A 130,220-nucleotide genomic window follows, 5' to 3' on the forward strand; every position below is an offset into this window, starting at 1 on the left:
GTAGCCGCGCGTCTCGCTCTGATCTCAGCGCCGTTGTCTTCAAATACCCCATTACAGACAACTCGACAAAGGCGGCCTTTCAAAGAAGAAGAATCTCCGACCTCATTGCACGTCGCCTTGCCATTGACATCTATGTATATGAGTTGCGGTAGATGGATACGAGGGTATGCGATATCGTAGATGGCCGTGCGAAGCTCCACAGGGAGCTTGAAGAAGGGCGCTTGCTCCTGCGGGTCGCAGGGTCGAGCCCGAGGTGGCTCGTTGGTCACGTCGGCGGCCAGGGTCATCAGCGCCATTATAACTAAACTACAGGAGTCCAGGGCGCTCAAAGATGAGAAAATGATAATATGTCCGAGTGTATCCTCTTGGATCGAATGAGTACCGAGGAGGGGGGTAAGCAACTAGCAGTAGCTAGGAGAGAAGTTGTGGTTTTAGCTATCGTTTTTGCGGCGCATTACAGTAGCGAAGGAGAGTCCAAGTCGAGACTCTAAGCCTGTAATTTTTAGACATATTGATGAGTATCAAAATGACTGCCCTAGTAATTTTAGTCCGGAAGTGAATCATGTAATCCGAATTTGGATATGATGACGGAGCGATTGGAGGGGCTTCGAATTGGCCTCATTGTCCGGTAAGTGGGTGGTGGCTTGAGGATGAAATAATGTCCAAAAGGTCTGTCTTAAAAGGACTTAAAACAATCAACCATGTATATGCATCTAACCAGTCGAGCCACGAATATGCACCAATTGCACCAATGAGGAAGTGTAGGGTAATATTTGGGCTGGTAAGGGTCTGAAGCTATGTCCCCCCGGGCTCCCAGCGCTGACGTCACGTGTAGTGCGCAATCATTCGAACACCTGCTCATCCCACCTGACAGTCCTGGGCCGTTTGATCGAAGCGTTCTACAACTTTGAGGTGGCCGACAAACCGAATCTTCGAGAGCCTACGCTAAACCCACAAGCCGAGCCGCCACAATGAAAGCAATCTACGCCGTCCCTGCGACGCTGGCACTCGTCTACCGAGCCTGGTCGCACCAATCTCTCACCCCCGCCGGCATCTTTGCCGCCGTTATTACAGCTATCGCTCATGCCTACCACCCATGGAACCTGCCATTCGCGCTGCTCTGCGTATTCTTTCTTGCTGGAACTAGGGCTACCAAGGTATTACAACAAAATTCTTTGTTGAGAGGAAACATGGGATTTTGACTTTTCTCAGGTCAAGCACGATGTCAAGGCACAGATGACGATGGCCGCCCGAGGCACGCCAGGAGGCGAAGGGGCGCGCACCCACGTCCAGGGTGAGTCCTTCCGCCGCTCGGCATTAGTTGCTTGTATTCTCTCTGATTCGCGTGAGCTCCAGTTTTTGCCAACTCGCTGATGGCATCTTGCCTTTCACTCCTCCACGCCTACCAACTCAACAAGCGAAAGGCCGCGATCATGGACTCGACGACCTCAAGCCCCTCTGGAACGCTCTGCTATTCCTGGAGCGGCGACCTCCTTGTTATCGGGATCATCGCGAACTACGCCGCGGTCGCTGCCGACACGTTCAGCTCGGAGCTAGGAATCCTGGCCAAGGGAGAGCCTCGCCTGATCACATCACCCACCCTGCGCAAAGTCCCGCGCGGCACGAACGGCGGCGTCACTGCCCTCGGTATCGCCGCCGGTGCGTTGGGCTCGATGATCATCGTGACGGCCTCCATGGTCTTCCTCCCGTTCTGCGGAGACGACACCGCCGGTAAGGTTGGAGGTGGCATCTCGGCGTGGACGACCCAACAGCGGTCCACCTTTATGTTGGGGATGACGCTTTGGGGCGTCCTCGGAAGCCTCCTGGACAGCGTTCTTGGTGCCCTGTTCCAGCGCTCCGTCAGAGATGTGCGGACCGGCAAGATCGTCGAAGGCGAGGGCGGGACCAAGGTCCTGATCTCCGGCGACGCCTCCGACCACGCCGACAAGAACCAGAAGCGCGCGGTCCTCAAGGCCGCGGCGCTCAACGGCGAGGGCAAGCGCGCCGTGGAGAAGACGCAGGAGATAGACAGCGTAGAAACCCCCCAGACCAGCGACTCGAAGAAGAGGTACGATCCCGATGACAAGCACCGCAAGCCGACCATGGGCGACGCGAAGCCCTCGCGGGTCGTGGAGACGGGGTGGGACCTGCTGGACAACAACGATGTCAACTTTTTGATGGCTTTCACCATGAGCATGGGGGCCATGGGTGTTGCCAGCTGGTTTTGGGGCGTGCCCATCGAGTCGATTCTCGACCTCTAGACTAGTAATCTGTACTTTTCTTCCCCCCCCCCCCTTCTCTCTTCGCCTTTGGTAAAGAGCGGGAGTAAAGCACCATGCGTGACCGACCGCCCGGCTGGAAAACATGTTTCCCGAGTGCCGGACGCTTCCTGCCGAAACTTGCTCAGATGAATTCCATAATGCATTGGGCCGAGGAGGAAGGATGCCAAAGGCCCAGTAGTAATCCGTGAAGGTAAACCTTCCTGTTGAAGATTAGCGTTCGACGACATCCGTTGCCTCTGTTGATACGAGACGCGATTCAAAGTGGCTTCCACAACCTGGCCGTCGAATCTTGACGTGACTCGCTCCATGCATATCAATTCGGAGGGAAACGAACCAGAGCCGGGGGGGGTGCAGGATCCCATTGATAACGTACTACTACAAAGTGCTTGTCCTCCCGTATACCGTAATTCTTCTACAAATATTCCCCTTTTTCTTTTTCTTTTTTCTTCTTCTTCTTTTAGGTGATTTCCTCCACCTCGCCAACTTTCGTTCGAAGACACACACACCCTCAGAGACCTGGCTACTCGCCGACAACACCGTGGCACTGCACGCACTTCTCCTCGCCTCCCTCGTCCCTTCACCCACAACAAACACGACACAGGGGCCAGCGGAATTAGAAGAAGACGCAAAGATCGCATATTTCCCAACGCCGAGCCAAAAGAGCAATGCTATGCCTTACCTTTTTCTTCTTCTTCTTCTCTTTTTTTTTCGCTACGCGAAACTCGCTGTTCCTCCACTCTCTCCTATCTAGTATAAACCCCGGACCAGGGGAAAAAAACAAAACAACAAGCGACGATAAGCCGTGCGAGGGATCAACTGGTCCGTTGAGACTGGAGAAAAGATAAAACTAAATAAAAAAAGCAAAAGACGCTTGGTCCATTCTCCCATTCCTTTCATGCTCGTGGCGTTTCCATCATCTTTCATTTGGCGTTGGCCGACTTGTGGGTCTCCAGGGTGGCGGCCAGCGTCTTGGCCAAGTCCTCGGTCTTGACCTGTACCATCCACGTCTCGAGACCGTTGCCAGCCTCGTTGGAGGTGGTGAGCTTGACGTACTTCTTGTCCGCCTTGTAGGTCTCACTGGGAAGGATGGATCGGTTCAGCACGACGTGGCCACGGGGCTCCGCGCGCAAGAGCATGCGAACGGCGCCGGTGTTCTTGTGCTTGAGTAAGCGGAACGGGCCAACACCCTTGGTGGACCACGGGCTCTTGTTCTTGGGCTGGTCATCGCCGCTGTCCTTGTCCTCTTCAGACCCGGCAGGGATGTACTTCATAATCTTAGCACGAACGTCGTGAACAACCAACTCGTCCTCCTCGCCGGGACCTCCCTCAGTGAGCTTGAGCTGCTCATGAGGCTTGCCATCGGCATCGTCACCTTCGCCACTACCACCAGCCTTCTCCGCTTCCGCGGCCGGCTCGGGAGTTCCCGTGGCAGGGGTGGTGGCTAGGCTTGAGGCGCCGCCAAAGTTAAAAGGCGAGTTTGTTCCGGTGGTCGAAGCACCGGCCGGAGGCTGCAGGTTGCCGAACATGCCGGACGCAGGCTGAGCGGGCTTGGAACCAAAGAGATTGCTCGTGGGCGCCGAAGTCGACGCTCCGAACAGCGGTTTCTGAGAGGCAGGCGCCGAGGAGTTGGCGGATCCGTTCGAGGCGCCAAAGGTGAAAGTGGGAGCCGACGTTGCGGGAGCCGCAGGCTGAGCGGGAGCACCAGCTCCAAACTGGAAGGGGGTGCTGCTCGACGGAGCAGCCGAGGACGAACCGCCGCCGAACTGGAATGGCGAAGAGCCGTTGGAAGGCGCAGATGATCCACCAAAGTTAAACATACCTCCGGACGAAGGGGCGGCATCGGATGTACCTCCGTTGTTAGACGCGAAGGGGTTGTTGAAAGTCTGACCTCCACCACTAGCGCTGAACGTAAAAGATCCACCGCCACCGGAGCCGAAGCTTGGGGGACCGCTAGAACCTCCGTTAGTCTGGGGTGCAGACGCAGCGCCCCCGAATGGGTTGGAAGCAGGCGCGCTCTGGTTTCCCCCAAAATTGAACATGCCGCCTGACGGTGCGGGAGGTGCAGAAGATGGGGCATTGAATTGCGTCTTCGCTGGCGGTCCATCTTGCTTCATGGGGCTGCCGCCAAAGAGAGGGTTGGCGGCTGGGGCGGGCTCCGCCGGCTTGTTAGCACCGAAGCTGAAGAGGGGCGCCGCGGAAGCAGAAGCGGCCTCGGGTGCCTTGGGAGCCTCGGCTGGTTTAGCACCAAACAGGTTGGAGGTACCCGATGCCGGCGCGTTGTTGCCGAAGAGAGAGTTCGACTGGAAAGGAGTCGAAGTGGCCGACGTACTTGCGCCGAACAGGGGTTTAGCAGGTTCAGCGGCAGGTGCATCCTGAGGCTTCGCGCCGAACAGCGTCGAGGACTGCATGACGGAGCCCGCAGGCTTGTCCTGGGCGCCGAAGAGGTTCGAGGCCGGGGCCGGAGCCTTGGCCTCTTCCGCCTTGTGAGCAGAAGCACCGAACGCGAAAGTCGGCGCAGCCGCCGGCTTGGACGGTGCCTCATCCTTTTTGGGCTGCTCCGATGTCTTGGGCTGGAACCCAGAAAATCCGCCAAAGGGGGACTTGGCGGGAGGTTGAGAGCTATTTTCCTTGTCGGACTCGGCCCCCGTGTCCTCCTCAGATCGGGAGCGCTTCTCGGCCTTGGGATTCTCATCCTGCTTGGGCGCACCGAATAGGTTGGAAGCGGGCGCAGCAGGCTTAGCGCCGAATAAACTGGAAGCGGGTGCGGCAGGCTGAGCGCCAAAGAGGGAGCCGGACCCATTGGCAGTGGTAGACGCGCCAAAGAGACCATTGCTGGCCGGAGCATTGGCATTGAACTTGATCGGAGAGTTGGGGTTCCAGGTCGCGTTGACAGGAGCCGGCGCGGCATCCTTGCTAGAAGCAAACGGTGTCTTTTCGGCCGCCGGCGCGGGCTCAGCCGAGTCCGCACGGAGAGCCTGGCCGCTGTTGTCCTTGCTAACGCGATCGAAGAGGCTCTTGCCCGGCGTGCCTTCTCTGGAGGTACTGGAGAAAAGGGGCTTCTGGGCACCAAAGGGGTTCGAAGCCGGCGGGGCCAAAGGTGTTTCGGCGCCACCGCTGGCGGCAACGCTCGGCTCGTAGCTCTGCTGTCCAGCTCCCTGCGTCTCCACGTCATCGTCGGAGTCGGTTTCGCTCTCACCATCGGCCTCCACACCGCTATTCTTTGCAGAGCTGGCATCGGAGAGATAGCCAAAGATGTTGGACGGCTGAGCAGGCTTAATATTGGCTTCGAGCACGGAACGCGAAAGGTTGTTGGCAGCAGGCTTTGAGACGCTCGCAAAGGGGTTGGGCTTCGCCTCTGCAGCCTTGGGGGTCGCCTTGGGGGTCGAGGCCGGTCCCTGGTTGTTAGCAACCCTCTCGAACATGCTCTTGGTTGCGGAGGGCGTCGAAGTCGACTTCTGCAACTTGCTCGGCTGGTTCTCGTCCGACTCGTCGGTCACGGTCGCCCTTCTCTTGTTCTTGATCGCAGCTGGGGTAGCCGGCTCTTGTTCCTCCTCTCTGTCTACAGCACGTCTCTTGTTATTCTTGTTGGGGGAGGCAGTCGACAGTGCCGCATCCTTGGGAGTCAACTGGTCCTCAGCCTTGCGCTTGGAACGGGTGGTCTGTCTCGAAGGGCTGGCATCGACGGCGTCCTCCTCAGGCTCGGGCAGGTTGTGGGCGGTTCTCCACTTCTTCAACACCTCCTCCGAGGGCTTGACGTTCTTGAACTCGTAGAGGCCGTATCTGAGCATGATCAGGCTTCGACTCTTTTCAAACTCTTTCGCAAAGTTCATGATGTTGAGCTTCCAATCCTTCTTGGTAAAGATCTCATTGGCAGCATATTTGAGGCGGCGGAGATCCAGGATGCAGAAGAGCTGGCGTCGCTGCAGGTCATCGTATTCAGGGGGTACAAGGTGGCCGAGGTACTGGTCAGCGTACACAGTGCCCTTGGCTTCGAGCTCAGGGGGGATGTCTCGCGCAAGTGCTTCGCCAGAGAGTTCGGGGGGCGGTGAGGGAATGCGCATGTGGAAAAGGTCGGCCGATGTCGATTTAGTCGACAGGCCTCGCGGGGTAGCCTGAGCAATGGTCTCCCGGTAAACCTTTTGCGAGGCCGGAGTCGCGCCAGGCGCGAAGACCTTCTTGGCGGTGCTCGTGGGCAGACTCGGCGAGAAGGGGGTAACGGCTGGGCTCGCACTGATGGAGGATGACCGAAAGAGGTTGTGAGCGGTGGATATGGTGCTCGTGTTAAGGTTACTCGAGGGAGCTGGGTCGCGGTTCAGGATTCTCTGGGACGGAGCAGTCTGGGGAGTGCCCAGTCGCTTGTTGGGGTTAAGAGGTGAAGCTTGGTAGCTCCGGTTCGCGAATTTGAGCGACGGGCGCGGGCGCGGGGTGCTATTTCGGTGATCCATGATGACGACCGAAGGAGACAGATGCAATTTCAGGATTGTAATTAGTCGACGGAGATGAGGCGGGCGTCGTTCGACTCGGTCTCGGAAGGAGAGTCGCGTCTCGATTCACGCAGGATTCGCAGACAAAGCGACGGGAGGATGGGGGAGAGGAAAGCAGAAGCTGCAGCGGGAAGCGACTACTAATGGGTGGATGCGAGTAGATTGAAATAATCGAAAAAGAATGAAGCGTCGAAAGCAGCAGAAGACACTGGCGCAGCGATCAGGAAAGCTGATGCTGGATGGCGCATCAAAGACGCCTTGTTGGTGGATTGGCTGGAGGAACCACACGAAGATTTTGGTGCAGGATGTTTTTTTGGCGTGGCACGTCCGGGCGGGCGACGGGGACAGCTGTTAGTAAGAAAAAACAAGAGTAGGCCACGGCCACGGCCACAGTGCAGGGGGCGAGCACGGCTGGGGTGATCGAGCGTCAAGAACCGGCAAGACGGGGGTCCACTTTTTTGTCATCACTCAACCTCAGGCAACCGCGACCGCCTTTTAACACGAGTTGGGTTGGCTGCCGCTGGCGGCAACGTGGAATGGTATGTTGAAGTGCGACGCGATGGGACTGGCTGCATGCATGCATGGATGGTTGGATCTGGGCGCTTCCAAGGCCCAATGCCCGTCGTCACTCGTCCATCAGGTCACGTTTGCTGACTCAGTTCGAGTCTTTCTGTGCAGTGTAGCATCATGACCAACACCCACCGCCGCCAAGTCTGGCACTCCTGACCTCTCCATCTGCTCTCCATCTGCGCACGAGACTCGAATGGCCGATGCGCCTACAAGACTGAAACCAGGGGAATTCCGTCCAAGTTGCACTCTCATTCTAGGGTGCCTATAGAATACGCCGAGGATTGCTCCTGTACATTCGTCTGGGCTGGTTGGATGTGGCCCTGCCATTGTCCATGTCCAAAGCCATGCACGCACTCACTATTTTAGGTGTCGGGTTGCCATTGAAAGCTCCATCGCCTACCCGGTCGTCTTCGCGCGATGCCTCGCGGCACACCCAGAGGGGCTATGAGTATACAGAGTTATATATATATATACAAAACAAAGATAAAAAGGGACGCCTAGTTGTAGAACAAAAAAGAAGGGGGGACACACGTGAAGTTGGCGGCGCCGGCTCCGACCACCACTACTGAGTCGTTCTCCTGACTCGGGCCGGCAATCGTCGGGAATTCCGTCAGCACGACTCCAGCACCGTTGACTATCTACCTGCGGGCAAAGGAACAAACGGACGCACGTGTCCATCAGCAAGCGCATCCATCGGATGTCCGTCGCTGGATCGGATGCACTATTTTCAAGAATTTGCGGCTGATTCCCCAACGCGTCTGGTTTTTTTTTTTTTTTTTGTGGGGGGGGGGGGGTTGTTTAAACCATGGGAGCACATCGCCAGCCGCAAGAAATATGACCAAAAGGATGGGCCTTATAGGGGCTGTCACATGCTTTTGGACGAGGGCGCAACATCCATTCAAACGACCACGGGCGCATCGCACGCCGTACATCGTGGATTGTGTCAATGCGGTACGGTGTTCTTGGTGAAATATCATGGGACGGGGTTTCAACATGCTAGATGAATGGTCATATTCTCATCGCCTACGACAACGCTACGTTTGGCGCATATCCGGGTCCAGCAACGTACGGCTGATCCAACTGGTAGGTTATGGTACAGGGTATTACCGACAATAAAATGTCCAACGCGACACATCTACAACTTGGCCTTGGACTGCGCCTTCTTCAGGATGGGCTCCATCTTGGTAGCCTTCATAACGTCGCCCTTGATCTTGAGCTTGCCGGACATGAAAAGCTTCTGGGCGTTGGCCTTGCCCTGTACGAGGTTGCCAAAGTCGGAATCGGACAGAGACAGAGTGACTAGGAGGAAGACATCAGACTGAAGTTCCATAGCATGGTAGGTTGGGCCGAACACGTACCGGTGGGCTTGTTGCCGGTGCCCTTGGCGACCTGACCCTTCTCCTTGAGGTCAATGTGCCAGCTGTCGGTCTCACCGGCCGAGTTCTTCAGGGTGAAGGCGAAAATGGCATTGCCCTGCTTGATAGCGTCCTTGCGGTCGTCTTCGCTGCCGGTAAGCGCATCGTTGATGGCGTCGAAAGCGACCGAGGAAGGGAACTTGTCTGCAGAAACATATGATTAGCATCGGGCGACGTACGAAGACGACCGAGATAGCCGGATGACAAGTACGTACCGTTGGCGAGACCCATGATGACTGTCTTGTTTTGTTGAGTGGAAAGACAAAAAAAGTACTTTGTTTGATTGGAGTAGATGGAATGAAATGAATACTTGATGTTGGGAAACAGGAGATCACGAGAAACTTCCGAGCCGCGAGGGATGGCCGGATAGTTTAAATACCGGCAAGGTGTTAACGGTTTAACCGTGCGTCGGAGGCTGGGGTGTTCGTGTCGGCCGGAGGAAGGAACAAAGGCATAGGAGAGAGGTGCCTCAAGAGCTGGATGACGCTCAGTTGTCGCATGTGAACCTCGGCGATTTAGCTCAGCGTCATGTGCCCCCGCAAGCGGAACCCCACACACGCGGGAGTCTGTCTGGTCTGGTGGCAGCTGCTGCAGATTGCGCGCAACCCCGGACCCAGTTCACTTCACCACTGGAATCTGGAATGCGGAATTCGGACGCACAGAGAGAAAGAAAGCTGGAGCCAAGCACGGGAGACACGCGGCGCATCTGGGGGCTGCCATTGCCGCTGACACCAACATGCACTTGGATTCTGGAATTTCTCATTCTCCACCAAGTACCATACAAATATGTTACTTACTATATGCATTGCGCACCGCAGGCGGTATGGGAAAGCCGGACCGCCGTACCACTCTACCTTAATTTGTCTTGGCTATGTTCTCCGCTTCCAATCCACGAGTCGTCGACGCCACCACAGCCATCATCCATGCTTCATGTCCATGTCTTGATTCGTGGTTTCCCAGCACCGGCAGATTACGACGATCCATGGACCCCAACTACCTTTTTGGGTGCCGATCTCGTCTAATGTCATGGATCGGGCCTCCATCCCCATACAAGCGCCATTCAAGCTATTGTGTATACGGGTCAAGCTTGACCTTTGTTCCACCTTAACCCAGTTCTTTCGACTGTGTTTCGTGGAAGCTCAGAACAAAACGCGGCAGGCAAGACAAGACGATCCCGCCTGTCCACTTCATTCGTCGCAGACAAACAAGCTTCTGACAACCCGCCGCCATATAGGCGAATCGCATTCCACCTTGGGAGTCTCAAATGTTCTTTGTGCTTTCGTGGCTCTTACGACTGACTACACAGGCCGCGTTCCCCATTGTGACTAACCTTACTAAGGCTGTAAATCAATCCCGAGAGTCACTTCATGGCTGGATAACAGCGGTCTAGACAACAACTGAGACAGCAGCCGAGGGAAGCCCAGATGCTAGCACACTCTGTGGCCAGTTCGGGTGGCACTAGCGAGAACGAGTCCGAGTGCGATAATGCGTTGTAACAAAGGACTCGACGTCGGGGGACCTCGGCTCTTCCAGCAATCAAAGAAGAGTATTTGACAAGAATGGATTGATTGACTTCCGTCTTGACAGTTCGTCCGACTACGGATTCGGTCACCGCTATTAACGGCACGCTATATTGCCACATCGACACGGCCTTCCTCCCGTCTGCTCGTACCAGGACATGCAGCCCCTGTCTAAAGTTCGGGACGAGCATCTAGGTACTGTGGACCGATCGATCCCCCTCCTCGGGTCGGGCTGCGCATAACCAGCCGCTCCCACGACACTTCAAGCGCCCGAGTCCCTCAGATACGCGGCAAGGACGCCGCCCCAGGACCCCGTGTTATCGCTCGCAAACACTTCCCACACAACGCCGCCCGTCTGGTCGTACAGCAAAGATGTGGTGCTCTTGGTGCTCAGCCCGAACCAGTACGTCGACTTGGCGCCGTTGGCAAAGGCCTGGTTGGTCATGCAGTTGCCCCCCGTGTTTTCGCACTGCGGGTTCTGCCACTGGTTGTCGTTCATTTTGTTGAAGAAGACCCACAGTGCCGACCCGTGGATCACGACCTCGGAGCTGCCCGTCATGTGGTGGCCCCACGACCGGAAGCAACGGTCATTGTTGCCCTGCCCCTGGGCCGCGCAGTTGCTGAAGTCAGGGTCGCCGTAGGCCGGCAACACGCTCCAGGGGCCCGGGGCCCTTTGCGGCGTCCCCTGGCCCTGCCAGTACGGGCTCTCCGTCTGCTGCAGGGAGATGTACACGTTCTGCGCGTTGTGGAGGTTGTACTGGTACATGACGCAATGCTCGAAGCTGGTGCCCACCAGCCACGTGGGCTTGGTGCTCTCGATCAGCGCGCCCCGGCCGACGGCGATGTTCTGCGCGGCGCCGCCGTCGAGCGAGTGGTCCGCCACCCAGCCCCAGACGTTCTCCAGGTACGCTGAGGCGGTCGAGGTGACGTGCATCAACGCGAAGGCGGCCTTGCAGTCGGCCGGGTCCGCGCCGCCGCAGTTGGTGTTGACGAGCGAGTGCTTGGTGCCGCCGACGCGGAAGACGCTGCTCCAGATGCCGACGTCGCCGGGGTTCGACCCAGCCATGTTGATCTGCACGAGAGTCGCGCCCTGCTGCACGTCCGCCACCTCGACCGTGATGTCCGTGATCTGGGCGATGCCCGTCTCGCCGGGGTTGCCGACCTTGAGGATGGGCTGGGGGTCGTCGGGGTTCCACCACCGCGATCCGAGGCCTGTCGGCGTTAGCATTTTCTTGGGAAGCAGACGTGTGTCTAAGCCAAACACGTACCGTTGATGATGCTGAGGGTCTCGCCGATCAGCCTCGTGCCGGGAGGCACGTAGATCGTCTCCCTGGTCAGGTAAATGCCCTGGGGGACGAAAATGATCTTGCAGCCCTTATACTTCTGCAGGATGGCGTTGATGTTGGGGCCGTCGTCGTGGCTGTTGTCTCCATAGACGGGGAACTGCGGGTCGCCCTTCAGGCTGACAAACTGATCCAGGGCGTACTTCTCATACTGAGGCAGCGGCGCCGTGAAGTACCTGTTCCCGGAAAGCAGCGCGGCAGGCCGCTCGATGGGGTACGTCGTCCCTCCCTGCAGGTTGTTCGAGTTGACGTACCCCACGACCCAGGTCTGGCCCGCCGGGACCGAGCCGGACCTGAGGGTCGATCCGTCGGCCGCCGACTTGACGGCCGTCGTCGCGTCGGTGACCCGGAAGTTGTCGATGACGAGTGAGTTCTCGCCGTAGCCCGTCACCAGGGTGTTGACGCCGGCGTTGCAGGCGCTGACGCTCGAGTCCACGAGCGAGACGACGCCCGCCGTGTTGCTGCCCATGTCGATGCCGAAGTTGCAGTTGGCAAAGGTCGCGCCCTGCACCACGGCGACAAACACGTGGTCCACCGAGATGCCGACGTTGCAGCCGTTGAAGGAGAGGTTCTTGAACTGGTACTGCTGGCCGTTGACCTTGATGCCGATGGCGCCGCCCTCGAATTGCTAACCGCTCGTCAGCTCCCGGCGTTTGGGAAGGGAAGGGGGATAAGAAAAGGTCATGAATAAGAAAATAAAAAAATAAAAATAAGTACGCGGGGGAGACTAACACTATCGCTGATCAAGATTCCCGAACCGCCGGCGCTCATGGTGATGCCGATGTGGCTCGAGTTGTTGGGCATGCGGACCTTGACGTTAGACAGGGAGCAGCCCTGCGAGACGCTCCAGTCGATGGCGACGGCCTGCACGCCGGTGCCGATCTCGGTGGTGTCGACGACGACGTTGCGCAGCGCCATGTAGAAGTTCTTGGTCGCCGACCCGTCGCCCTGGTTCGAGTCGTAGCCGTTGATGACGGGTTGGTTGCCGAGCGCCGGGTCGGCGATCAGCACGGGCGGGTTGAGGGCGTCGCCGACGAGGTAGGTCATTACGAGCATCTGGATTGGCTTCTTGATGCGGTACCGGCCCGGCGGGATGTATATGTAGGCCGGGCGGGTCGTCACGGTGTTTCCGGTGCGGCTCCATGCTAGATGGAAGGGCGCCGGTCGTTAGTCGATTCGCGTGTTCCCTCGGTCCGCCAAACGCTCCCCCGAGTGCAAAAAGAGGGTTCACATACCTTCGACGGCGAAGTTGAAGGCGTCGGACGAGTCCTGGACGCCGGTGTTGTCGGCGCCGTATTGGACCGCCGTGCGGTAGTACTGGTACGTCGAGTCGGTGCTCGTCGGCGCCGTGCCGTTGTGGCCGATGGCGGCGCGCCACCAGGTCGAGGGGCTGCTCTCGACGGGGCCGGAGCATGTCTGTCTGGACTCGAGGACGCCGTGGCCGTGAGGGTGGGCGACGGCTCCGATGCCGAGGACGGCGAGAAGGGGGAGCAGCTTCATGGTGGGCTTTCCTTCTTGTCGTCTCTCTGCGGGCCGGTTGGAGCTGGAGAAGCTCTATCCTCACGATGTGGGAAGGCGCCGCAGCCCCGGGTATTTATGTCCAAGCAAGGCCGTGAGGCTTGGCTGCCTGCTCGCCCGCCATCAAAAGCAAACATCGTGCCCCGGCCCAAGGATGCGGATAAAAGAAAATAGCTCAACCCCTGAACAACCCGTCCTGCGCGTCCATGAATCATCGCCCAACCCGCTCAAGGGTTCAAAGGCTCAAGCTCGGCCCAGAACCCGGGATGGGCGAGGCGACCCGCTACGGTCTAGACAGGTTCGTCCAATGCCAGTACCGAGCTTATGTGAGATTTGTAAAATTGCACATGGCCCTGGCAGAAGCCCTCTGGCCTCTTCTTTGGCTACGCATGGTGTCAATAGCCGATTCGGGTGGAGACAGGCTATCTCGATTTGTCTCGTGCTGCAGGTAATTTTGCTTGTTCCAAGCAAGGGGCTCTCTAGGCACCGAGATTTCGGGGCGACATGGGGGTGGTGGTGGTGGTGGTGGTGGTGCACTGTTGCGGGGATCATGCAGGAAGAGCCAGGGGGGGGGGGAGCTGCACTGCTGAACTAGGTACGCAGCTTGGCCAGAGACAGACAAGCCTACACCTCTTGACAGAAGACTATTTCAAGGTGCAGGGAACGCAGGTACGCAGTGTGAACCGGGAGGGGAGGGGTTTGTCATGTGTTGTCTGTTTTCCATGTGCGTGGCCGCGGAGCATAAGGGTTTGTGAGCGGTTTTTTTTTTCTTTTCTTTTTTTTCTTTCACTTTTCTTTCTCTTTTCTGGCCAAGCTGTCTTTTGTGAAAGCAAAAGCTCTAAATATAAACGCTAAAAAAATTTGTTCTAATTTAAACAACAAGTTTAAATTAACACCATTTAATTCTAGATTCAATAATACAGGTAGAGTTAAGTACTTACCTTCTGTTTCTAAAGAATAAAAAAGCACTATTTATTCATATTATAAAAAAAACTTGTAAAAATATGTCTACAGATAATATAAAGGCAAATAAAGTAATACAAAGTTACTTTAATTTGCATTTTGCTAATTATAAATTCATAGGATCAAAATACATATCTGCCAGGAAAAGAAAGTTATTATGAAAAAAAAATCTATATAAGTAAAATGGAAACGGAACATACAAATTCTAAAGCTATAATAACTTTATACACTATCAATACTGGGAAAGTCTGTCTTGCCATGATGATGTCGGAGTTAGGCGATGTGCGTGTGACGGCAGCCTGGCTGGCCGTCATTGATATTAGGTGTGCAGACGCACGTTGCTCAAAAGAGAATGAATGCTAGCTTGTGTCTTTGTTTGGGGTCCCAATATTGGATCCTGCGAGTTTGTGCTACGTCAAAAAGGAACTAGCTTTCTCACTCATTGTTGCGACAGGGGCTGCGCGCCAGTGGTCTCTTGATGAGTTGCGAGGAGTTCGAGTGCGAGTCAATGGAGCTCGTCCTGCAGGTTGAGCCAGGTGACATCTCATCGAGTGATCAGACAAGCTGATAGTGTCCCGCCCCCCCCTGTCAACCCGAGAGTACTTGCGTTCTGGCCTATGCAGAGTCCAGCAGACAGTGGATTCAGGTGATAACACAACTATCTTAGAGGCAAAAGGGATAGTCTTAACCCATCCCAACCCAGAGCGCAGCGTAGGAAGCAGGGTGGGTTAGTACTATTCCAACCCTCCCTAGCGGAGCCGTTTTGGAACTATAAAAATCTAAGAAAACTGGATTTAAACTGGATTTAAACCTACAGCCTTTAGGATATGAGGTTTATCGCTGTTATCGTGCACGGTACTCTCGGGTTGAAGGGGGGGACACTATCAGCTTGTCTGTAGACTCCATCTCATCAGAGCCGTTCTGCATCAGAAGACGGACGGCCTGCAGATACTGCTGGCAAACCCGGAAGACGACCAATTGCGTCCAGGGCACCATCACACCCCCGGTCAGTTGGTCAAAAGACCGTCGTCAGCTGGCGGTGGTTCTCTGGCTTGTCCTAGCTTGCGCATATTCGTGTTTGCCCCAGGCTTTGTGCTCTCGATGGAGGCGACGGCGAAGGGGGCACAGGGGATTTAGCAGTTTTGGAGCAGGACCGAGGGTACGAGGGGGTCGTCAAGGCTGTGGATGTCGTCGAGGAAGCAGGGAGGGAGGGAGGGGGATTGTTTGTTTGGCTGCATTGACGGCAGAGCTGGTGAGAGAAGCCGAGAGACTGGGGCGGGCCCAAGACAGAGTTGGCGGGAAGCGACGTGTTGCTAGGCTATCTTGAGAACGGAGGAGACGGCGATCAGTGCCGTCAGTATCGCTAGTTGCTAGTTCCCTTGGAGGGAAGACAGCTCGCGCTGACGGACGAAGAACCTATACAAGTGGGGTGAGGCCGCGTCCAGGGGAGAGGCCGTTGGTCTATGCGGCACGTTTGCATGACGTTGATAACTAGATGAACCAGCTGCGGCTATAATCCCGAACCAACGTACAGACGCTTCTCGGTCACATGGTCGAGATGGGCCCCCTCCCACCTAAACGTGACGACGAGAGCAAACTTGAACGGCAGCGCTGATCCTTGGCACCATACTCGACGTGAGTGTGGCATTGCATGTTAGGTCCTCACAGCCATGAATGCGGTCGCCGACAGAACCGGTGCTCTCAAGTGGATTATGGCAAGGAGAAGGGGGGGGGGGGGGGAGATGCCTACGAGATTACGAAGCATCATGGGTGCCGGATCTGGCAGTCAGCCACGTATCACGCCCTCTGCTGTTGAACCAAACCGAGCCCGTGTGTTCCCGGCCAGGCATCCGCGGCTTCCCAAGTACGAGCACGGAATTGGCGGTCGTGGACCGGTAAGCTGGAAGAGAAGAAGACTGGCTCGCTGCGGAGAGTGAGTGAGGGATGTGTGAATTCGGCTCGCGAGGCCCTCTCTAAACCCTTGAAGAAGCTTTGTACATATCCCCATACTAGACCTCATCTATGAATCTCAGCCTTTCCCAGGCAGTGTCGAGCGATTGTCGGTTCGTACATGCAGACATGAACGGGCGAGCCCGCGGCGCCATACGAAACAGACCCTTAACGAGACGAGAGGGGCAACGCTGAATCTTGGCTTTCCGATGGCGACATCGCTCTTGAGAGTCTGTGAAGACGCATCGGACGGCGGTAGCCGAGGGTGAAAAGCCGGGAATCCGCGTCCCCCCTCCCCTTCCCGTCTGGGAGCTGTTTTTGTCTCGGCCATTGAATCCTGCCAAGGCTGCAGAGAAACAACGCCAGCAACGACGGGCTGTGCGCGCGAGTCTCGGGTGAGGCCTGAGAGATGAGGGACATGGAGGCTCTTGGAAGCAGAAACTGGTGCGACGACGTTGCGCGGGGAAATAGACTTTCCCGACTACATAAAAAAAAAGAGAACGATACCACGCTGGCTCTATATGGGTAGCACAGTGATATACATGCACGTTTTCCGAACACCAACACCAATACCGCCCCCCCCTTTTCTTTCCCCTTTCTTCTTCTTCTTCTTCTTCTTCTTCTATGTGTGCCTTGAGGGGGGAAGGGGGGTGTACTTCGGCTTCAAACAGACCATCCCGGCTCCTCGCCCTTCTTTACGCGTCGACCTTGGCTTGGCTAACGTCCGGATACACGTCGAAGCGCCTCTGCGTGTTGATGGGGATGTTCCTCCTCGCCTCCTCGATCTTGTCGCCGTCCAGCTCCCACGCCACGGTCGCCTCGCCCTCCTCGGCCTCCACGAGCACGTCGGCCATCGGGTCGACAATCAGGCTGTGGCCCCAGGCGTGGTAGGACGCGGACACGTCCCGCGCGGGGCTGCACATGGCGACGTAGATCTGGTTGTCGACGGCGCGGCCCTGGCCCAGCAGCCGCCAGTGCATCGGCCCCGTCGTCAGGTTGAAGGCGCCCGGGTACACGAGGGCGAAGCAGCCCCTGCGCGCGGCGATGGCGGCGAGCTCGGGGAAGCGTATGTCGTAGCAGATGGCGACCGAGATGCGGCCGTACTCGGGCAGGTCGACGACGGTGACCGAGTCGCCGGGGCTGAGCACCTCGGACTCGCGGAAGGTGATCTTTCCGGGGATGTCGATGTCGAACAGGTGCACCTTGCGGTGCGTCGCCAGCAGCGCGCCGGCGGGCGAGAAGACGAGGCTCGTGTTGTAGAACTTGCCCGTCTCGCCGTCCAGCTCGGGGATGGACCCGCCGACGAGGTAGGCGCCGCTCTCGGCGGCCATGGCCGCCAGCGCGTGAAAGCTGGGCGACTGCTCGCGCGTCGGCGGCGAGGGGAGCAGCGTCTCGGCGTACTTGGGGAAGTAGTCGCACCCGTACGGCGAGTTGAAGCACTCGGGGAGCACGACGATCTTGGCGCCGCCCCGCGCGGCCTCGAGGACTTTGGCGCGCGCGTTGGCGAGGTTGGCTGCCTTGTCGGCGCCCGAGGCGAGCTGGATACACGCCAGCTTGACGGGCTTCTTGAGCACCGGGGAGGCGGCGGTCGAAGTGGCCATCTTGCGAAAGGGAACGAGGCGGTGCGCGGAAGGTTTGAGGATGGAGGATGTCAGAGTACGAAGGGTTCGTAGGGCGAGGCGCATTGCTTAAGCAGTGGTTGTGCAGACGGGGCGGGGGGGAGGGGGAGGACGCGGCGGATCGAACGACGTTGGAAGTCCGGGAATGGGGGATGGTGGGGGAGGGGGGAATGGCTCCAATGGCGGGGTAGCTTTGCCCGCACAACGGCTTCGCAATCGGAGCTCATCCTTGTCGGGGGTTCGGCTGCTGGAGAAAGACTTGCACACGGTACTGACACTACTGTGCCTGCTGTGCCGGGACAGTGCGGATAAAACAGAGGGGTCGCCGAATTGCCCGACGCACTTCATCGGAAAATTGGGCCGATCTGACCGGGTTCGATCGGCCTTTTGGGCTCCTCTATTGTTCTTGGCCACCACCTACACACAAACATTGCACGCCTTTTCGGCTTCTTGTCATCACGTTTTACTTTCCCTACTCAATATCTCTGTTTTCTGTTGTTGTTATCGTTCCTTCCCTTCCGTTTTCCAACAGTTCAGTCGCGTTTGATCTGGCTTCAGTGTCTCAGTCACCCTCCCCTCCTACAAATTCCGCTCGCACCACTAACAGGCCCAGCCCACCCGTCGAAATCGAGGAATCGTAGAAAACAAGTTCTGATCTATGTGTACCTAGGTGAAATAGATTTGGAAAAAGTACTCCCCCCCCACTTAAAACAGGGCCGAGCCAAGGTCCGTCCGTTCCTTTCCATCGCCTTCGCCTCGTCGCCAAGCCTGCCCGTTTGCCCCCACACGTTTTCCAAGTTCGTCCGTTCGCAGCCCGCCCTGGGACTGAAACGTGCAACAAGCGCCCTGTGAGCTTACCTGGCCACGCGGGGCCGGGGCGAAATAGAGGCTCTGCTGAAACAATGACAGCCCGCTGTCGAGATCCCTATCCGTCCGAGAGGAGAGGGGTGTTGAATAGGTAAGTCGATCTAGATTTTTCTTCTCGTGGCCCACATCCAGCCTTGTCTTGGATTGGGAACATGCCACATGTACGTCACTGTCCCATGTCATTGAGTAAATGAATACCTCACGTACATAAGACAAGCGGCAGGATTAGGTTTCTTCAGGCAATATTATCCTATCCCATATGGGTATTACGCTCTTTAGATGATTTTTAACATGTTTTATCCAGTGTGCCGTCCCCCCCCACCCCTTTCGGATGAAGAGGAGAGATGCCGACTTCACCGCCGTTGCACGTCCCTCTCCATCATCCTCGCAGTATTGTCCACACAGACACACACTCTCTCTCCCTCTCCCACACCACACACATCTTTCTTGACCCAAAACGTAGGCGACAAATCTTGAAACAAGTGATTTTGTGTCAATCCATTGCAAGCAAAACCAATTCACCCCGGCCTCTCTTATGCTTTCGTTTCGTCTCATTTAAAGCACCTTTTGCGACAGCACCGCCCTCCTACCACCAGCCTCGATCCCGCCCTTGGGGATCGAAGCAAAGACCAATCCGAATACCTTGCTCTTGTATTGGCCGTAGGCACCTCGTGGGCCGCCCTTCCCACGATGACCCCTCCAAAAAAAAAGCAATAAATAAATGGCTAGAATGTTTCAGCCGCCCTTTTCCAGAACATCTGTCGAGACCAAAGCCGGCAATATGGATAATAGATAACGAGAAATTGGACACAAATGAAGCAGAGTAATGTACATCCATGTCGGCTTGGAGAGCCTCGCTGGGCTTGTTCGGTATTTGCGACAAGAAGGCCGTATTGGTGTGCGAGGGTGCGTCCGCAACCCTACGAGGAAGGTGCGGGAAGTCGTGAATGGGTGGGTGGGTGGGTGGTGGTGGTGTTGTCGCCGCGTGAGGTCGAGGTGAGGTAGGGAATGGGGCCGAAGAAGGCCACGGGTATCGATTAGAGTTGGCATGTTTCAAGCCTGCCAGATTGATGTGACAAGGTTAGTTGGTCTGGGGCCGCTTGCCGGCCCCCAATTATCGCAGGCTCTGCCTTATAGTATCAGCTGCTTGAGGTTGCGTTGAATAATCATGTCCTGGACCGAGCCCATGGTGATCTTGAGAAGATTCGTATCCGTAGCATTGGTGAAATGTCCGTAAATTTCTTTTTCGGTATTCCGGTTCAACGCGCGGAACTTGTCTAAAAAGTATTTGCTGGCAGCTTTCCAGTCATCGGGAGGGCCGTGGTAATCAGTGAAGCCATGTGATGTAATCGGGTTATTGGGTAGCTTCTCCTTGAACAGATCCATCTTGTTGAGGAAGAGAATGAGCGCAGACTTTGTAAACCAGTGAGAGTTGGCGATTGACTCCCACAGCATGAGCGCCTCGTTCATTTGGTTCTGGTCCATGTCTGGTCAGCTCGGCAAGGGGAAATGTCGCATGGATATACATACGCCATCTTTGTCTTCGACCAGGCACTGGTCGTAACCACTAATCGCGACGAGGAAAAGCAGACAGTTGACGTTTTCGAAGCAGTGGATCCACTTCTTTCGTTCCGAACGCTGGCCGCCAACGTCAAACATGCGGTATGTCAGTTGGCCCAGGTCGAAGACCGTTTCGGTGATACCAGTAGTTCGCAATCTTGAGCGCAGCAAATCCTGGTCTGTGGGTACGTAGCCCTGGTCCCAGATGCGGTCCAAGTCGTCGCAAAAGCTAAATGAGTCAGTCACCACTTGTTGCATCACGTATGGACGATTCTGAATGCTCACTATGCCAGGTTATCATGAAGAGCAAATTCGTTGCCCTTGGCAATAGCTTGTTTGACACCTTCATCGACCCAGAGCTCCTTTATAGGTTGCAAATAGTCACGCGGGAGGGGATCTTGGGCGTTGATCTCGTGTTCCACAAGGATATGCGCCATGTGCTTCTACGGCGAGACAATTAAGTGTTAGCCAGGGCGTTCGATTCGTTGCCTACACCAGTCGCGGGTTCTCGCATGCTTGCTACATGCGATTAGCCGTACCACAAGGGGGGGGGGGGGGGGGGGTTGCTTGCCTCATTTTCGGGGTTGCTAAAATCGATACCCATCTCGGTCATGGCATCTTGGATCAGGCGAAAGGATTGAACAATGTTGTTGAATACGACGGGCTTCCATTCGAGCTTCTCGTTCTTGCTGAAACCTTGGGCGTAAATCAATTTCATCTGCTTCAGCACAGTAGACTTTCCAGACTCTCCGGCGCCTGTCGAGTGAGCACAAGTCAGTGAACGGCGCACCAGGTATTACAAGGTGGATGGATATTCGTGTCGGTGTACCTAGCAATAAAAGCTTGACCTCTTTTGCAAGACGTTTTTCATCCTGTCGAATGAGGCGGTCGAGATCACGCGAGCGAACAGCGCCGCCATCGTCTGATTTTCGAGCCCCGAAGCACATGGTGCTGTTTGTTGGATATGGTTGATCGGCAATAGCGATTGAGGCGGGTTTGAGGCCGACCGGGTTGGCGTCGAAGAGTTGGAGAGGACAAAAGGAATGCGGTTCCTCTCTGCAGCGGACGGAGAGTCGGTGGAAGACGCCCAGTAACGGCAGCAGACCAGACCAGACCAGTGGAGGAAGAGGAAGAAGAAAAGATGAAAAAGGAGGAGCCAAGACGAAAGCAAGGCGGAAGAAGAAATGCGAGGAGACTACCTAGGCCGGGTGAGGAAGGTTTCGGGGAATTGGTGTCGAGAGGGAGAGAGAGCAAGTGCGTGGTCTCGCAGTGGTCCGAGGGTGTTGAGTTGAACGGCAGGAAGATCGGACGAGGACAAGGAGAAAAGGCCAAGGACAGCCGGGCCAGAAAGATGAAGACGACGGAAGAGGCCGACTAGGGTCGCGCGGCGCAGTATCGAGCGTGGAGGATGCGGCGGAGAATCAGAGACAGGTAGACGGGCGTGGTGGAAGAATGCCGGTCTAGTTGTGAGGGTTGAAGAATGGAGTGGTGGCGGGCGGAGGAAGCTTTTGTCGGTTTGAGAGAAGTCCCACACACGGCTACGCGTTACCCACTTAGTCGGTTGTGTACCCTTGGTGTGTGAGTAGGTAGGTAGTCCACAGTCGAAAGGAGCGAGAGGCGGGAATAACAACCCCGGAGGAAGAGAGAGGGAAGAAGAAAGGCGCTAGAAATCTTGGGGGGGCTCTGTATTTTTTTTTTTTTTGGGCTGCCAGGAGAGGCCAATGGCGTGTCAGTGGAAAGACTAATGTGCTAGCGCGGAAAGAAAGAGAAAACAAAACAGAGAAAGGAAAAAGATGGCGACGACGATGAGGGGTGATGAATGGAGTCGTTGGGGGGGGGGGGGGAGGAGGCGAGAGGCGAGAGGTGAGAGGTGAGAGGCGAGACGAATAACAAGAGGTGATGGGTCTTGTCTGTCTGGTTCTCTCTCTGTCCAAAGGCGGGATTGAGAGAACGAGGGAAGATGGAAGCCTCAGAGAAGGGGACGGAGAAGCGCGGGGCCGGCAGGTACAACGAAGCGGAGAGCAAAAATCCAACAAAGAGTGAGAACAGGAGGAGAAGAGAAGCATGCGTATACATGCGCGACTTATCCACTGAAGGAAGCCCCCTGCCCAAGGTCGACAGGGTACGACGATGTACGTATACACTACACACGGGTACCAGGCAGGGTTGCCCAGCCAAGTTTCGGTAAGACTGTACAATACGCTACCTACCCACGCATTATAGGTACAATTACTGTATATGTATCTGTATCTGTACCTACTGGACGAAGCCGCCGACGCATAAAGAGACAGGCTACCTATAGTATAGTACTACGCAGCAGCTACGTAGGTACATTGCAGTTTGTGAATACCGACCTACGAATGTTAAACCTCGCACCTGGTCTGTTGGCGTTTCCACCAGTGAGTGTGAATCGGTACGAGTTGTGGTCTCGGCCATACGCGAAACGTAAAAGTGCCAGGCTCTCCCACGGCACGGGCAAGGGACTGAGGATAAACAGAGTTGGCATGACTTGCTGTGTTGGGTGGGCACAGAAGTATAAACAGCGCGACGAACAATACGTATCTTGACTGTTAGAGCTGTGACTGGAAGCAGGAACAGATTGAACCACGCTCTTCGGGCCAGACTGTCGGTACCTAACCCGACCTCTGAATGACGATACGTACAGCCTACCTAGGCAGATCTATACCTAGGTAGTAATGTAACGTAATATTATGTAGGTAGGTACATGGTAGAAAAGGAGATCAGGCATACTACTGCAGGAACGATAACCAGAGGAACCTCGACCTCAATACGCAATAGATCACGTCCCTACCTACTCACCTAGGTACCTCACCGACGCGTATTCTACATACATGCATATTCAGACCGGGCCTTTGGAGTCCCACCCACAAGAGGAAAGCATTGAGGAATGATGCCGCAGAAGTGCATTTCGAGGCACCTGGCAGGTAGGGATGGGTGGGTACGAGTGCTCAGTACTATGTACTTGCATGCAGTCGGTCTTCAGGGCAAGCCGCCTCCAGTTCCCCGTCGCTCCCGGTAGCATCGCACCCCACCACACACATCGCTGCAACCCTCCATCATGCGACACCCTGCCCTACGGTACTGGACATGTACAGTACGTATACAGATATTTACCTACCTACCTACCTGGGGAACAAAGCTCATCATCTCAGACATCCCATCCGTCACCAAGCTTAGGTAGGTCTCGCAGTCTACCAGTCCATTGCAGCTCTCCCAAAGCAGTCTCGGCCATGCCAGGACGACGACTCGTTCCAGTTGTGTACCGGGTCCGGATACAAATACAAAGAGAAAAAAGAAGAGGGAAAAAAAAGACCTATACGCATCGAGAGGATCAGACATTATAATTACTATTCACCACCCCGGCCACCTCGAAGCATCTGCAACAGAACGATCTTCCTTTAGGCGCGTCGGGCATGCTTTTGAAGGAAGCCATTCATCATCGTTAGAACGAAGCTAACTGGCACATGGCAAACAAACAAACAAACAAGCCTGATGCATGCAGTCCATTTTCTCCGACACACTACGATGCGTGGCCGAGCAGAGCGCTCGCCGGAACGTCATGACACATGGCCTGTTGATTCATTCGATTTCATCGCGATATGTTTAGAACTCAAAACCTCGAGAGTTCTTGCCTGCCGCCACCCACCAGGCACGCGCGGCTCGCCCTACCACGATTCAACCATGTTGGTTCTGCGTGCCGGGTCAATCAATGCATTAACCATTGGCCCCCCTTTCGAGCCTTCATTTTGTTGTATCCATTCTCCAAACATGGACCGTCTCCATCTTCCAAGCAGTACGAATAATTACCTACAGGCTAAATATGCTAGTGTATCCGTACGTATTCCTACACTACGGTAGCATCATGGCATATCGGACCCCTGCTCAATACCAGATCGCCACCACCACCACCCCAATCGGGCCCTTTCTCCCGGAATGCCCTGAAGAGCTGTGCGTCGCTTGTCGTGTGCGCGAACCCGCGCAGCTGCGGCCAGGTCGCACGCCTCGCCCTCCAGCAAAGCCCGGCAAAGATCGCCGCTAGTGCACCCAGACTGCTGCTGTTTGCGGAACTGCATCCCACTAAGGCAACGCCTCCTTGGACGTTTCCAGGCGTAGCGCTGCTCGCCACCGCCATAGCTCCCCGTCCGTCGCTACCGACTGGCTTCTGCAGACTCTTTCCGCTTTCAGTGGCTGGCAGGCAGGCAGGTACCGCCGCTCCCTCGAGAAGGGAGTCTACCGCACCCGCACCGCACTTGATGTGTTTTAATGTACATATATACAATGCGCTGCATATAAACATGCATTATGCTGGTCTGGTCCTTGGTTTCGAAGAGCGGTTTACCCTTGCTGAACGCCCAGTGGGGAGGCATGTCACCCCCTGATTCATGCCACTGCAACGCCCATACAAAAACACCACTCTTATCACTTTATCTATACCAACCAGAGTCTCATTCTACAATACGAACCTCTGATGATGGGGGGGGGAAAAATTGAACGCTTGGCTTTGAACGCCGCTAGAAAGCCCTGCATCCATTGATGTAAAAAGTTCTGTATTCTTATCCTAGTCAGGAACGGACACTCCACCCCAGCGATGCTTCATCGGCCAATCCTAACCTTCAACGCATGACAGCTGCAGGGATGGTAGTCGCAGAGCTGAAGGAATGAAAGGATAGCTCGCTTCGTTCGACAGGCCAATACAATTGCTACCAGCATTCCAACACGTCAGGGTCCCGGGTATCGATCTCCCTACTATAGGTAGTGTTCAAGCCGTCTATAATCGCCAACGTTCTAGATATCCCCCGTACGGCGAAACCTGCTGCAGCTAGCTTGCAGGTAAGCGGGCGGCCGTCTGTGCCAGAGCTTCAAGCCAACGGAGGCACCTCCGTAGAAACTTTGAATACTCGCTCGGACCATGAGGCCAGACCCTTCCTCATACGGGAGTAACGGACGAGGCTCCGTGCCAGCGCTCAAGATACAACGTTGCTACCCACCAGATACCGGTACCTAGTGCCCTCAGCCCTCTGGCTCGACCAGCCAGCCCAGTCGCCCAGCGACGCGCAATGGGTTTCCGCCCGCCCTGCAAGGCTGTGTTGTGTGTCCTCGCGTCGTTCGAGTCTGAGGAACATGGCCGGCCAGCCAGCCAGCCAGCCAGAAAGTCTCGTTTTTGACAGAAAGGCAACCAAGGCGGCTTCCAAGACGGCTTCCAAGACGAGCGTTTGGGCGTCCAGGTGACCATCAACTTCGTCTAGGTAATACCAGTCTGTGATCGAACGGAACGGTTTGCTGCACGGCACAAAACCGCCAGCTGGATTGGCCAGGGTTTCGGCCTGCCTGTTTGGAGAGGAAAAAGAAAGGACAAGATTCCTGGGTCGTCCTCAAACACTGCAGGGTCTCGGTAAGCTTTGGGCTCTGTCACACGATGCACCGCATGGACTAGGTAGCCAGCTCACGTGTCGTTTTATACTCTCCCCCCCCCCCAAAACCAAGGTTTCTGCTTTCTGCGTCGGCACATGGTATCGCGCCGCATGGCGCCCATAAGCAGCAGCTCGGCCCACTGCTGCTAGCGAAGAAGATAAAGGGGAAAAAAGAAAGAAACCCCCCAGAAGAATAAGGAACCCCGACGCATCGACCGGGAAGCAGTGTGGGCCACTCACTTCTGGGTAGGCGCTCCACAGGTTTTGTTTCTGTCGTCTACTACTAGTTGCCGCTGGAGAATGTTCCGAGACAATGACCATACCATGGGAGGATCTCGGGTACTTACCTACCTAGTGCAAGAGGCTTCCCTTCTCATGCGTGAGCCTACCGAAGGCTGGTCGGGCCGGTCGGGCCGGATCTCACCCACGGCGTCATCGCATTCCATCTCGTCTCGTCTTTTCAGGCTCCATCTCTCCAAAAACAAAGGAAGGCCGTACACATTCCGTACACGATGACGGGTAGTGGGCATCCGAGGCGCGTGAAGACGGATCCGAATAGCCGGCGGGACCATAGGTCCCCGCCGTTGATTGCCGGCGGAGGAAGTGGAGTCAACTTTCTGGTCCGAGTTCCTGTTTCGTTTCTCGGTGTAGGTGAATCAATGACTTATCTGATTCTACGGTGTCGTGCTTTTCCGACTGTGTTTGCGTTTGATTCTGTACCTGTGTAGCCCTTCTTACCAGGTAGGCGAGTGAAACCGCCTTGGATACGTATCTCGTTCTCGCCTCTATCTAGGTAGGTAGGTAGGTAGGTATTACTTACTACGTAGGTAGTGAAGGCGCGCAAGAACATATGAGATACATAGTACAATGTACATAAGGCAGGAGCCAAAGAAGTTTGCGGGAAGAGATGGAGATCCTGGCTCGCCACGTTTTCCTGCAGAGACTTGTTTTGTTTGCTTGTTTGCCTTTGGGCCGCAACCCCGATGATGACGACGACCAAAGAGATTCCGTTTCCGCTCCTGAAACCCCCGTATGCCTTAATCGTATTTTGGTGTACTCAGCATCGACCAGCATGTGCCCCTTTCGCGATTGGAAGCGGTATTGGTGTGCTCGTCCATCACGAACCAAGATCAAACCCTAGCTGGAAGTGAGGTTTTACGGTCATGTCGAAACGAATAACGCCCCATGCAGACCGCAGGCTGAGCTGTGCATACGGATGTGGTCAGACAAGTAAAAGGAAAAAGGCAAAAAAGAAAAAAGCCTTGTCACTACTGACTGATTAAAGTCAGGCACCTCAGCGGAGACCCAACGTACGCGCACTGACAATGCGATGGTGCCCCATGATATACCTATTTTAGGTACCATTCTTTTGCCGGTAAGAGGGGGAAACGACCAACGACCCACGACACACAGACTTTGACAGAGAGGGGAAGAGGCTCCTACACACGCTACCGGTACACTGATGCCGGAACTGCCATCTGCATGCATGCAGTTAGTTGGGGGTAAAGAAGAAGAAGAAGAAGAAGAAGGAAGGAGGAGAGGAGAGGGGAAAGAATGGATCTCCGTCCAGAATCTTGACGACTCAATGAGGCTAGCTGGCCAGTCATGTCATCGTCTCTTCCCATACTCTCCAACTTTCAAAACGAGGCCACCCCGGAGCCACAAAATTTTCTTCCTTTTTTCTTTTTTTCTTTTTTTCTTTTCCCCTTGACTCTTGACTCTTGCGCGGGCACCCGCTTTCCCTTCTCACACACACACAATTCACACCGCATCGCTAAGCCAACCACAATACGTCAAAGCACCACCCATTTTAATTCTTATTTTTGATCATCGACGGCAGCGCGATTTTTTCGATTTTTGATTTTTTTTTCCTCACACTACTGTTTCGCCGTGGCTTTTCTCCTTCATATATCACCACTCCCTTCTCGACTCCTGCGTCTGCATCAGCGACATCTGTCTTGTCTGCCTGCGCCTCTCTCGACATTTCGATATCTACACCACCTACACGGGACTCCCGTTATTAACCTCCTGTCTACCGCAAAAATGAGCGAAATTGCCCATCCTACCATTCAAGGTTCGTGCGGTCCACCCATCATCATCCATCATCCTTCCTTCCTGTCTTCTTCTTACTCCCACCTCCTGCTGCTCGTCCGTCTTCCCCTCCCTGAATCTCCGTGTTCTACGTCTGCGCTGGGGCTGCTCCTCCTTACTGCTGCTCGCACTCCGGACTCTTGTCGCTGCCTGTTTCGCAAGGGGCCCTGGTACACCGATATTATGTCATTTCACCGCTGTCCAACGCCTTCGGCTTGCGCGCCGCGCTACGGCAGATGGGTCATCGCAACCGGCCACTGACCACCGGTCCCGTCGCCCAGGTAGTCTGTCGTGGCTTGGCCTGGCCTGATCTCGTCTCGTCTCGTCTCGTTTCGTCCCGTCCATAGCGTCGCGCCGTTGGCAGACCGGATCATTGCTGCCTAATCCAGCAAGATCGTCAATCGCCAACAACCTCCCGCGACTACCGACGGGTGGCTTACCAGCCCCCTTTCTGGTCCCCCACCGTCTGAGCGCCCCATGCACGATCCTTTCATGCTGATCTCGGTTAAGCACTTGCTCTGGAGACAAAGGTCCTCCCCTGCGCGCAGATCGTTGTTCGTGTATAGCCTCTTGTTGAGGTGACAATTTGACGTCGTGAAACATGTCGCCACGCTGTTCCCTTCCGGCCTCCCGGACAAGACGCTTTCCTAGGATCGACAGTGCAGATGGGGCAGCAGCGGAGAGACTGAAGTGGCCCATCGCAGAACCAAATGAGAAGAGATGAATCGTCGGACACCGTGCTAACCCGTCGGATAACTCACAGATGGCTGGTTCCGTGAGATCTCGGACATGTGGCCTGGTAAGTCCCAAGACCTCTTTCGGTGACATGGCCCGCCTGCTAACGACCCGTCACAGGCCAGGCCATGACACTCAAGGTCAAGAAGGTCGTCCATCACGAGAAGAGTCAGTACCAGGATGTCCTCATCTTCGAGTCCACCGACTACGGCATGGTCTTGGTCCTGGACAATGTCATCCAGGCCACTGAGCGCGATGAGTTCTCCTACCAGGAGATGATCACCCACCTGGCCATGAACTCTCACCCCAACCCCAAGAAGGTCCTCGTCATCGGCGGCGGTGACGGCGGCGTCCTCCGTGAGGTCGTCAAGCACGAGTGCGTCGAGGAGGCTATCCTCTGCGACATTGACGAGGTAATTTCCACCACATGGCATGCTACTGCGTGCTGAGCCACGAGAACAACTCATCGCCCCTATTAACACGGTCTCCCAGGCCGTCATCCGCCTCTCCAAGCAGTACCTCCCCAACATGGCCGTCGGCTTCGACCACCCCAAGGCCAAGACCCACGTCGGCGACGGCTTCAAGTTCCTCGAGGAGTACAAGGACACCTTTGACGTCATCATCACCGACTCCTCCGACCCCGAGGGCCCCGCCGAGTCCTTGTTCGAGAAGCCCTACTTCCAGCTCCTTCACGACGCCCTTCGGGAGGGCGGTGTCATCAGTACCCAAGGTTGTACGTTCCCATTGTTCAGAGATGCCAGGGAGGGATCGAGGAAGTCTCGGGTCCAGGAGAGAATCGCCAAGGGCGGCCTCAACGTCGCCCTACCTCTTTCTCTTTTTTTCGACCTCGCCTCGATTCCACCCGTGAAACACCCCGGTTTTTGCGCCTAGTGGCGGCCGGCGAGCCTTGGTTGTCACCAGTAAACACTTTTTCCATCTCCTTTGTCGTTAAAACTCGGAAAAGCGTTGCGTGTGTGCTCGAGACTCATTTTTTCTTTCTTTTTTTTTTCCTTTTTTCTTTTTGGTCCTTTCTTTCTACCTAATGTCTTGGTTCTCTCCGCTCTCTATGATCATCGGAAGCCATTTCCTCTGTAGTGTGCCGTGAAGACCAGGACTAGCTAACAGATCGATCACCCACAGCTGAGAACCAGTGGCTTCACATGCCGCTCATCTGCAAGCTCAAGAAGGACTGCAAGGAGATCTTCCCCGTAGCCGAGTACGGCTACACCACCATCCCCACCTATCCCAGCGGCCAGATTGGCTTCATGGTCTGCTGCAAGGACCCCAGCCGCAACGTCAAGGAGCCCCTCCGCAAGTGGTCCCCTGAGGAGGAAGACAAGCTGTGCAGGTACTACAACTCGGAGATCCACAAGGCCGCCTTCATCCTGCCCAACTTTGCCAAGAAGGCTCTGCAGTGAATGTGCCTAGCGGCTTCACGACGCGACGACGTAAAACGGGAACATGTTCTTCACGACCCCAGAGTTTTCGTAGGTTGTATGGGCAGCAGGGAGAAAGTGGGAAGGGAGATTTTTTTGGAAACCGGACAGGGGAATAAATCTCTTAGCCCCATGGGATGAAGGACATCAACTGAAGAAAAAGTTTAGTCATGACGCGGAGGTTGACTCCAGCGTGCTCAATCTCTATTATTTCTTTGTTGAGTCATGTCCGTTGCCGGAGAGCCTTCTCCAGCCTTGTCTACTTGGAGATTATCTGTCGAACCCTGATGAAAAGCCGTTGATGAAACGACGTACACCCCATCCATCTCTTTACCATTTTCCCTCCTCAGCCGCGCCCGCGTGTAATTCTGTCCGAGATGCGCCACCCATGAACGATGCCCGTTCGAGCGAGCCCGGTCCAGATCTCCCGGCCTCGGGCAAAGTTTCCTTTCGCCCCCCTCCCTCCTTCGTTCCATCGTCCACGACGGGAAAAGGGAAAGAAGAAGAAAAGACGAAAAAGAAAGCCAAACTCCGCCTCACCAGTCGCAGCTCTTGGCCAGCAGCGCGGCGAGCTTCTCCAGCCAGACGCGGTCGACGTCGTCGAAGCCGCTCGTGACGGTGCAGTCGACGTCGATGATGGCGACGAGGCTGCCGTCGTCGGCGACGACGGGGACGACGATCTCGCTCTTGCTGTCGCCGTCGCAGGCGATGTGGCCGGGGAAGGCGTCGACGTCGGGCACGAGCTGGGTCTCGCGCGAGGCGGCGGCGGCGCCGCAGACGCCGCGGCCAAAGGGGATGGTCTGGCAGGCGACCTTGCCCATGAAGGGCCCCAGGATGAGCGAGGGCCGGCCGGGGGCGGCGCGCGGGTCGAGGACGTAGAAGCCGGCCCAGTTCACCGAGGTCGAGGGCGGCGGGAGGGAGTGGTAGGCGTGCCAGAGGAGGGAGGCCGCGTTGGAGAGGTTGCTGGGTGGGGTTAGAGTGTGAGCGGGTGTGTGTGTGTGTGTGTGAGTGAGTGTGTGTGTGAAGTTCTCTTCCCCTTTATGATTGCCCTTTTTTTTCCCGGCGTGTTTCCCGTGGTTTGGGAAGATGGGGGGTTTAAAGGGGCTCTTACCAGACCTGTGAGATGTTAGTTGATATATCGAGTAGGGGTGCCTGAGGATGCAGGCGTGAGAAGGAGAAGGGGGATGTACCCAGTTTCTCTGGCCGTCAAAGAGGCCTTCCGCTTGCAGGAGAACCTGCTCGTAGGCCTCCTCCTTGGTGACGCCGTTGGCGAAGTTGGACGCGTCGGCGTGAACCTGTTTTGTTTCGAGAGTTACTCATGGGTTCGTATACCAACGAGGCTAGGGCTGATGAAGGTCTGTGTAATTACCATGATCGTCTGTGTGGGAGATGGTGGGGGGGGGGGGGGGGGGGGTAATATGGGCTAGCTGTAAGAAGAAGTAAAATAAGATAAAAATTCAAAGAGGAAAAAAAAGATGAAAAAAAAGATGAAATGAAGGAATTGGGATGTGCCAAAGTATATGAGATCTAGGTATGAGACGTGAATGGTTGGCGATCCCTGAGAAGACGCGACTTGTTGGTGTTTCTCCAAATGAGGACGGAGTGAGATGGCGGGTGACTCTCGATATCAGAGGGACATGAAAATGTGTGTTGAAATCCCCCCTCCATCCCTTAGCCCAATCACGTCAGATCCCCCCCGCCGGTGAAGACTCGGTGAGCGGGGGCTTCCTTTTTTTTCCCTTTTTTTTTTTGTTTTTTTTTTTTCCTCCATTGGTTTCGTCAGGGTCCGGGCCCGGGCGGGTGGTGGCTTTTTGTCAGCAGGTAAATGTTTCCCTCCCTAACTAACGAAAGCCGCGCCGCCGGGGGAAGGGTTCTTCCAAGTGGGGAGGGGGAGTGCCTCTGTCCCTCCCTTCCGGTGGAGCCTTGATGCGCTTCCCCGGTGTCCCAGCATGATAGAAGCCCCGTCGCTGTGACTCTGTCTCCCTCCCGGTCAAGTACCTTCCCGCTCGCACCCGCAGTCTCAAGAGACTACCTGTGTACGTGTAACTACTCCCCTCATCGGAGTGGAATCCGCCATCAACCCGTGCGCGGTCCGCAGATCACCTGGAGGGGAGGGGCGTTGAGGCTGTACCGAAACCCCCGGTGCGGCCAGCCGTGCGTTGGCTCCAAGGGGCAGCAGGTCTGGTCTTCCCACGGACGAGGGGAGAGCGAAACCAATCAACCTCCAACCTCCAACGGTTTTTGTAAGCGTCACTCTGGAATTCGCAGTGTGTGCCGTCATGACGACTATCGGGTCGAAACCCTCCGTGTGTCCGAGAGAGAGACCGTGGTCCTAGCTGGATGTAGGTGGAAGTGAAAGCAAAACCGCATGGGCAAGTCGTCTTATAATCAATCCACTGTTTCCATCATCGTTGGCTTTCTTTCCCTCTTTGGGCCAAAGGAGAATTGACCCGCGGTGCTGTCTCCTTCAATCAATCGGCGTGCCGTCTAATCAGAAGCTCGCCACCCCCGACTTTTGCTCCAGCGCACCGCAACGCAAGTGCCTTGCCGCTAGAACAAACAACCACGCAAAAGAGATGTCGTCCCCCCGCTCCTTCGCCGACTGGCTCACTGTCAGGGGGCCAACTAACCGGAGCCAGGCGGATTATGGAAGGCGGGACGAGGACCAGGCGGTGGGTTGGTTCCGAATGTGGTTCGGGCAGGGCGCGGAGGAGTGAGTGTGTAACTGAGACAAAAATCAAGACAACCCGTCACCACGAGGAATGCGAACCAACGAGCAACGTGATGAAAAACGTCGAAAAAAAGGATGTTCTCCCCTTCCAGAATCGAACTAGAGACCTTTCGATGACAATGTAACCATTACAGTCGAACGTGATGAACCAACTACACCAAGGGGAGATTGAGGCTAAGCCTCACTTGGTTGATCGGTGCGGCACATGTTTGCATTATGACCCATCCAGTCGACCCACACTTGGATTGATGGAAGCGGTTAATTGGCTGGTTGGTTGCGGGCAACACGCTCCGCACCGACAACCCAGTCTGATGCATGAAAGAACGCTCTTGAAGCAGATGGGAATAGTCAGTATCGAAATTGAAGTAGTGCTTTTCGGTCCAGGAATCTCATGCGTGGATGACCCGATGCAGGATGTGGATATCCGCCATGCTTGACTGCATTGCCCCTTTCTTTCGCCGTCCTGATTGTCAATCAATATGAAACGTAAACTCACACGACCTGTAAGTGAATCCCCATTGCCCGGGACTTCCCCGATACGCAGGAACCAAGAACGTCAATTCCGTTCGTCGCATATGACGCGAGTACCTGTCGCCATCCATACCTTCCCCTTCCAATCGATCGGCGGGGGACCATTTCCAACAAGCAATTGGGACGTCCAATTGCGAAAATAAAGAAACCAACGTCATGGGGGCCGCTCTCCCGAACCCGACACGGCGGGTGGTGGAAGGGTGCAAGGTGGGGCTGACGCAAGGGACGAGGTCTGATAAGCGATAAGAAAGCTGTAGCGGTAGAGGTGATCAATCAGTGACGGCACCAATTGGTACGTTTTCCTAGGTATACTTTTTTTCGTTTAATTACCTGTACAAGTCGATTACCGTGTCACTCCATACCTGTCCCGCCACGGCCACCCTGTTCACGACTCCAACCTCGACCCTGATTCATCACCCTCTCCTCCTCCTCTCTCAACAACAGACTCCTCTCCTCCTGACCACCCCCTATACGCCCATGCGATGAATCACAGCACGACGCTTCGCGCAATGCGCGTCCCGTCTTCGCGCCTTTGCGCAAGCTCTGCCCGCTCACCCTTCCTCCTCTCCGCCGTCGCGAGGACAACGACACCCTACCGCCGCCTGGCGAGCTCCGCCGCCACCGAACCCGCTGCTCCTCCCTCGCCCCCCGTCCCGAGCGCCAAAGTCAACCCCCCGGCCTCGACGCGCCCGGCGCCCCTGAACCTCCCCGAGCACAAGCCCGACTCCACCACGATCGGCCATCTCTACCGGACGGGCAAGGCCTACATCAAATTCTACAAGACGGGCCTCAAGGCCGTCTTCTCCAACCGCAGACTGATACAGAAAACCATCGCCGAGAAGAGCGCCTCCGTCGAGGGCTTCCGCTCGCCCTCCGTCTTCACGCCCGGCCTCATCCCCGAGGGCTTCTCGCGCGCCGACTGGATGCTCCTCTGGCGCGTGCGCCACGACATCCTCCGCGTCCCGCTCTTCGGCCTGGTCCTCCTCGTCTGCGGGGAGTTCACCCCGTTCGTCGTCATCTTCGTCGACGGCGTCGTGCCCTACACCTGTCGCCTGCCCCGGCAGATCGACGCCGGCTTCAAGCAGGCCGAGGAGCGCCGTCAAAAGTCCTTCATCGAGTTCGAGGAGGAGGCGCCCCTGGGCATCATGCCGGGCATGGCGCCAGCGGCGGCCAAGAAGCATGTGCTCCGCAGCCTGCACGTGCCTGGCATGATGTGGGAGAAGCTCGGCTTCTTCCCGCCGGGGCTTTGGGAGACCAAGGGCCGGCTGCGGATGGCTTTCCTGGAGGGCGACGACAGGCTGCTGGCGCGCGACGGCGGCCCGGCCGGGCTTGAGGAACAGGAGGTGCGCATTGCGTGCGCCGAGCGCGGCATCGACTGCAGAGGTCGTGGGGCCGACGAGTTGAGGCAGCTGCTCGGCCAGTGGCTGCGTCTCGTTGATGCGGAAGAGACCGAGGAGCGGAGGAAACGCATGACGGTCTTGCTGACCACCAGGTAAGATTCCTTTCCTTGTGTGGAGTTGCACCCGCTGTATTGTTGCTAACTCATATCTCCCCCAACAGGACGGAGAACTGGCCAAAGAACAGAGCCTTTCAGCTCCCCGATTGGCACCTCTGATTCCTCCCAGCACACCACACAAACCCTTGTATAACATCTCCGCCTGGCGGACGGCAAACAATACTCAGCTATTCTCTTTGTTTTGGGTCTTGCATCGTGGCAGGCGCCGGGCATGTACTTATTATTGCACTTCACTGCGCTATGAGGTAGACGGACGGGCACCAAAAAGGCATATGGCGGGGCTTGCGGGGGGGAGGAAAGAGGCATGGCTGCATATATATAGATCGAATGCGTTCCAGACAGACGAAAAGCAACAGGTGTCAAAAGCTTTTTTCTTTTTCTTTTTTTTGTCAAGTTCCCCTCCCCTCTTATTCCCGGAGGCAAATGATTGAAGACAAGGCCAACAGCAGTTACTCATCACATTGCATGGCTTTGCAAGATGCGGAGTGGTTCCACAAGTCATTTATCCACGTGAGTCTGGGTTATGCTCATGGGCGAAATAGGGACTGATCCGGCTCTGCATTCATCGCTTCAAGGCCGTCTGGACCCTGGTCTTGCACTCGTAACACAGGCTCGCACCGTTGACCCTCGCGATGGCCGCCTCGTTGGCCACCAGCGCCGCCATCTTCTTGTGGAACGCGATCGAGACGGCGACGACGAACCCGCTCGGCAGCTGGCCCGCCAGCCGCTCCCACGACGCCGGCGAGCAGTTCTGCACGAACAGCTCCCTCAGCCTCTCCAGCAGGCCCTCGACGCCGTCGTCCTCCCGGCGGTGCAGGCCCTCGAGCGCGGCGTGGCCGTTGGCGAAGTTGAAGACCCACCACTCGGCGCATTGCGCGTCGCCCAGCCTCCGGGCGCCGACGTCGAGCGTCTCCCGGATGGCGGTCGAGACCTTGCCCAGCAGCAGGTCGTCGTGGAAGCGGTCGCACAGGGACCACATGTCGACGAGCTCGACGAGGCAGTGCGGCGTGTGCATGTCGCAGGGCTTCAGGGTGAAGGGCGAGACCTCGTACGAGTCCTCGGTGTGGTCGGCGGCGTTGCGGCGCGAGCGCCGCACGCGCTGCGCGGTGAGGCGGGTGAAGTAGCACAGCTTGACGTAGGTGCCCAGGGTGAGCGGGCTGACGCTCGCGCCCGGCCCGCAGTCGTCCGCGTCATCGTCGTTGAGGTCGATCGTGTTGGTCGCCGACTCGGCAAAGGGGCCGTCGAGGCAGCGCTGGAAGTACTTGGACGACTCGACGAGGAGGGACTTGTGGATGGCGAACGACTGGTCGGAGGTCTTGAGCCAGATGATGGTCTGAGGCTGTCTGTCTCGGGGTCAGCGATTGTGCGCGCGGGATGAGATGAGGTTCGGTGCTGCTTGGACCCCCGGCTCATGTGAAGGATCCAGGACACCCAGCCAAGCACTTATCCGCCTGAGATGAGAAGCAAACGATGTTGTATGTTGCTGTCCCTCCCACCGGACTTCGGTTTGCCCCGATCGCTCCCGTGCCACTTTCAAAGTACACACCACCCGATGGAACACAGCAAGATTCAGCTATAGCGTACTGGCGGGTGGCATCGACATGCCCTTTGAACAATCAAACATACCTCAAAAGACTCGCTGCGTCACCGAGTTCTTCGGGTCTTGGTGCACCTCTATCAAGTATAGCGGTCATGGTTCGAATTTCCTGCTTAGAGATTCCGGTAATGCTTGCACCGGGGTCGGTTGGTGGGACTGGGAGGAAGCAAGAGAAAAAGTCCGCTCCGATTAGACAAACCCGACGCGGACGATGTGACCTCGGGCAAGAGCTTGTTCTCTCTCATCCGATGTCCATGGCCAATCGGCTCCTTTTACGAGAACTCTAACGCCGCTCCTGTGCTCAATGCTGGGCCTACCTGTATGGCCTTTTATTTCATCTCAGTACTCTCCTCTGTCGGGTTCCCTCCTTTTGGGGGGGGGGGGGGGGGGTTGCAATTGGGTTCCTCTGTCGTTGGCCGCAGCCTTCACAAGTTTTCATCACGGGGGCTGCGCAGACAACCTGATGGCACCCCAGAATCTAATCAGGTCGTCTCTGCTGTTGATTTGTGGGCGTATCACAGCCACAGCACGTGGAAGACGGACAAACAGGAACGGTAAAACAAACAACAACACCACCCTCATCTCTCTTTACATGTTTGGTATCCTCATTCACCTCGACCAATCGTAATAGCATGTGTATTCACCCAACAAATGCAACAATGTATCAATAACAGGAACTAGAAAACATAACAAGATATCTATATGAGCTCTGGAGTTGCCGTGTTGCCCCGTCGTTGCTACGGGCTCATCCCTTGGAAACCGCATTCCCATGCCCCCTAAGAGCCCCCCCCCTTGGCACCGAAGGCTTGATCGCACGTGTATCCCATCCTGCTGATCCATGTGTTGCAACATAATCAACATCAACATCCTATGCCAAGATGTGCTGTCTCAGTAGCTTGGCGCGGACCTCCGGCGTTCATGGCTGATGGGCGTTTGGGCAAAGAATCGGGCGGGACCAGTGATCAGGATTTATAAGAAGCACCAGTCGTCGGCATAGGTTTCCCATCTTTCTCCTATAGCCTTCCTTTCTTGTTTTCTTTTTCTTCTTATCTTTCTTCCGGAGGAGTCGAGAGACCACTCACTGCGTATAGCAGCGGGTGCTTTGCCTGCAGTCGTTTCCTTGCTCCCTGGTGTTTTTGCCATACCACACCCGCTCGTTACCATGGCCGTGCTTTTGATGCCGCTTGTTTTCGTGGCAGTCCTGCTCCTCGCAAAATGGTACTCGAAGCCTAGCAAGACGTCGCCTTACCACAGCAAGGGCTTCCCGTCCTTCCTCGGTAACGCGCCCGGCTATGCAGCCAGCCCCATTTCGCTCATCCGTGAGGCGGGAGTGCGATGCGAAAGCGCCTTCTCAGTTCAACTACAAACGATCTACAACTGTTTACTTCGTACTATGAAGCTCAAAGTGGTTCATATCGACGTTTCGGAGAATGCCCCTTCATTCTGCCATGGAATGGTGAGCCCCCTTTGAGCCATCTCAACCTGGTTTGAGACATTCGTGGAACATCTTGTCTTAACGCACGAAACCAAGGGCGCCTCTCTCAACAAGATTGTCGATCTAGAATACATGAAAAACATCAGGGTTATGTTTGAATCTCTTCCCCGGTACATGGGTCGCGCCGAGGTGCAAGAGCACATAGCCAGATGCACCACGGACGAGACGCACAGCTGCGCGCTGGAGTGGACGACGAGGAGCGACGTCGAGCTGTTCGCCGGAGTCTCGGAACTGACGCACAATGTTCTTGTGAAAAGCTCGATGGGCGACGACTTTTGCGAGTCGGGCGACGAGCTCTTGGGTCTCGTGCGGTCGATGGAGCGCGACGCCGGCGACTTCTGGTGCTCGGCGCTTCCTGACTGGGCGCCTTACCCGCCCGCCCGACGCCTGCGCCGTGCTCGCGAACGGGTCAGGGAGATCTTCTGGGAAAGGCTCGGCCAAAGGCACGTAGATGCGAAGAACGGCGAGCTCGGATCCGACCTGCCGGACTACATCACGTACATGCTGCACGACAGGGGCACGGCGCCGCTGAGGCATTGCTTCGCTTCTCATCACACTGTCCTCATGTTGGCTTCCGATACCTCGACCGCCGCCGTGATTTCGTGGGTTGTCGTTTGCGTACGTGTCCCGGGAATGTAAGAGATTGCTCCGCAGAGACTGACAACGGTATCGTAGCTTCTGCGCCACCCAGACGTCATGGCTGCCGTCAAGAGAGATGCCCGGGGCGGGGCAGGCGACTCCGCACTGCTCCAGGCCTGCATCAAGGAGACGACGCGTTACTACAATGCAATGAAGCGCTTCCGGGCAGCGGCCGCCGCATCGCTGAAGTACGAGGACGCCGAAAGCTACCCGAACTTCGACACCTGGATGCCCGGACGCTGGCTCAACGCCGAGAACAAGCTGGTCGACCTCGGGGACAGGGGCAAGGAGCCCCAGTGCGCGGTCCTCGACGGCGGAGGTCGCCGGTGCCCCGGCGAGGAGATGGCTGCCATCGTCGTCACCCAAACTCTGACCACCTTTCTTCGCTGCTACGACATCGGATGGGTGACCCCAGACCAACCTCGGACTGTGCGTTTCGACGACCTCGACTTTGACAGGCTTGGCTCGCCATGGCTCAGGGTAAGTGGTCGAGTGTTTCCTTTTCGCCGTGTCGTCGACATTCTTTGCTGACGGTCCTCCAGAGCGGTCTAAGGGTGAAGATCTCTAGGCGAGTGTGGCCCGAGTTGATGGGTGGATGTTAAGGGAATATTGTGCCTGGGGTGAATGGGAGAGTGTCCGTGGATACGATATGATGAACACAGTCCCTGGTGACATCGAGGTCGATGACTAACAGGCGCATGCCAATCAAGTATACAATAACGCGGTCTAATGATACGGTCTCTGTAACGAGTTTAAATCCTGTGCTGTCTCTATGTTGAGAAATCTGTCTCAGAGGAAGGCCCTAAGAGATGATACGTCTTAGTAGCTCAGCCAAACGTACCTCCTTCAACATTTTTCTCGTCACTTACCGGCATTCCATCTCTCTGATACTTCAAGACTCAAACAGACAGTCGTCGATGTATCAAGAACAAACGAAGATGGAGAGGAACCTAGTAGGATAGAAAAAGACTAGGGGGCCAGGGGTACACTGATGGTAACGCCTCTCCTTGGTTTCTTGCCACTCGCTTCCAAGGGCGGAAGCGGGTGCCGCGAAACCGGTTCGACCAGCCATCTCTGCCTATAGCATTGGTTTGGAGGAACTCGACCGACAATGTGTTTCGTTGCGGGAAGAAAATCCTTTTTTTTTTTTCTCCCTGCGACAGAGAAGCTTGTCGGAAGCAAAAAAGCATCGCGCAAAAAGAGAAATTCGGTGGCCCCGGCTAGCCAATAAAGCAGCACCATGTTAGGCGGAAAACACAGAGCACGGTGACGAAGAGCTCCCGAAAGCGGTATTTCCGGGCTCCAGGATGCATCGCAGAGGTTCAAACAAGGCTTTCTGACAAAGTGAGCGCTGACTATTATAGTTGCGGCGCCAGGTGCCGACCGCCGGCCGGCGGCGAAGCGGGGTGGGGGGCCGGGTCGGACCTCCAAGTGGATACTCTTCGCATTCCGCCTGTCCGCATCCGTTAGACGCTTGCAATTACCGTGCGGCCAGGATGTGACGACGGAGGCTTGAATTTAGTGTTCATGTTCGGCAGCAGAAAGAGAAGTAGTAGACTCTCTTAAGGACTCGACTGCTTGGCCGAGGACGCTCAGCAACCGGCCAGCGGTAAGCTTGGGTTCAGGTGTTGCGAGGATGGGCGGTATGCAATTCACCATCGCCAATCTTCCAACAACATGGTAAAGAAGATGCGACGTATGGTATGGATATTCTTCCAACGATCTATTGTATTTACGGAGAATACATACATCGCTGTACACTTTAGCTGATCTCAGCCAACGCTAGGCATGCTTTTGAGGATCCCAATTCAGCAATAAAAAACCCGCTTCTGCTAATCGACACATTTGCTAACTGCCCTCATGTAGTGATCGTGACTGTCCCTTCCCGTGCGCCTAGAATGCCATAATAGTACAGCCACTCAGCAACATCTCTTCTGGCGATGGTATATCCAGGAGCCGAGTTCCCTACCCCGCCGATCCGTATCGCCTAGAGTCCGTAAGGTCGATCGTAGGTGAGGAGTGTAGGTCGAACGATAAGGCAAGAGCTGAAGCAAGGGTAATGGTGTCGGATGGCCTCCTCCATTGCGGATTTGTCGGCATCGGCAGACCGAACTTCCATGCTCGACGTGGATTCTGCCTCGCTGGCCTCAGTATCGGTTTGCGCCCCACTACTGGTGCTTGAGTCATCACTGCTTTCGTAATAGCTGCTGGTCTCGTCGTTCTCACTACTGAAAGATCTGTCGTAGCTGAGCTGTGTGGCGGTACGCTCACTGCTGGTGTCGCTGGACGTGTCGCTGGACGTGTCGCTGGAGATGTTGTCACGATCGATTGGATTTCGTCGACTTGGATCCGAATCTTCCTGTCTGCCCATAAACCATTCGTAAAGTGGCCTGGCCTTGACTGCGAGGGGATTCCACGATTGATAAATTTGTCTGGTGATGGAAATGGTGCCTATGCTGACGATCCGAGGCCTCTCCCGCGACCCAAGCTTTTCAAAGCCCGCCAAGAGTGCGGCAATGACCGTGAAAACGGCTTCTTCAGAGATGTAGGAATTTGCCATAATTCCTTGGGTATTGTCTGGGGCCCACTGGGTTCTGAAACCCCCGATACCGTATATGATGATGTGGACGGGTTCTCCCTCTAGCACTTTGGGGAAAAGGACGTCGATGAGAGTCTCCATGTCATCCAAACCTCCAGCCACAACTCGTAGGCGAGCGGCTTGATTGGGAGACAGTGTCCCCGTAATTTCCATCATGGTTTCTAAAAGCAACCTGTTTCTGACATCTGTAGGAACATCTGTGAGAATGTATTTTTGGAATAGTGCAATCAGACAAAAGTGACCGAAAGCATGGCGAACCTTGCGGCTAGTCCACAACCAAAACATACGAAAAAACACTCACAGACATGACAGACAAGAGTCGGATCATCCAGGGCATGCCTCAAGCACTTGAAAACCGTCAAACCAGTGACTCCGAAGAAGGCGACATGGCGTACGAGTATGTCGACAGTAGCATCCGGGTCGACAATCGTCGGCTTAGGTGGCCTGGGAGTATTACTGAAGCAGTTATATGCTAAAGCGACGATGAAAAGATGCAGTGGCGGAAAAGCGAATAGGCGAATTATGTCGAGTTGATGACATCCTGGACGCCAGGGTTGTGACACACCTGGACTTCGGAAGACAGGGAGGTCCGGTCGGCTAACCATGGCGTTGGGTGGAGGTTGGCGGATAACCAGTTGACAACAGAAGGAACCAAAACGTTGGATTTGGGTCGCGAGCAACGGAAATACAAAATGTACCATGTTGAAAAGTGAGTGGATGCCGTCGATTTCTCGAACGGTTGGTGATGTTAGTTAGGTACTATGAAGGAAGAGACAAGGTGAAACACAACTGAGAGGTGTACGTTGGCTTGCATCCATCCAGTTGAGTCGGAAGGAGAAGACAATGGATCGGGATTTGGCCGAGAGAAGGAACTTGGTGGAAGGCATGTCTGACCTCTCCTCCCAGCTAGATGTTTCCTTCCGCACGAACCTGGAATGGGTGCAAAGTCGAGAGTCTCAGACGACGAGCGGCCCTGCCCACATCCGCTGATGTTTCCCCAACATCAACCCCGGAACAGTCGTTGTCGCTGACCGGGCCTTGCCGCGACACCGGTGGATCTCGTCCCGTCCGACTCCACCGATCGGCTTCCGGCCCCTCCCCCTCGTCCCCACCTTCGCCGACGACCGCGGCTGTCACGCCTGCGACTACGTCTCATTACTGAGCACGTGAAACCAACATTAAAAGCTCTCTCCTTCGTTGTCAACGACAATAAAGCACTGTGATAGGTCCCTGCTGTGTGTGTACGAATAGTTGTAGCCATACCTTCGTAGCCTACGCTTCACCACCACCTACCTACCTTTCTTGTCTCGTTGTTACAAAGTGCTGCGAAACAACCGGGCGAAAGTCTGGGCCACGCTTGCGCCTCATGCTACGATGACGCTCGCCAGGGGGTACGTAACGAGCCATTCGTGTTGCTGTTATCATTGGCGCTGTTCCTGTTCAGGCATCGCATCCTTCATGTAAAGAAGCGAAGCGGGCCTGGGGGGCTGTGTATGGCCAGACGCTATGTATGCTATAGTGGTGGACGAGTTGCATAGAGTCTCAGAAAGTCGACTTTTAAGGACCATGGTTCAGACTCGATGACCGTATTTAGGCACTGCAGGGTAGTAAGTTACACAATTAACCTCTCGAGCAGGCCCATAAATACACGAGGGTAACAAGGAGGTCTATTTGCTGGCGCCTATGACATTTAGAGTGCGACCCAAATGGTGCATGTACAGAGTATAATAGGCCTTATGACTACATCTAGTTTATTGTGAATGCTCTCGCCAGGAACGCAACAGGAGCATGCTGTGCACTTGACCTAGTATCATCTAGACCTTCAACCGGCAGCATTCGTCACTGATCCGTCACAATCGCTATCAACCCCATAGTCGTGACAGAGATTGCAGTTTCCATTTGTCTACCGTTCGCAGTCTGCGCGAGTGTCACAGCCGTGACCAAAGCAGGACCCTATCCTCTTCGTCAACGAAGTACCGATATCGTGGGCCACCAGACAATCGCCAGCGGATTCATGTTCGGGCAGTTTGATATCCGGGTTGCGTCTGTTGATTCCTTTTGCAAAAAAGATCCTGGCGTAGGAGGGATCAAAGACGAACAGTGTTTCGTTCGTCGGGACATTTCTGACTTCCGCCGTAGCCGAAATCTCGTCTATCTTGATGACGTCCTCCGGGCCCATCAAAGCAGCTGCCCACTCGATTTGTTTTTTGATGTGCTTCGCAGTCTCGGGATCGAACCGAGTATCGATAAAGTACAGGTGCTTTGGGCCCGCTGCTGCAACGTACGGAGTGTCTGGCGCCACAATCTGGGGGCCATGCCACGAATCGACAAATCTTGGTACGTAGTTGACTCGGTACTCCTCTTGGTAGGTCGGAGAACCTTCGCACGCACGAAATATACCCAGCAACATGGCTATGATCAACTCAAAAAGCATAATAGTATAGCAGCAGTTTACTTATGAATCTCTAAAGACGAGGGAAACACAGAACTAGGCTTCCATTGACTGATTGAAAGAGAGTATGCAATGTCGGAATGGCAATGAGATGCCGGCTTGATAACACAATGTTCAAAAGCATGCCTCTTCTCTCTCTTTTTGATAGAAGATTCGGCCCCCTCTTTATATATTCAATAAAGACTTCGGAACAACGGCTGAATACGAGAAAGCGAACAACCAACAACCAACAAAAACAATTACCCACAACAGCCAACTACCAATAGCCGATTTCTAACGCCATGTTTCGGATCAAGCGGCACAACCGGTAGTCCCACTGGGTATCTAACCTTCCTTATTAGGCCGTGGGACATCAAAAACCACCCGTTAACAGCATTCTTTCACAAGGGTCTAATGTGCTTATCTTACAACACGTAATGGATTAACCAATGGGTACCCGAAGATGAAGGAGGAAATGAAATCCCTCAAGAGTTCGTTCATCTGCCATTCTACCTGAGAGACTGGTCTTTTGCCTGTCGTCGTGAGCGTCTCTTTGACTCTGACCGGGCCGACGTTGGGCCTATGGGACAGGGGAAAAGAATCGGACTAACACCTGTTGACGGTGCCGGCTGGGTGTAAACTGCCATCATAGCGCTTAGCTCGGCCTCATCGTCGCGTGCGTATACATGGGACGGGTGAAGATAAAGCACCGCTTGTTTCGCTCTGTCCGTGGAGCCGTCTGCATCTACGGGGTAGAATGACAACCTGGGCTTCTGGTTGTTAGGAGTGCTGTGTAGAGATGTCAGCTGAGGAGGTACTGTATGACCTGGCTGGCTGATCCGCCTCATTACGAGTTCTGCTCCAGACGGGCTTAGGTAGAATTCCAGGGTTAAGATTTGGGAGTCGCCACGCGGCAAATGACACGCAGCCGGTACAGCCAGGCGACAATCTGACTGTCGCTCTTGATCATATAACGTTACGCCTACTCCAATTCCTTATAACCCAGGAGTTGGAGGACAACCAAGCTAACCCCACTCTCCTGATCTAATTCAGCGCGCACGCAGCGCTCTAAGGGATAGATTCTGCCATGAATCAGTTGATATAAGTTTAACCACCAGCTCAAGACCTGTATAAGACGAAGAATAAGGATAGAAAATACGTCCTGGGGCTATTCATTTGTCTCTGAGCCTGCCTGGGCCTCTTACAGCGGGCATCCCAAAATAGTATTAACAGCCTGATTTGGAGGACGGATAGGTAAGAAAGGGTATAAAGTTAGCTTGATGATATAGAAACGTCTTTATGTCGGTTGCTTGTATCAATCTACATAACAAGTGGACATGTAGTAAAAGGCGCCAGGGTTATAAGTGTGGAACACTGGAAGGGAGCCTCCTTACAGCAGGGTATTTATACGTACCTCTGAGTACTTGCTGCCACTTCACGACTCTATACAAGCTTAAAGGTTATAGACTACTAGTTTTAAGTAGATAGGTTCCTTATATATGCCATAGGTAAGCTTCTCTATCTCGTCTGCATTGGGCCTTTTATAAGCACGCTCCGAGCCAGTCTTTACAGATATAATATATACTCAACCCTTTTATTTACTCTTTATGCATGCTTGAAAGTGCCCTGGGATACTGGGAAGCTGTCTCAAGAACCAGAACTAGCTACTAACCGCCTCCTATGGGCAATGAATACCTGGATATACCGTCAGCGATCTATTGCTATCACTAGAAAGTGTACTGAGCGTATCAGCAATCCGTCCAATATGCATGACGACAGGACCTCCGATATGTATATAGATTGACAGTTTGCATGGCAAAGCAGATATTGATCTTTACAGTGAGCGTCTACAACGCACGTCTACCTTCGAACTAGACGGCGCAACCTCGTCAATCTCCAGCTGGCCCTTCTGCAGACATACAAATGGGTGTCGGCGCAGTGGCAGCGTTTCCTCCGAATGGAGCATCCCACCTGCCCGGTCTCAGGCCCGTCAATTCAAACAGGCAAACCGGTCCAAGGCGATACTTCCGACGTAGTACGTCCTCGGAAGCGTGGGAACGCCGCCGTGAGTCGCGGACTTACTTTACAGTCAGTTTAGGGGTCCGTCCCTTGGTGGGGGTGGGGGTGGGGTCGGTGTGTCGGTGAGCGATAAGCTCGGGGTCCACTAAAATTTTCTCTGGCCTAGGACCTACTCTGCCGCCCCCGGAGCGCCTAAACTTTGCCTCTTCACTCTCTCGACGTCGCCCGGATCATCTTGCTTCGAGGCCAACACACACCACACAACCTCCCCAGCGACTGCGGACAGAAACCTGGACGCAGATAACCGTTTTTTCAAATTCCTCTAAAGCAGCATCCACTCAGCCCTCCGGCGCGGATCTCTCCGTTCTCACGAGGCGTCGACCGCCTACGAGTTACGCACTCGACCAAACCACGTCCCCAGGGGAGACGTACGCGCCGAATCCGGACATACACATCCCAGCCCCAAACAATGGCTCAAGGCGGCGTCAAATCCTCGTCGCGTCCTGCGCCGACGGGCAAGCCCAAGCAGAAGTCGACCAAGAACGCCTCGCGCGTGGCGAAGCCGCAAAAGGCCAAGGCCCACGGCTCCGCGGACAAGTTGCAGAAGAAGCTCGCCGCCGGCCTCGTCAGCCGGACGGAGAAGCTTCTCGGCGAGCGCGCCGGCCATCTCGAGCTCATCGGCAAGGGCAAAAAGGCCAAGGGTGCCAAAGACGAGAAGACGCACAAGGGTGGCAGCCGCAAGTACGGCTAAGGCTTGCTCGGCCTTTTCGATGGGAGCATGTTACGATCTGCATGGGCACGGCTTGAAAGAATGCTGCGCTTGATGTAGCAAAGAGGGCCACTGGGCACGACTCGGCAAAGGGCGGTGCTTCCGGGAGTTATCTCTATGCTGCCCGAGCCCCCGACCGGGGTGGATGGGGTTGGAAACTACAGGACGCACATCCGGGAGTGCGACGAAGCGCCTCGTAGCCGAGGCAGCGCCATGAAACTCCGCTAGCTTACATGGGATTGCGAGGATCGAGGGTGTTTGACGACTAGATACCCCCAAATAATGCAAAAGCCTGATGATTTCTGTTCAAAGACATGCCCGTGATGGTGTGGAGGATCAAGCATAGGGGTCGGAGTGGCTAGGTCAAGTCAACACTGGGCCATACGGCGTGGCTTCTATGCCTGGATGTTGATTATGTACAAAGACCACCCGCAATCAACTCTCCCCGATGAATGTTACCCAAGTGGGAAATGCGAAACTCGGCAGAGAAAGATGGAGAGTCTCACAACTGAGTGCAGAGATTTATCATGCCATTCAAAAGGTGCCAAAACACACATATGCCGTGCTGCATTTGCAACGCTGTGAGTCCGAAAACCGGAAAATGTATATCCCAAGGCGGCTTTGCATCTTTCGACAAGGGGGATCAAGAGGCAGTAGAGGAGTGGCAGAGCCGGAACACGTTGACCTTCTCGGAGCAACACAAGCACATCGATGCTCCAGGATTCAGACGTACAAATGATTAGGAAGGAATGGCTTCGTTCTGCTGGATCAAACACCATGCGACAGGCACCGACCCGAGCACGCTCACTCCAAGACGGCTGCAAGATGAGGAACAATACTGCGGAGAATGAGTGTCAAACGCGAGGGGTTCTCCTAGCACAGCCAAAGCCTCACTTGAGACTCGCGTTCAACCCTTTAGCCATGCACCGCCGCGCCTGGAAAAACAATAGGCTGCCCTACCCCCGCTGGATAGCCGTGCTGTGCTTCTCTCTGTAGAACTTACATTTTGATAAATGTACGTCGGTTAGTATGTTATATCCGTTACACTCTGGTAGTACATCTTGCCCGTGAACCATGGTACGGAAGCATGCGACATATCCCTCGGCATTACGCAATTCGACTCTCAAGGGCCGTATTCTGATACTCCAGCAGATCATGCAATAACACCATCCAACCAAGGGCCAGATCTGTATTGGTGTCTCGTCGAAACAAAACATACCGAAGAAGGTGTTATAGACAGGACTTTGCGGCGTCCGGGCCGAGTCAACAGGGTATGGGATAATAACGTTGCAGATCGCTGAGGGAAACATGATGCTTCAGACTTCGGGTGTTTCTCCAAGGATTTGCGGCGCCCGGGGCACTCGGACGCCCATGTGCTCCGTGTCGACCAAGATCCGTCCAGGAGCGTCGGCCCAAGAGGGGACCAAGATTCATAGCGAAATTCGGTTATTCGCAATCCCGAGAGGGAGACCCGAGATGCGATGGTGAAACCGACACCATGAGCAAACCAGGATATATGTCGTTGTGCCATCAAGCCAAGCAGGAGACTGGTTTCCCGTTTCTTTAGAGGGAGGGGGAAGGGGTGCAGGAGGCGATACTTGCGCTGTTTGTCGTCAGTGAGGGATGGCCAAGGAAACTCATGTAAGAAAACGTACTTCCGTGGTTTTGATTCAAACCGGAAACCACCATGTATCATGTTCTTTACGATGGTGTCATATTTGTGAGTAGTAACACACTGTAGGAGTTGTATATCTTACACGACCGCTCTCTAAAACTATCGGTTACACTTCGATAGCACGTCTTGCATGTCCAAAATAGCAACGTCGCGTAGACCACATAACCATTATGCGTTATGATATGTAAGCATCGGTAGAAATACATAATAAATGAAGTGTTTTGTACATAGGGCATGAAGCCTCCGCTCAGTAAATGGCATTCGCCCTCTTCAGCCGACGCCCAGGAGTCCGCTTCTGCTGCTTGCCAATTACCGGTGGCCCAGGAATGGAGTACTTGATGTTGTCCTGGTAGATGTTGATCTTGATGCCCGCGTCGCTGGCCTTGTACAGCTGCGTGCCCTTGACGCCGGAGGGCTTCTCGGACCCGCCGCCCTGGACGTCGATGTTGATGCACTGCGGGTAGTTCTGCGCGCCGCCCTCGCGGCCCGCGTCGTGGAGCGCGATGGTCTCGTGGCGGAGGACGTACTGGCCCTCGGCGATCTCGGACGGGATCGTCAGAGTCCAGGAGTTGTTCTTGGCGATCATCACGTCCGAGGCCCACTTGCCCGGCGCCGTGGAGCCGTCCACGAGCCCGACGGCGTCGACCTTGAAGAACTGCAGGTTCGCCTTGTCGACGTTGGCGCAGTCGCCGTTGCAAGGGGCGAGGTAGTCCATCACGGGCCCGCGGTGCGAGACGGGCCACGGGGTCCAGAAGACGGTCACGTTCGAGCCTGCCGTCACCTTGGCGGCGATGGGCGCCGGCTTCGCGCCGACGTGGCAGATGATGTCCGGGTCTGAGTACTTGTCGGCGGAGACGAAGCCGTTGGACAGGTCCTGGGGAATGGACCAGCCCACAACCTTTGGCGGGGGGTTCTGGAACTGCATCGAGGGATTGTAGCCCTCATAGCTGGAGAGTGATTGGGTTAGTGAACACGAATTGTCAGAGTGAGTGAGACACTGGTTCCAGGCTTACAAGACTCCGTCTGCCATGACTCCTGTTACCGTGCCGTGGGCATTGGCGGCGTGAAGCATAGCCGAGACTAACAGGGCATACTTCAAAGCAGACATTGTGAGAACCTTCATATGGACTACGTGACGACGGCGTCAATGAGCACTATGGCCAAGTGGCGGCTTGTGCAATTTTGAAAAAGAAAAGATGAAAAAAGATGAGCTGATATTGTAGAGTTGCCGGCTGTTATATATGTTTTCGAAGTGAGCCTCGAGCCTTTATGAGCCACAAAGGAGCGTAAGAGTTGGCCAGCGCGCTATAGGAATACGAAGGAATATGCTTTCGGAACGAGGCGCCGATATAAGAAGAAGTCCCTAGGACGACCATGTATTATAAAACATGCCAGGCCGCCAGCTGGAGGAGTCGCGGCTGTAAAGTTCCCCAGACATGCTTCGGCCATCCAAACAAAGCCATCGCGCCAACCCCCCTGCGCTGATGTTTCGGACCACACATAGATCGCAGGTGTAAAACATCAGACACGGAGGGAACGATAACCTCAAATGCTTGGCCGGGATCTCGAGAAGTATGATTGGCAAGAACCACATCTGCGCCATCGAGAATGCTGGCCCTTGGGCATCACTTGGTCATGTACTCTGTTTCAAGACTGGAGTAAACGATTGTCCAAGTCGGGGTTGTTTCTCGCAGGGTGTCCGTGCTAGCACCCTTCTCAACCTCATAGAGTTATCTTCCGACGACTTCTTACGTTCTTCTTGTTGTAGATTGCAAAACTTTGTTCCGACCCCGGACGGCATGCCTATCCTGGCCAGATCGGATATCTCCACATTTGTGAGTCGACTCCTCACTATCACTGACTTCTTCTCAACTACTTCCTGATCCGGCAGTGGCCTCGCCTCCCGCATCGAGGCCCTCTGCAATAATTTCCGTGCGGCAATATTGTATTCGCTCATCTGTTTGATATATGGCAAAACTTTATGACCGTTTCATCTCTCCAAGGGGTGTTCATCTCCTCACCGAGCGCTGCATCAGCCAGCATGAAGCGTCTGCAACGAAACTTTGGTTTGCCTTCCGTCTCTCGGTGATTCGATGTCAACGCTCAGTATACTTCGCGTGTGATGAGTTGACAGGTGAAAGTAGGTACCGATTGCGTCGCTTGAGAGTTGTAATCGCCAAGATGACTCCTACAGGAGCCAAGCCTGCTACCCCCCCCATCCGTACATGTGCGTCAGGAGAACTGCTTCGATGACGTGCACCGCCGAGTGCGGTTCGATATGGTGTTCTGTCGTTCTCACATCCGAAAGCTGTGTCCACCTCTAGACTTTGCCAAATGCTCGCTGATTATACTATTCCCTTGGCGCTGACTCAGGGGCCGATATATAGAACTTGGCAGCAGACGAATGCATTTCGATGGCCCATCCTCATAACTCCGTAACGCCGCCAAAGAAGAAAAAAAAATGGCGAAAACCAAGTTCTAGGCCATGGCGGAAAGCCGACCACCCGAAAGTAAATTCGTCACGTTACAACAACTCAAAATCGTCCAGCTTGTCGCGGTACTTCATGATGTTCCGCTTCACCTTGCTACCCACGGTCCATGTGACAAAGTCTTCCATGCTGCGGGTTACCAAGAAGGCTGGATCGACGCAGGTTTCTGTACCGACACGGACGTGTCCTTGTTCGATGAGTTTCGTCGCTGCCTGTACGGTCTCGGCCATACTGTGATCCCAGTCAGCATCACGCTCGCCTTGAGAAGCGTATTGTAAATCCATACCGGAGGCGAGTCATGACGACGGGGAGACGCCGTCTTGCGAACGCGCTGACCGTGACATTGTGCTCGACAGCTGACAGCTTCGAGGCCGTGGACAGAATGCCCATGTCGTACAGCTTGTCGAGGAGAAGCTTCTCGTGCTTTCGGCGGGCCGCATTTTCCGGGGGCATGAGACTAATTCTGTGTGCGAGCTGACGGATGGACTGGAAGCCAGTGTCAGTTACTGCAGGAGTGTATGTTCGACCGTGGCGTATGCTCAAGGCGGATCAGTAGCTGTCCAACTTACGCCGCATAGTCTGTTGTATTTATGCTGTCCACGTTTGTCAGTACCTCTTGGCGATGCAGAGGGTCCGGAACAGTACTCACATAATCTTCAGGCTTCTGGATCATATATCTGCGCACCTGTTTGCATGTCAGAACTCATGGCAGACAACAGTCACTTCTGGAATTTGTCGTACCACTGAGGCATCGCGGTGATCGCCATCCTATCACAATCGTTGTTAGCACATGCGCCTCATCTTGGTGAAATGCGCAAGCGGCGGTGATCTCCGTACCTGCTTGTACGTGATGAAGTCATGCTTCCGAAGAAGCTTCTGCTCGTGATACTTGAGTTTGCGGACCATGTTGGGCTTTCGGTGTCTCGAGTTTCCAGCTTGGTATGGCGGATGTCGACGGTGACCGGTCGTCTGGAGAAGAAAAAGTTCTGGGGCCGAGGCGGGACAAAATCCTTATCGGTCTTATCGCAAAAAAGTGGAGCGGAAGGTTCCGTCGGTGTACCAAAGAATTTCCGTGACAGCTTCAACCTTAGCAACAGACCACGCCTCGACCAAGAACCTCACAAAACCGGCTATGCCTCCCAGATTGCCGTTTCTTTCGGCCGTCAAGGCCCCGGGTGCCTTCATGTCCCGGATTGCACGACCCTTCTCTTCAACTTCTGCCAACACCCGTGCGTCAATGCCTCCCTTATCAACCTCCCTAGTCCCGGCGCGCCATAGCTAACGCCCCTCGCTGCAGAGTCCTCTGACCCGATCTCGAATCTCCTGGACCTTGACGAGAAGCCTGAGGTACACTCGACCGAACGCATCCGTGGCATAATCAACCAGGGCGGCAAGGCGCGCGTCGAGGGAGTTGCCGCCCGCAAGCGCACCATGGTCGAATCTCTCCGCGAGAGGAAGATCAGCGACGACTACATCAAGCAGATGCCGCGTCGCTGGCGCGCTGGTGAGATCTACGCGCCTCATGACCTGAGTTCCGTTGAGATGGAAAAGTGGCGCAAGTCGAAGCGGCCCAATGTCGATGTCATCGACCTCCTGGGCATCAACCCCCTGGACCATTACAGAGTACGTAGTGCTTGCCAACCGCAGGGCCTCACAATGCTGACAATGCTTTACAGAATTTCTCCATGGTTTCCGAGTATATGACTGCGTTTGGACAGATTGACCACTCGAACAACACGGGTCTGCGGCCAGTGAACCAGAGAAAGATGGCGAAGGCCATCAGGAGAGCGGTCGGCATGGGTATCCACCCCAGTGTGCACCAGCACCCCGAGCTGTTGAGGAAGAAATTCCGCCTCAATGCATCATGGAAATAGATTTGGATAAGGATGCAGCTTGCATGGTCCATGTGGTATCGTCTCCGGGCATGGGGGTAGTCTCGTGTATGAATTGTACAACATTTTGGCGTCTATTATAAATGTACAGATACAAGAAGCTTCTCTCGCACTTTTCTTTTGTACATATCATGCCTTTAGCACCCGCTGCAGCTTGAACTTCTTCAACTTCTCCGCCGTGTGATAGTAGCGGACCTTTTCGACCTCGGCCCATTCTTCCGGGAACTGCTTCTTTGCCCACGCCTCGAACTCACGCTGTAGCTTTTGGCCAGGCAGTGCGTTGAAAGGGATGCCCAGTCTGTTGAAAGTTAGCTGTCAAGTCGAAAAGGGAATCCGAACAGGTCCTACTCACGTCATCGCATCGGGTCCATACCCCACAGCTCGCTTCATGGTCCTGATTGTGCTCTGCACTTCCTGTAGGTTGCCATTGCCTGCAAGGCCTCCGCAGTAGGCGGCGAACACCGCTGGAGGGATGTCGATCTCCATCTTTTCCATCTTCTTCCAGATGTCTCGCGCAATCTGGTCGCCGAAGGCTTTGATTTCGCAGAGGAAAAACACAATCTCGAGACTGTTGTATGATGGGCCTTCAGCTGAACGAACAATTTCCTGCCAGAACTCAAGTCCAATGCTTGGCTTTCGGCATGCCCCGTACGCAATCATCAAAGCGTTAAACATCTTGGTGCTTGGTTGAATCTTGGTGTCCATCTTCAGCATGTTATGGACCAACCTGAGGCTATCCAGGTCGGGACACCGGCCCATGCCTTCGAGGCATTGCACATAGTTGTCGCTGTTGGGGTGGAACGCCGGGCTGACATGCTGACGCATGTGGCCAAAGACGTGAACTGCCATGTCGGCTCGGTTACGATCGAAAAACCCATCCATGAGCCTCATGCGGCTCTCGACGCTGGTTTCCTGGAAGAACTGCCGCAAGATAGTATAGGCATCCCAGACCCTTGAGGTGCTGTTCTTCTTGTCTAAACAGTACGTCACAAAGGCGTCTCTGACAGATCGCCGTTGTTCGTTGCTGTGCTGGAATACATTGAGCGAGAGGGTGTCGATGATCTCAAACTGTTGGTCGTTTTTCAGGAAAACAGTGCATAACGCAACCACCGTCTCTGGATCCAGTGTTTCGATGCGCTCCTCTATAATATCCAACATTTCGCGTATCGCCTTGAAATCCAGTTTGGTCTGGTAACATAACGCCTGTAGGTATTTGTTGACCAGAGGCAGGTCGTCCTCTCCGTTGAGCTCTGTCTTTGGGAGCTCCATGTATGCCGCCCTTGCCCCGGCCAGGTCTTTTGCCCGGATCTTGAAGTCCATCTGGAGAAGATACGTCTTCGCATCAGGTCGAATGCCGAGCTCGCTGGAGAATGAGACGAGTCTATCCGCCAGGTACGGGTCATTCTTCTCGATTGCAACCTCCAGGAGACCATTGATGGTTTGTATGTCTGGCAGGTGAGAACTGTCATCAGGGTTGTGGCGAGCAACGACTTCGAACATGCCCTTGATATCATCAAGACCTTTCCCCATCGATAGTACGGCCCACTGATAGATGACGTCCCAATGCTCTTTGCTCGGATTCTCGTCGATAAGCTTCTTGAAGATCGGCGCAGACCAGCCACCTTGGTTATTTCTGACTGAGAAGTGCAGAATCTCTTTGAAAGTCCTAGGGCTCTGCAGTTTGTCGTCCACAGCCGGCCTCAGAAACCACTTTTTTGTTTCCAAAACGTTATTCTTCTTCGCATAGAAGGTTGTCATGACCTCGTGAAACCTTGATGTAAAAGGCACCCCAAACTCTTCGGCCTTTGTGGCAGCGGCAAGCAGCTCTGCCTCACGCCCTTCTTCCGCCAGGCCTTGCAGGACGTTGATCCAAAGGCTCTGGGCGTTCGGTCGCTCCGCCTCTGGCAGCTGAGTCCAGTGTTGCTGCAAAGTAGACAAGGCTTCAGTCGAGGCGCCAAACAGCGTCAGAGCAATGAGATAAGACTCGAAGTCATCCGCGGCACCAGGATCTGTTGGGTCCAATGCCCTTTCCTCCTTGATCACATCGTATAAGAGCCTGGAGAACTCCAGGTGGTCTGCTGTATCTTCCTTTGGCAACTTCAACAAGGCCTCACGGGTAGCTCTCAAGTCCGCCAATGTCAATCCTGGTCCCGGCTCGTCGTCCTTGTTTTCGACCAGATATCTCAGTAGGGTCCGGCAGTGCAACGCTTGTGTGCTGTTGACAACAACGTTGTAGCGCAGTTTGTACGTGAACATTTTCCGAAATGCTTGGACAAGTTCCGTCCTTGATGGAGGCCGTACACTCTCCAGGAGGTTATTCCTCCATATCAGGACCGTCGTCCACCCAGGCTCATACTCTGGATTCTTGATCTGTTTCGGGGGCTTCTGCAGGATGCCAAATAACGTCCGCCGCTGGGCTTGTCGGGATAAGGATACCGTCGATGCTACCGGGAGCTGCGTATGGCGGCATGCTGGTCGGGAGAGTATCGAGCACGCGGGGACGCATCCCTTTGGAACGAGGACACGTCGGCAGACATGGCGGGCTATTTGCGCCCTCATGGTGTGGGATCAGTGCTTCGATTAAAGCGTTCTGGAGGACCGATCAGCTGCGTCAATCGCAGTAGTAAAGCTTCCAGAGGACGTACCTGGGCATCTCCAGACCTACTTACAGTATGCGCGGCATGTGGTGAAGCTCAATGCCGGCTACCAAAGCTCTCAAAGATTTGCGATTTGAATTTGGAGATACTGGAGCTTCAGGACTTGGAAAGCGTGGTAGCTGCCACCAAAATGCGACCCGCGCTTGGAAAGAGTTGCCGTAGTTTAACCGAGATTAGTCATACACTGGATTGCCCGGCATCTTCGGGGTCAGCCGGCATGACATTCATTCTCAAGACATGAACTGTATATTTATTGACACGACATTGTTCTCTTGAAACATTGTCTGTGGTTGAACTTGACTTGTGCATTGCTGAGAGTTTCGGAGTGGTACCGCTCGCGATACAGCATAGGATCCAAAACAACTATCTACACTGCCTTACAACATGAACAATGTTGCCTCGTAGCCGGTAACCCAACCAAATAAAGAATCAACGGATGGATTGTTCATGAGGCGACTGAGCAACTGGTTTCAACATGAATTTGGTAGGTTGACTCACGACCATGACGATGTTGAATTTCAACCCTCACAGCTTGGATGTAGGTGACATCCTCGTAACCTATACGTCGTGATCGAGACGTCACACAATACCCTCACACTGCTTTGAGGCTGGGATGACACTATGCAGGCAGCACGACCCTCGGAATATCAAGCAATGCCAGATGGGATCTCGATTATGGATTTTTCATATTCTAGACGAGCTGGAGTATTACCTCCTGAGGGTCGGGCCCAAGACCTGTCGGGCATGACTGAAGTCCCACTTGAAGCTGGCGTAGGGCCGTAATTGACGGCTCGTTGTCAAGGGTCACTCGCAGCCTCAGCATTAGGTGGCATGAAGGGAAAACCACCGCTCAGACCAAAGATGAAGTCACTAAAAAGCTAAGCAATTGCTCGGATGACAGAAGTGAACCGTGCGAGGTAAGAGGCGAGAGGAAGGAATGATTAGAGAACCCATTTTCAACTTCTTATGAAAGGTAACTGCACTTTGTCTCGGTCATTGTGCAGTGGCATCACAGACGTCGGTTCATCAAGTGGGAGAGTACGCTTCGAAGGCGTTGTATTTAAGTAAGTACCAGTATCCTTTAGTAGGAACTTTGTCATGATCATCGTTACTTACCTGAAGTAGTTCCCCTGAGAGTCGAACACCCAACATGCAACCAGCCGCTACAAGATTGTCCCAAGGAACAGAACCCCGCAGCCTGCTAAAAAACACCGACAAGCTGCTGGCACTGACACATCATCACGACGTTGCTTTTACCTAGCGATCTTTTAGTCAGACACCCAGCCATAAAGGTACTTCCCTAGCCGCATGCCTCAACCCTATTCAAATGACGACGGCGCTATGAAGCTGCAGCCAAAGACACAACGAAAACCAAAACGAACTCCCGAGAGAGATAAGCTCTGCTGTCGATGCTGCAGATGCTGTGGGCCAGTCATCAATCAGCAGGGTAGTGCCGACATGCGATTTTGTTTCCCTGTTGTTCACTTCTCTTCCCTTACATGATCCTGCAACATCAAGCATATGGACCATTCATGGGGCTAAGCATGCTTCAGCTCGTTGTCTACCTTTTGGCTTCGCATCGTCAATTTTACTCCGTGGCTTCCAGGATCTTGGCATTGGATCGTTGAAGGCATTCAGGCTGCAACGGTATATCAGCAACAGGAACGTCCAAGTGGACACGAGGTGTTGTTCTGTTAAATCCAAGTCGAGCAGCTCGTCCATCCATGTACCCGCCTACCCAATCCTTAACCCAACCTCTTGCCGCCTTCCCTGAGCGCAAAATACAGCATCACGAATGTCCATCTTCGACATGGCTTCTCAAGCGGCTCGGTCATCCATCGCCATGAGTGACCATTTCGAGTAGGAGGTTGGATTGAATCCGGTTTCGGTTCGAACAACGCTCCCGCCCGTGGCTAGCAACAAGACCTCTTCCTTTTGTCGTGCAATCGTTCAAGCTTTACGCCTACTTCGACGTGTTGTTCGTCCACCGCAGAAATTGGAAACGGCTCTCGTCATCATGTAGATGTCGAATGGGCCATAATATAACGGTGTAGGTTCGGTTCTTTCGACATCCATTGGGACCATAGTCCTCTTTCAAGGGAACCCTCCACCAAACCTCAAAATCCAGACTCCAGTTCCGAGGAGCTTATGCGTCGTCCAGGCACGATGGTGGTGGCGCGTCCATTCACTGGGGCTCTTTCTTCCTTCCAATCGTTTGGCCTTGATCTTCTCGTCCCAAGCTAGAAACCGGAGACATACGGAGCTTCGATATAGTCGTCCTTGGCACGGTCGCCTCACCACCTCTTCCATTGTCGACCCTTATTTTCTTCAGTCCTAGCCTTCCGCGCAAGCAACGTTGTGGATGGGTCGTTCTCTTTCCAGTCCACCGACGCCCGGTGCGCCTGCGTCCTTTTCATCAAGCGTTGCTGGGGCGTATGCTTCCCGTAGACCTACTCCAACAATCTCAATCTCGTTGTTAAGTCGCCCCTTCCCCAAATTATCATCGAGCCGTCATCGTGGAATCGTCGTTCGCTAGCGGTGGTATTGTTGCAATGGCCAGTGCCCTACGCGAAGTCCACGATTCGAAGCGTATCCCTCCAAGGCACCCTCCACCTGCTGGATGTTGTTGTTGTTGTTATTGTTGTTGTTGTTGTTTCAAAAGGCTATCGACCGGCGACCTGGCCAGTTCTTGCATGGAGTCATGTCGAGAATCGATCTACAGCTCATCAACGGCGCATATGTTGATATCGGACGAGCTATTGTGCCGCGGTGTGTTGTCTGTGTTGAGGAGGTGACGATGAGGGGGGAGGACTGACAGCTATATAGACGAGAGTGGAAGGGTAGGGAAAACAAATGAACCAGGGCACGCCGCGAGGGACGAGGAGCTAGGATGATCGGGGGTGTAGTACAAGATCCATCCCCTCCGGACGATCTTGTCCCTTCATCGCTTAACCCGCTGCCGCCGTCCGATGCGACGACGGGCCCCGACTAGTGTTGTATATCCCTCACCCTCGGTCAACGGGACTTTGGCAGATAACCGAGGAGGCCGGGACAAAACGGGAAGAAGGAACGGTATTATGGGAAACTGCAGAGAGGGAGAGCCAAGAAGAGACGAAGGAGAGATCACCGACTCACCGCAACATAGTCCAGGACACTTTCGTTGCACCCCAGAAATCCTCATCTGCCGGAGTTGCTAGTGACTGAGCATTGGTTCCAAAATTGCTTCGGCTCTAGCCCCGCCTGCCCCTACCCCGCCTCTCATTTCTGCTTCCTTATTCACTTGTCCGGGCGCGTGCCGATATTGTTTCTTGCTTGATTTTCTCTCATTTTACTCGTCGTTGGCTTCTGGTCCGCGCGGCATCCCGGGTCACGGAACTCTGAAGCCTGATTCTGTATGGCTGGATGAAAACGATTTCCGCCTAGTCCACTGGCGTTGAAGAGGGTGTGGGAGAACGTCTCCTGAGGCGTTCATGTCTGCGTTTCAGACCTGCAAGTGTAGCTCACGTTGACTGGCTGTTGTCGATATACGGCGCACCCTCCACCATGGCTCCATATGACGGCGGCTAGCTCCTCACTGATTGGTTCTTGTTTCTGGCCCGACTGGGTTTGTATCCAGTAGGAAGTCTCCGGTTGACATCGAGTCTGCGTAAGGCTTGTTGCAAGTTTGATAGAGCACAATTGAAATCGGGTTAGGTAGGGATGAATGGACTGAGAAGCAGAGGAGATGGAGTTCGAAAACAAGAGACGGACAGCATCACGAACCACGGGGGTAGACGGAGAAACAGAATGAGGGAGAGGGAACGGGCTAAACCTAGCGCTGCCATCCCAACACCGTCCTGTTGTCGGTGATCCGGAGGACAGTGATCGACGGTTGACTGTTGACGTGCCGCCCGTGCGTAGACATTAACGCGCATTCACACACACGATGGGTTGGGTAGGAGAGTCTCGGGTACGGACTTCTCCTGATATCACCGAGTCGACGAGGCAACCCGTCCGCGCCAAGCACGCGGCTACCGGACCGGATGAGGGGAGGACTAATACCAAACTTATACGATATACGACAAGCCGACGCGGTTACATTGCCAGGATCATCACAAGACGAACCCGGCTGTCGACCATCAGAGGGCTATGCCTGTTTGCATAGACTTGCAGATCAACTGAAGTCAAGAGAGAGACAGATTGTGTGGGAAAGAGACAAGGGCTGTGGCTGACCGCCGTCGTCAACTGCAGGCGCGTGGCACGACACGCGCAACTCCGGAGCGCCGCGCCAGGACTTGCTTCTCTCAAGCTCGACATGCCGATATATTTCCCATATTGGCTGTGTCGCCCCCGCCGGGCGTCCCCGCGATGGCGTTCTCGCCGACCCACCAGGAAATCAAGGGTAAGAACGAGGTTGACGCGTTCAACTCCGTGACGGGGGAGGGGTTGAGGTTGAGGTTGAAGCAGACGAGGGCGCCTCGCGATTCGTACAGACAAGACTCAACGGATTGCGACCCCGGAAAGGGGTGTAACGCATATGGCAGACATGGCGCTCAAAACGGCAAGAATGCAACAGAAATTTGCTCACCAGCATTGCGAGACTCGGTCAACTCGGGCACGAAAACTCGACACAAGTCCGCGCTGCAGACTTGGAGAAAGCCATACCTGGCCAGGTTGGCGGGTGGTTTATGTTGCAATGTCCGGACGAGAAAGTGACCAACTACCCCCTGCGCTCCAGCTTGGCATTGAACGACAGCAGCGACCGAACGTTTGCCCTACGCAATGCAGTGTGATTCGCAGTTTGAGTCAACTTCGAAGAGGACGCTGACGCCGCCCGCAGCTCTACTCGGCAACAAGAGCCGACGTCGGGCATTTCGCCGGACCCTCCCGACTGTTGGTATCCCACGAGGCACCGCTCTGTCTACATCAAATTAGACTGACCAAGTATGCTCGGTATCCTACACCTAGAGCGATCCAGAGGCCGTTTCCGTTCGTCGCATCCCAATAACACCGGCGCCGTCGTCTTAATTCGGCATGGCAAGGAGGACGAAAGGTGTCCGGCGCATACGCCCGTCCGGGGAACGATGCTACGCCAACCCATGAACGACCTGTCGTCGATATTGCGGCTCATTGGCCCGCGCTTCCAGCCCTGGCGATCTGCACTCTACCGAACCGCCATTGGATTAGCTTGACGACCGCGGGCCTTCTCTTTGCAACTATCGAGCAAGCTTGCAATGGTTATATTTTTTTTTCTTTTTCTTTTTACACGGACGTTGCTCGCCGGACACCACGAACGGTAGCGCCCGTCGAGGTCCCCCCGCCCGTTCATTTTGGGGGGGGGGGGGGGGGGGGGGAGGAGGCGATCTCTCGAGTTATCTTCGGGTCCGAAGACCACTTTGCTTCCGTACCATCGCGAGACATAATGCTTTGCGAGTTGAAGCAAGGGAGACGGGCGCGAGCGTGGGATTGCGGGAGAAACGGACGGCCTTCCCTCGCTTCATGGACGACGACGTCGGCAGAACCATCGAGGGGAGTGGCCTACGTCCATCCGACCGATATGACCGCAGGATCCAATCTCTCGAGATCCCGCAGCCACTGCGTCCGGCCGTCAGCAAATTCGGATGTTCCTGGCATCGAACGAGAAGGAATCGAAACTCTTGTCGTCTTTCTTGTTGTGTTCATTGTGGCTTCCTCTAACCCCTTCCCGGGGGGGGGGCGTGGCCGCAAGCGCGACGGCCCCAAGTTGGGGGTCCGATGTTGCCAACTCCGTGATTGTCCGTGGGCAACACCGCAAGACAGAGAGAGACCAAGCAACAGAAACCCTTTCCATCCCTTGATCTACAACGCTTACAAAGTGCGAGTGAAAATTATTGGAAATCCTTCGTCGTTTGCGAGAGCCAGGTTGGGAAGCAAGGAAAATGTAACCCAATAAGTCGATACATTGTCCCCCGGAGGAGTCTTGCCCCCCCCTGCCTTCGGGCTTCTCGGGCAACTCCAGGAAGGGCTCTTCGCACCCGGCGCTCCGGCAGGGAGACGCAGGTCTGCGGAGCAAAAACCCGTATCGGTCGGCCCTTCGGTGACCCTGGCTCGTCCGCCCTTGGCGCCATCATTCGAAGGAGAAACAAAAAGGCAGACGGCGCGCACAAACACACACACACACTCTCGCACGCACACGAAAGGGAGCGACCCAGCCCTGCGGAACCAACATGTGTCGAACTTGCTCGGACACAACCCCTTCGGTCTTGAACCAACACACTTGCCCCAGATCGTCTCCCAACTCGATGGGCTCTGACAGGAGACGGACAACAGCTGACAGCGCGCGGGGGGCGCGGGGGGGGGCGAGAGCCTTGGGAAACAGACTTTGGACGCCCGCCACGACAACCTCGCCACGTCTGCGGGATTCTGCACGGCGATGATAATCAGGATTCCAAAGGCCCCAATGCTGACGTCGATAACGACTCCCCCCATGTCCGTTTTTCGCAGGGCCAAGTGGGAGGCTGACGAGGAGAGTCGGATTCGACCCAACGACGGCGGATGGAAGACTGCGGGCAACGCTCGACACACCCTTGTACGAGTTGACAAAAGAAGGCTGGGGGAGGTCGGCCGACTTCGTGGCGCCCTGTCACACCACGATGCCGGCCTCGGTCGAAGGGTGCCTTTGCAGAGGCGTATTGCATGGCTGCCGTGCCGCGCTCCTATGCACCCGAGCGGCGCGGCGCAGTCCCTTTCCCTCCTTAAAAAAAAAAAAAAAGAAAAAAAAAGGGGGTCTTTCTTACATTTACGCACGCAAGATGACGAGTGGACATGGCTAATCCTCGCGACGCGAATGCAAGCGGGAAGCAAGGGCCCTGCAGCAGGCAGAGCACGAAAAGGCATCCAAGACAAGACGAGTCGATTCCATCATCAATACATTGGCTCAAGGAGGCGGAAGGCCCCCCTCCCCCTTCTGGGGTAGAGGTAAGCGACGCGATGGGGGTTGACAATCATACAATCGCTGCTGTCGTCCACGGTGTCAAGGGAGAGGGGGGGCGGGCGAGTGGCCATCTCGATACCCTTGGTGGGCTGACGGCTTGACTCTACCTGCATCATGCAGCATTCAGCTTGATACGAGAAACAGGGCTATCAAGGGCCGGCCCATAGGGCTCGTCATTCTTCTGGACAAGCGAAGGCCAGATACGAGGCATCGCTGCCGCGTGGACCGATGCTTTCCATGGCCCAGTACACACTTTGTTTGTTTGGTCTCCGAAGAAGGCACAAAAAGGCACAATTTCCTATCGCATACGACGTCGAGAAAACAGACCGCGACGAAGTAGAGGATGCGTGTCTACCGAGTACACCCGCGCGGGGGGGAGGGGAGCATTGGGCATCGCCAAGCTCATTGGTGTAACCCAGGTAAAGTCCCCTGATTAGGAAAATAACGACCAATATCCTGTTCCACCTCCTTGCTAATTTCCCGCTTGCGCTCTTCCTCTCTGCCACCCTCCACAGCCCTGCGAAGCCACGTCTCCATCGTCATTGCTTATTTCTGCATGGCGCGCCCGCGCCGTGGTCGGCTTTGGAGGCGCCGGTGTCACTTTCTTAGCTGCGGGCCGTAAGCCGTGGGTGGTGAGCATCTCACATCTCAGTCAGCCGGGGCGGTCCCCCCCCATCCCCGGTCGAGCGAACGAGTAGGATTGTCTACCGCGCCTTACGCACGCATGTCTCGGGAATGCGAGAGCGGGCGATCCTGGCAGGAACCTTCTCCCCCTTACCCCAGTCATGCAGCTGTCGGTATTAGTGCCCCCCCTGTAGGACGTGGGATTGCGAGGGTCTGTTTGACCGGTCCGATCCTGCGCCTTTCTTCCCCCCACCTTCCAGTTTGTTTTGTCTCTCGAGTGATTACTATACCGGTCTGCTAGAAATTAACGCTTGTTTATCGATTGTTTAAGCGTCTTCGATCCCCCCACACCTCTTCTGGCTGCGGCGGAAGTGTAGGACCTCGCGTCGGCCGGAGCGCAGGATAGGATTTAGGGTGTTGTGTCACAAGAGAGAGCAACAGTTGTCATGACAGAATGATGACTTGTCGCTGACCCGGTGAAAACGTTGACGGAGAGTCAAGAATCTATGCAGTTGTGCCTATACAGTTGTGGCGTCAGGATGCTCGTAGACACGTACCATTCTAGGCAACCCCAATCCGTCCTCGTCCTGCGGCATCCAGTCATGCCGCTCGCATGGCAAAGTCAAAAGCGGGAAACGGTCCCCTCCTCTCGCGTTTGTCAAGTCGCTTGCAAGGGTCCAACCCTACCCTGGGCGGCTGACGCTCATGGGTGACGTGACGGGGGGTCTCCTCTCAAGCGATCGACGTTGCCCATGCTAATACCGGTACTGTGTGGACGTGGACCGGCATTCTCGGCACGTTCCCCGTGATCTACAGTATATGGGCCGGAAGCTGAAGCACCCCCCCCCCTCTCTCTCCCTCTCTCAGGGTCCCTTCGCGGTCTGGACCTGCTCTGCCGCTTTTTGGCTCGGACGGACGGCAGCTAGACTATTGAGCTCGCTACCAGCGACGAGACGATGATGGGAGCGAGACCTTGCCGAACTATGGAACACACGGGCACTCGAATGGGAAAGCCCTGTGGGGGCATCACCGGATGACTGTTTTGCAGCGTATCTACCTTTTGATACGCAGACGCGTGATGCATGCCTGGAATCTTCCCTGAGGCTGGGATAGGTATGTGCTGTTTCGTTTCGACTGAAGTCTTTGCATCCGATCAATGCCACCGTAGCATTTTCTCACCTGAGAAGTTAGAGCAGAAGAAGGGGGGGTGGCCGTTGCGTGGAACGGTGTCCAAAGTGTTTCGACGTCTCTTCGAATTTCCCAGCGCAATCTGTGAGTGACTCGTAATCGCGAAATCAAGCCAGCGATGGCGTCTGTCAAACCTGTCTCTCCCCTGCCAGAATTGGTGCTGGTGTCGAGCTGTCGTTTTTTGTCTGCCCAAGAAAGAAAGCTGTTCGACTGGAAAGGGGAAGGGAAAAAAAACCGCAACGTCCGAGCGCGAGACTCAGGTTAGAAATGGTCTGATGGCGGCCGAATTTCACCAGCCAGCCAGTCAAGCAACGTAAATCGGGAAGGTTGCCGAGCGGGTAATGATGCACTACCGCCATTGGAAATGCGGTTAGGAGCAAGCTCGAACACGCCGTCTTCTTAGTTCGGGGCGATCACAATCTGATACGACGACGAGTGTGCCCAGATGTGTGCATATGGCTGCACAAAACTTAATGCTGAGGCTCTGCGCCCGAGGAGGATGAGGCAGCCTCAACGGGTTTTCCCCCCTTTTCTTTTTGTTTTATATCATTTGTTTAGTTTCGAGCGTCTCTCAATAGTCACGGAAGAGCCGTTCACTGCTGCGGGAATAAGGATCGACGATTATCAAGCACTCTGCATATTGGGGCGGCCCAAAGGTTCTAGCTGACGGTCGGGGAATCAAGCGATGACGTGACGCCGTGTTTACCTACCGGCTGCATGGATCATCTCAACTTCAGCTCGTTTGGCGGTGAATGGCGAGGGCACTTGAGCTGATGGTCAATAACACGGATAAGCCAGCGCAGTTTGCGAGGCAATCTGACCGTGACAACTGCTTCTTGGAAAGGATCAGCTCAAAATTTCCTCAAATTAAGAAGAAGAAAACAAGAGCCAAATCATCAAAGGTAGAATGGGGAAGAAAGCAACGAAATGCAATTATTCTATCCGTATAGCGGATGGGTAGGCTGGCATCGTTGGTGGAGAGGGGGGAGCGGTGCATCCCATTTCAACGCTGGCTTTTAATTCGGCACCAAGGCGAGGTTTGGCTGCAGCCACAAAAAGAAGAAAACACGCATAATAAGTTTTACGGCACATAAGATTAGGTAGGAGAGTACGGGCGAGGTTGGCATCGGATCTTCACCGTCACCGGAACCGCCCCTCCCCCCTCTCTCCCCCAAAAGGCTGTCGATTCTTCGTTGGGGGTGTTGCGATTGAGATGAAATGACGAATGCACGTGGAGGGCTATAGGGAGTTGCGAGATGCGAGATGCGAGATGTTTTCCGAGCGTGCTTGCGTTTGGAGAGTGCATCCTGCCGCAATTCCTAGGCAACGCTGAAACGAACAACCCTTTCTTTTCTCGTGTCGTATCGGGGGTCGGCATCATTGAAGTGCAGCGCGCGCAACACGCATCGCACGAGGCACGGAGCCGAAAATAGGAGACAACGGTTAGTTGTTAGCGGTTCTCTCGTCGGGTCGCCTAGCGTGTTTTGAGGAAGGCCGCTGAGAAGGATGTGTGTGTACATGTCTGCAGCGGAGAGCACTCCGGCGAGGAGAAGCCTGCCTGCCTGCCGGTGAGCCGCTCGGTTGGCTGGCCCCTTGTGCTCATATCAAACGAGCCAAGGATGTGTTTAAACGAGACGCCCGGTTGCCGGGGCAGTCTTGTATCGCCAGGCCTTGAAGAATGGGGAACATGTTGGCGAATGGGCAACGTGCCGAGGCACCGTTTCAACCGCCGGCCTCGAGTTTTTTTGTTCGGCACTTTCATCCTATCAGGCCGCTGTCTGAGCGGCGGCATGCTCTTGCAATTTGGCACAAGCGCGACGGTCGGCGAGCATGGCGAAGAGGGGTGGGTGGTGAGGCAGCCGGTTCAACTGTACGTTGGCACGACGAGTGCGTCCGTCCGTGAGTTGGGCGGCCTGGTGGGACAAAACGGTCGGAGAATATACGATACTTGCAAACTTTGCAGACTCTCTCGTTGTATATGCGTACCTTGTCCTCCCGTCTGCGGTTCCGATTGCTATGCTGTAACAGGTGGGAGACACGTATCTCGTAGAGAGGTGCCGAGACTGACACGAAGATCCCTGTGTGCAGTACAGGCATGGAAACCCAACAGGCTCCGCCGACCCCTGCCACCCTTGAGCGGATCAGTGGATACTGCGTCCACACACGGGCGTTAGGATGGATGGGGTGGATGATAGATAGTAGTGGTTGTGATGGCGACCTCGAGTTGATGCCGTACCTAGTAGGGGGCCCCAACTTTGGAAGATTGATTAAGTCGAGCTCGCCAATCTCTCGACCAGGAAAAAGTAAATAAGATTTGTCTATCTTTGGCTCAACCTAGGTAGTTGCAGCCCAAGACCAGCCGGTTCGTTTACCCACCGCAAGAATCCTGCTCGATATGGCGCGCGGTTGGTATGCATGCACGCACGCCATGTACGTCTTAGCCGCATGGCAGTCGGGAGCGAGATGATTAGGGGCGCACCAGCAAGGGCCGGATATAGCGAATCCTATGGCAAGGAGCTTATTTGAGTGGTCAGTGGCTGCGGATAAGCAATGCCGCTTTCTTTCTCCCCATCTCAAATCCCTTTTGTTGTTTTGTTCCTAGGTCGTTTCTTCTTCGTCGCAGTACTAACATGTCGGCTTTCAGTCCAATCGTCAATGACCCGAGAGTGAGTGTTGACCGACCGAAGACAAGGTCCCTTGTTGTGAAGAAACAATGCGTATTGCTTTTTACGCCTCCATTGTTATGCCCCGTTTTTAAGAAGCCCCTTCGGCGGATCGAGTCCCTGAATGTGTGAGTCTTGCGAGACCAGCCATTTGTCCGTCGTCGTCGTCGTCGTCGTCGTCGTCGTCGTCGTCGTCGTCGTCGATATCCATCCAATCAGGCTCGCAGTGCAAAACATGACTCTTGTTGATCAAGTGAGAAGAACAGCCACGGCCGGTCTGTGGGAATTGTGGAGATGATTCTCGAAGACGTGGTCGATGAGGCGGCATTCTAAATCGGGGAGTTGGCGGCGACGGTGGGCCAAACCGTAGCAAGCCAGACCCCATGACAAATGATGGGAGCAGGTTGCTCGGTCCAAGGACATGTAAGCGGACACGCCCCGTGGAAATGTGCTTTAACACCAAGTGTACTGCTTTGTTGGTGTCCGTCTGGTGCAGCGCTTCCATTATGCCTGCATGACTGTGCCAGTTGGCAAACCAGAGGGCGTGGCTCTCCATCGATGCTCGTCTTCTTCTCCTCCTCTCTCTCTCTCTCTCTCTCTCTCTCTCTGTGTGTGTGTGTGTGTGTGTTTTTCTTCTTTTATTTCCCCCCACTCTTCCTTCTGTGGTATGGGTGTGTGTGTGTGTGTGTCTTGCTTGGCCTTGGGAGGAGGCAAGTGAGCCAACAGCCGAATCGGAGCTAGACGAAGCATGGGGGGAGGAAACGAGGAGGATTCAATGTCGGGGAAAAGCATGAGCCCAGACATATGTCAAAGAATCGTCGGCAAAGACCTATCAATAGACGGGCAAATTGTTCATTGTCGTCTTCTGGTCATGCTCGTAGATCATCAAGTAGACATGAGGGTTACGTCACGAATTGACGGAAGGAGGTTTACCTAGGTACCACCTACCTTGGGTAGGTAGGTGAATGGGGGGATGCACGGTCCTCTCTCTGGAGGACCCACTCTCGGCCGATGTTTATTATGTCAGCTCGAGGCTGAGTAAGTCGCAAGAAGGCAGCCGCAGTCAGTTTCGGTACACACAGGTAGGTACCGACCGGTAGGTAGGTCAGGTACGTATCCAAGTCCAAGGCGGTCCCTTCCCTTCCCTTCCCTTCCCCTTCCCTCCCCTGCCCTCCCCTGCCCTCTTTCCCCTTCCTATCTGGAGTGTACCTAGGTAAAGGTAAATACGAATACAGTAAGTCCCATCGGCAACCTCCCACACTCCCGCATCTCACAGCCCAATCTATATCGACCTCATCTCATCTTCCACCCTTCGGCACGACGGTGACGATACACACCAACCCACCAAAGACAAAGGTAGGTACGTCTCTCCCCTCCCCCCTCTCGTTGCTTTCCCTCCTGATGTAGGCGCTAACTACCTTAGCGTCTGGTCCCGTCTTCCAGGCTTGTCCCATTTTCTCACACTATCTGCACCACAAATGAAGGATCGTCGTCAATCCGCAGGTTGATCGTTCACCGTTTACACCATCACCGAACCTTGCAGCCTTAGCGCAGCCACCGTCGCCCCGGAATCGAGTCCATTCCTTGGCGCTAATACGCCTTTCGGCCCCCTTTGCTAAACCACTCACAACCCTTTTCCATCTACCGAATTCCGTCTCCATTACGAGCAGAGCGCCTGTCACGAATGACAGTGACAAGTTCCCAGCCCCCTTGGCACATACTGCCGCCTGCCTGACTTTCGCTTGCCGACCTCTAGATGCGACAGAGTACTCTCTCTTCTCTCTGTGTGTGCAGCCACGGCGAGAAACTTTCAATAAGCATCTTAGACCATTGATTCGTGGCTGCTCGCCAGCGATGCTATGGCCGTCTGTCTGTCTGGGTGCCTCTCGTCGCTTACGTACATCCAGTCGGGCCTAAGAGCTCCGCAGCCCTGGCCTTTCGCCTCAAGACCGATATCCAGCTACCGCGTAATTGCATTCTTGCACGCAGGTTTCCCGCTGTATTGCTCGAGCCGAGGCCAGAGTCTGATGCTTTCTGGAGCAGAGGCGTGCGCCTGCGCCTGCGCCTGCGTCCTCGTCCTCGTCCTCGCCCGCGCCCGCGCCCGCGCCAGCGCCAGCGCTGGCCTATCTGCATCTGCGTCTGATTTCGCTTCCTTCTGCGCATCCTCGACAACCAGAACAGAGCGTATGCGAGGCGCTGGGAAGCTCGGCGCAGATCGGCTTCGACTGACGGCCAAGGCTTGACAAAACACACTTCTTTCTATTTTACTCAGTAGTGCTGTCAAATGTCCGTTTTGGGAAACTGCGGCGCCGTTCCCGCGGGTGGGACTGAGGCAAGGTACAAGTACCTCATGGCGAGGTAAGGCAACGGAACGCAACTCGTAACGCGCAGGGCAAGGTATCCCGCTTATACCTCGAATCGGAGACACGCAGGCCGAGCCTGGTCTCCTACGCGAACCGTGACGGCACACGTCTGTCTCCTACTCTTCTCGGGAGTTTATCGAGTACACTTTGCCTGGATGCGAACATGATGGGGCCAGTTGGCCCAGGCTAGGTATCCGTACTCGAGGCAGAGCCAGAAACAGATGGCATGCGCCAATGGTCTCTCGCCCTCTGCCGATCTGATCCGTGCCATGAAACCCGGCAACCCGCAATAAACAGAGATATCCTGGGCCAGCACTGTTGTTTCCGTACCATGGCAATTCCATTCTTGGTTAGGCCTGGGCAGCGACACACACACACTCTCTCTCTCTTGCTCTCACCTTCTGGCTGTTGTGGCCCATGTGTCAATCACTGTCGATGTTCCTTGCCTTCCGTTTTGATCTTTTCGTACTCGTCTGGCCGCCATCGATCGTATCTCCACACACATCCATACATACATACGCCTCATTAACCTTCTCTGACACTGTCTCTCCATCATCTGTTGTCTCTCTCTCTCTCTCTCTCTCTCTCCTTCTTTTTTTGGCGTCCTCTAACACATCGCAGAACATTCATGCTCGCTCGGCAGTTGCAGTTTTCCCTCAATCCGTGTCCCGTCCTGTCTCTACCTGTGGATTCTGTCTTTCGCAGCAGATTCCATCCGCAAAGCACCAAGCCCTTGGGTGATCGTCTTAATTCTCATGTGTACCTTTGGCTTCCTTCGCACATCTGTTTGATCCCTCACCCCCCCCCCCCCCCCCCCCCCCCCCCCCCCCCTCCCCTTCCCTTACCCCCCCCCTCCACCACCCCCGCGACTCAGCATGCCGTATCGTCGGCGCTCCCTTCCCTCCCCTCCCCTCCCCTCCTCTAGTGAGTCTCCGTCCTTTCTATCCCCGTCGCCGCAGCCACGGCGCCGCGGCCCCTGTCAAGCATGGAGCTTACTCGACTGGGTTAATCAGCAGGAACGCGCCACTCTGGTACCTCGCGCCGTTCCCCAGTCGGCCTTGGCCGTTAGGCTGTTTGGACATTAGCTAGTGCAAAGGTCCAAAAGTACGCAATACGAAAAGTTGTCGACAATATGCACCAAGCGGCGTGGGCGGGTACATAGACTTACACAGATCCCTCCTGATCCCATAGCACACACTACGGTATCCCGTTATGCACAGCTCAGTACCTTGCGTGCCTCTCTGTCCAACTGTTTCTGCCGTGCCCAGCCTGACCCAAGGAGTCCTGCCTGCGCCGGCCACAGACCCGTTGACCTGCAGTGTCCACTCTCATCATTTCTATCTTCAGCCATGCTTCCAAGACCAGTTCCATCGCGGCTGAACACACGTCGGCGCCGCTTCTCCCTCTTCCTCATACGTGCCAGCGCCTGATACAGTCTACTAGCCCCCCCTCCCAGAGTCAATGCCGGGCCACCCAGTAGTCTCTCGCCCTTGCCCAAAGATCCATGTTGCACATCTCCATGTGCTCCAGTGTCTTGCGTTCGACGACTGTGCGCACTCACTCTGCTTTTCGTCCTGAAGCAGGCACCGCCTCGGCCACTCCAGATGCCATTGTCCGTCACCCACACTAATCATTGCATACCCTGACCATCCAAGCTATTCCCGCTCTTCTGGGAAGACGCTGACCTTGCCCAGACCGCTTCCGTATTCGCCGAGCTGACGGGTCCCATGCAACCCTTGCCCGTTGCACACGGCCCTGGTCCATCATACATTATTCCTTCACTTCTCGACTTGGCTTCCGTGATATAGTTCAAAGCCATCCACCCACTCTACTTGTTTCCTACAAAATCCTGGAGTAGCTGTTTTCCCCTCTCTACTCTTTCATCTTCACGTTTCACCGTGGCCACCGACATTCTTGGATGCAAGTTCCTCCATAACTCTGATTACCAACGTCGCCTGCACGCACTGCCTCGTTAAAACCCTACTACTCCTTCGACCTTCCCACCGAGCCCTTTTTATTCTGCGGCAGCCCTCTCCTCAGTTCATCTCACTCCCTTTCACTCCTTGATAAAACAAACCCAAACTCTCACATCCTGCCGCTCGACACACTGCCCCGGACAGGCACCACGCATACACCGCAACTTACTCCTCCCAACTCGAAGACAAATCAACGCACCGAGTCTGCTGTTCACCTCTACGGCTGCGTCGCCTGACAAGTCACAAAGCCTGCTCGCGTCTTGATGATAGCGCCCGCTTAGGCAATCAGTCCACCATTCACTTCGTTGCGACTGTCCGAATCAGACCGCCACGATGGTCTTCTGTGCATACTGTGGGAAGTCCTTCACCAGGAAGGAACACCTGGAAAGGCATATTCCTAGCCGTATGTTCCCCACGTCAAGAGCTTGGACTGAGATTCGGCCATACTGACTCGATGGACACAGACACCAATGTCAAGCCTCATCGCTGCAGTGCTTGCCAGCTTTCCTTCGCCAGACGGTCAGTCATATCCTGCGTCGAATCCCACGAGCTTTGTTTACTCACACTTCAACAGAGATCTCCTCCAAAGACATCATTCGACATACCATGAAGCAAGAGACCCCATGGAGCCCCTGCCCGGGGGTGTACCAACAGTGGCTGGCCGCACACCTATAGCTTGCCAAAATTGCGCAAACGCAAAGACCGGCTGCGACAAGAGAGTGCCCTGCTCGCGTTGTGCAGAGAAGAACATCCCTTGTGCTGCCAGGTTTGCGCGGAGATCGTCCAAGGCCGCTGTCAGGGCTGCACAAGCCAGCGCTGCCTTCCAACAACAGATGATGGCCACCGTACCACAACCACCTCAACCAGCTCAGCCCGTGACCTTCATGGACCTCGACCCGTCCTTGCCCAAGCAGGAGTCTCCGGGCAAGGTGTCGGCGGGGTCGCCCATTGCAACGATGGACCCCCGTATGATGGAGGCGCCGATGAAGAAGAGCTCCCCGACACAGTCCCACCGCAGCTCAGACGATTTCCCATCACCCCACAGCCGGGTCGACGGGCTCGACGAGTTCATGCAGCTCAACAGCGACTTCATCACGCCCGATACAAACTACCAGGATATGATGGTCTGGCCCGAATACCCCATCGAGCTTGACATGTACTCCGGACAGTTGCCCATGTCGCGCCCGGATATGTCGATACCCACTTTCCCGGAGCTGAGCGACATGTCATCGAGCTCCGCGTCAGAGCCCATGACTGCCTCTTCATCTCGCGGATCGATCCACACCCGAAGCACCAGCATAATGTCCTCTGCCGAGTTCGATGCCACGATGAAGCCAACAGAGCCGGCCCTGGGTATGCCGAGGGAGTCAACAATCCCAGAGTTTGAGGTTGTCATTGCCGCCGAAGACTCGTGGCCACTCGCCCGCTGCAACCCGCCAATCTACTCGGGCACCTGCCCAAGGACGGCGATTGTCCACCTGGAGTGCCTGGAAAGGAAGTCCAAGGAAGATGGTACCTGGAGTTCTCTGGAGAAATACCTGGAGAATGTCGACTGGGACACGACGGATGCTTCCGTGGTCCCCCTCACCTCGCGCACCCGCGATCGGATGCTGGCCATCACGCAGTCGTTCCTGCAAAAGGCGCTGCGCATTCACAGGAGCGGATTGAACAACGGGTATTCCAAGACTGGCTATGCCACCCCCAGCGAGTTCAACTTTATCGTTCTTCCTCCCACCAAGATCCTCGAGTATTTCCTCCGCAGCTACGTTCGCAGCTTGCAGAACTACTACCCCCTCGTCGTCGCTGGGTGTGTCGACCCCAACGAGATGCTCCTCAACAACCAGGCCTCGACCCTGCTGCTTTTGTTGATGATCGCGCAGGGCGCCTCCGCCGTGCCCATGGCAGAGGCTCGGTACCTGGCCGCCGGCCTGACCGAGACGTGCCGCATCTCGCTCTTTGACATCATTGAGAAGGATGTCGAGTTGTCGGCTGACCCGGTAGCCTTGCGGTGCGCGTTGCTGTTCACATTACAAGGTGCCTGGAGTGGCGACAAGTGGCTGATGGATATTGCCATGGGACAAAGGGGAATGTACCTGTCGGTAAGCAGTCACTATTTTCGGTCCCTACCTCTCATCAAGAATCTCACTAACGGGAAACAGATGCTGAAACATGCCGGCATGTTGGAGCCTCAACCGTCAATGATCCCGACCTTGAACGGCACAACGAGCAACGAACTGCAATGGCGCGCTTGGTTGCACCGCGAGATGCAGAATAGGCTCGTCTACAACTGGGTCATGTGCGACCAAGAGCTCAGCTTGTTCCACGACACCCCCCCTCAACTGGCCATCACCGATCTGCAATGTCCTCTCCCCAGCCCTGAGGGACTCTGGCTGGCATCGAACTCGGAGCAGTGGTTTGCCAGCGCCCAGAGCCTCTACGGATGTACTGCCAACGTCAACCCGCAGCTGCTTTCTAGCCCTTCCCTCACTCCTTCCCTCTGCGAGCTCTTCCAAGACTTCCTCCATGACAACCTCTCTCGTCGTCAAGCTGGCCTCTCTCCTCAGCAGCTTCGCCTTCTCCTCCACCCTTTGCAATCTCTTCTCTGCCACTTGAGACAGATGCTTTCCTGTTTCTCGGACGTCCTCTCCACCAGGCGCGCGACCTCCAGGACCATCACAAAGTCGAGCACCATGCTTCGCCTCGAAGAGGTCCAGGCCCTTCTCCAGAAGTGGTATGAGCTCACTATGTCGTTCCACAGGAGCAACCCCAACTGCACGACGACGCGCTGCAACTTGGTCCTCTACCACCTCATTTCTCTCAACGCCGTCACCAACTTTCCCGAGATCGAGCGCCTCGCTCGCCGCGACGGCTTCGACGGCTCGTACTGGGAGTTGAGCCTGCGCCACAAGCGCTGCATCTACAACCGCGAGGAGGCAATCTTCCACTCGGGCCAGGTGATGCGCCTTCTGCGCTCCATGCCCGCCGACCGCCGCCCGTGCTGGTGGCCTGCCGGTGTCTACCGCGCCACCCTCATCATCTGGGCCGACAGTGTCGGACGTCTCGACCCCAACTTTCAAAAGGCACAGGCACAGCAGACTTCCTCGCCCGCATCACAACACCGGAGCTCGAGCCCCGAGCACCTCAGCGGCGCCGGCGCCTCCAACGCCGCCACAAGCGGACAACATGGCAGCGGCAACATCGTCGCCATCGACCAGGTCACACCCGAGGACCCGGCTGTGATTTCCTACCTTTGGAGCGGAGGTGACGGTCTCCCCGTGCTAACCCGCCGCGACGGTACCACGTTGGGCTTGGACAAACCCGCCGATGTCATCAATTACGGCATCATGGCCATTGAAGAGGGCGTTACCTGCCGCGTCGGCGACGGCATCAGACGCAAACTCATCACCCTCAACAACAACTGGAACGTTGACGGCTTGGCTGCCGCCACTGCCTAAGGCTTTGGTCGTCCACATACACTCTTTTAATCACGGCAACTACGAAAAACATGCTTCTCTTCTTGTTCATGTTCTTATACGATTCGCATATATGACTCTTATCAATACCTTTTTCCTTGGATAGCATTTGGGTCTTGTACAATCTTCTGGGTATCTTTATTTGGCGTTTACGAGTCATGACACCCGTGGTCGCATCTCTGGGGGGGGGGGAGAAACACATGAACCGGCGAGGTGCCTCTGCTCAAGCAAGCCCTTGGCCGCCACAATGGTAGCGGCGTTTTCTTCTTATTGCAAGCATGGCAGCGAGGGGGTTTCCATTCCAATACTTTTCCTCTCTCTCTCTCTCTCTCTCTTTTAGTCTATTAGATTTGTGTATCAGATACCTGGTGTCACTGTGTCATGACAAGGCAAAGGGCCATAGTTCCTATGCAGCAAAATACTCAACCCTCAGAGGCATTTGCCAATATCCACAAGCTTTTGACTTGATCCTAGAAAAAGCGGCTGTGCGCTTTTTGGTGCTTTCTGCTTTGGTCGATGCCAAACACTGGGGAAAAACCCAACGGCCTAGACTGCAAGGCAGGCCTTGATCAACACCAATAAGCAACATTGGGCTCATGTCTCTTCTGCTCTTGTGGGTGGGACGGTGTCATCACATGGTACGTTGGCGACGAGGGGGGGGGGACAGTTCGCCAAAAGCGACTACAGTGCACGTGAAAACGTCTAGATTAGGATACCAAGTCGCAAGTGATCCCTAGAGGAAGGGATGAAGGAGGAGGAGGAGGAGGGGGGGTTGCCATAAACCTGCGTCTCTTTCGTGTGAGAAACCATCTGAATGTCAGACCTTGTTGCAGTACCCGGCAGGCACGAATACAGAAGCTACTCCCGAGGAAAGGATGGGAAAGAAGGATACCCTGGGATAACCCTCCTCCTGGGCTGCCCAGTATTCCCGAGGAGGGGGCCAGCGTTGAGCCAGGTCTGCTTAGGCACACGTACGACCCAGCGGAGCGGCCAAAGTAAGCAAGACACCGGACGGAAATGGACAGCCGCGAAACTTGCGAGGTCTGACAGACACACACACACACACCACCGTTACACACGCGCTGGCATCGGCGATAGGAATCGATGCTGAGTATATGGGCTGGCTCAGCAGCCCCGTCATCACGATGAACGAACCCGGAAACAGTCGGTCGCGCGAAGGTTGGGACCCTCCCCCCTCTCTGTGCCTGAAACATGGGTGCCGCGGCAAGGGTTACCCAGTCATCCGTCCTCGTGCTCATCTATCAATCGTCTCGATCATCTCTACCATCGATACGGGTGGTGGAAAGGGCAGTCGCGATTGGAATCTGGAGCTTAAAACGCGGGCGGGGAGTAAACCACAACGCACATCATACAAAAAGACCAGAGGGGCCGGTGGGAGTCACATTGGCTTTCTCCGTCACAGGACCAGTCATTGGTCGGTACCGCCGTCTGGGTATGCGTTGTGACGCTGCCCGGTGTCAGTGCAGCGAGACGGTTCATGGTGGCGCCCTCCCCGGGCCGTTTCCTCGAGAAACGTGCAGGGTGCTAGAAGCCTTTTTCAAGGTTCGGAACTCTTCGCCTCGACAGCGACCGACCCGGCGGGGCAGTTGTCCATGGCTTCGGAGAGCGCGGGAGGGGGAAGGGGGGGGGGGGGGGGGGGCAGAGGTGGTCTAGAAGGAAGACGGGGCGCGTCTCTGGTCGCACAGCCGGACGCAGGCCCCGCGATACGCCGTGTCACCCGGGCATGCAACCCAACGCCGAGGGAAGCGTCTTGGTCGCACGACGCATGCGACGGGACGGTGGAGAGGGAGGTACTTGTCGGAATCCCCGAGGCCGCTCCGAAGGGAGCGGGGGATACAGCGGGATGGGCCAAGATAACGAGAGGCTCACGTGTCCGTGGTGTTTCGCCAGAAATAATACAGATCCGAATTCGAATCCAGAGGAGCAGAGCGGAACGTATTCGTGTTTGCCATTGAGTTTTGAGATGGTTCCACAATCAGTCACTGGGTTGAGCCGTTCGCATGGTCTCGCCGAGAGATACGCTGACACAGGCTCCAGTCAACTGCCGAGCAGAAAGCCGGGTCATCCTATCCGCCGTTGCGCAGAATAGGGTTTTATTTTTATTTTAAATTTTCCTTGACAGACACTGCGTGTTTTGACAGTCCTCTTTTGGTGTCAACGCGCGATGGGGGGATGACTTTGTCAGTCGGGTTTGGCTTCGTCGAAGGAGATCGGCCCAGAAACCCGGTCCCCTGTTACGGAGCACCCCTCTGAGCCCTTGATCCATGGAGGCGGAATCTAACACGGGCTTCAAAGTTCCGCTGATTGGGTGGTGTGACCGTTTGTGGGAGGAGCGGGAGGGGCGGGAGGAGCGGGATCTGGGAGATGGGAGGGGGGAGGTACTCCCCGTCCCTCTTTGTGTTAGTTTGGAAGCTGTGTCAAAACAAACGAAAACCTCATCCCAAGCTTTCGAAAGCAGTGTGCGTTTGGCTTTACAGATCCGTACACAGGAGTCGCCGGGAGGGTGTGATCAACCGGGGCCCGCGCCTTGCCGATCTGTGAGGAGCAACCGATGTCATGATTACCAGTAAATGAGTAAATGGACGGCGCTCTGGGAAAATCCTCGCCTCCGTCTCCTCGTCGGGGACGGTAAATTGCCAAGAACTCCCACGCCGAGGTGGTGGGGGCGTACGAGGCGAACGGCCCTGTTGCACCTTTCAGGCATGACAAGATGTGGGACGCATGTTGGCTCCCCGAGGCGTGTTCGTAGCTCGGTGTCCTCTATCCAACAGACTTACACGCCGGAAGCAACGGGCAAGAGCCTTGGGACTTTCGCGATTGCGAGCGGTTCGTGCGATGTCGCTTTGTGTAGCCGAATATGATCTTGGCAGCAAGTGACGAAAGCAGCGATAGGCCGTGCTTTGAGCAGTGTCTGCTGAGCACATGGTGGGTTCGCCATGCCACCTCTGTTGGCTACTTGGTCTAGCATGCAGCCAAGACCTGCGAATGCCCTCCGGTAGCGAACTTGGCCATTATGTACCAACCGAAACCACACAGCGGCCCAGGACTGCCAAACGACCGCGTCCCCCACCGAGTGCTGACAGCGACCGCTGCCTTGGCAGATAATCGGACCGATGTGCAAGGTGTGGGACATGTTCTGCCAGAAACGTTGAGGGAAAGTGACTTGGGTCGTTCGGTTATAGTTTCGTGTGATATGACCATCGGAACCATCTATGGGCTGCTCAGCACATGTTTCGTCACCGATATGGCGGTACGGTTGGTGCGTGCAAAGAGAGAGTTCTCAACGTTTCCTTATTCGGCAGGCTTTAGAAACTGTTGCAGTGCACCTTCAAAGCGAACCGGTTTGTTTGCGATTCATCGCAGATCCATCTCTGGCAGCGAACGCCATGACGTGTAATGTTCTTCCTGGCCGAGGCATTGACGACTTTGTCTGACCGATGACAAACATCACCTCGCTCTCCAAGACGCATCTGATCTGGTATATCTGCTGGGCGGCTGTCAGCAGCCAATTGTAGCCAATGTCTAGCAGCGATTTAATGCCTCGGGCCACATTGGCTGAAGCCAGTATCCTCTGCTCATGTGTCGGTTTAGACCCCAACACCCGGGCTGGCAAACGTCAGTTGAGGCCATTGAACACGCGGGCCGCGGCTGCGCTTGGTGAACCATCCAGACCTTTAGACATCTGAAGCCGAAGGCACGGGACCTTGGACTGCACAGAGGCAGATTCTAGACCTACGGCTGTCCCGAAACTACGGGCGATCGCATGTCGCGTGTTGATCAGATTCGAGCCTGCATCCGCGGGTCATCGGGCCGGTGCGCTCGAGGAACACTAGCGTCCGGGCCCAGTGTACTGTGCTAGGTGATGAGGACGGCACGACAGTCTCGCGCCTCGCTTTTCCAGAGCCGCTAGTCGCTGTGTTCGGCTTTCATCGTCTTTGAAAGCTGGAGAATGTGACATGCCGAAGACGCGACGCGAATGATATTTGAAGCGGATGAGTACACACAACGTACTATTGGTGGTTGCAGGTTTGTGACCTGAGGCACAAATCTTTTCGTTGTAGGCGAGCCGGGAAAATGAAGGGCAGTTTCATTGTGCCTATCTCTCCGATGCATGCAGAGTGTTCAGAAGCAGGTTGATCTTGCTTTAGGTACCTATGATGGAGGGGTTTCTGGATGCCGCGAGTCGTTTGTCCCGTGACCGTTGCTGTTACGTAGGAATCGGCGGAAAACTTCAAGGTGCACAGAGAGAGCTAACGGCGAACAAGAGTGAATACCAGATAGCGGGTCAATTGATGTGGCCGCAGTGTCATTATAGGGAAATCCCCATGTGAATTGCTCACCAGCGTTTGGAATGATGGAGGAGAACCTCAGCCGCCAGTTCAGAGCCGAATGGCAACTTGCGTGATTCGCCCGCAGCCTTGGACCTTCGCTGCACATTGCAGCAAGTCGAAGCAGGCTTCCGTTACCACAAGCAGTCAGCTTTGATCGAGTATATCGCCAAATGTCGGGTACGCATCATGCGCGACGAGCGGGCAAATGCCAACCCTGCCCCGGCCCAGCATGGTTGACACTGACGCTATTCGACGCCTATGGGTGGTCCCTTCCCCGGATTCCCAGTACCCGTTCCGGATAAACAGTTATTGCTTTCCGTCACGATCTCTGGATTGCTGACTCATCGTCCACCTGCCAGTTTAGGTAGGTAGACTCCTTGGCAGAATTCCTTCTTTGACTGCTGCTCTCCTCTCCCAGTAACCACGCCAAGCCGGCGGTCTTTCTCGACAAATACTCGGGACTTCGCGTTTATGGCCCTTGACGCGACCGAAGATCGGCCGCCTTTTCCAGAACCACATCCAGTCTCACGGACAATCGCTTCCAGCATGAGAGTGCGCCGAGGGAAGCAGAAGGGGACCAGATGGACCCCGACTTGATTTGAATGGCCGGACCTCCGTTGGGGGTGGGGGCGTGTGATCCATCCAAGGCGGCGCCGGGGTTCGAGCACCGGTTCCTGGCGCCACGCGACTGCCCTGGCATTGATATGCTCTGCTGACTGGACTCGGCCACAACGCTACCGTCAGCCTAGTCGCCGCATCGCTACTATTCTGGCTCAGTCGATTGGCCTACCATACGTGCGAGTGCTATGGCAACAAGAGAACGAGTCAAGACTATGCAGGAACTAGAGGACGAACAAAGAAAACAAACACCCAGAACAGAACTCATGTCGAACATGGCTTGCAGCTGATAGATGATTTGGGGGCAGATCTCCACGACGCCATCCTCCCCTCTTCCACCTGTGGCAGACCTATGTCTCCAAACCTCCGGCGATCGACTCCGGGGAACAGTTTCACCCGGAATCAGGCGTCTTCGGCGGCCTTTTCCTGCCCAAATCAATCGTTAAGGACCAATACAGAGCATCCCATAAAGAAATGAAGAAAAAAAAAAACGAGTGTGATCCAGGCGTCGTTTGATCATCCACAACGTCAGGTTCGCGAAATCGTTGCCTCGCACGACTGACAAAGGCACAATGTCGAGTGTTTTGCTACCCAAGCCTGGCTAAACCTCCCTCCCTCTGTGGCGTCTGATCTGGATACGACGGACTCACCATCCTTTGCAGTCCTTTGGCAAGAAGCGCACGGGGGCGCCCATGCGTGGGCCTCCTCCATTCCCGTTTGTTTCCTAGTGCCACATCCTGCTCTCCTCAATGGCACCCCCGGACCCGGATCCTAGCTCAATCCACCCCCAAATGCAAGGCGCCTCGCTACTCGGCGGAGGTGCGGCGGCGGGCAACCGGGCGGACATGCGTTCGGAGCTTCGCCTTTTGCCCATACAAAGCGTCGACTGAACGATGCCAACCAATCCGTATATAACTTCCTCGTCTCAACCGCCCATGCTAGACCATCTCTTCCCCTCATCCTCACCTCACTCACCTCTTCCACTCTCTCAGCCACAGTCCCTTCACTATGGCTCCCGCAGCGACTGATAGCGCCGCTGCCCAGCAGTCCGCTGGGTACGACGCGGCCCGCCCCTTCGTCGGCAAGGTCGCCCTCATCACCGGCTCCGGCCGTGGTATCGGCCGTGGCATCGCCATCGAGCTCGGCAGGCGCGGCGCCAACGTCGTTGTCAACTACGCCTCGTCCGCCAAAGCTGCCGAGGAGGTCGTCGCCGAGATCCAGAAGCTCGGCGCCAAGGCTGTCGCCTACAAGGCCGACATCAGCAAGCCTGCCGAGGTTGTCGACCTCTTCGACCGCGCCGTTGCCCACTTCGGCCGCATGGACTACGTCATCTCCAACTCGGGCAAGGAGGTTTGGTGCCCCGAGGAGGAGGTCACCGAAGAGCTCTTCCAGAACATCTTCGACCTCAACACCCGTGGCCAGTTCTTCGTCGCCCAGCAGGGCCTGAAGCACTGCTCTCGTGGCGGCCGCATCATCCTGACGTCCTCCATCGCTGCCCAGATGGGCGGTATCCCCAACCACGCCCTGTACGCCGGCTCCAAGGCCGCCGTCGAGGGCTTCACCCGCGCCTTCGCCGTCGACTGCGGCGCCAAGGGCGTCACTGTCAACGCCATCGCCCCCGGCGGTGTCAAGACAGACATGTTCGACGAGAACGCGTGGCACTACGTCCCCAACGGCTACAAGGGCATGCCCATGGAGATCATCGACCAGGGCCTCGCCAACCTGAACCCCCTCAAGCGCGTCGGTGTTCCTGCCGATGTCGGCAAGGTCGTCGCCTCTCTCTGCCACCCTGACTGCGAGTGGATCAACGGTAAGCTGTCGTCCACTGAAGGCTATTTTGCAGTGTCTGCTCGCTAACTCCCCTAATAGGTCAGGTCATCAAGGTCACCGGTGGTGGCACATAAGTGCAGCAATGTTCAACTCGTCCGCAGCCTCATTCGTAAGGGGTTGCTATCATGACGCCTTAATGCATCGGATCGCAAGGCGGGCCGGACGCTTGCGATCCCCGGGTCTGGGTCTGGTTGGTAATATGGGGGCATGAGATGATGGAAACTTACATAACAAACACATCTTGGAAAGGCCTATGTAGACATCATGAATGAAGAAACCTTTACTGGGAAACTCGTTCGCATCTCCGCACCCTCGACGATAAGTGAAACGACGTGGTTTATTCTTGTCCTTGCTTGACCTGACCATAGTCCACAATCAGTCGGCTTGACATCGCACTTCACGTTACCACTAAACAAGTAAATCCCGCAGCGAGCGGCAATGTGCCTCAAGAGCGTCTAGCCGCGGTGAGACCTGATAACGGAACTCTCCAAAAACGGCGAGAAATGGCCGAGCCAAGCCCCATGGCCAAACGTTGTCAGACTTGAATATGTGGGAGGGTTGCCAACACAACGGTCTAGAACTAGGAGGACGCCAAACACGCAACACACATACGCGCGTAGGCGGCTGTGGCGGTGGGTTTGCATTAGGACCCCCCCCCCCCCCCCCCCTCTCGATTTTCTCACCTGCTCCATGGCGTGCGCGCCCGCTCCCGTTCCCGTCTCACGCCGGTCCAAGTCCAGTTGTTAGCACAGCCATACAAATACAAGAGGTTAAAATGGTATTAAAAAAGGGGGGCAGGGGGAGGGGGGGGCAGACCGCTCGAGATCTCCTCCGCCTTTTGGTGATCGGCAAAAGTCTCGAATGCTTCGTAATCCATGTGTATGTATGCGGTGAGACTCGCAAAAGAAAAAGAAAAAAAAAACCCGACCCGACTCTGCTCCCTCTCTCCGCGCGCCAAGGCAAGGGGCCGGCGGCAACCTTTGCGAGGTCTGGCGGGGTTCCGTCGTGATGTTTGTGGGAAACGGCCGAGTCTGCTGCGGCTGGGGAGAGCGGGCACGTTCCGCGCACAGCGGCGGTTCAGCCCACGAAGCCAGATACGACGACACCGTAATCATCTCCAAACGTGAAGAAATTTTTTTATAGAAAAAAAGTAAAAAAAACAAATGGGTCGATCACCAGCTTCGCGGGCCTACCGGTATGTCCCATCGTTCCCGTAGGACGCAGGTTAAAATCCAACCCCAGCCAGCCCCCTCCCCCGGGATGCCCCAAAATCGTACTGACGACAGGAAAAGAGAAAACGGGACGGGTACTCGGAACGTTAGATTTGCGAAGGAGCCGGCAGTGCAGCGTGCGATAGCTGAGTTTCACTCTGCTGACGAGGCGGCATGAATGGAAGCCTGGAAAAAATGTAGAATAGAAAAAAAATTGAAACACTAAAAAAAAAACTCCGCCGGCGCTTACACCGACCCGGCGGCATCGTACCAGGAGGCGTGGTTGCCGTGCTTTAGGAGCCTATGGGAGGCCGTGGGCGCCGCGCAACGGCGGATCTGGCCCGTCAGACTCGTACCATATTTCCCAAGCTGACGGTACGCCGGCACTAAGGAAAGGAATTCGGACTCCTGAGCCCTCCTCCCAAAGACTCTAATCCGACCGACGCGGCCGTCGTGGGACACCCTCGCATTAGATTAGGATACGGCTCAAAGTGACAGAAGGTAGGTAGGTAGGTACAAGATGCAATAGGAGCAGCAGCGCCTCCGCATTCTGCCTTCCGGCCCAGGTTCGGATTCTGCCGAATGAGGATCGACGATCGGGGGCGGAGCAATCTCCGATTCTGTCCTGTTTTCCTGGAGCCCGGTAAGAGTGGGTGCCGCACCGCACCGCCGCCCGAGTGGATCTCAACCGATGTCGTGACCCACACCTCCATAACGGCCCAGCATAGGTACAACACAAAAATACACGTGTATCTACCCGCACCATGATGGTGCCAATTTAGGAAAAGCTAAAGTGCCACGAACCCTGGTCGGTTACTTTTGGAGCGGGAACAGCGCAGGGACATGAACGCGGCTTCCTTTGGCACGAGGTTGGGGAAATCAGTAAAGAAGCGATGGCCGTGGGTCAGCCCTGCTCAGCCTGTTGTGTCTCGTTTTGTCGAATACGCAACTTCTGTATATTTGCCTGCTCACACGATGACAGGTTGTTGCGATCGCCGCTTGCAACATGGACCCGACATCGCAACCGGCGAGGAGGGCAGGGGCAAGGGCAGTGCTCCTTGTCAGCCTTGTACGAGGTGGCATCGTTGCGCCAGCACGCAGTGCCGTTTCTGTCCTATTCGCCGGCGGTCTTACACACTTTGGTTGTACCGGTTTTTTTTCATTAAAGTTCTTTTCGCCGATGGGTGGTCAAATTGACCATCGGCAAGCGATTGTTATCCCCAGAGCTGCTGGCCTTTAGGAGCTAACACCGACTGAGATTCACGCCCAATGCCGTCAACCAGGCGGATATCTGGTTGCCTGCCCCGGCTTCTTCGTCGTGACGTGGGCCTAGACGCATCGCCATCTGCTAATGCCATGATACTCTGACATGCATGCGTACCGCCTCCCAAATGCCCCTGGTCTGGTGTAAGATGCCGCAAGATATGAACTGAAAAAGATGACTAGCAATGTATAGCAAGGCCATTGATGGTTACGAAGAGATCAAATGGCGTCACCTATGATATTTTCTTTCCAGTCATGCCATTATGGACGGAGTGCCAGCAAAGTCGCTGCTTCAGTCATGGAGCTGCATAAGCAGTGTCCAAGGAGGTTCCCGTTACGTAACAAGCCGGCCTGGTATCCACGAACTTGGGTAAACAACTGAGACGCTAGACCGTACAAAGCCAGACCATCTCGGCCAAGAGAAGTAGTGGGACGATGCCAAGAAGCGACAGGTCATCCGTAGGCTGCTTGCGGGTGCAGAGGACGATGGAAAGTGTTGTGTTGGGAGAGAAACGTCACTACAAGGCAAGTAGAGGTGCCAGAGAACAAGGAAAACGTCGATGGCAGAAGGACTTGCATCGGCATCTCGAATCGGACAAACCAGAAGTATCTCGTCAGCATCATCACGCTGTATCAACCCCGTCAACAGGATCAATAGCCAAGGCTGATTGCCAAAAGTCTCGGGCAGTTCGGGCACGTTCTGGGCGGAGCAAAGACGTGGCCCTCTCACCTGGCTGACTTCAGCTGGTAGGAAGCAGGCCTCGGTGAACATCATGTCGTGGCTGATGGTTCAGCAGAAACCTCAGAGCCAATGATGCCGCGTGTTTGAGCCGGGCTACTCCTGGCTGAAGAAAGCCACAAAGCCAGTATTGGATGCAGAGCCTCTTTTGGGGCGGGACGATGAGGTGGTGTGATGAGTGGTATCATGATTGGCTGCGACCGAATGGATGGGAGTCGTTGAGAGAGATACAGATCAGCTTCGCTGCCGTAGATGCCATCATGCGGCGTGCGAAAAAGTCGGAGGGCGGCGAGTAAGCAATGCGCAGTTGCGGATACCAAAGCAAAAACAACGCATTATCAGGAGGGGAAAAGACACAATCTGAGACCAGCCCAAGTGATGATAAGACACGCGAGGTTACACAAGCGCCGTCCACGAACCCTACTTGCCCGATACACCCCGTTGGGAGGAGAAAGTAGACAGAGCCACAGACCCATACAAGGTTCTCATATACCGGTAGCATTTTGGGCATGGCAATAATGGCCTTCGACAGGCCGAGACGACAACATGGGGAACCTTGCCCCACGCCAGCTTGCTGATTGCCGATCTTGCAAGTGTTTCTTTGTCGCGGGGTGGAGTGGGCTGGGTCGGGACCGACCGCTCACAATATGGAGGGCTGGTTGTGATGCAGGCCACTTGGCACCTCTCACATGCAGAACTGCGAGACCGCCATCATCGCATTCTCCAAGGGGGGGGGGGGGGGGGGGGCGTGATTGCCCCAGGATTAAGAGCAGTTGCGCGTCGAGAGACGGCGGCCAAAACAGCTGGTGTGTACCAGCCAAGTGCAAACCATCCGCACTTGATAGGATGCAGTCCGAGGTTTGCATCTGGAGGTTGTGTGGCCGACAGGTTCTTGTTGACCCTGGTGGCGGGTGCGGTGATGTGCCGACGCGGCTTCTCGGACGGCTCCCAATTCGTGAGGGTTCGGGGGGATGAAGCAGAAGCCAGCTGACTGCAGAAGACATTCCAATTCCCCGACTCAAGGCAGTGAGATGATGGTGTCAGCCGAGTCGAATCGGATGTGCCCGTAGGGCGATAAGCGTGCCCCGGTCGGTCCAGGTCCAAGTGAGGGCTGATAGCGAAGATACGAAGGAGGGTAAGACTGAGAGAGACTGAGGTGCTGAGGGTGGTGCGGGATGGACGACTTTGGTGTCACTTCACCTCCCTCCATCGTGAGGTTCCCACTCGTCGACAGTTTAAGCATAGGAGGAAAGAGGGGGGGGGGGGGGGGGGGGCGCTTACCTGCTCAAGGCACATGGGTGCCTAGTACTACCGGTACTAGCCAGGTAATGCCGTTCGCGTATGACTAAGCCCCTTCGGGTATCCCGGCCGTGAGGCGCTCAACGTCGGCCCTTCAGCTATCGCTTTGTATCTCCAAGTCTCCTAATCATCGTCATCGACAGAAAAACAAAACAGTAGCAACACCACTGCGTAACCTCTTACCCCATCGATTCTGACCACTGCCGGTACGGATTATCCGACCACGCTTGCTAAGACCCTCCGTGAGGGCCTCTTCGACTTCGACAAGAGCCCCGGTCAGTCGCCCTCCCCACCTTCGTTTGCCTTCGTCCACGCAATTTGTCCTTGCGGATCGACTGTAGACCCTGGCTGATTCGACTTACGCAGGGCGGCCAGACCAATCTATTGCTGCATGCGGGTGGCGCAAACCGCCATCACCTTACACGGCTCTCTTCCAACTTTGCCCCGTTCGTTGCCCTTGGGAATATCCTGGCCGTCCGTCATCCATTTCCGACACCTGTGACGAATGGAACACCGTGCCTCGTATTTAAGCCGATTTCAACGAGCAAAACAGGCACGCACAATGCCTTGTGTTTCCTGCCCAACGCTCAATGTCGCAGCCGTTGGCTCCACAGACGTCAGACCCTGCACTGTCTGAGCAGGTTTGGATTCGAGTAACCGAGGCAAGGCCCTGCTTCGGGGAGGCAATGTTAGGATGTCCTTGCCCCCCAAATGCATCTTGCTGCACTTGCCCGTTGTCAGACAGACAGCGGATGATCCCCGCCTCTTGGAATACGCCCGTGCTACCTACAGCTGCCCCTTGTGCCTCGGAGATGCGTACCATATGTTTCGGGAGGCCTATCCGTACTTGCGACTTTTCAATCAGATGCTTAGCGGATATGCTGGTTGGCACAAGCAACATCCATCCGGTGGGTTGGACATTTTCGGGGAGGTTCCCAGCAAAGGCCAGAAACAGGACCAGGACACCAAAGTAACAAGCTTCAGCTTTTTTTTTTTTTTTTTTTTTCGTTTTTTCTTTTTCATGTGTCGACGTCCTCCTGCGCTTGGATGACGTTAAATTACCTCAGAAACGGACCAATCGATGGCCATGCGCCCTGAGCTCTCCATATGAAGCAAGCCGAAGGTTGCGGGAAGCTGCTTCATCGACAAGCACTTCCGCATCGACATGATGCTGATCTGTCTGCGTTTGGTAAGTGGAGAAGGCTATCAGGCTCGAGACGAACGCGTGGCCAGCCGGGGGCAGCGGCTCGCGGCATCATGTTTCAGTTGAAGATGGCGGATCTCTGGATTAAAGACGTGCTTGAAGCGCAACGACCACCCGTTCGCCAGTTTCTCCAGGAAGTCCAAGGATATTGCCTCTTTTGGCGCAGCTTGGTTCTCAAGCTCCAGTCTTGGCCTTGTACGAAAGCAATTCGCTACCAGACCCCTGGCATCTCACACCCGCAGAGATCATTTCACGACCCAGACTGCGAATGTCTGTGAGGCGTTCCGATGATCGTGGAACGCCACATCTCATCCAAACGATTTTTCACGTGAAGATGCCGTCTTTCATGGCCCTGGATGACCAATCTAGTATCTGCTGGCGGCGCTGCCCCTTGATTATCTTTCCATGCATGTCGATCTCTTGGGATGGCGACGAAAGCCCCCCGTCTCGGAACTGGGTCTCTCAATCGACATGCTCCTCCGCCAGTTTGAGTGCAAGCTCCATCTTACGTTGGTTCGAGCAACAACACCATCTTCTGTCTTACCGAATCCACCAGTCTCTGGGGCATGAATCATGATCTCCGAGCCGGCGAGGTGAAACCGCTTTTTTATCAGAGTTTCTGCGGCGCGACGACATCCGACATACTAGTCCAACAGCCTCCGTGGGGTCCAAAGAGAAGTAAGAGCTCTCTAGACACGTAATACTTCGGGAATGCCTTCCGATCCAGGCTTGTTCAGTATACTTCCCCTTGTTCCTCTTTGACCTCTTCTGGTATTCGCTTTGATCCCTTTGCTTCCGAGCATCCTGCAGAGAGAGGCCGCGTTCTGGGATGACAAAAATAATAACCCTCGATACTGCATGGCAGACGACGCTCTTCGAGGCACGTAAGAGCTTGGACCTTGAGATCCAACCACTCCTCCTCAGGTACGTGGACTGCGCCGTTGCCTCACACCATGCAGGTCAGAACTAGATACTCTCATCGTCGCCGTCCGTGCTGTTGTCTTGCATCTTTCCGGCCTGCCATGCCGAACACCCAGCGGGTATATCCCGAGATGACAAACATCGGAGCTTGGCCCGTACCACTCTACATCCGCACCCATCTTCCGATCTCCCCGCTCCTTGGTTCTCGGTAAGCACATCAAGTTGACCGCAATTTGCCCGAGACCTCCGCCTCGAGATACGCGTACACAACCTTCACACGCACCCTCTACCCTCACCAATGGCCTGTAATTGGGCCCAACACGCCATTGCAATGCCAGCGCCTCTCGCGGTGGTAGGACCGGACTCTTGTCCGGAAGCGCGAGTCGCCAATGGGACCATTGTGACCTCTCACCTTGGAGCTAGGCTGACTCAAACAAAACGCTTGATAGGCTTGTCTGTGATAGGCTTCCACAGCGTCGAAAGTTGACCCTGCGTCGGGGAATATTCTCTCATCCCGAGTCCTCGTTCCCGTTTGTGCGCTGGCTTTCGTAGCCCGCCCAAGGCCTTCTGGGGCCCTCACGCTGGCTTGCATATTTAGAAACATCCATAGCCCAACTCCGATCTGACCTCATCGGATCGAACCATCAAACGGATGCCGCGCACGTATGGGATAAACCCCCCAAAGCCTTCAAGTCCTCCCCGGACATCTCCAAACCGTCCGTGCCATGGGAAGGAGGGCGGGGAGATCTCGTCACGTCAGCCACAGATCACAAGCTACAGGAGACATGACGCTACACCCAGGCGCGAGGCAAGGCGTGAGGCAATGTGCGAGTCAATGAAGCGGAAGGGACGGGAAGGAGGCGCAGGAAGAGGCGCAGAGCAAACCTATTCCGAGGGAAGGAGCCGCTGGACACGAATGAGCACACGGGTTGGACGGGGAGCGAGTGGACGGTCAAGGTGAGTAAGGGCCTAGTTACTAGTTAGCAAGGTGAGGGGGAGGTGAGAGGACTAGAGAGAAAGAGATGGGGGGGGGGATTTTCGCCTGCGGTGACAGGGGAGGGTGACCATCGGCCTCAGTGCCGACAGTCAGCTGGGGGGGGGGGGGGGGGGGGGGTAATCCGGAATAGCCCCACTCGGCAAGGCTAATGCAACATCCTCGACAGGAGGCTAAGCAACCACATTGACAAAATCGCACGTGGTAGAAACAAGTTTCTCGTGTTACCCAACCTCCCCCCCCCCATTCTCCATCTTCGCATAACTGTGGGATTTATTATTTGTGTTTTATTCTTTGTTCAAATCTTCTTGTGGAGGAAGGGGCGTTGTTTCTTCCCAGCGCTTGATACTGCTGACAACCAGTCAGGGACGGAATGGAGAGAAAGAGAGAGAGAGAAGGGGAGAAAAGACGTGTTTCTCCTCGGCCAGGTAGGTCTGAACGCAGGAAACATCAAACGATCGAGGCTGCGACAGAGCTCCGAACCCAGGTTTTGTTTGATACTGCATGTAATTGACATGTTTATGACAAGTCGAGTTGCAGGGTGCGCTCCTCCTGCATAGGCACGATGATGACATTATCCATTGGTTATTCCTCGGTAGACAAGGTGCCACTACAACCCGACAGTCTGTCTCCCTCTCTGTCTCTCTCTCTCTCTCTCGCTCTCGCCTCCGTCAGACCTAGCTGCCATTGGCCCTGGCATCCTCGGGCTCGGCCCTTTGCCTCCTCCTTTCGCCTTCGTCCGAAGTGTCGAGGCGGTCGATGATGAGCGGCACAACACAGCCAAAACTCCTTCCGATGAACCCAACCCTCTTCTCTTCCCTGCATGACTCGCTGATTATGGAATCAAGCGGAAGGGGGGGGGACAAGACCCAAGAGGTTTGCGCCATAATTTTGCTTTCCCATTGAACGAGGGGGTAATGTAAAAATAAACCAGTTCTGAACTGCCCGCTCGATTCTCGCTACCCTCCGTATCCAGCAACTCTATCCCTGTCTTCCGGCTGATTTCCCGTAGTGGGTGACTTTGACAAAGTGTGTGTGTGTGTGTGTATGTGTGTGGGGGTGCGTCTCAAGACAAGAACCGGGAGAAATAAAGAAGAGAAAAAGAAGTAAACCGATGAAGAAAAACCTCTGATTTCGCCAGCACGCCAGGTTTACAAGGTTCAGCCGCCGCCGAACAATGTAAAGTCCAATATAAAAAATACAAAAAAAACGAGTTTCCAATTACCCGGTGTTCTCCCCGACCCGAACCCCCTACCTGGCCCTAGATAGCTACCTAGGTAGTACTCCATAAAACAAAAATCAATCCGGTAGTGGTGAATGCTCATATCGGTCATGTCGAGAGCGCACTTTTTCCTTCAGCGCTCTATGTAAATTCGGCCCAGAATCTTTGTACGTCCTTTTGGCGTGTTCTTTTTCCGTTGGTTTATTTTGAGAGGGGGGGGGGGGGGGTTTTCCCGCTTCTTTTTTTGGTTGTGGTGTGACTAAGCATAGCTCATGTCTCCTTTACGATGGCTGACGACCTCGAGTGTAGTGCCGAGGCTGTGGCCGAGATAGCCAATCATGGCTTTGCTGACTTCAGCATCTTCAGAGAGATCGGCGCAGACCTCGCGGAACTGCGCGTAGACTTCCTCCAGCTTGCGAAGCTCCCGGTTCAGGATCTCGAGCTCGAGCCACCTACCATCCTCACCACCAAGAGTGTACGCACCGAGGCTTACACCTAGGCCGCCCCCGGGGCTCAGCTGGTTGACCTGGGGCACCATGCCGTTCTCAAAGTAGGTGTGGCTGGCATTCCTGTAGAAGCTTGTGATCTTGCCGATGACAGTGGCCAAGAGCATGGCGGCTGTGTGAGTGCCCGAGCGGCTCATGCATCTGTTGCAAGACAACATGGCGGCGCATCCCTCCACAGCCTTGCGGTTGAGGGAGAGCACGAGGTCGAAGGGCGGCGCTTGCGGAGACGAGGCGTTGTGCAGGGCCTGGAGTGACTGCAGACAGACGGTGAAGCAAGTGCAAGAACCGCCGCCTGAGGATGACGAAGACTTGTGTCTCACGGCCGGGCGCATGTTGGGCGTGGCGGAAGGGCTCGGAAAGTAGGCTGCCGCAGTCATGTTGGTCGTCGTCGGCATCGCTGCGTACGGCATCATATCGTGCTGCGTTGGGTCTCCCCAGTGCGTCATTTGAGCTGCCATGGCCATTTCCATGGAGTGAGAGCGTCCGTGTTGGGAGTTCATGTGTGCGGTAGCCATCGTCATGTCGGAATACGGCGCTGCAGAGAAGTCTGTAGGAGGAGTCCAAGGCATGCCCCCACCGTACATGTCTGCTGTCGGATCTTGGTCTCTGGGGGTTGTGTCGTCGACGCCAAGCATGGCAAGCCCGGAAGATATGGACGGATTTCTGCTCATGGCACCCTCCATGCTTGTGGGGGTATGCCAGCCAGGTTCCATCTTGTACATGCCGGGGTGCTGGCCGAACATGAGGTTCTTCTCGTCCATGATGGGGGACAGGTCGGTCATGTCCATGTGGACAGTGTTGGCGTGGCTCGGCGCGCTGTGATCAGATTTTGGTTTGCCGGCTCTGCTTGAGGGAGAATAGCGACATTCGAGGCCGCACGCCAGGCATCGGGTGCAGATGGGCCTTGCTTTGGAGCATTTGACCTTGGCCAAGAAGCAACCATCGCAAGAAGCCCGGAGTCGGGGCTGTCGAGGCTTGGAGTTGGAAGACATTGTTGACTATGAAGAGACTCTCGAGCCTGTGAGGTGTTGCTCTGGAAAGGATAGAGGATATCCTGATCTAATGAAGAAGCACGAGTCCGGAGAGCGTGGTAATGGTGGAAGGGGGAAAGCCACTATTAAAGAATTGGGCAATGGCGGGATATATTAGAGTTCTAGAGGTGGTAAGAGTGAGATGTCTGTGTGACGATGGAGTGCGAGGGCGTATAGGGCGAAAGAGGATTAGCAAGCTCCTAGGGGCTTCGTGTGAGAGGGCGACGAAGACCAGAAGGGCTCCGAGGGCCACGTATCGAGGGTTAGGGCGAGATTGAGCGGAATCTAGCCGACTGCAAGGTAGACAGCTGGGAGAGGAATTGGGATTACGAAACAGGAACGGAAACGGTCACGGCCATTACCCAGTGTCCAAGAGGGACGAGCATGGAGTAGAAGTCCGGGTGTTTCTGTAGGAAGGGACGAGGGATGGAAGCTTGTGAGAGCGAGGAGCATGCGACGTGGATGAAAAGGAGCGGACGATGAACGGTTAAAAAAGCGAAGGCCTGATTTAGATATGCTATGCCGTTGGCTTATACACGCTACCCCATCCATGTACATGGTGGCTGTGACTCTGATAGAGGGCGTGGACGGATTGACCTAGGTATTCTTGGGTGGCCCACTGTGGAGGGAGCAGAGAGAAACACGAGTAGGTAGTGGGTGAATGAGAGAAAGAGACAAACACACAAACACACACACACACACACACACAGAGAGAGAGAGAGAGAGAGAGAGAGAGAGAATGAGAGAGAGAGGCTCGCCTAGGTGTGCATGTATGTACGAAAGCTACTAGTGCGAGTGAGTGTGTGTGTGTGGTAAGAAAAAGGGCAGCAGACGGGGGTTGCAGAGCGAGGGAAAAAGAAAACGGACCACGCAAACGGCTAGCTGGTACATTTGCACTGATTCATTGGCGTGGTGGACATGGGCTCGTCCACGCGCAGATACCCTTGGTAGTCGAGGGCAATTGACATTGGACCAGTCTCTCCTGTGCGTGCTGGTGCTTGCTCGACCGCTTGGACGAGGTGACCTGACCGGGGAGATACCGTAGAGGGTTCGGCAGCAGGTCGACAGCTCAGCACGGGGCGAAACAGAAAAGACGATGCCAAACCAGGCCAAGTTGAGGCATGGGTAAGACGGTTTGGGTTGGATGAAGGCCTGTCTGGGCATGCAGGCAACATTGGTGGCATCTGGGTCGGTGTAGGGAAAAGAGGGGAGCTATGAAGCCATTCACACGGGTGTTGGGGGATACGACAGGCCTTGCCTTTGCCCTTCCTAGGTTCCCCAGCTTCCTTCCCCATGGGCATACGGCGACGAAAGTCAGGCTGTCGGCAGTCGATCCATGTCAAGACCCAGCCGGGCAGACCCTGAATTCGAAAGGGGTGGGTGAACAGACCACGGGTGTTGTTTTCGCCCATTGGATGGCGGGACAACCAGAGGGGGAGGGAGCAGGCACGAAGAAGAGGGCAGCGTGTGCTGGTTCATGCCGAGGGCAGAACCCAGAAGTTGCTCTGTGCTCTGTGCTCTGCTGCATTGTGCAGTGCGGTACGGTACGGTGCAGTGCGGCGGGATGATGATGATTCATGGTGATGATGGCCCTCGCGGTGGGGAGTGGCAATGGTGTGAATGGTGGACATGGAGCCAAAGCAGTGCAATGAATGACGGGTTAGGGACGGGGACAGGCCAGCGCTGGATAAGGTAAGACGTGGGACGGTGGGAAACGGTTCGTTCCAAGTCGGCGTGGGAAAAAGTAAAATGGTCAGAGACAGCATAACAATTGGGACAAGGGAGCGCGGTGGAAGGGGAAGCGTGATGACGCTGGACAAAGGTGGGCTGGGCGCCTGTATGCCGTGTTCGGACAGTGCTGGCAGGCATCGGGAGGGTACTCGGTACGTGGAATGCCCCATGTACCTAGGTAGGTAGGCAAATGTTGTGTATATATGTGTGTATGTATGTGTGTGTGTGTATGTCATGGGCTGCGGGCCATGGTTCTCCAAGATACAGTACGGTAAGACGGCAGGGTAGATGGAGCAAGCCAAGGTAAAGTTCGGAATGGCTCAGGCGCATCTGTGGGCAGCGAATTCGGTCAGACCCAGGCCCGACCAAAGGTGGTTGAGAGGGGGGGCAGCCATGTGCAGGGATTGGGGAAGTAGATGCCGCATTTGGGAGAAGAAGAGGGGAATTGCACGTCGGGATTGGATAGCAGTAAGAAAGAGGGCTGGAATGAATACCTAGGTATGTATCCGTACCGTAGGCATGCTGGGCAACCAAGACTTTGGCAGTCTTGGGCGTTAGAGGTTGGAGAGGAGTCGGCCCGTTGGAATAGGTAGGTACTGGTTCGAGGAGGACGAACAGAAGCGTGCGTGCGCGCGAGGATGAGATGGATAAGTGAGGTGGAAAGAAGACAAGGAACGGTGCTGAGACCTGAGGTGGGAAGAGGACGGGGAGAGGACCGAGGGCCAAGGGTAAAAGGCAAATGCATTGGGTGAGACGGGGCTGAGATTGGGCAGTGGAAGATAACAATGATGAATGGGCGGCGAGGCAGATGGGACCAACACCAACAGCGGAAAGGTACATTACTAGGTAGGTAGGTAGGTAGGTAGGTAGGTAGGTAGGTAGGTAGTAAGCAAAGACCTACCTGCTTGCTGCCTGTCTTCATGTCTTCTTGTCTTGGTTCCTTCTACCTAGCTAGGTACTTACTCGCTTGCTAGAGGTGTTGTTCTTCTTTCAGGCACAGCAAGAGATTAGAGCGGAACTCCTTGCCGTCGGCAAGGGTACGTACTGCTTGCTTGTCTCTGTTGAATCTCCTTTGGTCTCGCATCATGTGACTAGCAGATGGGAGGCCGTCCATTTCCGCAATCCCCAGCTTCCAAATAATACGGTAGGTAGAGAGGGAAGCCACGGGCCATAGCACACCAAGAGTGGGGCCCACTAGACCCCTACTTCCGCCGCTATCGTCGCTAGGGAGCCCCTGCTTTCGTGGGAGTAGGTACCTGGTGAAGCTGGGAAAGAAGCTTGGGCCGCTGCTCAGCCAGGTACGGACCCAGGAGGTTTGTTTTTTCTTATTTTTATTTTCATTTCCCTCTCTCCCTCTCTTCGTATCGGTTACAGTCTACTCCTCTCTTACCACCGTCAGTCGTCTTACCCTTCCTTACGGAAGATCAGGCAGCCGTCATTCGTACATGTCCAATGCTGCACGCGCCCAGAAGTCCCCGTACTCTCCTCTCCGGCTGCAGTGGGGCAGCGCGAAGATGCACCAGTCATGCATCCGTGGAGAGCCAAACTCGGAGTATCATAATCAACGCTCACTTTTCTATGTTTGCAAGTATACATAGGATCAACTCAAAGGGCTGTAGATTCGAACGAATGCTTGTTGCTTGTTTCTTTTGTCTTGTGCTAGTGCCAGATCCGACGCCATGGTATATGGCCCAGCAAAAGCAACCGAAGCACCGATCTAGCCATTTGATGGGTTTGCACGTACCTACCTACTCTGCCCAGTGCATAAAGTTGTAGGGAGGGGGAACCCCCCGGGCGAAACTTGGTGGGCATCGACCGAACGGTTCGTCCGTCGCATACCGTCAGTCTTGGGGTAGCGGACACGATCAGATGTCGCAACATCTCCCTGCCGTGGACCTCGAGTTCCAACCTCACGGTCCAGGCCTCTCTTGGTTGGTTGGACAAGGCATCCCTCCAGCGGCCCCGTTGGACAGCGCCAACGGAACGCCAGGCTTGGAAGTGTGCTCGTCATTCACCATCATTCTCACCTTATCCCCAAACCACAACCCCGTGGGGGACTGAAATCACCGAGCTTGCCTGGGGCGTCTTGCGTTTCTGTGCCCTGCTTCTCCGTTTCGATACCACGTTGCCAGCTTGGTTGCTCCGCGAATTCTCAATGGCGCCATTCTGCTTCCTCGGACTTGGGTGCCTACGTTCGGATGGAGCAACGACTCACAATGGCCGCTAGCTGGCGAGACCCTTCTGTCGAGCAGGAAGGCCAGGTGACTGGAGTGTCCCCGAGCATCGGCCGCTGCGCTGAGAGGGAGAGAGAGAGCTGCATGCTGCGTGTGGTTGGTACTAGGCGTCGTTGTCTAGCCATCATGATGACGGCAACGCGCGCAATTTCCGAGGCGAACGGAACGAGGCGTCAGACAAGTTACTGCTTGCCGAAACTCTCGCAGCGTACTACATGAAGGAAACCGGTGGCCTAGGTATGTACGTGTATGGCCCGGGACCTCGCACAGAGCCCGCGGTACGTTGCCCGAGAAATGCAAGAGAAGGTCAACGTTGGTAGACGTTGAGAAGCCTCTTCTGTTCGGGGCCCCGTTGTGACGGGATAGCTTGGAATCACAACTATTGGCCGATTTCAGTTGCTTGTCATGGTGGTCAAAGTGGCATGGTCTCGACACGGCTATGGCGAGTCAGGATGAATATATCTTGGCCCATGGATGAAGAACGCGTGGTGAATGAGGGAAGCGGGTCTATCGTGCCTGGCTGCTCTGCTCTCAGAGCGGATGGCGGTTGCGCATCTGTCGAGATGTCTCAGAAAAACAGGTAGGCACCTAACTACCTACCTAGGTGCGTAAGTGGTGACCTACCTTATGATGCAGGAAGGTAGGTAGTAGGTATCGTCGGCGGACCAAGGGGGGAAGGAGGGGGGGAAGGAGAAACGACCGAGACCCACTTGCCACGGCGCGGCACCGAACCGTGACGGTGGAAGGGCCGGAGGGGCAGCAACGCTGCCTCCAGGAAAGGAAAGGACGGCGGCGGGACAAGCCGCTCACCAGTCGCCGCGGTTGTTGTTTCCTTTCCCTCAGTGTTGTGCTTCCTGCCCCCACTTTCCAACTCAAGGCCTCGATCAAGGTCGGCACGGTGCCGTGGACATGGACTGAGCAGGCGCGGGGAGTTGCAATCATTTCCTTCCTTCCATACATAGGCACGCGTCCTGCTTCCACAAGCGCATCGGGACCTAGGTAGGTAGGTAGGTAGGTAGGTAGTACAGGTATAACCCAGTACGTACCTCCATCCATCCGTTCCTTCAGGTTCCGATGTTACACATACGAGGTAGGTAGGAGAGGGGCGCGCGCACGCGCGTGTGTGGGCTAGGTCTTCCTCGCGCACCTTCCTCTCCCCCTACCCAAGGTACCGTGTACCGGTACCTTCCCCTCCATTCTACCCTCTCCAATGTATTTTGCCCTTTCCCCTCATGTGCGTGCGTATGTGGGTGGGTGTTACCGGGGCCCAGCTCCGACTTGGACTGCAACCCGACATCGTACAGACACTAAATCAATCTTCAACCTCCTCCCTGGCTAATTCGGTATGCTATATGCTATACTAGCTTGCCATCGGCACCAGTCTGGTATCGTCCGTGATTCATTCTCCCCTGTTTCTAGAATTCAATGTTTCGAAACACAAACGAGCTGCCGTCGTCCCAGGAACTGCATCGCCCTGTACCTGTGCACCCTGCAAGCACACGCGCCCATCGAGTCCCAGCACCGGCATCAGTGCGATCCGCGGCAACGGCGACAGCAACGGCAACGCCTTCATCACCAACCCTCGCCTCCACTCTCAGCGTCGGAATCAGTATGGACTTGCATTGCACTGCACTGCACTACACTACACTACACTGCAGCCATGCTTCCGCTGCTCCCGGCGTCAGGCCAGCTGCGGCACTTGGACACACTGAGCCAACACACGGCCGCCTCACTTGCCAAGTTTACTATCAAGAGATATGCACCATCTTCTGAGACGAAACCTCTTCCTCCCGCCACTTCTGCAGCTGTCAAGATTTCATATTGCCTCAACCCAACTACATGGCTATCCGCACGCAACATCTCCAACCGCACAAACGATATCGCAGCCCCTGTTCCCTCTCGGACCTCCGTTAGGAACCTTGGCTGCTCGTCCGCTTCGGCTACTCGCTGCCTTGGGACGCCCCTATCATTCTCCATATCATGATTATCAACCGAAGCACCCGGCTCGGTCGCCTTATTGGTCATACGTTGGCCAGATTGGGGCCTCAGCATGACGAGATCCACCTTGGTTTTGACCTTGGAACCCCACTTCGACTCCATCGTGGCTTTGGCCGGTGGAAAGACATACTATGTACATTGTATGATATCCTCTCGGCTGTTTCTCCAGGTTCGAAATTACGTTACCAGACCAGACCAAAGGTCGATTTCGACTGGTTCGTTCGGATACAGCCTCGACTGTCTGACCCCACGGGCGGAGAGTTGTGGAAGAAGCAGATGTTGCCAAGACTACTGCCCAACATTCATCCCCCACTGCCGTTGTTCCTTTTCCGCCACGCCCTGCTGCAGCCACCGTGCAACTACACCTTGCCACAGTAGCCCACGAAACCCAAGACAGCAATGGCAATAGCAATAGCCTGCCAACGGCCGGCCGATCGCGTCGATCTTTTCGCCAGCAACCTGTCGCCCCACTCCCTGCCTGAGAACAATGCCAAATTAGTCCTGTCAGCTAGAAACGAAAAAGCCACAAGGCATCTCTCCCGTCTTCGAACGTCTCATACATGGATCCCGGTATCTATCCTCGCTACACAACGGTAGACCCAGACAGGTCATCAGATGAGGTCTTGAACGCCCTCTACATTGGAGCGCCTTCAAAGAATAACAATCAATCGGCCAGAGACAACCCCTCTTGCCTGTTGCAGACGACCGCCTCTACGGTCCAGAGACATCGGAGAATTACACAGAGTGAGACTGAAGTTGACAGCGGCTTAGGGTGTGTTTTTTTTTTTTTGTGATGAACACCTCAGTAGTGGGCCACTATTAGTGGCCCACGCCGTTGCCGCGGGGCTGATGCCCGAGATATGGCAGGATGGCGGGCTTGATAGCAGCCAACCAGGATGGTTGGTGTATCTGGCGCATTTGGTGTACTGCTTATCTCCTGGTATTTCGTTCTCCAACCCCTAATGCTTATTTGCTTGTCAACATACCCTGTCAACCAGCATGGGGTTAATTGTAGGATCCGATTGGCATCCTTCAGCTGGCCTTTCGGTTACCCTGCATTTTCTCGATTACCGGCAGCAGGGCTCAGCTAACCGGCGACTACATGTACGAAACGAAAGAAGGGTTAACTTCATCAGGAAGCAGACGTCTTCCATTTCTGGCCGACACTTCTTGCAGTGAGGCTTACTTGGCAACTACCAAACGCCACTTCACTTCGGTATGATATGACAGAACCACAAAGGGTATTGATCAGCCATACGAACCAAGCTGAAAATTACCAGAAACAAAGTTCGATGTCCCAGCGGCGGTTTCCATCCCCCAGAACCATGAAATTGAAACGACTTTGCCGAGTAAATCAGCATGGAGCAGGGTGTATCTTTCAGAGCTGTTAGTCATGATCAGGCATGATTGATTCGCAGCTGGTGACATCATTGCTGCAAGAGGAGGCGTTGACGTGGCTCTTTGAAATTTGGCATCGTCCTCTTTTGTCCAACGCTAGAGCGTTTTTGAAGCATCTGCCCTCAACGTTCGAGCGTGGTGTCAGGATGTGGACGGTAATCGAGTACTAGGCCACATAAGCGTTCATTGCTAGCGCACGCAAATCTGTTTCATACTTCCGCCTAGTTCTCCAAAAAAAAAACAAGATTTGTGTCTCCTCTGGGATTTGGAGCCCTCCGGTACTCAGCAGAGACGACAAGATTGTCTCGCCGTCCATTGACTGAGACAATCCATCACGAGCTACCCCGGCGACTGTGATTCACCATAATGCAAGACCCTCCGAGGTTGCTGCGGAAAAACAAGCTCAAAGCTAAAGTTGCAATGACAGCTAAGTATCGCCCCTGTTTGTCGGTAATCAGCACTTATCGACAAGGGCAGTCTGTCTCCCACGATGCATCTTCATTCTGAGGGACGGGCTCGGGGACACACTGCCCACAACGACTTGCGCACGCTAGGGCTCATGTTGCTCATCCGATATCTGATAAGTGGAAAGCGCACCTCGACTAATCAACAGTACCATGGCTACTTCTTTCACCGACCTCCTCAACAAGCAGGGGTTATTGCATGTGCTAGCATCCGCCCATGGGCCTCCCTCCTCTGGTCATGTTTCTGATGCCAAGCATCCAACGATATCGGCCATCCAAAAGCAATAACCCACGAGCTGCTTTCATTCGATACGTCTCAAGTATCCGAACAGTATCCGTGTTTTTAAAACCATTGCTTCTTCTCCCAGGCTATGTATGGCCTTTACGCGACAGTTTACTGGCCAGCTATTCATCGTTCAATGTTCACAGAATCAAGTTCTCGGTACGCAGTTTAATGATACTCAAGCCGCCGTAGATCAGCATGTGGGGTTTGATGAGGGCAGCACTAAAAGTGGAGAGAGGCTTGTCTGCTTCAAGCCAACAACTCTCTCTCCACCTGCATTTGGCACCGATAACTTCAGGACCGGCAGACCTGGTTGCACTGCCGTCCCTTCCTGCTAACATTCTATTCTGGTACAGAACGCTTACTTCTCACTGTGAAGTTGGAGGCGGCGCCTAGTTCTCGCAGTCGGGATTATTGCAACCCGGTAACGCTCGTGCCGTGATGCACCAACGCAAGCCTGGCTGCTTCACTTGTATGGGTAGGTTGCGGCGCTGATCCATGAGAAGGGGCGTTGCAGTGTCCGCCCGGGTAGCCGATCTGGAATGCTGAGACATGTCGATCGATGGGACCTATCCAACCATGGAAAACCCCCGAGTCGGTCAAATTTGGTTGTCTGATTCCCGAACCTTATCGTTTTGCCTAAAGAGACTTCGAAAATCCTGCTGAACAAAGGCAGCCGAGTCAGGTTCTCATGCCAAAGTCGCACAAATATACTCCTATGGTCAGGGCGCTTTCCGTTGGCCTTCCAACCACCTGAACACCTATTATGGCCTGACAATCGAAAGCTCGATGGCCACAGCCAACTAGGAGCGTGCTTTATTCACCTAGGTCCTCATCCAAGGACATCAGAGAGGTGGTCTGACGGCCATGGCGTGCAATATTTAAGGGAAATGTGACCAGCACAGACATGGTATAGGCGGCTAGCCTCAACGAAAATTCAACTGGCAGACCGCGTTGTATGGAACTGCAACCGTCGCCCGAATTTCAACTTTGAGATCTCCACCATCGCTACTAAGTCAATGCGTGGTGAGCAAAAATCCATCCGTCGCCCGATCGAAGCTAGAACTTCTTACACTCTTTGAATGGCGCCCCTTGACCGTTGGCATTCCACCCTTGGGAAAGCCAATGCGTCTACTACTTGTCGACAGGAAGCAGAAGACGGAGGGAAGGTGAACGCACGTATCGAGGTGCGGCTAGGTCAACGCTACTGTTGTTCCGCAACGTGTGCATCCTCTTTCTTGGATTTGATATTCGTGCGTATGCACGAAGGATTTTTGTGCATCCGACTAACGCTTCAAGTTTGCAAGTACGTAATTCGAAATAGCATGGGACCATACCCACTATATGCAACCTGGTCCAAGGAGCCGAATCTACACTTTCTCGTGACGACAAGGGCATTCGGACGGTGCATGGTGGATGAGAGACTGGTGCTGAGATGTAAGCATCCGGAGAACACCTCTTGCCAAAAGATGGTCGGTCAGGAGTCTAAATGGTGTTTCCGTTCAGGTCTGGAACTAACAATGAGTCTCGTAGGCCATGTCAGGACGTGTCATGTTGAGAGTGATTAATTCACTACCACCTCACCAAAAAGAAAGCTCCTAGGCGTTTTTGACTATACTGGATGTCCAACCATCCGCATTAGGAACCCGCTGGTATCGAGATGCGGAATTGCCTGCTGGCCAGTCCATGAACAATTTCGTGCAGTGGTTTGGTGTTGCATTGCATGGAGCGGAGCTCAAACCTGAGTCTTGACGTCTAAGACGAGAATGGCTGTCGTACGGACTGTCATTGTCGCCAGCCCATCAAGCTGGACCTTTTTCTCCGTCGTTTTGTGGACTGGTGATATTTCCCGGTCCGCGCTGCTGTGACAGGATGCTGGTATGATGCAGAAACGATGACGACTGCCTTTGGCGAAGCGAAGGGTCCGGCCCTGGTCGGCTCCCTTTACGTCCGCAAGGGAGAAAGCCTCTTGCGACGTTACTTCTCATGCCACGATACACCCAAAATTGTCATATCGAGAAACCATCAGACGGGAGCTGGGTGCCGTTTCCAATGTTGCACGATAACACGCACCGTTGGCGAACATCGTCAACCTTGATGAGAGTCTGTCTATCCGAGGCAACTTGAGTACCGAGAGGCAATCGATCCCAATTGTCTTCTTCTTCTCCTTCTTCTGCAGCATGGGTCGGCAGAATATGTTCCTCGTAGCTGAAGTCTCTCGTTTTACGGCTCGTATTGTCCAGCTGTGATACAGCATTCGATAGTCTTGATCACACCACTTGAGGACAAGGTCATTTATCGATAGCATGCCTGCGATCCACATGACCATTTGCCTGGTTACAATGTCAACAAGCGCCCGAGATAATAAAAATAAAAAAAACCCCTTGAGATTTTCCCCAGTGTCACACAAAGAAGTCATGGAACCAGGCTTCGTGCATTATCTCCAGTCGCGAGTCGTGGCTGAGGTGCTTGATCAGTGACAAACCCCTCGGCCGGGTCGCAAGAGAAAGATCCCACTCGGGATTGCCAGGAGGCATTATCGGCGACAAACCGACGCTGGACTGTAATGTGCTGTACCTAGAACGATGATGCGACGGCGGTGCATCTGGTTGCCGAAGCGGGCGCGCGTGAAGCCAGTCATGAATGGGCAGTACAGACCCAAGGCCTGAAAGATAGATGATGCATGCAGACTCCGTATACGCCCCGACATTGGCGCGGAAGCGACGGCACATAACGAGGCAAACCGGACAAGGCGGATCAGGATCAATTCACGAAACAACAACATCAACAACAACAACAACGCGGCAAGGCCAATCTCGTTTGGCGATGGTGATCGGCCTGGGAGTGCTGATGCCGGATCAGACGACAAATAGCCCTCCTTCAAGACCGGGCTTCGCTCCACCTTGTTCCCTGCGAATGCAGCATGCGGTATGACTGTCTCAGTTGAGGGATTTGAGGGCGCTTTTCTCTCGTGTCAGTGATGGAAGCACGACGAATCGCAAATCTTGTCCCCTTTTGTTGGAGCCGAGTTCGAAGCCGAGTCGGCCGCGGCCAGCACGTTCTGCGCTGCGAGTGGAAGTGTAGCTGTTGCCCCTCGGTGGCACGACAAAACATGTACACTACGGTACACGCGCGCGCGTGGTCCTCGGGCGTGTATCCCACGGCAAGGCTCACGCGCATGTTTGAGACAAGAGACATGGGGGGTTAGATGACGCCGAAAACTGGGGTCAGCAGCTCTGAGAGAGAGAGAGAGAGAGAGAGAGAGAGAGAGAGAGAGAGAGAGAGAGAGAGAACGGAAATGTGGGCCTCCGACCAAGATCCGCCGCAGGACGGCAAGGGGTTCAAGAAAGGGAGGAGCGTGGCTTGGTACGGCTGTGCAGATATGAGATATGGGTCGAAAAAGACAAAAAGTTTCTGAAGGGGGAACTCATGCCCGAAAGAAAGCTCTGCCTTGGTTGATGGGGGAGAGGGGGGGGGGACTTAGTTATGATATTCCATGGTTCTGTTCATATAGAACGTAACCTTATTTACTGTGTGGAGGATTGGGCATGATACTGATAATGTCTTTTTTTCCTTCTTTTCTTTCTTCTTCGACTATGCCACTATAATTGTGCACCTTGTGCGACCCTTGAGAGGGGGGACCGCCTTGATAAACGTACCTTGGTTCCTGAAAGGGGGGTGCAACCCATGACATCTTCAGAATCGCCAAACCATTCCCCCTCACGCGGGAGAGCAGGCATGGGGCGTGCGGGGAGTTGGTTATGTACATACATACTCACGTTGTATGATAATTGGGTGGTATGGAGATTCTCGCCTTGCTCAACAGGGGCCCATCCTCGTGATACCAATGACGACGTTGTCTTTTCGGAGCGACGGCGGAGGGACTCTGCTTGGACGACGTCTTCCTACCCCCCCGATCTGTTTAAGCCCAATGCATTTCCCCTCCTGTAGGAGACTGCCTGCTGCCTTTTCTTCGTATGTGAAGAGGGAGGAGGAGGAGGAGGAAGAGAGGGGTAACGTCATTCGTATCGAACGGCATCGGGGGCCATCGCGATCCGGGGTTCCATGCGGGGTGATGTGCCCTGCCACGCGGGTATCGCAGGTTGAGTCGACCTCCTCCCCCTTGGATACGTGAACGGGGAGGGCACCGGCAGCTGCTGAGCCTTGCGATAATGGACGTATTCGGATGCCAGCCCGCTCATTCACAACGAACAGCCCGCTTGACGACCCAATAACGGCAAGGGGAAGAGAGAAAAAAAAAGTGCCGCAGAATCGCATGGACGGAGTGCGATCCCCCTTCTCCCCGAAGATGAGGCTGTCGCGGAAGGCCGGACATACGCCAACGGCGAAGGACAACGGATGAGGTAGGTATACTCCGTAGTGACATGTAACAAGTCTGGGCTCACCTATTCAAAGTGGCACATTGTGTGGTGAGCCCAGACTTATTGCATGTCACTGTAGACACACACACACACACCACCCAGCCCATCTACAGATGGGGGGAAGCGGAAACAGCCGCTCATATCGAGCTCCCCCAAAACGGGTTAAGGTTCCCAGGCGAGGGGCAGGCGAGCGGGTGACGATCACAAAGACAAGGGGGGGTTGGATAGATGTATGGACCCTTTGGTTCCGAACACGAGAAGACGGGCCGTCGAAGAGGGGGATGCCAGAAGAAGCATGCTTGCAATCTGTTGTACAAATATGGGGTCGAAGACAAGAGATGACGGTTACGCATGGGTGGTGTGGTGGGCTGGTGGTGCTATTAAGCGGTAGAGTTCGCGCTCCACGTTTTGGATGGTCACTTACGGTTGAGGCGGGGGAAAGCAGGTGAGGATCATATGGGGACCACGTGCACGCGATATGCTCGTGGCCACCCGGTCCGCCCCAAATCGGGGATTTCGTAGGTGGGAGTGGGTGCGAAGTGGTAGCCACGAAGAGATTAGACGCCAACTTAACGAGACAGGCCGTCGAGAGACTCCTTGACTTGGGACGAAGAGATCCAAAAAGCCCGAGGCAAAAGGGAGGGTAGGGTGTGGGCGGTCCGCATCGGGACATGGAAAAACCATCTCAACTTCAATAGAACCTCAGCGAAGAAATTTGGGAAGTGCCGTAATTTTGACTTTGTGTATTGTAAACTCAAAGTACTGCTATCTTATGATGGGTACGGCGAAAGCGTACATTCTATGGACCGTTTCCAAATTCGAAACACTGAAACACCGAAAGCCATGGTTGGTTTGTTTGTAAGGAAGGACAAAAAGCAGATCGTGACAAATAAGGAAATATAGAGACCATTATGAGACAGTTACGCCCCTCATGTGAGTAAAATCCTCCTCCAGCGTTCGCCCCCCCAGCCATCGACGTAAGGATAAGGAATGATTCGTAGATGAATGGCGTCGAACTTATACAGGGAGCGGATATCAAATGTTAAGACAGGAAAAAGAAAAGATGGTAACAAGAAAGAGAATAGATAATGTAAGGAAAAGATAAAGTCAGTCTCATATCATGCTCGCATGTCATGTAATGTCCTGTGTGTCCCCTTCTATACCCTGCAATGCGTGTGTGCTCATGTGCCCCGCTGTGAGGCTTCTTACTCGCAAACCGCTTCACGAATGAACTGTCCAAGTTGTTTGGCCTGGAATGTGTTATTAGTATTTGGAGTAGATGGCGAACATTGTGAAGGACTTACATAATCGCCATGCATCATGGAGAAGTGGTTGCCAGGCATGTGCCTGGTCCTGAACTTGTTGATGTCCAGATACTCATCCCAACGGTTAGGGCCGAAGTCGGTCCTGTTGTCCAAGAGGAAGAGCGCGTGTCCCGTGGGGTACGGATCGGGGCGAGGGTCGGAAGGAAGGTGGCAGACGCCGTCCTCGCACCAGATGGCCATAACATTGGGGCACTTGTCCTTGGGGATGGGCTCCGCAGTGTAGTTGCTGAGGGCAGTAACACTGGCAGCGAAGTGGGGAAGGAGCCAAGAAGGAATCTTCTTGGCGTCTTCATCTCCCTCGCCGAGAAGGCCGATGGAGGCGAACCAGGCGTGGAGGCTCTTGGGGAGAGGCTCGATGGTGATGGGGCAGGGAGCGTCGATGATGATGAGGTTCTCGACACTCTCGCCTGCCTTGGTGAGCTGGTTGACAATCTCGTAGGCGATGACACCTCCTGCGGACCAACCAGCCAGGGAGTAGGGGCCTTTCGGCTGTCTGGCCTTCATGGCCTCGATAAACTTGGAAGCCATGCCGTAGACACCGCACTTGTACTCCTCGGGAGTCTTCATGAAGGGGGAGAAAAGACCCCAGACAGCCCACTGGCTGGAGATCTGGCTGATTTCCGTGTAAGAAGTAGCGCAACCACTGCCGTCAGGAACCATCCACAGGTTCTTAGTAGCAGTGCGAGTGCTACCCTGAAGGAGAATCGAGGTGGCCTTGCGGTGAGGGTAGTTGTCAACAATCTCTCTGGGAGGGGGCGGCTTGGTGATGGATGCGGTAGTGTTGCCAGGGTGGGTGTTGATCTCCCGGGTTGGCTCAACTTTCTCGCGGCGGGGGGCCGAGGCAACTTTCGCAGGCTTGGGAGCGGGCGCAGGCTTGGGCTTTGGGCCAATACCGAGAGCCTTCTCGACTTCCAACAGGGATGGGTTGGTGACGAAGAGGTCGTTGGGAATGTCCATGCCCGACTTCTCGCGAAGAGTGCCGAGGATGGACAGACTCATGAGGGAGTCCATGCCCAGGGCGGCCAGGTCAGGAGCGGCAACGATCTCATCAACCTCGACACCCATCTCCGTGGCGATGGTCTCACGAAGAACACTTTGGAGGTCACAGCCTTCCTCGTCTGCGTCGCCCTTGACCGAACGGTCACTCTCCTCGTAAGGAGTGGTGACGTTGGAGTCGGACTCAAGCTCGGGAGTCTCGGAGACAGAGGCGCTGGAATCACCAGAGTCCTGGACGTAACTGTCTTTGCCTGCCGCTGTCTCGAATTGGCCAAGGAAAGCCTTGAAGGCACCGATGGTAGGGTACTCGACAAAGGCATGGGAGTCGATGTCGATGTCGAGCTCCTCACGCATTCTGCCGGAAACAGTCAGAGCCATCAAGGAGTCGCAGCCCAAATCAGTGAAGGCAATATTGTCGGCAAGCTCGTCTTGGGTAACACCAACCTCCTTGGCCAGGATGTCGAACACGTCCTGGACAACGGAGCGCTTAGCAAGCTTGGCGTTAACGGCCTTGAGGTTGCTAGCAGTGACTTGCTTGCTGACCTTCTCCTTGCCACTCTTCTCCTTGGCGGGGGCCGCCTTGGAGGGAGCGGCAGCCTTGGGGGCAGGGGCAGAAGAGATGGCGCCGGCGGCAGCGCGTCCACGAGGAGGAAGAACCATGTTGAGGACCTTGCGGGGGATGGACTGGAACTTGACGTCACCAGCAACACCGACAATGCGGTCTCCGTCAAAGACGTAGGCATCACCGGCCATCATCTTGGTACCCTTGACGGGCTGCATGCGAACGTAGGAGCGGTAAGTCTTGGAGGCGTCGAGCTTCTCGGTGAATCTCATGGAGCCCCAGCCATGGGAGATGAAGACTTGCTCGCGGGAGTCAATAGCATCGGTACCGTTGATGATGAAGCCAGAGATATGGCAACAGCTGTCGATCCAGTAAGGGTTGAAGAAGAAGTTACCATCCTTGTCCGTAGTCTGGAAGCTGACCTTGGCAGTGGCCTCGCAGGTCTTACTGTCCAAGATAACTTCTTCCATGCCCTGGTACTTGGTGTCATAGTCGACAAGAGCAGTGAAGAGCTTGTAGGTCAAGCCGCGACCAATCTTGGAAGCCTTGCCCTGTCTCTCGGCCTCCTCAAGAGCGTCGATACGGCCCTTGATGAGGTAGCTGACGCGTTCGAACTCGTCGGCCCACTGCTCAGTGCTGCCGTAAACGACCTTGCAGTGCGCATGCTCGGTCTTCTTGGAACCCTCGCCAGTGTGGAAGCTGACATCGGCGTAGCCCAAGGCAACGTTGGCGGTGACGGTGGTGCGGAGGATGTGAGCATCAAGCTTGTCATCGAAGATGAGCGTCTTGGGTACCTCCACGTTGGCCACGTTCAGACCAACGGGCTCGGCGTCGGGCCGGAGCATCTTGTATGCGTAGTCGGCAACAGTCATGGCCATGTCGGCGTACAAGGTAGACGGGCATAGTGGAGCGCCGTTGCACAAGTGGCCCTCGACGAGGGGACGAGTGTCGGGACGCGAAAGGTTGGTTTCGGTCTCAACGAGGGCAATGTCTCCATTGACATCCTCATTGGTGACTCCATGAATTGAGGTGGTGCACAGCTTGGGTCTGGCAGGCTCGATCTGGAGAGGGGCCTTGACCGCCGAAGGACCACGGTTCTTGGTGAGGCACCAGTCGCCAGTGTATTGGAGCCAGTAGTTCTTCTCATCGAAGGAGTAGGTCGGGAGGTCAAGAAGACGAGTGCACTCGCTGAAGTCGCGGTGGAACTCGTCCCAGTCAAGGTTGATGCCGGCAGTGTGGAGAGCGCACAGAGTGTTGCTGAGAACCTTGTATGTGGACTCATTGCGGCGCAGGGTGGGAACAGCAACAGAGCTGATGCCAAAGGAAGACTTGACAAAGTTGGCCAAGACGGGGTGGGGACCGACCTCAAGCCAGACGGTCTTCTCATCGACAGCGCCGGACTGCTGGGCGTGGACGAGGCCGCCGAGGATGTTGACGGCATCCCGGGCGTGGTTACGGAGGTATGCAGCGTTGATTGGCTCGCTCTCGAGCATCTTGCCGAGGAGGGGCGAGATGATGGGGATCTGCGGCCGCTCGAAGCTCACAGAGCGAGCGAGGGTCTCGAATTCATCCAAAATGGGATCGACCTGGGCGGAGTGGAAGGCAAAAGGCACCTTGAGCTGGGTGCACTTGAAGCCGGCAGTGCCGAGGTGAGACGAGATGTCACTGATCTTAGCAGCCGCGCCGCTGAGAACGGTCTCGCGGGGGCCGTTGATGCAAGCGACGTTGACATGCTCGGACTGGGCGCCGAGGGCCTCCATGATGGCCTCAACGGGGCCGGTGACAGCCAACATGGCGTGAGTACCGGCAGTGCACTTCTCGACGAGGAGCTTGGCGCGGGCTCCGACAAGATAGATGGTGTCGCTGGCAGAGAGAACACCGGCGGCGTTGAGAGCAGCGTACTCGCCCAGGGAGTGACCCATGACGGCGCTGGGTGAGATGCCCCAGGAGGACCAGAGGCGGGCAAGGGCCATCTCGAAGCAGCACAAGCCAAGCTGCACCACGACAGGCGAGAACTTAGTCACATCAGGCTCGCTGCCATCGATGAGAGGCAGGAAGCTGGGGAACCCGTGGATCTGGGCGAGCTGGTTGAACTCATTGATGTTCTCCCGGAAGACGGTGTAGTGCGCGTAAAGGTCCTTGCCAAGGCCGGCGTAGTGGGACCCCTGGCCAGTGAACATGAAGACAACCTTGGGCTGCTGGGTGGAGATGGGAGTGAAGTTCTCCTTGAGCCGGTCCTTGAGGAGACGCTGCGCCTCAGGAAGATCAGAGGCGGCGACGTTCATGCGCCAGTAGTGCTGGATGCGACGGGCGGTCGTGGTGTACGCCAGGTGGGACAGGGGCGTCTGGGGGTTTTGCTCCATCCAGCCGACAAGTCTCTCGGCGTTGCGGATCATGGCAGCCTTGGACTTGCCAGTGACGGTAACGACCTGGACGTTGCGAGGGTCCGTCTCGGCGACCTTCATGTGGGGCGCATCCTCCAGCAGCAAACCAGTGTTACCACCGGCAGCACTGAAGTTGTTAACGAAGACACGTCTGGGCTTGCCATCTCTTCTCTTGAAGGGAGTGAGGTGGAAGGCGATGTTGACGTTGCGCTCTGACAAATCCTTGGGGAAGGTCTTGTTGATCTCCTTCTTGATGCCCACATGGGGAGGGATGGCATTCTTCTGCATCATCATCAGCACCTTGGTCAGGGCAGTGACACCCGAAGCAGCCTCGCCGTGACCGACGTTGGACTTGACAGCGCCGAGGTACAGAGGACGATCGGCGGGTCTCTTGCGGTCGGCAGGGGCGAAGACGTTGGTCACGGAGACCATCTCGGTACCATCGCCGGCCTGGGTACCGGTACCGTGCATCTCGACGTAATCGACGTCGAGAGGGTCAACACCCGCCTCATCGAGGATGTGTCTCGACAAGATGGACTGGGTGGGTCCGTGAGGGTGAGTGATGGAAATGGCATCGGCAGAGTGGTTGGTAGCAGTGCCCAAGATGACGGCGAGGACGTTGTCCTTGTCGGCAATTGCGTCGTCGAGGCGCTTGACAATGACCGAGGCGCAGCCGTCAGCACGGCAGTAACCGTCGGCGCCATTGTCGAAGGTAGCACAGGGACCAGTCTTGGACAAGAACTGGCCACGAGACAGACCGGCGAAAATGTCGGGGTTCGTCATGCAGGAGAGACCACCGACAATGGCGGTGTCACAGTCCTTCACCCACAGAGAGTTGCAGGCGACGTTCAATGCAGCAGCACTGGAGGAGCATGCGGTGTCGATGTTCAGACTGGGGCCGCTGAAGCCGAAGTGGTAGTTGATGCGACCAGGGCCGAAAGCTCGCACACCACCAGTGATGTAGTAGGTGTCGACTTCCTGGGCAGCGTTGATCTCACGCCAATCGTCAGAAGTCTGGCCATAGAAGGTACCGATACGGTCCAGCTTTGTGGAGGGCGTCCGGTTGGGGACATAACCGCACATCTCCAACGCCTCGTAGGCGGTGGTCAAAGCCATACGCTGCATGGGATCGGTCTGGAACGCCTCGCGAGGAGACATGTTGAAGAACCTGGGATCGAAGTATCCAGGGTTCTCGATCCAGCATCCGTACTGAGAGTGACTGGTGTTGATGGCCTTGCCAGTGATGTCGTAGTGAGTGGCGACGGGGAAACGATCGGGAGGAACGACCCTGTGAACGTCCAGGCCCTTGGAGAGCAACTCCCAGAGCTTCTCGTGGCTGGCGGCGTCGGGGAAACGACCAGCCATACCAACAATGGCCAACTTGCACTTTCCGCTGGAGCCATGGTTGCCGATGGGGGAGTTGATGCTCTCCCTCTGGATCTTGGGTCCATGACGAACTTGAACATCCAGCTTTGTGCGGTCTTGGATCAGCTTCGACAAAGTCTCGGCATTATAGGTAGGACCAAAGGGGATGACGAGACAGGTCGATCCCTCGAAGTCGCGGGCCGTCTCAATGCATCCCTCAATTCCCTTCTGGAAGTTGAGAACGTCGACCAGGCACTCGTGCGCAACGGCCTTGAGGAGGGACTTGGTGTCGGTCTCGGCGAACCAGATTCCCTTGGTGCCGGACATGATAGCGGAGCGAGGCTTGCTCTTGGCGAAGACCTCGACCACCTTGGGGTCGTCGAGGCGAAGGATCTTCTCGATGTCGGCGGTGCCGTGCAGGTGAGCTGCGTGGTAAGGGCCATAGACGGGGATCGCCGTAGGCTTGACGCCGAAGACATTTTGGTCCTCGAGCGCACGAAGGGTGGCAGGCGGTCCTGAGATCGCCAAGCTGGATGCCGACACAGCGCTAACGTATGCTTGGCTGGCGACGGGAATGTACTGCGGGGAGTGTCAGATATGGCTCTACGAGTGAACCGGCCAGAAGAAGAAGATGCTCACATTAGATTCATGGAAATTATTAAGTGCCTCTTTGGCGTTGGATTCCTTCAAGCCGGGAAGGATGTGTGTCCAGGGCTCAGATTGACCGACCGGCGGGCTGAGCCTCTCGGCCAGCGAACCGACGTGGGTTCCGGTTCGGAAGGCCATGAGGGCTACCTGAACGGCAACTGGGATCAAGGTAGAGACTGATGGGGTCGAAGCGATGGCGGCGGCGGCGAACAGCCCCGTGCAGAGACCCATGAAGAATGTGTGATCGTGAGGAGCGTCATCTTGAGGCTCCTTCTCGGTGCGGCTGCCAAGCTGTCAGTCAACGAACAGGGAGAATGAGGACCCGGGTGGCGACGGGGAGGACGTACTCGATGTAGTGAGCCAGCTGGGTGATGCAGAGCAGGGCGCTGTCGATGCCCGGGTGCTTGATGCTCTGGGCGTGGTATCGCTCGTTGAGTTGACGGAGCGACTGGAAGTTGGGTAGTTTCGACCGTTCCAGCTTCCCCAAACCATCGATCTCCTCCCTCAATGCCTGGCCGGCCTGGTCGAGGAAAGCCTTCGCAAGGGTGCTGGGATTCCCTGAACGACAAAACTCGGCGAGAAATCCATGGGTATCAAGCGACTGATCTCCGAAGAGGAGATAAGACATCAAATCGGCCATCTTGAAGGATCGTCGACATAGATTTCTTAGGTTGATGAGGTTCCCGGTGCTGTGGTAAGAACATGAATCCTGGATGGTGGGAGCGAGTGTTGAACTTATACGATTGAGATGGGCTCGACGCAGGACAGGGAAAGGGTGTACAGGCCAGGCTCACAACGGGCCATTTCCCGAATTACTCAACGCAGCTGTCAATGTCATGGCTGATGGATAGCGGAATTGCAACATGGAACACATCCCGGATGGAGGGGGTGGGTGGGCTGAAAGGGGGTGCGCGGAAAACGTCCCATGTAGCCGCACGCCCATAACGCACCTTCCCTTCCTTCTCACTTGGCTCATCCTTTTCTCGCCCGGATGGCTAGCGTGAGTCCGGCCCTGAGAGCTCTCGGTGACCGAAGGCCATGGGTGATTATCAGTGTCTTGCCGCATCGTTCGAGACCTATTGGTTCAGGACAGACGATCGAGGCCGCCACACGGGCTTTCTTGCACCAACCCGCCTATGCTGACTTGAGAGAACGGGCAGGCGGACAGACAGGAGGAAATACAGGAATAGGTCGCGGCGTAAAAAGTCGAACGGATCTCAAGCAAGGCGGAGCATGGGCGGGCGCGGGCGCGCTCGTTGCGCCGATGTTCCTCGCCCTCGATCCCACAGGCCCAAGATGACACGGCAGTGCGAGAGATATGATCGTGTACCCATGTATCGAGGCTTTCTGACAGCAGGCTCCTTGAACCTTGGGTGGAAACTCGCAGCAGGCGGGCTTGCACATGGGTACGTCAAGGCCGTCAGGGCCAGACATGACGCAACGGCACCAGCATTCTCCAGGAACAGCTGCCCAGAATACTAAATATATGGAACGACTGTCCGTCCAAGGTGGGTCAGCACCGATCCACGGGGGAGTTTCGAAGAACCGATTAGGGCAGCCGAAGGGAAGGAGGCTCCGATCTGCGATGCATTGGTAGGCAGAAAGCGATCGATAGGTGTGAAACGGGTTTGAGATGGTGACCTATGAGGACTACCTGGTGGTTTCCTCGTTGGGCGGTCTCGAGGATCCTCGAGAGGTTAACCTGGCGACAGGGACGACCTCGGGTTTGCTCAACGACCCGCACCCAGAGGGCTAAAGAAGGTAAGCGGAGCATGGATGCGAAACAATGGCCACGCAGCTCAGCGCCTTTCCTCAGTGCGCCGCAGCAGGAGGAAGGGTCTGGTGAAACCCCGTAATACGAGGGCGGACAGATTGTAGGTAGGTAGTGAAGAGCCTCACACAGGCGTCGATGGGGATTCTGCGCAACGGAGGGCCACAGCATCAGGCAAATCGGGACACAAGCCTGTCGGGTTCCTGGCGACGGTTAATCAGCAGAAGAAACAGACAGGGTGGGAGGGCGTTTGGCTATGGTTTGCGGTTGTGGGGGGTGGACGATGGTCGACTCTTTGTCCGACGGACATCCCCAAGGACATTGCCAAAGCGAGGCGCACCCAGAGATAGAACTGACACCGACACGCCCTATGCCACACGCCCCCTCCTTTTCGAGAGAGAAAGCCCTAGAACCAATGGTCGATAGTGATTAGTGTATGGCGTTGGAAAAACAAAGAAGGATTGGAAGGAATTGAGATGCTGTTGCTGACGGGCGGTGGTGGATTGCCCAGCAACGGTATCCGGATCCATTATTTTCGGAGGTCAAGATGGCAGCGGAGACGAAAGGCGGCTGAAGAAGAGGTTGTCTGAGTGGAATCCGGAGTCTGGAGGGAAAACAAAGGATGGACTGACGTAGGAAGGTACCCGGACATGGCTGCGGGGGGACGGACGAAAGTGGGCTGCGGGCCCACGGCTGTGGCTCCTTTGCTGCCCACCCACCTCACCTCACCTCACCTCACCTCAGCTAACCTTATCACTCATCTGTGCCGGCTGCGTTGTTCTTGGCACGGCGACACGGGACGTCTCTTCCAGCTTCGTCGCTGTCTTCTCCCCCCCCCCCCCCCCCCTTTTTTTTTTTTTGTGGGTGGAGATGTCGAACAGCGTGGCAGAAGGAAAGCATCAGTTGTTCTGTCATCCTGCCTACACTACTACTACTACTATTACACCGGGCATTGCATCTCCAAGGCCGTGAGAGCAAGGTACGTACCGGTTCGACCGAAGAGGGTGTTGTCGTCAATTCGCAGTGCTTCTCAGATACCAGTCCTTTACCCGTCGCCGCCGCGAGTACGTACTGTCTGGCCCCTGTTGCAATGGACTTTATGTAGGTACACAGCAAGGTTGGTCACCTAGGTAGGGAGGTACCTGAAAAGGCAGCGTGTCTGTACCTGTGCAGGTACGTACCTGATTGGAACCCCGCGAGGTACCTAACTTTGTTGAACCAGGTTCGTGCCTGTCTTTGTCTCATCGAGGCACATGTGGGGGAACCACAACCGGCAGTCAATCGGAGGATGCTTCTTCTCCTCTCAGGTTGCGACATCAATATCTCGAGTTTTTCATTTGCAGTTGTCAAGTAAAGCAAGGCAAGGCAAAGCAAAGCAAAGCATAGACTTTCCGTCCGCAAGCGTATGCACCTTAATCTTCGAAAACCGACGCAGGCCCGGGTAATGAGCGTACACACTGACTCTTGCCTGGAAAAGCAAACTGTTCGTGCCCCTTTTGCGCTCCACACATCGTTACCTTGTGTTAGTTAGTACGATGTACACACTAGGTAGGGAGGTAGGCAAGTAGGGTTGGTCACCGTACCTGCCTTGCCTACTTAGGTAGGTAGGTAGTCTACGGTATGTGGGAAGGCACCTACCCCTCCGTCTCTTGGGGCCGAAGAAAAAGGTCAGAGAGAAGGGAAGGTGCGGTGCCGACCCGGCGCGGTGTACTCTGCGGTACGGGCCATGGATGTTCCGTCAAAGACCCCTTCTCCTTTCTCGTCGTCGACTGTTGTCTTCGGCCGGCAGATACGGATACCACGCAGTATGGCGAAGAAACAGTCTAATGTAAGTTCGCCTCATCCCTCCTTCCTTTGGTCAACTACCTACCTACCTAGGTGCGTAGGGCCTGTGTCAGCTAGAAAACGCTCGCCGCAGTACGTGCCCTCCTGGCCAGGTCGTGTCCCCCTCTCTCCTACCATGCCGTTTACGGCAAGGCGGGGGAGGCAAGGGGCCCCGGTTCGACTCGTTCCTTCCTAGCTACGCTTATTCCTGTATCCGTACTCTAGGGCTACCCTCGAGGAGAACCGCCTTGGATACGTACCTTGCCCACCTAGGTAGTAGTCCAGGGGGAGGGGGTTGCAGATCGAATCGTTCAGTTCCCCTGTCTCCCGCCCCTCTTTGCCACGCCGTCAGATACCATACCGTCGACCATCCCACAAGCATTTCACTCACCCGCTAACATTGACCTGCATCTTGGCCCCGAGGTACGGTCAGAACTCGCCGCGCTCCATGGTGCATGATGCCAGCTCTGTTCTCCACGAAAAGCCCCGACAGCCGTGGCAGCAGTAGCAAAGCTCAAGAACAGACGCCACGTCTGTTTTTTTGTTTTTTGTTTCCCTCTGCCACCCCCCCCTGTCAATCTCGTTTCCGTGAAAAGCAAAGCAAAGCATTTGATTACCAAGACTGAGGCCGCTAGCAAGCCACCTGGCACCTGCGCAGGTACCGCACGCCCCGATGGATGGAATCCATCTCGCTCGTCCGATAAAGCAGATATGCAGGTCAGAAACACCCAAATAGCACAGCGAATGTCCATTCACGTTCGCCGACTCGGTACACACGTACACGCTCAAGCGTTCGCTCGCGTACACCGCCGCCTCTGCCGTTTGCCTTTACTCCTCACTTGGACCCTTTGCTCAGCTCGGCCGAGATCTGAATGAGCTTTTCTTGAACACCTTAATCCAGAATTGAGATCTTCAGCACTGACATCTTGTTTCTTTTCCAGAATAACCTGGAAGACGCAAGCTGGATCCGACTCGACGGTCCGACGGCAAACGGCCTCAGCGGATAGCTCGAATGGTTTGCTCGCCTACGCTCGCCCATGCTCAAGCAAAGGACCAAGGTCGGCGCAGCGACCGATATCAGCATCCGGAAACAGGCCGCTGTAAGCTGCAGGCTACGGTCTGCGTTTCTGGTGTGTACGGCATGAATCAGCGCTGTGGTTGGACACGCAGTCCCATCCTCGCTCTCGCTTACCAGACAAGGTTTCGAAGCTTTGAGATGGCTCGGAAGATGCGACAACTTGAGTGCCTATCTCGTAGCGAAGCCATTCCTTTTCTGCCTGTGTCGTCAGAGCTTCTCTCATCCCGCAACCATCGTCACGGCTCCCTTGACTAGCCCCTCAAATACAAAGTGGCTGTGGGGAAAGCGACAGGGAATAGGGAGGTGGGGGTGCGTATTCGTCGAGTGTTCGAGATCTCGAGAGAAATGGGCGTACGTCTAATCGGCGCATACCGTACGTACGCCTTGTCCAACATCAACTTTCGTGCATACCAGGACTACAGCGCGCAGACCTAGTCTAGTTCTTCATCTCATGATCCAGCGCCTGTCCCGCGCGGCAATGGCCAACCGGGAAAACAAGAGCCACTCTTGGTCGCAGCATCTCGTTGAAGCATGACGGACGGACGGCGAGGACATAAACAAGAGCCTCTGTGTGTTGCCTTGCGCACCATTTCGAACCCATCAACCAGCAATACCACTGCGCAATTCTTCGAGGACGACGCGGCAGAAGGGTTAGAGAAGCATTTGATTGAACGGCAACGCTCACCTGAATGTCGGTGGTCGTGGGACGGACGGGGTTAGTGCACAGAGCTAAGCCTACCTGGACTACCGCGCCCAGCCTCTTCAGGCCGTCTAGATGCAACGGCGGTCGGCGCACGCTGATTTACAAAGGCCCAGGGTGACTGCTGTCCTACGAAGGCCCGTATTTGGGATGGCTCACGATAAAGCAAGCCCCTGCATTCAATTTGCCGGCTGCCTAGGACTAGTTCCGAAGATCCTCATGTTACTGGGCGTTGCAGGATGAGAGCCGGCGGGTCTGAGCGTCAATCACCCCAGCGAGGGCACAGGAAGGCGGACGATTCTCGATCTCGAGAAGCAACAATCGAAATCATGGGCAACAAACAAGCATATGCCTACAAGGGTGCTCTGCCACTCGTATTCCTCCCTGTCATCTCCTGCGGCTCCCGCAACGCATGCGTTTTTGGGGGTATTGGTCCGCGGCACAGAGACGGCGGGAGGAAGAGTAGGTTGGCGAATTGAAACTCCAATACGCTTATTTAGACTAGGACGCCGCCGTCCCGCATGCCTGTGGGGCATGGAGAAAACGTGTCCAACAATAGCAAGGAAGTGGAGGGGGAAAGGAGGGAAAAGAGGGTGGTGCGGGTTACCCACCGGCATTGTGATGCATTCCAATGCATGTGAATGGCAAGTGGTCGGTGACTCGGCCTGACAGACCTGACGGCTGGCCGGCCAAAGGGGTCGTCGGCACTTGGGCGCCGGCAATCACAACTCGGGTCAGCCGCAACCCCTGGTAAGCAAGCGGCTCATGGGCCATAGAATCCGTCTCCCTACTATCATCACCGCCTCCCGCCCGTTTAAGCCGTCATGGTGGTGTGGTGGTGGTGGTGGCTCATCAAGCCCCGGAACGACGACGACGACGGGATCTTGTCCCCCTTATCGCTCCTCCGCTAGGCCGCGCCTCTCATCACCTCACAATACTTCGGATCTGAAGCGTGGGATGGAATCCTTCAACCCGAGCTTCGATAGCAGGATTCACGCCCCCAATTTCGCCCCCTCTTTCCCCTTTCCCGAGGCGGAAGAGCTTACCTTACCTGACATGATCTAGCGTTTGATTCTCGAGTTCCTCTTGGGCCGCCAACGGATTCCCGGCGCGCCCCGGACGCATTGGAATGCCGCTAAATGCTACCCGAAGATGCAGGATGCCCCACGGAGGCCATAATCTCCCACCGAAATACATCCGATGGCTTGACTTAACTGAATGCTCTCGCGACAGAATACGATGATTCTGTCCGGTCAAGTGCCGCTATACCCGTGGATTAATCCATCGCCACGCCTCAAACGAGAATTAACCTGTATCCCTGTCTGTGGACGAATTCTTGGCCAAACTGCTCCGAGAGAATCGACAGCTGTCAACCTTCATGTTGCATCGAAATCGACCTCGCCCTATGCCATGCCATGCCATGCCATGCCACCGTCAGCCGCGTGAAGCCTTGCATGCACCGGACAGCAATGGTATTGGTCGATCGTATTTCCCACGACACGCTCCGTGGCTTGCCTTAAACCGTTTTATCAGTACCACATCACCTTCCGGGAACGAGGTGCCCTGTATGACACGCAAACTACCTTGTTACAGAACGGTCTGCAACAAGATGTTGCCCTGGGTCTCAGCCTTGGCCCATTTGCCAACGACGTGTCGTCGTGTCTCATGAATCCGGACTCTGCCATCGGCCAAGGCGGACCACTACACGATTCCCCCTCCTGTATCCAACTTCCAGTTCGGCGGCCAAACGCAACTTGTTTTGAAGGCGGAGACACTGGTTTGTTTTGCTTATTTGCTTCTCAGCACCCGATTAGGCCCAGCCATGCGCTTCCGTCCTGGATCGATCCTGGACTTACGCCTGACTGGGCCTCTACCTGCTTGCATCGTGCTCCAGCATCCGGCGGCGGCCCAAATCTTACAGCCGCCCGCCCGTATCATCGTGTTTTTTTTTTTCAGCCTATCCAAGGTGACCTTGCGTCCAGGCGGGCCTCTGAGACGTGCAGTCGAAAGACGAAGCATGACCCCGTCAGGGGGGCCATTCCGCCCAACACGGTCCCTGCGGCTGTACCATCGGACGTCCGACCACGCCTGCATGGCTTGCCTCGCTTCGTCGCTCTAGCGCGCCTGATTTCGGCATGGCGTGTTACCAGACTGGTAAAGGTGTTCCCAAATAATCTATTGCGCTGCCGATAGTGCTGATATGGACCAACATCCCCTTGCCTGCCTTGCTGACCCGATGCTGCTCCCTTGAACTGCCGAAGGGTGCATATCGGCAAAAGCATAGGTCAAGAAAATACACCGCCATACAGCAAAGAAAACGAAGCTTCTAGTTAGCAGAAGTCTAGTCGTATATTGAAGAGCTATCGAAAATGACGACTCTTTTGTGCCACCACATTCCTTTACCCTTCAGAGATGCCTGTCGTTCGGAGGGGTGTGTTTAAGCCACTGGGAAGTTGTCATGATCCACACTGTTCCGGTTGTCCAGATAACAAGTTTTGACAGGGGAATGAATTTGCTTCCAACAGTTCAGTGGTTCCATCATTTCTTCCACTGCACTCGAGTCGTGAGACCGTACTTCCTGTTGACGCGGCCGCCTGCCCTTCCCCACGGCCGCTCGGTTTCTCTCCACTCCATGACCCGGACGTGATCCCGGGCTAGTCGAGGCAATTACCTCGTAACCCTCTTAGGAGGATCCCCCGGTCACCAACGGCCGGATCCTTCTCCCAACTAGCGCGCTCTCCAAATAGCACCTCCGCGGTCCGTCCATCTACAGGCCTGCATGGGCTCGGAACCACCATGGACTTCACGCCATTTTACGGCTTGTGTAATTTTTCAGAAACGGACTAGCCGAGCTGCAACGGATTCTCAGTCTGCCCCAAGACCTATGGATTTGTAAGGCACTTCAAACCGCATTCTTAGGGCCACTCTGCATACGGGCAAAAACTTGGACTTTGGAGACGTTCGTTTCGATGGTGAGCCGCCGGCTATCATCCAACGCGCCTTTGCTCTGAGCTGACTCTCGATCCGTCGCACAGATCTTCATGCTTATTGTTTTGTCGTTGATAACACCCTAAACCCAGCTTGCTCGGCTCAAGGTTGCAATGGCTCCTTCATCCACCGGCATAGCGGATGGAGGCATCCGAGTTCCCCGTTCTCCGTCCCGTCAACCTTTTGATTCACCATGACGGCAATCATGCTTATGTCTCTATTATAGCGCTCAGAAACGATACCAGAGACACCAACACCTACATTGGCGACACTTCAAAGAGACACATTAAGAGTCTGCCCCCCACCACGCTCGAAACCTTACCAGAAATGCCACGCTGCATCTGTGGCCTTCGGGGCTTTTCTTCGCGCATGTTTTTGAAGCACTCAACTCCGAGTGGGTGGTCTCACAGGGGAGGAGCCAACGACGTGGCTTGCATGTTTTCCGAGTCGGCCAAGACAAACGACGCTGTTATTCGCCGCTCTCTGGTAATGTTACGTCGTTCAACATGCTTCTTCATCAGCCTTACCTGTGCTGCCACGGGTGTGAGACCTTGGTGCCGTCAAGGATGCTCGCCCGTTCCATCCTCTTTCCTTTTCCACTTGAGTCTCTGGATGTCTCAGTAACTCCGTGCTCTTTGGTGAGATCGGATTCGGCCCTATAGGGTTTCGAGGATGAAGGCTTGGGTTCTGCTATCTTGTCCGCTCACGTCCCCTTCTAAGCGCAAGCTTTTCAGCCTCATCAACGGACATGGCTGGTGTGGTCTTCCTCTGCGGGCTCCCAAAGAAGAATGAACACCCATACTACATCTGAACATCGGGCATGTCGACCCCGTCCTAGCGCCCGAACTTCGGTCCTTGGCTGGTTCATGCCTGTCTGAATATCGGGCATCTAAAGACTCTAGAGCGCAAGTGCTGGTATGGCTGGCTCGTCCCCCACCATCTCTAGAGCAGATCGTCTTTTTTTTTTCTTTCAACCCCATGGGGCCTGGCGATCCAAGAGAAGCAACGGGTTCCGTCCCTGTCATCTCTCACGCCCCTCCTAGTCTTTCTGGGCATGCATTTTGACTCCTGCCAGATCCAACTCAATCAAGTTTTCCTACCGTGCTGGGGCGTTCTGTCTCTGCACTTGCCCCCGTTCGATATGAGATGAAGGCACGCAGGGCGATCACCGGCATCTCAAGATGACGGGCCCGCTTTCGTTTCTTCTTAGGAGACCGCTCGGCTCGGAGATCCATCTCGGGCCTGCTATTCTTCATGTTACTTGGGCTCTTGTAGGTTCGGAATCGGGAGATTTTGTCTGGGAAACCATTGGTCTTTGGTCCCGGAACGTAGTGTTCTCTGTGTAGATCGCTCGAACAGTTGGATATTTCTCTTCCAAACCTAGAGTTTTGGGCGCTGAGTAATTGTTAAAGCTACTCTATCGGATCTCTCCTTCTTCTCTAATCACCTCGCATTGAAGGATGGAGGACTATGGCCATCTCCGAGATACTTTCAGAGAGTCTGGACGTCACTTTGTTTCCTCGACATGTATCGTGTTGGGGGGAGCACCCGCGTTGCGGTGACTCTTACGCAATTATCTCGTCAGGTTCTCCTTTCTTACTACTCGGACCGCCTCGAGATTCGGATCTCACGGGAGTGGCTGCTGCAAGCCCAATGTTTCTCTCTTGACTTTAACGGGGCAACGGTAACGAGTGAGATTGCGCCGTGCCATTGCCCGCAGAGCACGTCTTCCGAGAAGGGAAGAGTCTACCCGCTGAGAGAAACCCTGTGTGTCCGGACCCCCGGTCCATCCATGCAGACGCCCCCCTCTGCCCTTTGATGGCGGCTCTTCGAACCTACTTCGTCTTTGGGAATGTAGTTGTGCAAAAGTCCCACACCCTACTATCAGCACAACGTCCTGAGTGGCCATTTCTGATTGGCTGTATCCACGGCTGTAGTTCGGCCGAACGCATCCGGCGCGCACGGCGTGCCGCTTAGCCTTGGTTTGTCCATATCCCGAGGCGTACAGATTCTGACACAAGATGGAAAAGGATCCCGCGCGGGTCATATCTCACGCATCACCTTCTTATTGCCCGCCATCTTCTTTTTATATCTTTATTTTATTTGCATTTCTTTACATCTCTTTTTTTTCTTTTCTTTTTGTGCTTCTCTTTTTGGCTTAGATCGAGAACAGAGACATGTTAGCAGCGGATAAGGAGCATGCTTATTGGGGAAAGACTTGGGGGTTCCGACTCAGTTTCGTTTGCTCTACGTTGTATCTCTCTCCCTTCTGTTTCTTCTTGCTTCTTTGCGTTGCTGAATAAGTCCCTGGGCTGCCTCTCCGGTCTGACCTCCATCCCAGCGCCGCGGGAAGAAGGAATGAAACCAAACAGCCGGGATCCATCTAGAGACGTCTATGTTGCCCATTACTGTTGCCAGACAAGCCAAGTGCCGCGTCCCACATGTAGACACCTCTGGGGTCGTGGATAGTATCACACCCTTGCCGCAACCCATCCGTAAGTCCCGCTCGCTGGCTACGGCAAATCCATACTCGTACCCCCTCCCCTCAAACATGAAAACAACGTACAAGATCGCACACATGTCTGACGTCTGAAGTCTTGATTATATCCGAGGAACGAGAACCGATGCTTTGTTTCTGGTTCAGCCGGGGCTTGCCCAACGGGTTGCTCGACGGGTCCCGCTAGATTCCCGTCTTTCCGTCAGCCCGTTTCTCCGATACTCTGGTTCTAGCGGATGATGGTAGATACGTAACGCTTTCTATGAGCTACTCGGTATCTTTGGGCCGCTTATCGTTTCCTCTGTGCGGGATGCTCAGCGGGGGAACATCGTGCTTACGAAAGAGGCTGGGTAACGGAAGCACATGAAGACTACCTTCGGAAGGAAGAGTGGCCAGAACTGCAAGCCACTCGATAATCCCATTCTACAAACTTCAAGTCTCTCTAGGCAGCCATGTTCACCCTTGTCAGCTCTGCCCTCTGCGGGAATAGGGGAGGGCGAAAGGAGATTCCTCCGACCCAAGGACCGAAGCCAGGTCCAGAGTGTCGGGCTTTCAGCTGCCTTGCAGGATGACACGGGGTGGCCGTCCAGTTCCGGATACGACATTGCAAATCAAATAGAGGGCGGTCTGCGGAGCCTCCTCCTACTGGGTCGTCAGCCCAGGGATATCGTCCTCCGTCCTCCCGTTGCCGACGCTTCTCCCGCTTCCGCTGCGGCTGCCTGATTCTTTCACGTCACGCAGCAGGAAGATAGCCGTCATTGACGCTTTCGACGGGAATAGAGAGACTAATATCTCACCTCTGCATTATCTACTCCTTATTTGGAAAGCGATATCCCGCCGTCCCACCCTTCTCGCCAGCCCGAGACCGTCATTCCGCCTCTGCCCCTTCTCTCTGCTTCCTAAACTCCACCTATCGCGGGCCCCCCCAGTGCTGCGGCCTCACAAGAGACCGTGGGAAGCATACCGGCGCATGGCGCTTCCGCCGATCTGCGGCTGATTCTCGAGATCGTCCGTTTGTCGTCTCCCTCGGAATATCACACCGCGGGACGACCTGTGCGAGGCTGAGGCTCCCACGCACAAAGGTTGAGGGTCTCGAGCGACCTCCCGGTTTGTCGAACCGCTACATGGGCTTTGTGCCATATGGTCCATCCGTGTATGCTGTGTTCGGATTCCCAGAGACTTCCTCGCGTCGTTCTACGGCTGCTGCTGTCCTTCTACCTCGACCCTGCAGGTCCCGGTGTAAGCAGGGGGCGCTGGATGGAACACACACACATACAAACACAGGTCTGCAGGCGCATCCCACACCGCACACGCATATGCGCACCCACGTATGCTCATACAAAACTCACAACGCAAGTAGACCAAGCTGGAGCCATGGCCTATGGGAAGGCTCAGAAGCCACGCTACGGGGTTCCATAATTGCAGATCACGGAGGTTGCACAGGCTACGCATCTAGTGTAAGTGAGTTTATGTCTCCGCCTAGCCCTCTTGCCAACTGCAGAAGAGAGGTTGAGACTGGAGGTATATAACCCTGAGGGCGGTGGCAAATCACTTTGGACTAACCCGTCTTCGCCCTCTTTCTAGTCCTTCTCTCATTCTTCGAAATACTCGTCTATTTCCCGTCACAGTCTCCGAGTTCTCACATCGCCACTACCATTCTGTCTATCCACAACCCGCGTTTTCTCTGTCTACCCTTCCTGTTCCTGTCAGCCCTCGACGTCCCTAGCAGAACATGGAACCCAAGCCTGAGGTCGATGTTCCCGACACGACTCACGATGACACTATTTCCCTCATGATACTCGAGTACCTCTAGGCACTTCGTTGAATCACCCCTCTACCGCTCGTTATTATACAAACTCAGAAAAGGGGGTAAGCAAATCAAAACAATATGTTCGGTTCAAACATGCATTCATTTAACTTGCCCCCCCCTGCTTCGATATCAAACGGCGATGCTTTCATCGTTAACCAAAATAAGCCTTTGCTTAGTTCCTCTTACGTTCGACTTTTCACACCCGGTTCGCATTCTACGCCCTCAACTCCACGACTCGACGCCACAAAAGACCGCTCCGAGGTCTCGCAAAATCCCCTAGAAAAAATAAAATAAAAGGGGGGGGGGGGGGGAGACAAGGAACACTCCGTAGCCCAAAGCACTCCATACGAGCCTCGAGCTCTGAGAATGACTTGGCCAGGAAATGGAACGATGCTCGTTGACCTTCGGGCACACCCCCCCCCTCTACGGCAATCCCCAAAAGGTCTCGGCGCCTCCGTCGAGATGTCTCGGACTTGCGGGCTGGAGAACATATCAACCCCTGGCGGCTATTTAACCTTCCGTTCATCCATACTCGTCTATGCCGGCAACTAGATCTCGGTAGTTCGACACACCATTGAGTTCGCGGCGCCCCCCCCCCCCCCTCCATGTACCCATCCCCCCTGGCACCGCTCCCAAGCCCTCGGCACGCATCACCACACGCACGCGCCGACCATCACGTGGGCCCAGCTTCCGGGCCTCGGGAACGAACTCTTTCCACATGCGCAACGCGACTTGTCTTGTTCTGCAAACCGCTCGGGGGCACATAGGTAGTATGCTCTTTCGCTTCCCGGAATGACGGATCGGGGTCCAAGAGCGTAGCATGATCCAGTTCGCAGCGAGGCGCAGAAACTATCCGCGCTCGCGGTATATCTTAACGTCACCGTTGCGTACAATCGTCACAAGTTGCTCGAAAGAGCCGCAAACTGCTTCAACCCAGCCCAACGCCCCCCCTCCCCCCCCTTCGCCAAGCAGCCCGCGAACAGGAAAAGATGCTCCTTGTCCTTACAAGAAGCAGCAGGTTTTTATAAACTATTCTTCATTTTCGCGCTCTTGAACCCCGTCCAGATGAGAGCAAAAAATGCGCGAAGTTCGCATGTGTTGTTGTTTTCGTCTATCCTCTTGTTCCCATCCCATTTTCATCTCTCCATTTCCCCCCCTCCCCCACCGGCTCAGCCGGGCCTCCCGGTTTTGCTCGTCATTCTTCTTTGGTCACGTCTCACCTGAAATGTGTCGCTCGTCTCGAGCCGAGGGAAGATGAACTCAGAGCAAACTCCCCTCTTTGACCCTCCCCCTCCCCCCCCTCCCCTGACGTTGCTTCCATCGGACCATTTCTTATACAAACGCGCCAATGGGCAGGGTATCCTCGGAGCAGTCCTGTTGTGAATGCAAAAAAACTCACGACGCTGAACTCTAAACCCGTACCCCCTCCCTTCCCCTTCCAACCGTTGGAAGATCGGCCACTCGCAACGACGTCAATTTGAGCCGTTTCTCTGAGTTCCCAGGTGACGATGGGTGCAGAGAAGCGAGCTTCTTGTCTGTTGCGAGGGGCGGAGACTGTCGGCACGTCACCGACTGCCATGAAATCATTCGGAGCATCCAAAAAAAATGACTTCGTCCCGGGTCAGCCAAGTCTTGGATTTCCAATGGCCTTAGTTTAAGGTCTTAATCACGGCCTCGGGGATGCCCTTCATCAACCCGCTAGAGATGGGGAAAGAGAAAAGTCTTCACGGGCTCTTGGGTGGCCCAAGATATGTTGTGAGAGTCATCCTGCATATCTCATTACCTCAATCTTGTCTAGTTATCTATGTCTGTTTGTCCTTGTAGGCGGTTGGAAAGAAATGACTTTTTCAATTGACTAGGATCTCCAGACCTCCCGAAATCACCTTCTCCAGTACTCTCGCAACACTACGCCACGTGTGAAGGTGGACTGGCGGTATAAGGGGCATCTCGGGAACAGAAAAGAAAGGTTCACAGGTGTGCCGTCGTCATTTTGGTGATTGAACATTAGTCCTCAACCTTGCCGGTTCGTCAGTTATCCCTCGCTCTTCCATGATGTATTCAAATCAAACGTCACCGTATTTACATGGCATGATGGGTGAATGTACATGAATGGCGCTGATTCCATGCAAGGAAGCAAAAAAAAAAACAAAGTAGAAATAAATCAAGTTTTAGGTGATGGTCGTCTTTCTGTCTAGAGACGAGTGCGGGCGACACGCGAGCGGAGCCTGGCAGGAGGCCCGGCGGCAGCAGACCCGGCGGCAGGACTCCAGGAGGCACTAAATCGATCGGTTAACTCGTCGAGGATACAACTCGGGAAGGTCAAGCGGGAAGAGACTTACCCGACGTAGTCCGTGGGCGGCTCCAAGCTCATGCCAGTCCGGTCAAGAGGGTTTGCAGTATTACCAGCGGCATTACCAGCCGTCGGGATACCCTGGGCTCGGCAGGCAGCCTGGTGATCCTCGGGGACGGTGAGGTTGCGAAGCCTCTCGGGGGCTTCGATGATGGTGGCGGTGAGACCCATCTCGACGTGCCACTCGATGTGGCAGTGGAAGAGGTAGACGCCCGGGTTGGTAGCCTCGAAGCGGAGGACGACGTACGACTTGCCCATGACGGAGACGGTATCGCGGCGCGGAGGCATCTGGTTGAGGCGGGCGCGTTCGAGGCCAGGCCAGTCGCCCGCGTTGGTGGCAGGTCGACTAAGGACCTGGAAGTGGTGGCCGTGAAGGTGGAAGGGGTGAATGGCGGCGTCCTTGTTGTTGACGACGATGTCGACAACGTCGCCGTACTGAGCGACGAAGGGGTGTACGGCGCCATACACGACGGGGTTCGTGTTGTACTCGCCCGTGGAAGCGGCGGTGTACAGGGTCGGCACCTTTTGGTTGACGTAAGGGGACCCGTTGACGCAGGAACGGGGGATGCCATTCTTATCCTGGCAGAAGTCCCAGTCGAAAAGCAAGATCTTGGTGGCGGGGGGAGGATGGCGACATCATCAAAAGGCTGGAAGACGGAATCATCAGAGGGGCGAAACTCGCTGACGGGGTCGGTATAGAATGGCATGTTGGGGAACATGACGAGTTGACCAGTGTAGTTGTGAGGCCAGATCTGCTCGAACGTCGGGTCGGTGTAGTCGCGGTTATAGTCGCTGGCAATGAGGAAGCCGTAGTTGCGGTTGTCACGATCATTGCACTTGACCAGGATGTCGTAACGCTGAGCAGGGGCGATACGCAACATGTAAGCCGTCTTCATCTTTACGTAGGCCGAGTCGGTCGAGATCACATTCATGTCGTGAGAGTCAAAGTGAACCATGAACGAGGCAAACGCGGCGTAGTTGATCATGCGAATGCGATAGGTCTTGCCCTTCTCAAACTGGAAATTCGCTCCCAACCCGTCGTTGACAAGGAGGCCGTCTGGAATAGGTGGCGTGAATAAAGTGTTGCTCGGAAGGAACATTTTCTGCACCAAAGGAATGGCCTGATCGTTGTACCTGCAGCGAATTAGTCTAGAAGCACCCACAAAAGACAACCCCCGTCCGTCAGTGGCTTACCAGTCTGAGATGGCGAGGATGAATTCCCCCCCATTGTACTGGCCAGCGTAGGGGTCTTGGGGGTCGTGAATGATCAACGGGCCACGCATGCCGTCAGGGTACTGGCCCATGTTGTGGGAGTGCCACCAGTACGTGCCACCCACATCAGCCTACACATTCTTGATTAGTCCCCACTATCTCAAGTGGCCAGTATCTCGTTCTTTAGGCGGGCTTACGGTGAAGGAGTAAGTCATGGTCATGTCAGGGGGCAGAGGGCACTGGGTGACCATGCTTGGGCCGTCCATCGGGTTGGTACTGATCTGGTTGATGCCGTGAAAGTGAATACCGGTGGTCTGGTTGCCAAGCTTGTTGGTAAGGCGAACGACAACGGTATCGCCGACGTTGGCCTCGATCTTGGGGCAAGGCCACTGCCCGTTGATGCCGATGACAGGTCTGGAGACGCCGAGGGGAGCAGCGTTCACCCAAGTAGCCTCCCAGTCGTAGGTGACTGTGAGAGCCAGGGCAGCATTGGCCCAGGCCAAGGCGATGAGAGTCCGCATCGTGATGGGCACGCGTGAGACCAGACAAGGGCGGCCTGGCGTTCTGCGATCAAGGTGATTGACAATGGCTCCAGTCAACGAGTGGGGAAAGGAGAGTCGACCACAGGCCAGACGAACTGAAGGGGAATCAGAGGGCATATGAGAGACAGGCCTTGGTGTCCTGGATACGGGGGGGAGAAAAAGGCTTATAAAGAGGAACGACACAAGAAGGGTCGGTACGGGAGGTGTGGCCGTTGGCGACCACAGCCTTTCCGGGACCAGCCAGCCCCGGTCACTTGGTAAAGTTGTAGCTCTGACATGGTGTCGGTCTTGGGATTGCAAGAGCCGGTTGATGCCCAGGCGAGATAGGACGCCCTCCGGAAGACGACGCCGGCTGAGATGACATATGTCGCCGGGGCTGACTGCGTGCACATGGCAGGCACACTCCAGCCGGGCATGGCCAGTCGTGTGCAAGGCACAACCCGGCGGTGGCCCTGCTGCATGGTCGGATGTCCGTTACCTGCTGCCAGCCAGAAGGGAGCGACTGAGTAGGCCCTGTCGAGGTCGTCTAGGATGCTTCGTGTTGTTGACCTCTCGGCTAGGTGGCATCGCGAAGCATGGGTAGTGTGGCATGCTCTCGGACGAATGGCTGTCGAGAGGATAGACAATCTCCAGACGGATGGGGCACGTTGCTCAAGGCGCCCTAGGCTGCAGTAACACAACTTACAGTCCTATGATGATGGAGGAAACCTGCATACGAGATATCCAAATTCGATCTCAAGGTCAGAATAAGAAAACGAGAAAAAAAAAAAAAGGAATTAGAAAAAAACCCCACTCGCTGGCTGGCTCAAATGATTAAGCAAAAGAGACGTGGGAAAACACCCGAACATGCATGTTTTGAACGGCCAGTTATACGCCACCATGCAAGCAGGGCTTTGCAGGGTAAAAGAGCCTGTCCTGGGCACCTGTCGAGAGGCACAACAGCGAGTGCTGGCACAAACCCGTGGACTTGCAGGTCAAGACGCGGGGCCAGGAAGATAAACGGCGGGCTGATGCGTCGAGGAAGCCCAGAGACTGAAAACAGCTTCTCGGTTTCGCCAGCCATCCATCCATCCATCCATCCATCCATCGCGCCCCTCCCCCCTCCCCCTTCCCCCTCGGGCAAGCGAGAGAGTGAAGCAGCGGCATATGCCTGCTGTGGTGGATGGGTCAACGTGCTCGAGGTTGCAGGTCTAGTTCGGCCGAAGCGCTCAGGTACGCGGCGACGTCATGGTGGTGACCTTGCCGGGTCGCGACAGGGCCGGCGGCCTCGACGAATCAACGGCAGAGGAGCGGGACGGTGCGGAAAGATAGGATGGCCGCCCGCATCCCGTCCGTCGAGGCTTTCGTCCCATGAGATGTTGCGAGCATGCATTGTGTAGCTGCGCCATCCTAGCGTCGAGTGGAGGGTGAGTTTTGTCGTGGGGACATGGGCGAAGATGGACGGACCAATTCAACGTGAGGTCGTTTCTCAGAAGAGCCAAGATCTATCTATCTGGGGCGGGGTAGAATACGTCTTTTGGTGTGTAGTGTAAGCCTCGGACAGACCCCGTGTGGTCCATTGAGCAGTCCGTGTTACGACAAGGTCATGTGAAGTACTCAAACTACCCATGGCTGCTGTGTGCTACGCACGCATGGATGGGTGTGCTTGTCTGCGTGTTGTGTTGGGTGTAGGTAGGTAGTTCGAGAGGAAGAAACGGCGAATGTCGTACAGAGGACCCCGTAAGTGTCAATGTCCAAATGGCGTGTCAGATGGATTACCCGTTGGCGCGCCAGTAGACAGAGGAGCGGAACGGCTGGCGGGCATGATCGCAGACCAGGTTCAGGTAGTACTCGGGGACATCCACCAAAGGCCGGGGTCAGCAGATACACATCTAGATAAGTAGATGGACACCTCCTTCAGCATGGCAAAGTCCGATGCCTTGGGATGGAAACCTCCCCCCACCGTCCCGCATTAGCGCTGGCGGTGATCGTATCCTCCTCCTCCTCCTCCTCCTCCTCTCCCTCTTCCTTCAACCTACAGAAGCCCTCCCACGTTCTCCGTCTGCGCCCGGGATAGGACCCGGGGCCGCGTCTGCCTAGGTCCAAGAAACCTGGGTTATCTTGGGCAACGTCGCGTTTCTTTGGGATTGGTGAGCTCTGTCTCGTACCACTTCGCTCCGAGTCTTTCGCCTATTGTCGAGACATCAGCACACCTAGGCAGGCCCCCATCACCATCGAGCACCGTCAACGAGAGCCCCGTCGGCCGAAGTATCCTTGCTCGTCCCGTCCGCTCCGAAACCCGCCTGGTCAACGCTAGTGGCCAGCGGAGTCGTCGAGACCTCGAGTTAACCAGTCCTGTCCCTCGGGTCTATTGCTCCGGTCGTCGAATGTTTAATGGTCCTGTTTTCTGCCCAGTATGTCCTAAGCGCTGGTTTGGGAACTGTC

General features: G+C 55.2%; 39 protein-coding genes and 1 non-coding gene across 40 annotated transcripts in view; 18 read left to right on the top strand and 22 right to left on the bottom strand.

Moving 5' to 3' along the window:
* Positions 1–834: 834 nt before the first annotated feature.
* Positions 835–2,329, top strand: LY79DRAFT_552226 (integral membrane protein DUF92). Its single transcript, XM_060557703.1, has 3 exons — positions 835–1,157; positions 1,213–1,294; positions 1,357–2,329. Exons 1-3 carry the CDS (start codon positions 972–974, stop codon positions 2,259–2,261), a joined length of 1,173 nt encoding a protein of 390 aa, XP_060414556.1. The 5' UTR covers positions 835–971; the 3' UTR covers positions 2,262–2,329.
* Positions 2,330–3,202: 873 nt separating this feature from the next.
* On the bottom strand, positions 3,203–6,727 carry LY79DRAFT_514656 (RanBP1 domain-containing protein; the record flags this gene model as incomplete). The annotated part of the gene is made up of 1 exon (XM_060554642.1): positions 3,203–6,727. The coding sequence occupies one exon, from the start codon at positions 6,725–6,727 to the stop codon at positions 3,203–3,205; it is 3,525 nt and encodes a 1,174-aa protein (XP_060414557.1).
* Positions 6,728–8,230: 1,503 nt separating this feature from the next.
* LY79DRAFT_552232 (SCP-2 sterol transfer family protein) lies at positions 8,231–9,226 on the bottom strand. Its single transcript, XM_060557704.1, has 3 exons — positions 8,967–9,226; positions 8,695–8,895; positions 8,231–8,635 (listed from the first exon to the last, which is right to left on the bottom strand). The coding sequence occupies exons 1-3, from the start codon at positions 8,980–8,982 to the stop codon at positions 8,472–8,474; spliced, it is 381 nt and encodes a 126-aa protein (XP_060414558.1). The 5' UTR covers positions 8,983–9,226; the 3' UTR covers positions 8,231–8,471.
* Positions 9,227–10,533: 1,307 nt separating this feature from the next.
* Positions 10,534–13,114, bottom strand: LY79DRAFT_514536 (pectate lyase superfamily protein-domain-containing protein; the record flags this gene model as incomplete). The annotated part of the gene is made up of 4 exons (XM_060554624.1): positions 10,534–11,483; positions 11,540–12,242; positions 12,347–12,759; positions 12,850–13,114. 4 exons carry the CDS (start codon positions 13,112–13,114, stop codon positions 10,534–10,536), a joined length of 2,331 nt encoding a protein of 776 aa, XP_060414559.1.
* A 3,220-nt stretch (positions 13,115–16,334) lies between these two features.
* Positions 16,335–17,809, bottom strand: LY79DRAFT_552236 (carbon-nitrogen hydrolase). Its single transcript, XM_060557705.1, has one exon. The coding sequence runs from the start codon at positions 17,728–17,730 to the stop codon at positions 16,741–16,743; it is 990 nt and encodes a 329-aa protein (XP_060414560.1). The 5' UTR covers positions 17,731–17,809; the 3' UTR covers positions 16,335–16,740.
* Positions 17,810–18,728: 919 nt separating this feature from the next.
* On the top strand, positions 18,729–19,690 carry LY79DRAFT_181558 (uncharacterized protein). Its single transcript, XM_060551308.1, has one exon. The coding sequence runs from the start codon at positions 18,876–18,878 to the stop codon at positions 19,356–19,358; it is 483 nt and encodes a 160-aa protein (XP_060414561.1). The 5' UTR covers positions 18,729–18,875; the 3' UTR covers positions 19,359–19,690.
* LY79DRAFT_181551 (guanine nucleotide-binding protein alpha-2 subunit) lies at positions 19,511–21,135 on the bottom strand. The gene is made up of 5 exons (XM_060551307.1): positions 20,921–21,135; positions 20,663–20,847; positions 20,377–20,534; positions 20,062–20,320; positions 19,511–20,007 (listed from the first exon to the last, which is right to left on the bottom strand). The coding sequence occupies exons 1-5, from the start codon at positions 21,036–21,038 to the stop codon at positions 19,663–19,665; spliced, it is 1,065 nt and encodes a 354-aa protein (XP_060414562.1). The 5' UTR covers positions 21,039–21,135; the 3' UTR covers positions 19,511–19,662.
* Positions 21,136–27,404: 6,269 nt separating this feature from the next.
* LY79DRAFT_181652 (spermidine synthase) lies at positions 27,405–29,974 on the top strand. Its single transcript, XM_060551309.1, has 5 exons — positions 27,405–27,597; positions 28,378–28,413; positions 28,470–28,762; positions 28,842–29,079; positions 29,490–29,974. Exons 1-5 carry the CDS (start codon positions 27,567–27,569, stop codon positions 29,765–29,767), a joined length of 876 nt encoding a protein of 291 aa, XP_060414563.1. The 5' UTR covers positions 27,405–27,566; the 3' UTR covers positions 29,768–29,974.
* Positions 29,875–30,732, bottom strand: LY79DRAFT_181670 (uncharacterized protein). The gene is made up of 2 exons (XM_060551310.1): positions 30,614–30,732; positions 29,875–30,281 (listed from the first exon to the last, which is right to left on the bottom strand). The coding sequence occupies exon 2, from the start codon at positions 30,259–30,261 to the stop codon at positions 29,983–29,985; it is 279 nt and encodes a 92-aa protein (XP_060414564.1). The 5' UTR covers positions 30,262–30,281; positions 30,614–30,732; the 3' UTR covers positions 29,875–29,982.
* Positions 30,322–31,193, bottom strand: LY79DRAFT_631198 (GAF domain-containing protein; the record flags this gene model as incomplete). The annotated part of the gene is made up of 3 exons (XM_060562176.1): positions 31,155–31,193; positions 30,976–31,080; positions 30,322–30,813 (listed from the first exon to the last, which is right to left on the bottom strand). Exons 1-3 carry the CDS (start codon positions 31,155–31,157, stop codon positions 30,322–30,324), a joined length of 600 nt encoding a protein of 199 aa, XP_060414565.1. The 5' UTR covers positions 31,158–31,193.
* A 1,402-nt stretch (positions 31,194–32,595) lies between these two features.
* On the bottom strand, positions 32,596–32,683 carry LY79DRAFT_t115. Its single transcript has one exon. It is a non-coding gene; the product is annotated as a tRNA-Tyr (tRNA).
* Positions 32,684–33,556: 873 nt separating this feature from the next.
* On the top strand, positions 33,557–34,662 carry LY79DRAFT_514534 (uncharacterized protein; the record flags this gene model as incomplete). The annotated part of the gene is made up of 2 exons (XM_060554623.1): positions 33,557–34,539; positions 34,608–34,662. 2 exons carry the CDS (start codon positions 33,557–33,559, stop codon positions 34,660–34,662), a joined length of 1,038 nt encoding a protein of 345 aa, XP_060414566.1.
* Positions 34,663–34,958: 296 nt separating this feature from the next.
* On the bottom strand, positions 34,959–36,520 carry LY79DRAFT_631202 (uncharacterized protein). The gene is made up of 2 exons (XM_060562178.1): positions 36,190–36,520; positions 34,959–35,906 (listed from the first exon to the last, which is right to left on the bottom strand). The coding sequence occupies exons 1-2, from the start codon at positions 36,255–36,257 to the stop codon at positions 35,126–35,128; spliced, it is 849 nt and encodes a 282-aa protein (XP_060414567.1). The 5' UTR covers positions 36,258–36,520; the 3' UTR covers positions 34,959–35,125.
* Positions 36,521–37,322: 802 nt separating this feature from the next.
* LY79DRAFT_514587 (cytochrome P450) lies at positions 37,323–38,896 on the top strand (the record flags this gene model as incomplete). The annotated part of the gene is made up of 4 exons (XM_060554632.1): positions 37,323–37,616; positions 37,692–38,273; positions 38,331–38,774; positions 38,837–38,896. 4 exons carry the CDS (start codon positions 37,323–37,325, stop codon positions 38,894–38,896), a joined length of 1,380 nt encoding a protein of 459 aa, XP_060414568.1.
* A 1,385-nt stretch (positions 38,897–40,281) lies between these two features.
* Positions 40,282–40,974, bottom strand: LY79DRAFT_685750 (uncharacterized protein; the record flags this gene model as incomplete). Its single annotated transcript, XM_060564647.1, has 1 exon — positions 40,282–40,974. One exon carries the CDS (start codon positions 40,972–40,974, stop codon positions 40,282–40,284), a length of 693 nt encoding a protein of 230 aa, XP_060414569.1.
* Positions 40,975–42,528: 1,554 nt separating this feature from the next.
* On the bottom strand, positions 42,529–43,468 carry LY79DRAFT_552262 (uncharacterized protein). The gene has a single exon (XM_060557706.1). The coding sequence runs from the start codon at positions 43,325–43,327 to the stop codon at positions 42,797–42,799; it is 531 nt and encodes a 176-aa protein (XP_060414570.1). The 5' UTR covers positions 43,328–43,468; the 3' UTR covers positions 42,529–42,796.
* A 2,087-nt stretch (positions 43,469–45,555) lies between these two features.
* Positions 45,556–46,589, top strand: LY79DRAFT_552263 (uncharacterized protein). The gene has a single exon (XM_060557707.1). It carries the CDS (start codon positions 45,813–45,815, stop codon positions 46,092–46,094), a length of 282 nt encoding a protein of 93 aa, XP_060414571.1. The 5' UTR covers positions 45,556–45,812; the 3' UTR covers positions 46,095–46,589.
* A 1,445-nt stretch (positions 46,590–48,034) lies between these two features.
* On the bottom strand, positions 48,035–48,895 carry LY79DRAFT_589890 (family 61 glycosyl hydrolase; the record flags this gene model as incomplete). Its single annotated transcript, XM_060561076.1, has 2 exons — positions 48,035–48,734; positions 48,801–48,895. 2 exons carry the CDS (start codon positions 48,893–48,895, stop codon positions 48,035–48,037), a joined length of 795 nt encoding a protein of 264 aa, XP_060414572.1.
* A 1,373-nt stretch (positions 48,896–50,268) lies between these two features.
* Positions 50,269–51,241, bottom strand: LY79DRAFT_181744 (uncharacterized protein). The gene is made up of 6 exons (XM_060551311.1): positions 51,114–51,241; positions 51,018–51,044; positions 50,926–50,961; positions 50,846–50,869; positions 50,563–50,762; positions 50,269–50,507 (listed from the first exon to the last, which is right to left on the bottom strand). The coding sequence occupies exons 1-6, from the start codon at positions 51,180–51,182 to the stop codon at positions 50,312–50,314; spliced, it is 552 nt and encodes a 183-aa protein (XP_060414573.1). The 5' UTR covers positions 51,183–51,241; the 3' UTR covers positions 50,269–50,311.
* Positions 51,242–51,408: 167 nt separating this feature from the next.
* Positions 51,409–52,150, top strand: LY79DRAFT_669367 (ribosomal protein S18; the record flags this gene model as incomplete). Its single annotated transcript, XM_060563629.1, has 3 exons — positions 51,409–51,505; positions 51,574–51,899; positions 51,953–52,150. The coding sequence occupies 3 exons, from the start codon at positions 51,409–51,411 to the stop codon at positions 52,148–52,150; spliced, it is 621 nt and encodes a 206-aa protein (XP_060414574.1).
* A 147-nt stretch (positions 52,151–52,297) lies between these two features.
* On the bottom strand, positions 52,298–54,727 carry LY79DRAFT_514570 (pentatricopeptide repeat domain-containing protein; the record flags this gene model as incomplete). Its single annotated transcript, XM_060554630.1, has 2 exons — positions 52,298–52,466; positions 52,521–54,727. 2 exons carry the CDS (start codon positions 54,725–54,727, stop codon positions 52,298–52,300), a joined length of 2,376 nt encoding a protein of 791 aa, XP_060414575.1.
* A 5,241-nt stretch (positions 54,728–59,968) lies between these two features.
* On the bottom strand, positions 59,969–61,497 carry LY79DRAFT_552284 (uncharacterized protein; the record flags this gene model as incomplete). Its single annotated transcript, XM_060557708.1, has 5 exons — positions 59,969–60,020; positions 60,656–60,997; positions 61,037–61,092; positions 61,165–61,206; positions 61,369–61,497. Coding segments are annotated over 5 exons (621 nt in total), but the record flags the coding sequence as incomplete, so codon positions are not given.
* Positions 61,498–65,089: 3,592 nt separating this feature from the next.
* Positions 65,090–66,053, top strand: LY79DRAFT_181945 (uncharacterized protein). The gene has a single exon (XM_060551312.1). The coding sequence runs from the start codon at positions 65,209–65,211 to the stop codon at positions 65,761–65,763; it is 555 nt and encodes a 184-aa protein (XP_060414577.1). The 5' UTR covers positions 65,090–65,208; the 3' UTR covers positions 65,764–66,053.
* Positions 66,054–67,730: 1,677 nt separating this feature from the next.
* Positions 67,731–68,614, top strand: LY79DRAFT_589894 (uncharacterized protein; the record flags this gene model as incomplete). Its single annotated transcript, XM_060561077.1, has 3 exons — positions 67,731–67,755; positions 68,160–68,299; positions 68,528–68,614. 3 exons carry the CDS (start codon positions 67,731–67,733, stop codon positions 68,612–68,614), a joined length of 252 nt encoding a protein of 83 aa, XP_060414578.1.
* Positions 68,615–70,679: 2,065 nt separating this feature from the next.
* On the top strand, positions 70,680–74,194 carry LY79DRAFT_182088 (uncharacterized protein). Its single transcript, XM_060551313.1, has 4 exons — positions 70,680–70,994; positions 71,056–71,110; positions 71,166–72,690; positions 72,751–74,194. The coding sequence occupies exons 1-4, from the start codon at positions 70,925–70,927 to the stop codon at positions 74,044–74,046; spliced, it is 2,946 nt and encodes a 981-aa protein (XP_060414579.1). The 5' UTR covers positions 70,680–70,924; the 3' UTR covers positions 74,047–74,194.
* Positions 74,195–74,317: 123 nt separating this feature from the next.
* LY79DRAFT_552295 (uncharacterized protein) lies at positions 74,318–75,695 on the bottom strand. The gene has a single exon (XM_060557709.1). The coding sequence runs from the start codon at positions 75,321–75,323 to the stop codon at positions 74,772–74,774; it is 552 nt and encodes a 183-aa protein (XP_060414580.1). The 5' UTR covers positions 75,324–75,695; the 3' UTR covers positions 74,318–74,771.
* Positions 75,696–80,030: 4,335 nt separating this feature from the next.
* Positions 80,031–81,321, top strand: LY79DRAFT_685767 (short chain dehydrogenase). The gene is made up of 2 exons (XM_060564648.1): positions 80,031–80,844; positions 80,904–81,321. The coding sequence occupies exons 1-2, from the start codon at positions 80,043–80,045 to the stop codon at positions 80,936–80,938; spliced, it is 837 nt and encodes a 278-aa protein (XP_060414581.1). The 5' UTR covers positions 80,031–80,042; the 3' UTR covers positions 80,939–81,321.
* On the top strand, positions 81,114–81,967 carry LY79DRAFT_182364 (uncharacterized protein). The gene has a single exon (XM_060551315.1). It carries the CDS (start codon positions 81,412–81,414, stop codon positions 81,871–81,873), a length of 462 nt encoding a protein of 153 aa, XP_060414582.1. The 5' UTR covers positions 81,114–81,411; the 3' UTR covers positions 81,874–81,967.
* Positions 81,968–82,287, top strand: LY79DRAFT_182119 (uncharacterized protein). Its single transcript, XM_060551314.1, has one exon. The coding sequence runs from the start codon at positions 82,062–82,064 to the stop codon at positions 82,251–82,253; it is 192 nt and encodes a 63-aa protein (XP_060414583.1). The 5' UTR covers positions 81,968–82,061; the 3' UTR covers positions 82,254–82,287.
* Positions 82,288–86,070: 3,783 nt separating this feature from the next.
* Positions 86,071–86,871, top strand: LY79DRAFT_579384 (uncharacterized protein; the record flags this gene model as incomplete). Its single annotated transcript, XM_060560021.1, has 2 exons — positions 86,071–86,346; positions 86,671–86,871. The coding sequence occupies 2 exons, from the start codon at positions 86,071–86,073 to the stop codon at positions 86,869–86,871; spliced, it is 477 nt and encodes a 158-aa protein (XP_060414584.1).
* A 3,105-nt stretch (positions 86,872–89,976) lies between these two features.
* LY79DRAFT_514515 (uncharacterized protein) lies at positions 89,977–91,215 on the bottom strand (the record flags this gene model as incomplete). Its single annotated transcript, XM_060554619.1, has 1 exon — positions 89,977–91,215. One exon carries the CDS (start codon positions 91,213–91,215, stop codon positions 89,977–89,979), a length of 1,239 nt encoding a protein of 412 aa, XP_060414585.1.
* Positions 91,216–91,972: 757 nt separating this feature from the next.
* Positions 91,973–92,913, bottom strand: LY79DRAFT_182427 (uncharacterized protein). The gene has a single exon (XM_060551316.1). The coding sequence runs from the start codon at positions 92,664–92,666 to the stop codon at positions 92,133–92,135; it is 534 nt and encodes a 177-aa protein (XP_060414586.1). The 5' UTR covers positions 92,667–92,913; the 3' UTR covers positions 91,973–92,132.
* A 2,288-nt stretch (positions 92,914–95,201) lies between these two features.
* On the top strand, positions 95,202–96,992 carry LY79DRAFT_579387 (uncharacterized protein; the record flags this gene model as incomplete). The annotated part of the gene is made up of 8 exons (XM_060560022.1): positions 95,202–95,246; positions 95,327–95,456; positions 95,616–95,799; positions 95,824–95,827; positions 96,182–96,218; positions 96,352–96,431; positions 96,584–96,828; positions 96,878–96,992. The coding sequence occupies 8 exons, from the start codon at positions 95,202–95,204 to the stop codon at positions 96,990–96,992; spliced, it is 840 nt and encodes a 279-aa protein (XP_060414587.1).
* Positions 96,993–100,180: 3,188 nt separating this feature from the next.
* LY79DRAFT_182487 (uncharacterized protein) lies at positions 100,181–101,138 on the top strand. The gene has a single exon (XM_060551319.1). The coding sequence runs from the start codon at positions 100,445–100,447 to the stop codon at positions 100,928–100,930; it is 486 nt and encodes a 161-aa protein (XP_060414588.1). The 5' UTR covers positions 100,181–100,444; the 3' UTR covers positions 100,931–101,138.
* A 1,688-nt stretch (positions 101,139–102,826) lies between these two features.
* LY79DRAFT_182460 (uncharacterized protein) lies at positions 102,827–103,727 on the bottom strand. Its single transcript, XM_060551317.1, has one exon. The coding sequence runs from the start codon at positions 103,638–103,640 to the stop codon at positions 103,182–103,184; it is 459 nt and encodes a 152-aa protein (XP_060414589.1). The 5' UTR covers positions 103,641–103,727; the 3' UTR covers positions 102,827–103,181.
* Positions 103,728–104,683, bottom strand: LY79DRAFT_182473 (uncharacterized protein). Its single transcript, XM_060551318.1, has one exon. It carries the CDS (start codon positions 104,415–104,417, stop codon positions 103,815–103,817), a length of 603 nt encoding a protein of 200 aa, XP_060414590.1. The 5' UTR covers positions 104,418–104,683; the 3' UTR covers positions 103,728–103,814.
* Positions 104,684–104,949: 266 nt separating this feature from the next.
* On the bottom strand, positions 104,950–111,664 carry LY79DRAFT_514631 (beta-ketoacyl synthase domain-containing protein; the record flags this gene model as incomplete). The annotated part of the gene is made up of 3 exons (XM_060554640.1): positions 104,950–110,955; positions 111,016–111,307; positions 111,372–111,664. 3 exons carry the CDS (start codon positions 111,662–111,664, stop codon positions 104,950–104,952), a joined length of 6,591 nt encoding a protein of 2,196 aa, XP_060414591.1.
* Positions 111,665–122,538: 10,874 nt separating this feature from the next.
* Positions 122,539–123,996, top strand: LY79DRAFT_552336 (uncharacterized protein). The gene is made up of 2 exons (XM_060557710.1): positions 122,539–123,403; positions 123,467–123,996. Exons 1-2 carry the CDS (start codon positions 123,007–123,009, stop codon positions 123,676–123,678), a joined length of 609 nt encoding a protein of 202 aa, XP_060414592.1. The 5' UTR covers positions 122,539–123,006; the 3' UTR covers positions 123,679–123,996.
* A 1,887-nt stretch (positions 123,997–125,883) lies between these two features.
* Positions 125,884–127,775, bottom strand: LY79DRAFT_589899 (multicopper oxidase; the record flags this gene model as incomplete). Its single annotated transcript, XM_060561078.1, has 5 exons — positions 125,884–125,968; positions 126,032–126,651; positions 126,678–127,176; positions 127,237–127,385; positions 127,452–127,775. 5 exons carry the CDS (start codon positions 127,773–127,775, stop codon positions 125,884–125,886), a joined length of 1,677 nt encoding a protein of 558 aa, XP_060414593.1.
* Positions 127,776–130,196: 2,421 nt separating this feature from the next.
* The window catches only part of LY79DRAFT_183286 (uncharacterized protein), an 850-nt gene continuing 826 nt past the window's right edge, over positions 130,197–130,220 (top strand). Inside the window, exon 1 of the mRNA XM_060551321.1 lies at positions 130,197–130,220. This exon is cut by the window's right edge and continues 826 nt beyond it. The gene's annotated coding sequence lies outside the window, so the exon portion shown is untranslated.

Source organism: Colletotrichum navitas (genome assembly GCF_030913465.1).
Source record: "Colletotrichum navitas strain CBS 125086 chromosome Unknown LY79scaffold_26, whole genome shotgun sequence".
Classification (NCBI taxonomy): Eukaryota; Fungi; Ascomycota; class Sordariomycetes; order Glomerellales; family Glomerellaceae; genus Colletotrichum; species Colletotrichum navitas.

Coding starts and splice junctions, on each gene's coding strand:
- LY79DRAFT_182460 (XM_060551317.1), bottom strand. CDS start 103,640: ATGCGATTCTGCGGCACTTTTTTTTTCTCTCTTCCCCTTGCCGTTATT.
- LY79DRAFT_182088 (XM_060551313.1), top strand. CDS start 70,925: ATGGTCTTCTGTGCATACTGTGGGAAGTCCTTCACCAGGAAGGAACAC. Junction 70,995..71,055: donor GGAAAGGCATATTCCTAGCC/GTATGTTCCCCA, acceptor CGATGGACACAG/ACACCAATGTCAAGCCTCAT. Junction 71,111..71,165: donor CAGCTTTCCTTCGCCAGACG/GTCAGTCATATC, acceptor ACACTTCAACAG/AGATCTCCTCCAAAGACATC.
- LY79DRAFT_552295 (XM_060557709.1), bottom strand. CDS start 75,323: ATGAGCACGAGGACGGATGACTGGGTAACCCTTGCCGCGGCACCCATG.
- LY79DRAFT_552226 (XM_060557703.1), top strand. CDS start 972: ATGAAAGCAATCTACGCCGTCCCTGCGACGCTGGCACTCGTCTACCGA. Junction 1,158..1,212: donor CTGGAACTAGGGCTACCAAG/GTATTACAACAA, acceptor GACTTTTCTCAG/GTCAAGCACGATGTCAAGGC. Junction 1,295..1,356: donor GGCGCGCACCCACGTCCAGG/GTGAGTCCTTCC, acceptor CGTGAGCTCCAG/TTTTTGCCAACTCGCTGATG.
- LY79DRAFT_182487 (XM_060551319.1), top strand. CDS start 100,445: ATGGCGCCCCTTGACCGTTGGCATTCCACCCTTGGGAAAGCCAATGCG.
- LY79DRAFT_182364 (XM_060551315.1), top strand. CDS start 81,412: ATGTGGGAGGGTTGCCAACACAACGGTCTAGAACTAGGAGGACGCCAA.
- LY79DRAFT_181551 (XM_060551307.1), bottom strand. CDS start 21,038: ATGTGCTTCGGGGCTCGAAAATCAGACGATGGCGGCGCTGTTCGCTCG. Junction 20,848..20,920: donor GGTCAAGCTTTTATTGCTAG/GTACACCGACAC, acceptor CTCACTCGACAG/GCGCCGGAGAGTCTGGAAAG. Junction 20,321..20,376: donor CTTCATGATAACCTGGCATA/GTGAGCATTCAG, acceptor TGACTCATTTAG/CTTTTGCGACGACTTGGACC.
- LY79DRAFT_552263 (XM_060557707.1), top strand. CDS start 45,813: ATGGCTCAAGGCGGCGTCAAATCCTCGTCGCGTCCTGCGCCGACGGGC.
- LY79DRAFT_181670 (XM_060551310.1), bottom strand. CDS start 30,261: ATGGAACGAAGGAGGGAGGGGGGCGAAAGGAAACTTTGCCCGAGGCCG.
- LY79DRAFT_552236 (XM_060557705.1), bottom strand. CDS start 17,730: ATGCGCCTCGCCCTACGAACCCTTCGTACTCTGACATCCTCCATCCTC.
- LY79DRAFT_182427 (XM_060551316.1), bottom strand. CDS start 92,666: ATGGGCGAAAACAACACCCGTGGTCTGTTCACCCACCCCTTTCGAATT.
- LY79DRAFT_552262 (XM_060557706.1), bottom strand. CDS start 43,327: ATGCTTTTTGAGTTGATCATAGCCATGTTGCTGGGTATATTTCGTGCG.
- LY79DRAFT_552336 (XM_060557710.1), top strand. CDS start 123,007: ATGGGCTTTGTGCCATATGGTCCATCCGTGTATGCTGTGTTCGGATTC. Junction 123,404..123,466: donor AAGAGAGGTTGAGACTGGAG/GTATATAACCCT, acceptor CCCTCTTTCTAG/TCCTTCTCTCATTCTTCGAA.
- LY79DRAFT_181744 (XM_060551311.1), bottom strand. CDS start 51,182: ATGGTCCGCAAACTCAAGTATCACGAGCAGAAGCTTCTTCGGAAGCAT. Junction 51,045..51,113: donor ACTTCATCACGTACAAGCAG/GTACGGAGATCA, acceptor CGATTGTGATAG/GATGGCGATCACCGCGATGC. Junction 50,870..50,925: donor TCCAGAAGCCTGAAGATTAT/GTGAGTACTGTT, acceptor AAACGTGGACAG/CATAAATACAACAGACTATG.
- LY79DRAFT_181652 (XM_060551309.1), top strand. CDS start 27,567: ATGAGCGAAATTGCCCATCCTACCATTCAAG. Junction 28,414..28,469: donor GATCTCGGACATGTGGCCTG/GTAAGTCCCAAG, acceptor GACCCGTCACAG/GCCAGGCCATGACACTCAAG. Junction 28,763..28,841: donor TCCTCTGCGACATTGACGAG/GTAATTTCCACC, acceptor ACGGTCTCCCAG/GCCGTCATCCGCCTCTCCAA.
- LY79DRAFT_182119 (XM_060551314.1), top strand. CDS start 82,062: ATGTCCCATCGTTCCCGTAGGACGCAGGTTAAAATCCAACCCCAGCCA.
- LY79DRAFT_552232 (XM_060557704.1), bottom strand. Junction 8,636..8,694: donor CACCGGCAACAAGCCCACCG/GTACGTGTTCGG, acceptor TCTTCCTCCTAG/TCACTCTGTCTCTGTCCGAT.
- LY79DRAFT_182473 (XM_060551318.1), bottom strand. CDS start 104,417: ATGTCCCGATGCGGACCGCCCACACCCTACCCTCCCTTTTGCCTCGGG.
- LY79DRAFT_181945 (XM_060551312.1), top strand. CDS start 65,209: ATGTGTTTAAACGAGACGCCCGGTTGCCGGGGCAGTCTTGTATCGCCA.
- LY79DRAFT_685767 (XM_060564648.1), top strand. CDS start 80,043: ATGGCTCCCGCAGCGACTGATAGCGCCGCTGCCCAGCAGTCCGCTGGG. Junction 80,845..80,903: donor TGACTGCGAGTGGATCAACG/GTAAGCTGTCGT, acceptor CTCCCCTAATAG/GTCAGGTCATCAAGGTCACC.
- LY79DRAFT_181558 (XM_060551308.1), top strand. CDS start 18,876: ATGCCGACTTCACCGCCGTTGCACGTCCCTCTCCATCATCCTCGCAGT.
- LY79DRAFT_631202 (XM_060562178.1), bottom strand. CDS start 36,257: ATGACCGCTATACTTGATAGAGGTGCACCAAGACCCGAAGAACTCGGT. Junction 35,907..36,189: donor GACGCAGCGAGTCTTTTGAG/GTATGTTTGATT, acceptor ACCCCGAGACAG/ACAGCCTCAGACCATCATCT.